Below are 144,179 nucleotides of genomic sequence, written 5' to 3' on the forward strand. Positions count from 1 at the left end.
TCTGGGCACTACCTCCACCTGTCAAATTCACAGTATATGGGCTCCAAGCCAGGCATCTACAATGTGGGAATATGGGCTCTGACCTGGGTCCTGACTTCCAGCCATCTACCGCGAGGGTATATGGGCTCCAAGCTAGGCCACACGCCTCCACTTGTCTACACTACAGTTATTTGGGCTCTGAGCCAGGCTCCAGTCATGCCCTGTCTATACCACAGGTACATAGACTTGGAGCAGGGGCCCAGCCTCCACCTGTCTACACCACAGGTATATGGGCAATGAGCCAGGCCCTATACCTCCAACCGTATACACTGTGGGATATGGGCTACAAGCTGGACCCCAGCCTCCTGTCTACACCACAGTTATTTGGGCTCCAACCTTGACTCTAGCCTATACCCATCTACATTTTTGTTGAACTGGATCCAGATACCACTTGTATACCCCACAGATATGTGGACTCCAAGCTGGGCCCCAGCCTCCACTTTCTACACTAGAGGCATGTGGGCTCCAAGTTGTGCCCCAGCCTACACTTGTCTACACTTTTGGGATATACTCTCTGAGACAGGCCCCAGCCTCCACCCATCTACCCCACAGGTATATCGGCTCCAACCTGGGCCCCCGCCTCCACCTGTCTATCCCACAGGTATGAGGGCTCCGAACTGGGCCCTACCCTCTATCTGCCTACACCACATATACATGGGCTCTGAACCAGGCCCCAGCCTACACTATCTACCTCACAGGTATATGGCTTCCAATTGGACCCCAGTCTCTACCTGTCCGCCCCACAGGTACATGGGCTCCAAGCTGGGCAGCACACTTCCACCCATCTACACTGTGGGGATACAGGCTCTGAGCTGAGCCCCAGCCTCTACCCAAATACACAATTTGGATTAGGGACCCAAGGCAGGCTTGTGGCTCTACCTTTCTACCCCACAAGAATATGCTTTCCATACTGGACCCCAAGTACCCACCTGCCTACAATGTGGGGATATGTGCTCTGAGCTGGGCCCCAGCCTCCACCCATCTACACTGTTGGTATATGGGCTTCAAGGTGGTCCACACTCCCTACCTGTCTACCAACAGGTACATGGGTTCTGATCCGGGCCTAAGCCACCACGCGTCTACATTGTGGGAATATGTTCTCCAAGTTGGTCCTTGCCTCTGCCTGTCTACACAACAGGTATATGGGTCCAAGCTGGGCCCCAGACTACACCCATCTACACCACAGGTATATGGGTTCTAAGCCGGGCCCATCTTCTCCACCCATCTACACTATGTGGATATGGGACCCTAACTCCACCTGTCTACCCCACTGGTATATGGGCTCCATGCTGGGACCCATGCCTACATCTCTCAAAACCATGGTTGTCTGGACTCTGATCCAAGCCCCAGGCTCCACCTGTCAAAACCACAATTATACAGGCTCCAAGCTGGACCCTAGCTTCCACTTGTTTATACCTCAGTTATATGGTCTCCAAGCTGGGCCCAAAGCCTTCACCCGTCTGCACTCTAGTCATATGGGCTCTGAGCTAGGACCCAGCTTCTGCCCATTTACTCCGCAAGTATCTGGGCTCAATGCTGTGCCCCAGGCTCCACCTCTCTACCCCGCAGATAGATAGGCTCTGATCCAGGCCACAGCTTCCCCCCATCTACATTGTGGGAATATGACATCCTAGCCGGTCCCCACTCTCCACCCATCAACACAGTGGTTGATAGACCCTAAACTCCACCTGTCTACCCCACAGTTATATGGGCTCCAAGCTAGACACCATCCTTCACCTATCTAGCCCACAGGTATATGGCCTTCTTGCTTTGCCCCATGCCTCAACCTGTCTACACTGTTGGGATATAGGCTCAGAGCTGGACTCTAGCCTCTACCTGTGTGCCCCACAGGTATGTGGGCTAGAAGTTTGGCACCACATCTCTACCTGTCTATACTGTGGGCTTATGGGCTCTGAACTAGGATCTAGCTTCCACCTATCTACCCCACTGTTTTATGGGCACCAAGCTTGGCCCCAGTCTCCACCCATTTCCCCACAGGTATATGAGCTCCACATTCTCCCCATGTCTCCTCCTGTCTACACCACAGTTATATCCACTCTAAGCTGTGCCCCAGCTTCCACCCTTCAATCCTGTAGGTGTATGAGCTCCAAGCCGGGCCGCAGCCACCACCTGTCTACATCACAGGTATTTGGTATTCAAGCTGGGTCCCATGCCTCCATTCTTCTACCTGTCTACCCCAAAGGTATATGGGTTCCAGGCTTGCCATAGCCTCTACGTGTCTACACCACAGGTATATGTGCTCAAAGCTGGGCCACAGCCTACACCTGTCTAAGCCGTGGGGATACGGGCTCCAAGCTGTTCCACCTGTTAAATCAAAGGTGTATGGACTTCAAGGTGAGACGCAGGCCTCTAACTTTCCACACTGTGGGCATATGGGCTCAAAGCTGGGCACGAGCATCCACCTGTCTACACTGTGGGGATATGAGTTCTGAGCTCGGACCCAGCTTTCACCTGTCTGCCTCACACATATATGGGCTACAAGCTGTACCCCATGCCTCCACCTGTCTATACTGTGGGTATATGGGCTCAAAGCCAGACACCAGCATCCATCCATCAATACTGTGGTCTTATGGGCTCTGAGCTGGGCCCCAGCTTCTACCCATTTTCCCCACAGATATATGGCTTCCAAGCTGGGCCCCAGCTTCCAGCAGTCTACACCATAGATATATGGGCTCTAATCTGGGCCACAGCCTCTACCCATCTACGCGGTGGGGATATGGGCTCTGAGCCAGACCCCATCCTCTACCTATCTACCCCACAGGCATATGGGGTCATGCTAGGTCCAAGGCCTCTATCTGCCTACACTGTGGGGATATGGGCTCCAAGCCATGCCCCAGCCTCCACCCATTTACACTGTGGGGATATGGGCTCCAAGTTGGGTCCCAGCCTCCATCCATCTACATTGAGGGAATATGGGCTCCAAACTGGGCCCCAGCATCCACCTGTCTACTCCACAGGTATATGGGTGCCAAGCTGGGCCTTTCTGCAGTGTGGGAATATGGGCTCTGCACTTGTCCCCAAACTCCAACCATCTACCACGAAAGTGTATGGTCTCCAAGCCTGGCCACATGCCTCCACCTGTCTACACCACAGTTATTTGGATTCTGAGCCAGGCTCCAGCCTCGACCTGTCTACCCCACAAGTATATGGGCCATGAGCTGGGCCCTATGCCTCAATCTGTCTACACAGCGTGGATATTGGCTCTGTTCTGGTTTGCTAATTCTGCTGATTTGCCAAACACCAGAAATACATTGGCTTATAAAAGGGGGTTTATTTGGTTACAAAGTTATAGTTTTAAGGCCATGAAAATGTTCAAATTAAGGAATCAACACAAGTGTACCTTCAATGAAGGAAGGCCAATGACATCCGGAAAACCTCTGTTAGCTGGGAAGGCACGTGGCTGGCATCTGCTAATCCTCGGTTGTGTCCCAGCTCCTCTCTCTGCTCCTGTGCTTCCTTCAAAATGTTGCTCTTGGAGCATTTTGTACTCTCTTAGCTTCTCTGGAACAAACACTGGTCTAGCATCTGCAAGGTGACAGCAAAAGTCTGCTTTCAGCAGCCATCTCCAAAATGTCCCTCTCAGCTGCTCTGAGGTCCTTCTGTTTGTGAGCTGTTTTATAGGACTCCAGTGATTAAATCAAGACCCACACTGAATGGGTCGGCCCACACCTCCATGGAAATAATCTAATCAAAGTTATTACCCACAGTTCTGTGGGTTGCATCTCCATGGAAACAACCTAATCCAAAGATTCTAACCTAATCAACACTAGTATGTCTGGTCTCACAAGACTGCATTAAGGAAAATTGCGTTTGGGGGACATAATACATCCAAACCAGCACAGTCTCTGAGCTGGGCGCTGACTTCCTCCCATCTACACTGTGGGTATTTGGGCTCTGAGTCAGGCCCCAGTCTCTACCTGTCTACACCACAGTTCTATGGGTTCAAAGCTGGACCATAGCATCCACCTGTCTTTACCACAGGTATATGGGAAGGTGAGCCCCAGCCTGCACCCATTTACAGTGTGGGGATATGGGCTCCAAGCCTGGGCCCATCCTCCAACAATTTCCCCCACAGTTATATGGGCTTTGGCCTGAGCCCCATGCCTCCACATATCTAGAGATAAGTTATTTGGGCTCTGAGCTAGTCCACAGCCTCCAGCTGTCTACACCACAGTTACATGGGCAACAAGCCAGGCCCCGCACCCAAAGCCATCTATATTGTGGGAATATGGGCTACAAGCCTGGGCCCAGCCTCCCCCCATCTATAGTGTGGGGATATTGGCTCTGAGAGAGGACCTAGCCCCCACCCATCTACACTGTGGGGATATGTGCTCCAAGTTGGGCCCCACTTTCCACCTGTCTACCCCTCAGATATATGGGCTCCAAGCTGAGCCCCAGCCTCTACTCGTCTACACTGTGGGGATATGTGTTCTGAGCTGGGCCCCAACATCCATCCACTTACCCCACAGGTAATGGGCTCTGAGCCAGGCCCAACCTCCACCTTTCTACACCACAGTTATATGGGATCAAAGCTGGGCCACAGCATCCCCTGTCTAGACCATGGGTATATGGGCTCAATGATTGGCCCCATCCTACACAGGTCTATATCGTGGTGATATGGGCTCCAAGCCAGGCCCTAGCCTCCAACAATCTATCACACAGTTATGTGGGCAATAAGCCAGGCCCCATGCCCAAAGCCATCCATATTGTGGGAATATGGGCTCCAAGCCTGGGCCCAGCTTCCACCCATCTATAGTGTGGGGATATTGGCTCTGAGATTGGACCCAGCCTCCACCTGTCTACACTGTGGGGATATGGGCTCCAAGTAGGGCCCCACTCTCCACCTGTCTACCCCATAGTTATATGGGGTCTACCTGGGCCCCAGCCTCCACCTGTCTGCCCTTCATGTATATGGGTCCAAAAGTGAGCCACACATCTCCACCTGTCTACAATGTGTGGATGTGGGATCAGACCTGGGCCCAGCCTGTACTCATCTACACTGGGAATATGGGCTATGAGCTGGGTCCCAGCCTCCAGCCATTTACCACACAGATATCTGGGCTCCAATCTGGGCCACACATATCCACCTGTCTACACCAGAGTTATTTGTGCTCTGAGTCAGGCTCCAGGCTTTACCTGTCTAGACCACAGGTATACGGGCTCCTAGCTGGGCCCCAGCCTCCACTGTCAACCCTATAGCTATATGGGTTCCAAGGTCAGTCCCAGCCCCCAGCATCTACATTGGTGGGATATGGGCTTCCAGCCATGCCCCAGCCTCCACCTGTCTTCATTGCAGGAATATGGGCTTTGAGATGGGTCCCAGCATCCAGCTGTCTACACCAAAGTTCTATGGGTTCCATGCTGAGTCCCAACCTTCACCTCTCTTCACTGTGGGTATAGGGGTTCTGAGCTGGACCGCAGCCTCCACCTGTCTACCCCACAGTTATATGGGCTCCAAGCTTGACAGATCCCTCCACCTGTCTACCCAACAGGTTTATGGGCTCATAGCCAGCCCCAGAGTCCACTGTCTACATTGCGGGAATATGGGTTCCTTGCCGGGCCCAGCCTCCATCCGTCTTCCCCACAGGTATATGGGCTCCAAGCTTGGCCCCAGCATCCACCTGTGTACACCACAGGTATGTTGGATCCAAGTTGGACCCAACACCTCCACACATCTACACATAGGGATATGGGCTCTGAGCCGGGCCCCAGCTGCCACCTGCCTATATCATGGGGATAAGGGCTCCATGCTGGGCCCCAGTTGTCACCTGTCTACCCCACAAGTATATGGGTTCCAAACAGGGACCCAGACTCCACACATCTATCCCAAGATACATCAGCTCCATGCAGGTTCCTAGCATCCTCCTGTCTACACCACATGTATATGGGCACCAAGTCAGGCCCCAGCCTCCACCTGTCTACACCACAGTTATACGGGCTCCAAGATTGGTGCCACGACACCACCCGTCTACACTGTGTGATATGTGCTCTGAACTGGGAGCCAGCATCTCCCAGTCTGAACTGTGAGGATAGGGGCTCTGAACTGGGCCAGAGTGTCCACTATCTACACGACAAGTACATGACCTCCAAGCTAGGCTCCAGCATCCACCCATCTACACTGTGGAATATGGGCTCCGAACCTGGCCCCAGGCTATATATCTACTTCACAGATATATGGATTCCAAACTGGGCCCCAGACTCCACCCATCTACACTGTGGGTATATGGGTTCCCAGCCATACCCCAGACTCCTCCCAACTACACTGTGAGTATATGGGTTTGAGCCAGGACCCAGACTCCACCTGTCTACCCCTCATGAATATGGGCTCCAAGCTCTGCCCCACACCTCCAACTGTTTACACCACAGATATTTGGACTCCAAGCCAGGCTCTAGCCTGGATCTATCTACATCACAGGTATATGGACTCTGAGCCTTGCCCGAATCTCTACCTGACAATCTTACTTATATCTGAGTTCCAAGCTGGGCCCCAGCCTCACACATCTGCATTGCAGGAATATTGTCCCCAGGCCAGGCCCCAAAATCCACATGTCTACCCCACAGGTATATGGGTTCCAAGCTGGGTCTGCACCCATCTATACTGTAGGAATATGGGTTCTGAGATGCACACCGGCTTCCTGCCAATTATGCCACAGATATATGGGTTCCAAGAGGGAACCCCCTGCCTCCACCTGTCTACACCACATTTATTTGGGCTCAGAGCCATGCTCTAGCCTCAATCTGTCTACACCACAGGTATATAGGCCCCGAGCCAGGTCCCAGCCTCCACCTGACAATCCTACTGGTATCTGGGTTCCAAGCTGGGCCCAAGCCTCCACAATTCTGCATGTGGGAATATTGTCTCCAAGCTGGGCCCCAAGGTATATGGGCACTAAGCGAAAACCCATGTTCCTCCTGTCTACAACAGAGGTATATGGGCTCCAAGCTGGGCCCCATGCCTCTACCCATCTACACTGTGGGGATATGGGCTCAGAGCTGGGCCCCAGCCTCCATCTGTCAACCCTAAAGGTATATGGGTTCCAAGCTGGGCCCCAGCCTCCACCCATCTACATTGTGGGAATATGGGTTCCGAGATGGGTCCCAGTCTACCCACAGTTATATTGGCTCCATGCTGGGCCTCAGCCTCCACCTCTCCACACTACAGGTATATGGGCTCCAAGCTCTCCCTGGACTACACTTGTCAACACTGTGGGGATATGGGTTCTGAGCTGGGCCCTAGCCTCCTCCTGTCCACACCACAGGTATATGAGCTCCAAGCTGGGCCCCAGCCTCCACCTGTCTAAATTCTAGGGATATGGCTTCAAGCTGGGCCACATTCTCCAACTGTCTACACTGTGGGGGATTTGGGCTCTGAGCCAGACCCCATGCCTCCACCTGTCTCATTGTTGGGATATGAGCTCCAAGCCAGGCCCAGCCTCCACATCTCTCTACCAGTTATCTGGGCTCTGACCCAGGCCCCATGCCCCAACCCATCTACATCATGGGGATTTGGGCTCCAAGCCAAGTCCCAACTTCCATCCATCTACACTGTGGGGATATGGGGTTTGAGTAGCACCCAGCCACCTCTTCTCTACCCCACAGGTATATGGGCTACAAGATGGACCTCAGCCTCCATTTATCTAACCCCAAATATGGGCTTCGAGCTTTGCCCCACCATCCACCTGTCTGTGCTACAGGTATATGGGCTACAAGCTAGGCCCCAGCTTCCACACATCTACATTGTTGGGATATAAACTTCAAGCCTGGCCCCATGCACTCACCTGTCTACACTGTGGGGATATGGGCTCTAGCTGGGCCCCAGCTGCCACCTGTGTGCCCCTCATGTATATGGGTTACAAGCTGGGCCCCAGCCTCTACCTGTCTACACTGAGGGGATATCAGCTCTGACCCAGACCCCAGCCTCAAACCTTCTACCCTACAGTTATATGGGCTTGAATTTGGCCCAAGCTCCACCCATCTGCATTGTGGGAATATTGGCTCTGAACCAGGCCCCAGCTTCCACCTGTCTATACTGTGGGGTTATGGTAGACGCAAGCCTCTACCTTACACCACAGGTATATGGGCTCCAAGCTGTGCCCCAGCCTACACCCATCTACACTGTGGGTATATGGGTTCCTTGCTGAGCCCCAGGCCTCCCTGCATCCACCCAACATGTTTATTGGCTCCAAGCTGGGCCCCAGGCACACACCTGTCAATACTACAGTTATATAGGCTCCAAGCTAAGCCCCAAGCCTTCACCTGTCTACACTGTGGGGATATGTTCCCTGAGCTGGGCCCCACTCTCCACCTCTCTACCCCAGATGCATAAGGACTCCAAGCTGGGACCCAGCCACGAACAATCAACACTACAGGTATATGGGCTCGGAGCCATGCCCCAGCCTGCACCCATCTATGCTGTAGGAATATGGGTTTTGAGATGTGCCTCAGCCTCCTGCCAACTATGCTACAGATAAATGGGTTCCAGGAGGGGTCCCCCACCTCCACCTGTCTACACCACATCTATTTGGGCTCAGAGCCATGGTCTAGCCTCAATCTGTCTACACCACAGGTATATGGGCCCCAAGCCAGTTCCCAGCCTCCACCTGACAAGCCTACTGGTATCTGAGTTCCAAGCTGGGCCCAAGCCTCCATAATGCTGCATCCACACGTCTACCCACATATATATGGGCTCCAAGTTGGACCATGCTTTCCTCCCATCTATATAGTGGGAATATGGGGTCCAAGCTGGGTCACAGTCTCCACCTGTCTATACTGGAAATGTGGGGTCCGAGCCTTGCCCCAGGCTCTTCTTGTCTACACTGTGGGGATATTGGCTCAAGCAAGGACCTAGCCTCCACTTGTCTACCCTGCATGTATATGGGTTCCAAGCTGGATCCCTCCTGTCCCACCTGTCTACACTGTATGAATATGGGTTCCAAACCCAGCCTAGCCTATACCTGTCTACACTGTGGGAATATGGGTTCTGAACTGGGCCCCAGGTTCCAGCTATTTACCACACAGATATATGGGCTCCATGCTAGGCTGCATGCATCCACCTGTCTACACCTCAGTTATTTGGGCTCCGAGCCAGGCTCCAGACTCAACCTGTCTATATCACAGTTGTATGGGTTCCAAGGTGGGCCCCAGCTCCCAGTGTCTATATTGTTGGGATATGGGCTAAGAACTGGACCCCAGCCTCCATCCATATGCCCCATAGGTATATTGGCCCTGAGCTGGGCCCCAGCCTCCACCCGTCTACATTCTGGGAATATGGGATCTGATCCAGGCACAGCATCCCCCTGTCTACACCACAGGTATACAGGCTCCAAGCCAGACCCCAGCATCCAAGTATCTTCATTGCTGGAATATTGGTTCTGAGCCAAAACCATGCCTCCACCTGTCCACACCACGGGTATATAGGCTCCAAGCTGGGCCCCATGCCTTGATCCATGTACACTGTTGGGATATTGGCTCCAATCAGACCCCAGCCTCCAGCCATCTACACTGTGTGGATATTGGCTTTGAGCCATGCCCCAGCCTCTACCAGTCTACCCTGCATGTATATGGTTTCCAAGATGTGCCCCAGCCTCTATCTGTCTACACTACAGGTATATGGGATCCAAGCTGGACACCAGCCCCCACCAGTCTACACCACTAGTATATTGGCTCCAAGCTTGTCCCATGCCTCTACCTATCTAAACCAGCTGTTTGGGCTCTAAGCCAGGCCCAAGGCTCCACCTTTGTACACTGCAGGTATATGGACAACAAGCTGGGCCCCAGCCTCCACCCTTCTATTTTGCAGGAATACGGGCACGAGCTGGACCCTAGCCTCCACCTATCTACCCACAGGTATATGGGCTCTTAGCCTGACCCCAGCTTCCACCCATTTAACCAATGGTTATATGGGCTCCAAATTTGTCCCCAGCCTTCCATCTGTCTACAGTATAGATTTGGGGGCTCTGAGCCAGGCCACACACTCCACCTGTCTCCACTACAATTATATGGGCTACGAGCCATGCCCCATGCCTCCACTCACCTACATGGTGGGGATATAGGCTCCGAGTCAGGCCCCAGCCTCTACCTGTCTATAATGCTCAGATGTGGTCTCCAAGCTGGGCAGTCTCTCCCAACCATCTATAAAGTTGGGATATGGACACAGAGCCTGGCCCCAGCTCACACCTATCTACCCCACAGGTATATGGGGTTTACACTGGGCCCCATGCCTCCACCCATCTACACTATGGGGTAGGGGATCCGAGCCAGGCCCCAGCTTCCACCTGTTTGCCCTGTGGGTATAAGGGCTCCTTGCTTTGCCCCAGCCTCCACCTGTCTATACCACAGTTATATGGGCTACAAGCTGGGACCCAGCCTCCACCTGTCTACACCACGTGTATATGGACACCAAGATGGGCCCCAGCCTCCACCTGTCTATACCACAGGTATGTGGACTCTAAGCTGGGCCCCAGGCTCCACCTATCTACACCACAGGTATATTGGCTTCAAGAATGGCTCTTGCCTTCACCTGTGTACACTGTGGTAATATGGGCTCCTATTTGGGCCCCAGCTACCACCTGTCTACCCCACAGTTATATGGGCTCCATGCAGGGCCCCAGGACTCTACCCATGCACACTGTGGGGATATGGTACCAAGATGGATCCCAGCATCCACATGTCTACACTTTGGGTGTATGGGCACCAAGATCGGACCAGCCTCCACACATCTATACCACAGGTTTATGGGCTCCATGCTGGGCTGCAGCTTCTACCTGTCTATACCACAGGTGTATGGGCTCTGAAGAAGGCCCCAGCCTCCACATGTCTACCTAACAGGCATATGGGCTCTAAGCTGGGCCCTATGCCTCCACCTGTCTACACTGTGGGCATATGGACTTGGAGCTGAGCATCAGCCTCCACCCATCTATATGGTCATCGTATGGGCTCTGAGTCAGGCCCCAGCCTCTCCCTGCCTATACTGTTCAGATATGGGCTCCAGGTTGGGCCCCCCCTTCCAACTGTCTATACTGTCAGAATATGGACACTGCCACACCCAGCCTCCACCTGTCTACCCCACAGGTATATGTGCTTCAAGCTGGCCCCACACCTCCATCCGTCTACACTGTGGGTATACGGTATCCAAACTGGACCCCAACATCACCTGTCTACCCTCTGAGTATATGGGCTCCAATCCAGGCCACGGCCTTCACCCATCTGCATTGTGGAATACGGGCTGTGATCCAGGCCATGGCCTCCACCCATCTATACTGTGGGGATATGAGCTCTGATCTGGGCCCCAGCCTCCACTTGTCTATAACACATTTATATGGGTTCCAAGGTGGGCCTCATGCCACAACCAGGCTACAAGGTGAGGATATGGGCTCCAAGCAGGGCCCCAGACTCTACCTATCTACACCAAATATATATGGGTTCTGAGGTGGTCCCCAGCATCCACACGTCTACACCACAGTCGTTTCGGCTTTGAACCAGGCCCTAGCTTCCTCCTGTTTACACCACAGGTATATAGGCTCCAAATAGGCCCCACATCACCACCCATCTACCTTGTGGGGATATGGGCTAAAGCTTGGCCCCACACATCCACCTGTCTACACAATGGGGATATGGGCTCCAAGCTGGGCCCAATGCCTCCACGCATCTACACTGTGTGGATATGGAATCTGACCCATGCCCAGCCTATACCCATCTGCACTGTGGAAATATGGGCTCTGAGCTGGACCCCAGCCTCCAGCCATCTACCACACAGATATATGGGCTCCATGCTGGGCTATACACATCCACCTGTCTATACCACAGTTATTTGAGCTCCAAACCAGGCTCCAGGCTCAAGCTGTCCACACCAAAGCTATATGGGCTCCAAGCCAGTCCCCAGCCTCTGCTGGTCAACCCTACAGGTATATGGGTTCCAAGGTAGACCCCAGCCCCCAATGTCTATATTGATGGGATATAGGCTCCAAGCCAGGCCAGAGCATCCACCTGTTTTGATTGCAGGAAAATGGGCCCCAAGCTGGGTTCCAGCATCCATCTGTCTACACCACACTTATGTGCGCACCAAGCTGGGCACTAACTTCGTCCTGTCTTCATTGGGGAAATATGGGCTCCAAGAGAGGCCACAGCATCCACCCTCTACCCCACGGGTATATGGGCTCCAAGCTGTGCCCAAGCCTCCTCCTTTCTACCCCACAGGTATATGGCATTCAAGCTGGACCCTTGCTTCCACCTGTCTACACCAAAGGTATATGGGCTCTGAGCTGGGCCTCTGGCTCCACCTGTCTGCCCCAGAGGGATACAGGCTCCAAGCTGAGCCATAGGCTACAACTGTCTATACCACAGGCATATGGGCTCAGAGCTAAGCCTAGTTTCCACACATCTAAACTGTGGGATAATAGCTCAAAGCTAGGCCCAAGTTTCCACATATCTACACTGTGGGTATATGGGCTCTGAGCCAGGATATAACCTCCACCTGACTTCACCCCAGTTATATGAGCATCAAGTGGTGCTCCATTACCGTATATGTGTACATTGTGGGAATATGAGCTCTAGGCTGGGTCCCAGCCTCCACCTGTCTACCCCAGTGGTATATGGGCTCCAATCTGGGCCCCATGCTTCCACCTGACTACTCTTTGGGAATATTGGTTCTGATCTGGACTGTGGGTATATGGGCTTGAGCCTGGCCCAGCCTCCACCTGTATATTCCACATGTATATGGGTTCCAAGCTGAGCCCCATGCCTCCACTTGTCTACACTGTGAGGATATGGGCTTTGAGCTGGGCTGCAGCCTGCACCTGTCTACAGTGTGGGGATATGGGTTCCAAGCAGAGCCCCATGCTCCACCCATAAAGACTGTGGGGGTATGGGATGCAAGCTGGGCCCCAGCCTCCACCTGTCTACCCCACAGGTATATGGGCTCCAAGCTGGATCCCAGCATCCAACTGTCTACATCACTAGTATATGGGCTCTGAGCTGGGCCCCTGCCTCCACCTGTCTACATTGCTGTAATATGGGCACTCTGCCAGGCCCCAGCCTCCACCAGTTTATATTGAAGAGATATGGGCTTTAAGCTGGGCCCCACACATCCACCTGTCTACACTGTGGGGATTTGGGCTCCGTGCTGGACCCCAACATCCAGCCATTATATGGGCTCCAAGCACTGCCCCATGCTCCCCTTGTCTACATTGTGTGGATATGGGCACCAAGCCAGGCCCAAGCCTTCACCACTCTAGCCCAGAGGTACATGGGTTCAAAGCTGAGCCACAGTGTCCACCTACATACACTGCAGGTATATGGGCTCCAAAATGGGCCCAAGCCTACATCCATCTACACTGTATGGATATGGGCTTTAAGTCAGCCCCTAGCCTCCACCAATCTACTGCACAGGTTTATGGGATTCGGGCTGGGCCCCATGCATCCACATGTCTACAGCAGAATTATTTGGTGCCTCAACCAGTCCGCAGCCTCCACCTGTCTACACCATAGTTAAATGGGCAAAAAGCCAGGCCCCATGTCCCCAGCCAAGTATAGTTTTGGGATATGGGCTCTGAGCCGGGCCTTAGCCTCCACCTTCTACCCCACAGGTATATGGGCTCTAAGCCAGGCCCCAACCTCTACCTATCAACACCACAGTTATATGTGTCTAAGGCTGGCCCTAGACTGGGTCTGATGACTTTGCAGGAATGTGGGCTCCAAGATGGATCCCAGCCTCTACCTGTGTACTCAACAGGTATATTGGAAGCAAGCGCTGCCCAACCGCTACCTCTCTACCCCACAGGTATATGGGCTCTGAACAGGGCCTTAGCATCCACCTGTCTACCACACAGGTATATGGACTCCAAGCCAGGCCCAAGCCTCTACCTTTCTATACCACAGGTATATTGAATCCAAGTGTGACCCCACACCTCTACCCATCTACAATTTAGGGATGTGGGCTCTGAGCCGGTTCCCAGCATCCCTTTGTCTACAGTGTGGGGATGTGGGCTCCAAGCTGGGCCCTAGCCTCTATCTATCTTCATTACAGGAATATGGGCTCTGAGCCAGGCCCTGGCCTCCACCTGTCTACACTGTGGGGATATGGTGTCAAGCCAGGCCCCAGTCTCAAACTGTCATCCCCACATGTATATGAGGTCCAAGCTGGGCCCCACATCTTCACCTGTCTACACTGTGTAGATATGGGCTCTGAACTGAGCCCCAGACTCCACTCATTTCCCCACAGTTATATAGGCTGCAAGAGTGGCCCTAGACTCCAGGGGTCTACACTGTGTATATGGGCACCGAGCTGGGTCCTGGCCTCCAGCCGTCTATGCCACAGCTATATGGGCTCCAAGCTGGGCCCCACATGTCCACCCTTCTACACCACAGTTATTTGTGCTCCAAGCCAGGCTCTAGCCTTTACCTCTCTACACCACAGATATATGGACTCCTAGCTGGGACACAGACTACAACCATCTACACTGTGGTGATATGGGCTCCCAGTAAGGTCCCAGCCTCCACACACCTAACCCCACAGGTGTATGTGCTCCAAGCTGGGCCCCAGGCCTCCACCAGTCCACACCACAGGAACATGGGCTGCAAGCTGGACTCCAGGCTACACCTGTTGGCCCTGTGGGGATATTGGCTCCAAGTTGGGCCCCAGCCTCAGCCTGTCTTTCCCACAGTTGTATGGGTTCTGAGCGGGGCCGCAGCTTCCACCTGTTTACCCACAGGTATTGGGGCTTCTCACTTTGGCCCACACCTCCAGCCATCTAAACTGTGGGGTATGGGCTCAGAGCCAGACCCTTAGCCTCCACCTGTCTATCCCATAGTAATATGGGCTCCAAGCTGGGATCCACACCTCCACTCATCTACATTGGGGAGATGTGGGCTCTGGGCTGATCCCCAGGCTCTGCCCATGTACCCCACAGGTATATGGGCTCCTAGCTGGGTCTCATTCTAGACCCTCACCCACCCTGTCATCCTGAAGCCCCTGCCCTCCTGTCCACTGTGGTCTGTGCAGCCTCACCTGCCTGAGAGTGCAGAGGGTGCACCCTCCTCAGCCGCCCAGGTAGCCATGGTCCCCTTGGACTCACCTGCCATCCTGGTGTGCTCCACCATCATCACCTTGTGGGGAAGGCCAGGCCTGGGGGCCACATTCCCACTTGCTGTTCATGGGAGAATCACTGAGGACTGTTGATGGGATGACAGATGCCAGGTCCTCTTCTGTGTGTTCCTCATCCCCCTGCTTCCAGCCAAATCCACCTGTGTGGAGGGAAACCAAAGTCACACCTTCCCCCCCTTTATGGATTGGTACATTCCAACACTTGGGATTTGGCAGGAACTGGCCTGGAAGCTGGTGCACAGGTGCAGAAGAGAGTGAGTGGCTGTGTGTGCAGGTGAGGGAGGGTGGTGGTCCTCCCTGATACCATGTGCCCATGTGGGGTCCTTCTCCACACAGACCCCTGTGCACAGGTGCAAGGTGGCCTGCTCTCTGCACCTCTGCAATGCCAAGTCCCCACCTATTTTCAGCCTTGGGACCTGGGCTCCCGGGAAGGCAGCTGGGAACCCTGGGCTGGCCCCTGGTCTGTGTCTCCTCCCTGAATCCCACAGGCTGGGCCACTCAGAATCCCTCCTTCCACCCCTCAGGCATCTCTGTCCCCCCAGAGCTCTGCACCCTCCCCCTCATCACCCCACACAGTAGGGTCTGCTCCCCATCCAGTTCAGCCCCATAGCAGCTCTAGCCTGGCTTTTCTCCAAGACAGGAGGGGTGTCTCCGGCCAGCAGACAGGATGGCTGCACTGTCCCTGTGCATCTCCTGGAGCCCTGCTCTGGAATGGACAGGCTGGAGGACTGACTGCCACCCCCTCTGTCAGATGCCTCCAAGATTGGGCAGCACATGAAGGTCCTCAAGCTACCAAGCACCTGGCAGAGGACTTGGGGGAGCTTTATGCATTTACTGTGAGATTGGGATCGGTGAGCAGTGGCTGTGCCAGCCCCGAGTCCAGGGCCTTGCATGCACACCCCACAGCTTGTGTCCACAGCATGGGCTGTTTCCCATCCTCAACACATGCACAGTTGAAAGTAGAGGGCTGTGGAAGTCACCTGCTTGAAGGTGGACAGTGAGAACATGGATGGGGAGAAATGTCCTGAGTGGTCTGACCCCAGGCTTTATCAGGGCTGCATCTGCTGACTTGGGACATCTTGACCCCACAGGAGCAGAGTCATATAAGGTGGGGGGGGGGCACAGACATGTTTGAGCACTCCCTGTGCTGGTGCTGTGCCCAGGAGTGGGGCACAGAGGCACCAGATAAAGCCAGGGTGACCCTGTGCCCCCTCCTGGGGAAGGGCAGGCAGGAATCTGATGAGCACACACAGGCATCACCCCGGGTGGGATGAGGACACAGAGGAGGAAGCTGTGGGAGGTGGGGGTGTGTGTCCTAGTGCTGGGGCCAGGGAGGAAATGACAGAGACACGAATGACAGCAGGACTGGCCAGGGGGTGTGAACACCCAGCTCTCACAACTGGAAAAATGTCACAGTGGCTGAAAGGGAGGGACCTTGGCAGGTGTGAGGGGGTGAGGATCCCCTTCCCGGGAGCCCAGTGGCTCATCAGGAGGCAGAGCCCAGCAGAGATTTCCCTGGAATGGCAGTGATGGGGCCGCTGCTCCCTGTCAGATCTTCTGCGGAAACCCTGCAGAGACCCTCTGCTAAAAGTTCATCACATGATCACCCCAGGGGGTCAGGGAGCCAGGGAGACACTGTCCCATTAGACTGGGCCTGCGGACCCCAGTGAACTCCTGCTGTTAGGGGGAAGGCATTGAGGCAGGAGCTGCTTTCACACCCCCAGAGTGCTCCCAGCCCAGCCCAGGAGGCACGAGTGTGACTGGCCCAGACATGCATTTCCTGAGTGCAAGGCCCCTCCTGGTGTGGGAGCCTCCCCAGCACCCACCTCTGCACTGGGATATCCCCTCCCTGCACTGGGGTCTCCCCTCCCCTGAAGTTCTCAGTCCACAGACCCAGTGTCAGAGCCTGAAGCTCCACCAGCAAAGGGAGTGGGGGCAGCACTGGCAGGTGAGGGGTGAGCATGTTCCCCATGGAGACCCCAGACCCACCTGCAGTGATTTGATCACGGCTTTGGGCAGGGGCAGGACTCTGGGCTAAACCGCACCATGGTACTGGGAGTCCCCCTCCCTGCCCCATCCCAGAGCCCTCCGGGCCCCTGAGGAAACGTGGTGGTGGCAGCTCCCCAGGCTGCCCACAGTCACCTCAGGTGAGGCCCGAGTGCTGGTCACCACCCCGAGCCCAGTGGCCACATCCAGGACAGACTGAGGGAGGCGGGGGCTGCACGGAGGGAGGATGGTGCTGGGGAAGGTCCCCTGGGCAGGGGATCAGCAGGGCACAAGCGGGGGCTGGGGGATGGAGGGCGCTGACGTCAGGGGGGGAGGGGAAGGTGACCTCACAGGGAGGGAAGGCGGTGATGTCACAAGAAGCAAGCTGAGTTCTGCCAGCTGATTGGTGGGTGGGTTTGGGGGCGGGGCCTGGATCCAAGGCAGTTGCCAGGGCCTGAGGCTGAGCAGAAAGGCTGAGTGAGCCGAGATGGCGCCGCTGCTGCTGCTCCTGCTCCTTCTGGCCGACCTGCTCAGGTCAGTGGAGGGGTCCTCCCTCACACACACACCCCATACCAGGAACCCCACCCAAACAATGGGGTCCCCCTGGATGGCATCCTGCTTCACTTCCTTTTGTGGTCCAGGGAGTATGTGGACCCACACTCAACACCCGATGTGCCCCCTCCTGCCTGGGGAAACCCAGTTCCAACCATCCAGCTTTGAGTCCTCACTGATCCACTGACAGCCGTGGACCCACATTCGATGCCCCTGGGTAGAACAACCACCTGCACAACCCCTGTCCCAACCATCCAGCTTCCAGCTCATAATGATCTACCAGTGGAAATGGACATGCACTCAGCCATCCTTGGACCACCACCTGCCTGCAGGACCCCTGCCCCAACCACACAACTTCAAGCCCCCATTGATCAACCAGAAGTCATGGACCCTCACTCAATGCCCCTTGGATGACTTCTGGTGTGCACAAGTCCTGTCAGAACTGTCCACCTTTGAGCCCCTGCCAAACAACAAGCATCCATGGACCTGCACTTGGCAACCCTTGGATCACCTCCCTTCTGCAGAACAATGTCCCATCCTTCCAACTTCAAGCCCCCACTGATCCACTAGAAGTCACGGAACAAAGCACACTGCCACTTGTATGACCTCCAGTGTGCACAACTTCGGTTAGAACTGTTCACTTTCAAAGTCCCACAGATCCACTGGCAGCTGTGAACCCACAATCAGCAACCATTAGATCACTTCCTGCCTACAGAACCCATGTCCCAACCACACAACTTCAAGCCCCTACTCATCAACCAGAAGTCACGGAGCCACACTCAATGCCCCATGGATGACTTCTGGTCTGCACAAGTTCTGTCAGAACTGTTAACCTTCCAGCCCCTGCTGATCCACTGGCAGCTGGGGACCTGCCCATGGTGATGCTTGGCCTGCTTCCTGTCTGCAGAATCCCTGTCACAACCATCCAACACCAAGCCCCCAGTGATAAACCAGAAGTCATGGACCAATATTCAATGCCCCTTGGATGACTCCTGGTGTGTATGAGTCCTGTCAGGACTGTCCAACTTTGAGCCACCAACAAGCCACCAGCAGTTGTGGACCTTCATTTGATGCCCCTTGGATGACCTCTTTCCAGCCCAACTCCTGTCAAAACTGTCCACCTTTGAGCCTAACCTGATCCACTGACAGCCACAGACTTGCACTTGGCATCTCTCAGTCCCCATTATGACTGAGGATCCCATGTACAAACTGTCCATCTCCAAGCCCCCACTGATCAACTGGCAGCTGCCAACCTGCATTTCACACCCAATGGACCATCTACTGCCTCTAGACCCCTTCACCAAGATTTCTGTCTTCCAGCCCCTGCTAATCCACCATAAGGCATGGACCTGCTCTCCATGCCCCATGTATCCCTTCCTGTGGACACAACCCCTGTCCCAAACCTCCAGTACTGAGCCCCCAAAAGATCCACCAGCAGCCATGGATCCACACTCAATGCCCCTTGGACCCCTCCTGCCTGCAGAACCCCTGTCCCAAGAGTCTATCTTTGAGCCCTCAGAGACCCACTGGCAGCCACAGACATGTGATTAATGCCCCATGGAGCTCCACCCACCTGCAGAAACCTCATCATAGTCCTCCAACTTCCTGCCACTGCTGATCCATTGGGAAATTGATACCCAGAGTGCTGGTGACAGCTGCCTGCCAAGGAACCCAGGACAAGGTGGACTAGGAAATATTGATGATTTAGGGCCCAGATTTGAGGTCCAGCAGTACCCAGAACTGCTCAGAGCACAGTTCTCCCTCTGACTCACTGTACCCAGGGGATGGCATTCCCATGGCCAGATGACCTTGGTCTGGAGACTGACTTCAACCTATTATCCTTGCATGGTATCTTCTGGGAGTCCTTTTCTTCATTGGAGTTCTCTTGTTTAAAGAGTGTAAAGGATGGTGAGGTTGTGAAAAACAATGGACCTGGAGTTGCATGAGCTCGGCAACACCAGAAAGCTTATAGGTAAGTCATTTTTAGTCTGTGAGGAAGCACTTGAACACACAAAGATGAATTCTTAAGCAACCATGAGTGTTACTGACAATCTGTTGCAGGAAGTCTCTGTGTTAACAGAGTGCATGAGCAGGAAGACTTAAGGTTGCTGCAGATTTGACTTCTCAGCTTGGTGACCCAGGAAGGACAGGATTTAAAGGTCATGCTGGAGAGCCAGTTCTCCCTGTGAACATTATAACAAAGGGAGTTATGAACAAGTTCCTGAGGAAACCCAGGCCCTTGGGATGATCATGCTGGACCAGCTGAAGCTCACCCAAGGAATCCCTTACTCAGCATGATCATCCTCAGGGCCTGGGATTCCTCAGGAACTTGTTCCCAACTCCCCGTGTCATCTGCTAATGTGCTCAGGGAGAGCTGGATCTCTGGGATGTTCTTTAAATCCTGTCCTTCCTGTGTCACCAAGCTGAGAAGAAAATATGCAGCAACCATTACTTTTCTTGCTCATGCACTCTGAGTGCATCTTTTAGCTCAGAGACTTCCTTCAACAGATTGTCAGTGACACTCATGATAGCTTTAGAATTCATCTTTTTGTGTTCAAGTGCTTCCTCACAGTCCAAAAATGACTTAGCTATAAGCTTGCTTGTTTTGGAGAACTCCAGGTATATCTGCTTTTCATGACCTCACCATCCTTTACACTCTCTAAAGGAGAGAGCTGTAATGAAGAAAAAGGATCCCTAGAGAATACAGTGCAGCAACAGTAGGTGGAAGTCAGTCCCCAGACCAAGGTCTTCTGGCCATGGGAATACCATCCCCTGAGCAGAGTGAGTCAGAGGGTGGACTGTGCTCTGAAGAGCTCTGGGTACTGATGTGGGACACTCACAGTTGCTTTAGAATTCATCTTTTTGTGTTCAAGTGCTTCCTCACAGTCTAAAAATGACTTAGCTACAAGCTTGCTTGTTTTGGAGAACTCCAGGTCCATCTGCTTTTCATGACCTCACCATCCTTTACACCCTCTAAAGGAGAGAACTCTAATGAAGAAAAGGGATCCCTAGAGAATACAGTGCAGCGACAGTAGGTTGAAGTCAGTGCCCAGACCAAGAACTTCTGGCCATGGGAATGCCATCCCCTGAGCAGAGTGAGTCAGAGGGTGGACTGTGCTCTGAAGAGTTCTCAGTACTGCTGTGGTGTGCCAATTTGTATTTATTATGTCCCCCAGAAAAAGCCATATAATTTGAGGCAATCTTGTGGGGGCAGACCTATTAGTGAAAGTTGGAGTTTTTCGATTAGATTATTTCCATGGATATGTGACCCACCCAACTGTAGGTGATAACTATGATTAGATAATGTCCATGGAATTGAAGCTCTGCCCATTCAGCATGGGCCTTGATTAGTTTACTAGAGCCCCATGTAAGTGCTCAGAGAGAAGAAGTTCAGAGCTTCAGCCAAGAGAGTGCAACTGAGGGTGACATTTTGAAGAGGAGCTGCAGCAAAGAGAGGACAAAATGCCCAAGAGCAACATTTTGAACAATGCACAGGAGCTGACAGAAGAGCTGGAACACAACCCAGGATCAGCAAATGCCAGCCACGTGCCGTCAGAGCTAACAGATATTTTCCACATGCCAATGGCCTTTCTCCAGTGAAGGTACAGTTACTGTTTGAAAACACGGTTCTAAATAGTGAGGCCCACCTGATCCCCCATCAAACAGAGAAACAGGTCTCTTTGTTTGGTGAGAAGGTGAGTTTATTGAAGATGCATCAACCAGGAACTGGAGTAAATAAAAAGCTTTTCAGCACCAGTTCAGAGTGAGAAGAATTATTTGGGCTTTTATAAACCCCAAACAGACAAAGAAATGGCCAGAAGCCAGAAGAAAGTGGAAAGGAAAAAAAAAAATAGAAGAGAGAAAGCTGTTTGGTCAGCATCTCCTTGTTATCTTCAGGTCCTCCCCTCATCCAGCCTTGTTTTTCAAGGTCCTGATTATGAGACCACGTGGTTACATCCCTCATATCTTACTGCAAGCAATGCTGGGAAAGTTCCTGGGAGCAGAGAATATGTTTTTCTTGTTGAGATTAGAGCAATAGCAAGTTATTTAAACAAGGGCTTTTCATGGTCAGAATAACTTAAAGCTGCTTGAGTGAAGTGATCTTAATAAACAGTTTTCTTTTTCTTTTTCCTTTATTGGCTATTGAAGACTATACTAACCATTTTCCAGCTAAAGAATTATATTGAATATTTTATACTTATCCAGCTATCAGTACCCTATTTTTGTGGCCTTACCTTGGACACCTTATGGCCTTAAGACTATAACTGCATAACCAGATAAATCCCCTTTATAAAAGCCAATCCATTGCTGGTATTTTGTATAATGGCAGCATTAGCAAACCGGAACACAGGGCAATATTAATTCCATGATATTCTTTCAAGCATCGGGGACTACCAGTTTGGTAGGCTGAGCCCTTGATTTTTGGGCTTTTAATTATGAAGCTTGTTCCTGCAAAGGAGATGCTAAGACTCCTTATAACTATGCCTAAGAGTACCTCTTTTGTTGCTCAGATCTGGCCTCTCTCTAATCCAACTCTGCAGGGTGTCCTCATATCCCCACCCCCACAGATGGGACATGACTCCCAGGTGTCCAAAGCTCCCTGGTATCATGGGGCATGACTCCTGGGGATGAGCCTGGCCCTGGCATCATGGGATTGAGAAAGCCTTATGAACCAAAAAGGGAGAGAAATGAAACAAAATTTCAGTGGCTGAGAGATGTCAAATGGAGTTGAGAGGTCATTCTGGAGGTTATTCTTATGCATTATATAGATATCCCTTTTTAGTTTTTGGTTTAATAAAATAGGTATAAGGAAATACCTAAAACTGTTGAACAGCAACCCAGTATCCTTGATTCTTGATCATGATTGTATAACTATATAGCTTACATGATGTGACCATGTGATTGTGAAAACCTTGTGGCTCACACTCCCTTTACTCAGTTTATGGACAGATGAGTAGAAGAATGGGGACAAAAAGTAAATGACCAATAGTGGGGAGGAGGGGTATGAAATGTTTGGGTGTCCTTTTTTACTTTTAATTTTATTCTCATTTTTATTTTTTGTAGTGATTAAAATGTTCAAAAATGGATTGTGGTGATGAACGCATAAGTATATGATGATACTGTGAACAGCTGATTGTACATTTCAGATGATCATATGGTATTTAAATATATCTCAATAAAACTGCATTAAAAAAAGAAAAAAAAGAAGTAGCCCAACGTTTTCCTCATATTCCCTTCCAATCACCTTCCCCCTAGGTAACACCTATTCTAATCTCTATTCTCATGGGTTAGTTTTGTCTGTTTTTTAACTTGAAATAAATGAAATCACTCAGCATCTTTTTGTCTTTGTCTTCTTTTAAATAATGTCTGTAGATGCATCCTGGATGTGTGTCCCAGTAATGCATTCCTTTTCATGGTCTGGTGGATGTCTAGTAAATGAATATGGCACAGTTTTATGTATCCATTTTACTGTTGATGGACTTTTAGGCTGACTCTTTGGCTGTTTCTAATGAAGCTGCTATGAACAGTCTTGTGCATCTCTCAGTGGGCACAAGGACTCACTTTTTCTTGGGTATATACAGCTATGAGAAGTGATGGAACTACAGATAAAATGTAGATAATATCAAATATTTTTTTCAAAAGTAATAGAAACAATGTATATTCCCACCAGATATACTGAGAGTTCTCTTGATACAAATCCTTTCCAAAACTTGGTACTGACATCCAGTTGAGGTTGTAGTGGTATCTCATTTAGTGCCTGTTTAAATCGTGACTTTTTTTAAATTCAGTTGTCAGTTGGGAGGGGGCTGAGGGCAATGCTGGGGCACTGAAGTGTCCTGTGTCTTGATCTGGTGGTGGTTTAATGCATACATTTATGGACATTATGGGTGATGCTTTGTGTATCTTTTTAAGCAATTTAAGATATTCCAGCTATGTTTTCTTCTATAAGTTTTACTATCTAACTTTTTACATTTAGATTTGTGATCTATCTCAAATTGATTTTTGCTTAAGGTGTGAGAAATTAAGACATCAAGGTTAATAAACTCCCATATGCATATCCAAATTCGCCAGCAGCATTTGCTGAAAAGACCACTGTTTCTCCCACTGTATTGCAGAAAACCTTTGTGTGAACCAGGTAAGTGACTATATATGTATTTCTGGATTTTATTCCATTCTGTTTGGCCAGTTCTCTCTCATTGTGCCTAATTCTACCTTAATTATTGCAGCTTTATGTAAGTCTGTGTATCTGGGATCTTAAGTGCTGCAGCTTTGGTCTTAAATTTTCTTGGCTATTGCAGATGCTCTGTTGACTTGAAGTGGTTATAGCAGGCATTTGCATCATGTTCTTAAAATTAAGTTTGATAGTTCACCACTAATTATGATACTAGCTGTAGGGCTTTTTGCAGGTACCCATGACAGTAGTGGAATTGAACTAGAAATCAATAAATTTAATTTTTAAAAAGCAAACAATAGTTTTGAAATATTTAGCAATGTATTTTTAAACAGAGCTGGGCATAGGGTGAGGCAAGCAAGGGGCCTAAGGTGCAAAGTGCCATTTGTCCCTGCACTTTCACAGACCTGAGAAGCAGCGGCTCCTTCATTTTGTGCTTGAGGCTCCTTGTTTTCCCCATTCTAGTCCTGCACCTGGTGCTAAAGAATCCATAGATCCAAATTATGGAAATAAAAATATTTATGGGAATGAGTGAAAGCATTTTTTGGAAATTTATATCTTTAAATGCATATGTTTGGAAAGAAGAAAGGTCAAAAAATCAAATCACTGCTCTCCAGAAGTTTCTGAGATGATGGAAATGTTCTGTATCTGCACTATCCAATATAATAGCCACTAAACACATGTGACTTGCTCTCTTGTTCTGTGGCTAGTGTGATTGATGTATTGAATTTGGAATTTCACTTTGATCTTCCTTACCAAAGAATCCCAAATAACTTATGTAGATACACTTCCCCAATGTGGTGGAATTTTACTCCCTTCCTCCCCATTTCCAAACCCCTCCATTACCTGAGTGCAGTTTGGACTTAGTAACTTGCTTTCATGAACAGTGTGTGAAAAGGGGAAAATACCTTTACAGTGGAGAAACTTGTCACATAATCCTCGGCCAGTTGTTCAAGGCTAACTCCCCAGTGAGAAGTCAGGTTGAGAGCAGGTATCCCTGCTGTGAAGTGATGAGAAGGGCTCATTACTTTTGTAGTATTCCTAAAAACCCATAACCCATGTGTGATAAGAAAAACAGCAGACAAACCCAAATTGAGGGACAGTCTACAAAACACTTGACCAGTAGTTACTCTTTAAAATTGCCAAGGTTGTGAAAAACAAGGAGAGTCTGAGAAACTGTCACAGACTAGAGTATGCTAAGGGATGTGATGACTAAATGTGTTGTGGTATCCTGGATGGAATTCCAGAACAGACAAAGGACAATAATGGAAAATCCAGTGAAATCCAAATAAAGACTAGAGTTTATTTAATAGTAAAATACAAAAACTGCAGTTATGGTTAGGCCTAAGGATGTCAGTTCACATATATAAATTTTACACATTGCACATATCTTTAAATCTATGATGTCTTAATTTTAACTATGAACAGAAATCTTTAAGTGCAAAGTATTGGTCATAGTTAGATTGTGTGATCTTGATACTGTTAGAAAACCTGGTTCTAAATAGTCAGGTCTGCCTGATCCCATATCAAATAGAGAAACAAGTCTCTTTCTTTGCTGAGAAAGTAGTTTATTGAAGATGCATCAACACAGAACTGGAGGAAAAATAAATCTTTCCAAGACCACTTCAGAGTGAGAAGAGTTGTTTGGGCTTTTATAACCCAAAACAGACAAAGAAATGGTCAGAATCCAGAAGAGAACAGAAGGAGCATGTCCATGTGATGGGGTTGACACCGTCATAGTTCTAGGGACCACAGAAACGGGTCTCACCAGTATCTCCGATGGGGAGAGAGCATGCAGGCGCAGTACCAGAAGTCTGGTTTAAATATGCAAGCACTTCAATTAAAACAGGGGTCTACCTCTCTCTCTCTAACTGAGCCATCTCGACAGGTGAACTCGCTGCCCTCCCCCCTACGTGGGACCTGACTCCCAGGGGTGTAAATCTCCCTGGCAACGCAGAGTATGACTCCCGGGGATGAATGTGGACCCGGCATCGTGGGACTGAGAGTATCTTCTTGACCAAAAGGGGGATGCAAAATGAGACGAAATAGTTTCAGTGGCTGAGAGATTCCAAATGGAGTCGAGAGGTCACTCTGGTGGACATTCTTATGCACTATATATATAACACCTCTTAGGCTTTAATGTATTGGAATAGCTAGAAGTAAATACCTGAAACTACGAAACTCCAACCCAGCAGTCTGGACTCCTGAAGACAATTATATAATAATGTAGATTACAAGGGGTGACAGTGTGATTGTGAAGACCTTGTGGATCACACCCCCTTTATCTAGTGTATGGATGAGTGGAGGAATGGGGATAAAAACTAAAGGACAAATGGAGTGGGATGGGGGGATGATTTGGGTGTTCTTTTTTCACTTCTATTTTTTATTCTTGTTCTGGTTCTTTCTGATGTAAGGAAAATGTTCAGAGATAGATTGTGGTGATGAACGCATAATTATGTTATCATACTGTGGACAGTGGATTGTATATCATGGATGATTGTATGGTGTGTGAATGTATTTCAATAAAACTGAATTTAATAAAAAAAAATGTACAAGCTAAAAAAAAAACAGAGGTCTAATTTATTTTTCTTTATATTTTTACTAGGGCTATATTAAATAATGGATAGAACATAATTTATATGCTTGCCTTGTCTCTTTTTAAAAGTCTTTCTTTGTTGTTATTGAAGATGAAGCCCTGACTTGTAGCTAACTGCAAGCACTTTCAGAGAAGCATCAGAGTAAAACAATGTAACCGACAAGGAAATTTGGCTGTATCTGTGACATGTAACATTTCATAAAATAACTTGTTTCCACACTGTTGTGTAATATTATGCAGATTAGTAACCAAAAGGTTAGAAAAATATTAATTTTTATAATATTGTCTAAACATTTCTTATGCAATTTAAAACATATTAACCATTTTTAGCACTTCATTTTTTTTTTTTCAAGGTGAAAGAACAAATTCTTTGCAACTGTTGGGAATAAAAAGATATTTTTTAGGGCTTGACTTTGAGAAAGCAAAATGTTAAAAGTTGTTAGGATTGAATCTGACTATAACACCACAAATTTAGAAATTGATAAAGGAATAGCTTTTTAAAAAAATCCCACATTTTTGGAAAACAATAAAATATTTCCACATAACCCTTGCAATAAAAGAGAATCACTAGGCAAATTAGGGAATACATGAAATTGAGTGATAATGAACATATTACAGTCAAAAGTTGTGAGACAAAGCTAAATGAGTAGTTAAAGCAAAATTTGTAGCATTAAACATATGGGAGAAGGTTGTAAACAATGAGCTAGACTTGTTTCTAAAAAGTTGCGAAGAGTAGCAACAGAGCAAACCCACAGGGTCAAGAATGAAGAAATTATAAAGAATGGGGAAAATATAAATGAAATAAAGGAGAGAATAGCTTTACAGAAGATTACCAAAATAAAAAGCTGGTTCTTCAAAAGATTATTAATTTAAACAAACTTCTGGCTGAACTGGTCAATAAATCAAAGAAGAAAAAGTACAAGTAAACAAATGACCTGCAAACTTTTTCTTTAAATAGCCAGGTAGTAAGTATTTTAGGCTTTGCAAGCAGTAAGCCCAGTTTCTGTTGCAATTAATCCACTCTGGTGATGCAGCAGGAAAGCAGCCAGAGACAATACAGCAGGGAACGGACAGGTCTGTGTTCCAACAAAAAAGTTACTTATGGTTACAAATGTGAATTTCATGTAAACTTCACATCACCAAAATAACGTTGTCCATTTAACCTCCTCAGTCCAGGCTGCTCAGACAGGGGTGCAGACCTTAGGGAGACAGTGGGGGCAGTGGATTTCACTCAACTAGTGAGTCCCAGCCCAGCTGGTGACTTTCCCAGGTGATAAGCATCATCCGCTGGCCTAGGGTTGGTCAGTTGAAGGTGAAGCTAATTCTTTGTGGAGCTGTTACATGGCAGTTGGTCTGGAATGTTCTGGGTTCTGAGCCAGCATGGGAGCCAAGCAGACCACTGGTCACTTTGTGTGTCACCTGATGCCCCAGGAAGGCTCACATGAGGCAACTGACAGTGTGAAGATGCCTGAGGAGGATGGCCACAAATTTGGACATTCCCTGATCCTTCAGAGGCACTTCATTAGGGGGAAATTGCTTTGTATCTCAGGTCAGGGATTGAAATGGAGAGTCATGAGGTTGGGTTAGGATTAGGGTCCTTCACTTGGTTCAGGCAAGGAAAGAGATTTTGCCAGGGCTGCTTATTTTACCAGGGTTGCTTTGATAAACACCATGTGCTGGCTGACATAGCACAGTAATTTTTTAAATGGATCTGGAAGCTAGTAGTCCAAAATCAAGGTGTCAGCAGAGCCATGCTTTCTCCAAAGACTTTAGAAATCCTCCATCACATGGTAATCTTGCTCTCTCACTCTCTGTGGCTTCTCCTACTTCTCTCTTCTACTTCCACATCCAAAGTCCTTTGTTCATAAGGACTTCAGACATATTGCTTTAAAGCCCACTCATTCAGTTGGGCCACACTTTTACTAATAATAGCATCTGCAAAGATCCTATTTCCAAGTGGATTTACACCCAGGGGACTGGGAATTAGGACTTGGATGTATCTTTTGTGGGGGAGGTGATTCAATCCCCAAAGGAGTGAAGGGAACTCTTGGTCCAGGGCTCCTGGGCAATAATTTTTATTGTTATTGAGGATCTGTATCTCCAGGGCTCCAGCCACATTCCCTTCCCCAGATCCAGCAAACATCAACATTATGATTTCCAACTTCTCAAAAACATCAGTGTCCTTAACTATTTTGATAACACTTATTCTCAATGAGCTGTAATGCATAACACCCATGGAAAGGCTGAAAGTCAGTTTCCATCCTCTCCTGTCCGGAAGCCACCCAAGTACCCTCTCTGCAAGCAACCATTGCCATGTTTTCTGCTTATTCTTCCAGGCATTTGATAATTGAACCTGCAGAGCTTTATGAAGTGCCAGTTTTCTTAAAGGTTTACCTGTATTTACTCATTTTAGCCTCGACATAATACTAGTAAGTAGGCTCTGTTAACATTTCCACACCACAGAACAGGGAACTGAGGCCCAGAGGGGCTAAGCTACCTTCCCAGGTACATGTGGCTTCTGAGTGGGATGCTCTCAGTCACTGCGCTGTGCAGCCTTCCTGTGTTGTCTCATCTATTTCATCTATTGTCCATGCAATTAATCTGTTGAGTGTTTTAACTGTACACCAAAGTACAGGATCCACCTTCTTAATACAAATTTTGATTCAGGCACTTTCTGAATAATGAGTTCACAATTTTGACATTTGCATATATTATTATTTTCCCCCTGGTCTTCTCCTAGCAAGATGTCAGTAGTTCTCCATATTGTGAATGCAGTTTCCAGGACTTTGCCTCAAGGATACAAGAAGAAAAGAAACAGATATTAATGGATTCAAACATAGGATACACATAGGGATTGACTGACCATATTGAAAATGGATGGCTCATCCCCAGCAGTGGTTCAACAGCATCAAAATGGGCATCTGCCCAAAGCCAGAGACAGACCATCAAGTATCACAACCTACAACCTGCCACGTGCAAGGCACTGCGGAGACTTAATCATTCAGTTGATTCAACAGTAATGGTTTAGGGAAAAACTGGAAAAATGTTAAGGCATATTCTTTTATTATTGATCTATAATACACATCCCATAACATTCACCCTGTTAAAAGTGGGCAATTCATGGGCTTTTAGTATATTCACAAGGTTGTACAACCATAACCAGTATGTAATTCCAGAATATTTTCATCACTCCAAAAGGAAACCCTCTAGTGATTTGTAGTCAATCCCAGTTATACCCACCCCAGCCAAGGTAACTATGTTCTGTTCCTGTGATTTGTCTATAATGGTCATTTCATAAAAATAGAATAATATAATACATTGCCTTCTTCTGTGTCTTGATTTCTTTCACTTAGTATAATGTTTTCAGGTTGATTCATGTTGTAGGATGTACAAATACTTCACTCCTTTTTATGACTGATTAATATTTCTTATATGGATATTTTGTTTATCCATTCATTAGTTGGTGATATTTTGGTTGTTTCCCCTCTTTGGCTATCATGAATAATGTTGCTATGAACATTTATGTATACATTTTGGTTCAATTAAATTTTGATGTCATCTACAAATTGAGATTTTTTTACTTCTTCCCTTCCAATGTGGACACCACATTGCCTATTATTTTTCCTGCCTATTAGCTGTGGCTAGAATCCCCAGTACAACATTGCACACAAGTGGTGACAGCACATATCCCTGTATTTCTTCTGTTCTTTGGTTAAATCTTTCATTTTTTCACCATTAACTCTGATGTTAGCTCCTGGATTTTGATTGATTCCTTTTATCAGGTTGAGGAAGTTCCATTCTGTGCCTACTCTTTTTTAGTGTTTTATCAATTAGGGGTGTTTAATTTTGGTACCTGATTTTTCAGAAGACCATATTTTTTAATTTTTTTTCTTTTTTAAATATGAATTTATTGAAATATATTCACATATCATACAATCATCCAAAGTGTACAACAGTTGTTTACAGTTGTATCATATACTTGTGCATTTGACACAATTTTTTGAACATTTTCATCACTCCAAAAAATAAAAATGAAAATGAGAATGAAAATAAAAGTAAAAGAGAACCCTCAAAACATCCCATACCCCACCTCCCCCCTTTACTTTTTTAATTGAAATGTATTCACATATCATGCATTCATCCAAAGTGTAAAACAATTCCTCACAGTCTCATCATATAGTTGTGCATTCATCACCACAGTCAATTTGTGAACATATTCATTACTCCAAATAAATAAATAAATAAGAATAAAAATAAAAGAACTCTCAAAATGCCCCATATCCCCGTCCTTCATATTCATTTACTTTTTGTCCCCATTTTGTCTACCCATTTGTCCATACAAAAATGAGTAAAGAGGGTTTGAACCATACTGTTCTCACAATCACATGGTCATACCATATAAGCTTCAAGAATCAAGGATACTGGATTGCAATTCAACAATTTCAGATATTTCCTTCTAACTCTTCTAACAAAACTAAAAACTGAGAGGGAATATCTACATAGTGCATCAGAGTTACCTCCAGAATGCCTCTCAACTCCATTTGAAATCTCTCAGCCATTGAAATTTTGAATTCTCTTCCCCCTTTTGGTCCAGAAGGCTTTCTCAATCACAGGATGCAGGGTCTCATACCTGGAAGTCACATTCCACATTGCCAGGGAGATTTATACCCCTGGGAGAGGGTGGTGAGTTTACCTGGTGAGTTGGCTTAGAGAGAGAGGCCATATCTGGGCAACAGAAGAGAGCCTCTGGGGGTGAATCTTAGGCACAATTATGAGTAGGATTAGCCTCTCCTTTGCAGTATCAAGCTTTGTAAGGGAAAGCCCCAAGGTCGAGGGCTCGGCCTACTAAGCTGGTGGTCCCCAATATAATACTTGAGAGAATATCAGGAATTCCCCAGCTGGGGAAGTTCAATATTTCCACATTTTTCCACAGTCTCTCAAGGAGGCTTTGGAAATACACTTTATTCTCTGCCCAAATTACTCTGGGTTGTATCAGGGCTTCCTGCTAACCTACCTGTACAACAAGGTCTCACTCCCTAGTCAAGTTTCCATGTAATTATGGCATTTGAGTAAACAGACCATACAAGTTAAATTATATAGTGTGCTAGAGAAAATATAGATTTTGCACCAAATAAATGTCTCATCCTTTGCTCCCACACAGAAGTCAGCATTTCATGGTTAGTATCACCCTCTACCCTTTAGTCAGATCTACCCCAATCTCAACCAAGTCCATTTTGTTTATATCTCCAAACGAAATCTGATGATCTTTTCAGCCTCTTTAGCAGCTGTTTCATGGGGCAATGCTGACACTTACAGCTGCTGAACTCTGGCTCCGACTTCCAGGTGCCACACAGACACCTGAAGCTCCAGGGACTGACCATGTCACCCACAAACGTCAGAATCTCAAAATTTAGAAATAACTGTTACAAGTCATGAATAAAAATGATGGCTGTAAGAGCTTACAATCTAGGAACCTTTACATAAACCTTCCTTCTAGCCCATGCTCCCAGATTCAATTCTCAGAGTTTACACACTGTTCTTAGTCCATTTTAGTGAGGCTTTATAATGTCTGTCTTTTCATTTCTGGTTTATTTCACTCAACCTGCTGTCCTCATGGTCCATTCACTTTGTTGCATACCTCATAACTTTATTCCTTCTTGCTGCTCCCTCACGCAAAAGCATTCTTATTTTTGTACATTTAATCACATTCATTGACCACTCGAGGGTTCCCTAAGTTACGCATTCCCAACCTTTATCTTCTGGCTTTCCTTCTGGTGTTACACAGACCCCTAACCTTCCTCTTTCAACCATATTCACAGCCATGTTTGTCAGTGCACTTACAATATTGTGCTACTATCACCTAGTATTGTGCTATGCATTTCTAGATCTACACAATCAACCTTCTAGAACATTCTATACTCCGTCAACATCAAAAGTCTGATCTCTACCCTCTATTTCCTGATACCTTCATTTCTACACTCTTCTCCAAACCTCTCTCCCCTCCTCCCATCTGTCTGTAGCACTCCCTTTAGTATTTCCTGTACAGGAGGTCTCCTGTTCACAAACTCTCTCAGTGTCTGTTTATCTGTAAATATTTTAAACTCTCCCTCATATGTGAAGGACAGTTTTGCTGGATATAGGATTCCTGGTTGGCAGTTTTTCTCTTTCAGTATCTTGAATATGTCATGCCACTGCTTTCTCACCTGTATGTTTTTGGCTGAGAGATCCACACTTAGTCTCATAGAGCTTCCCTTGTATGTGATGGATTGCCTTTCTCTTGCTACTTTCAGAATCTTCTATCTTTGATGTTTGAAAATCTGTTTAGTATCTTGGAGTAGGTCTATTTGGATCAATTCTCTTTAGGGTGCCCTGTGCTTCACCCAGCATTCTTATCTCAAAGGCATATTCTGGGGTCAGGGGCTGCCAGCAGCAGGCACAGATCTGCCACCCTCTGTAGTGGGGCTCAGCAGAGCCAGGCAGGGGCCCTGAGCTTGCCTGCCTGGTGGCCAGGCCTGGCTCTGCCCTCAGGGGGTTACCTGACTTGGTAGCCATCATCTTGGTTCTCTGGATCTCTGTTTCCCCAGATGTACTTTATGTAGCTGAGCCAGAGAGCCCTTGTGGTTCTGGCTCCCTCCCCTTCCTGGCTCACAGTAGGTGCTCAGGAAGCATCTGTGAGTGAAGAAAGCAACCTTGGGGCAAATCACAGGGGCTGCCCTCCAGGCCAGCTCCAGCACCCTCTCAGCCATCCCACCCCAACCAGCCAAGGACACAACTGCAGTCCCTGGCTTGCCTCCTGACACCCATTCCACACAATTTGCTGGGCATTTGGGAGCCACGTTTGAACTTGAATTTGAAGTTCAACCCGTGCAGTAATGTCTTGAGGCTCCCACCAGGGTCTCCTGTGCTGGGATCTAGGGTGACCCTCTAAGTGGCACACCAATGCCCCCTGCCCTGAGCCCAGCCTGGGAGGAAACTGGGTTGGAGACAAAAAGCTGCCCTTCCCAGTGGCAGGAGGGAGCCAGCCGCAGGAAGGTGCCTGCTTGTGGCACTTGGGGATGGAGAGGGGAATGTGCCCAGGGAGCCACGCGCTGGGGAGCCAGGCAGCTGGCCTGAGGGATGTGGCACTTTGGGGCCAGGAGGTGGGCATGTGCGGGCTCCTGCCTGAGTGTGTTTCCAGGCCCATGTGCCTGTTTCAGAACCCTGGGCTCTCCCTCCCAAGTGCCGCCGGCCCTGAGCCCTCCATGCAGCAGCCAGCTCCTGGGCCCCGGTGCTCCAGCTTCTATCGAACCCTGGGGCGAGGCAGGGGAAAGGGGCGCCCCGACCACGCAGGGGGCCCGAGGCACACGCGCCCAGCTCGGTGCAGGCTCTGCAGGGAAGCCCCCGCGCGACTAGGTGGAGACGGACCCGCAGGCTTCAGCTGGACCCGCCGGCGCACCAGGCGGGAACGCTGCAGGGCTCCGGTTCCCCCGGGTCCCCTCCGAAGCTCGGACGAGGCGCAGATGCCACGGGTCCAGGGCCGGGTCCGGATCCGAGCCTTTCCCGTCGGCCCTGGCAGCCCGGAGTGGCCGCGACTGCATCGCGCTCTCGGCCCGCCTCTTTCCCAGATGTCCGGGCCACCCGAGCGCGCGGGCGTCTGCCAGGCCGGGGCAACGGGTCCCGCGGGCGGCCGGCGCCGCGTTGCCGCCCTACCGGTAGGCGCCACCGCCGCCACCGCCGCCGCCATCACCCGGCGGCCCCGGGAAGCTCGTGCAGGGCCTTGTCCTGGCCTCTTCGCTGCCGCTGCGGCGCGGGCTCCGGCGCCCACGGCGAAGCGGGCCTGGGGACGGCCACCTAGGGAGGCGGTCCGCCGCCCCCGGGAGCGCCAATTCGCGCGGCCCGGGGCGGCACTGGCTGGCGGCGATGGTGCGGCGCCCGGTGCCCCACGCGTAGCCGTGAGCCTGGTCCTTGGAGGCGGCGCGGCGGCCCCTGATTCCCAGGCCGGAGCGAGCGCGGGAGGCGGCGGCAGAGCCAGGGCGATCGACGGGACCCCGGGCGGCCGAGGGGCTGTGCAGTCCGGCCGGGGCTTCCACGGCCCGGCATGCGTGCTGCTCCGGGGGCGGCGGTCCAATTCATGGGGCCGCCGGGTCGCCCCTCCACGCCCGACGCCCGCCCCTCCCCAGCGCCGCCCACATCTCTCCCGGTGCCCTAAAAGACACCGATTGTCTCCCGGAGTGGCGCCTCCAGTCGCCGTGGCGGTGGCGACCGCTTCCCTTGGCCAGCCCCAGCCGGTGGTCCCTGCTCCCTTGTGGGACTCGGTCGGCCCCTCCCGCGTCGAGCCGCGAGCCCCGTCCCAAGCCGAAGCCGCCGTCCCCAAGCCCGTCCCCTGCACCAGAGCTCCACGCCGGCCAGGCCGGGATTCGCGCTTCCCCAGGAGCAGGGCTCGGCCGCCGGGCCTGCGCGACGTTGGTCCCCTCCCTTCTCTGGGCCGTCCAAGCGCGGGGCTCCCAGGTCCCCGTGCTTGGGACTCCGGCTGCGGGCACGTAGGGTGTCGGCAAGACCCTTACGGCTAGAGGGACTCTTCGGCCTAGAGACCCCCGCACTGAGCTCGGGGCACAGGGCGCTCTCGCAAGGGGCTGCAGGGACCCCGGGCACCCCGAGCGCACTCTCGGGAACTTCCCAGCCCGGGCTCCCCTCTCCGCATCCCCAGCGCACCGCTCCTTAGCCTGAAGGGCCGGCGCTGGAAGGCTGAGATAGGAAGCGCCCGCCGCCTGTGTTCGGCGAGTGCTCCCTGCTTGTAGCCAAATGTCGGCCGGGTGCCCCGTGCGCGCCAGCCACACCAACGCTGGCAGGTTGGCAGTGAGAGCCCAGCACAGAGAGGGCTGGTGCAGCGGGTGCCTAGCACCTGATCTCATTAGCTCTGGTTCCTACAAAGGGCTTTGCCAACTTGCAGCTTCTGTGCCTGATTGAGGAGCGCTGGCTCCTGGGGAAGCAGATGGGGTGGGAAGGGGGCGCCAGGCCTGTCCCATCATTGGTGCAGGTGCAGCCACAGGCAGAGGAGGAGCAGGCTGGGGAGGGAGAGGGGGCCATGGGAGGGTTCCTGGCCTGCCCAGCCAGGGTGGAGGAGTCCTGCCTAAAATTGTCTGCTTCCCCACCCCCAGCTTACTGACCCACTTCAGCAGTGGGCCCCCCAGGGCTGGCTCTTTGGCCTTTCTGTTCCCTAGCCACTTGCCCCAGGTCCCCTGAGGGCTGTCCTTAGCTGTCCTTAGCTGGCAGCCAGTGCCCATGCCCAGTGGATGGTTCTCTGTCTAAATTGCAGGAATATGGGCTCTAAATGGGACCCAGCTTCCACCTGTTTACCCCACAGGTATATGGGTCTGAGCCAGTCCCCAGCCTCCACCCTTTACACTTTCTGGATATGGGCTCTGAATTGGGCCCAAGCCTTCACCCATCAACACCACAGGTATATAGGCTCCAAGCTATGCCCCAACCCCCACCCACCTATACTGTGGGAATCTGGGCTCCAAAACTTGCCCCAGCCTCTTCCCATCTACACTATGGGAATATGGGCTCTAGCCAGGCCCCAGCCTCCACCTGACTACACGTTTATATGGGCTCCAAGTGAGCCCCCATGCCCTCCCCTGTCTACATTGTTGGGATTTGGTCTGTGAGATGGGCCTGAGCCTCCACCTGTCTTCCCCAATGTATATGGGATCTAAGTGGAACCCCAAGCTCCTCCTGTCTACACCACAGGTTTATGGGCTCCAAGCTGGGTTCTACGCCTCCACCTGTCTACACTGAGGAAATATGGGCTCCAAGCCCAAATCCAGCCTCTCCCCATTTAAACTGTGGTGATATGGGCTCTGAGCCAGGCTCGAGCCTCAACCCGTCTACACTGTGGGGATATGGGCTAAAGCCATGCCCCAGCCTCCACCTGTCTACTCCACATGTGTATGGGTTCTAAGCTGGGCCCCATGCCTCAACCCATCTACACTGTGTGGATTTTGGCTTTGTTCTGGTTTGCTAATGCTGCCGTTTTGCCAAACACCAGAAATAGATTGGCTCATATAAAGGGTGTCTATTTGGTTACAAATTTCCAGTCTTAAGGCCAGGAAAATGTCCAGATTAGGGCATCAACATGAGTATACCTTCACCAAATGCGGGTTGTGTCCGGAAAACCTCTGTTAGCTGGGAAGGCACGTGGCTGGCACCTGCTAATCCTCGGTTGTGTTTCAGCTCCTCTCTCAGCTCCTGTGCTTTCTTCAAAATGTTGCTCTTGGGGCATTTTGTCCTCTCTTGGCTTCTCCAGAACAAACACTGGGCTGGCACCTGCAAGGTGACAGCAAAAATCTGCTTTCAACAGCCGTCTCCAAAATGTCCCTCTCAGCTGCTCTGAGGTACTTCTGTTTCTGAGCTGTTTTATAGGACTCCAGTGATTAAATCGAGACCCACACTGAATGGGTGGGCCCACACCTCCATGGGTTACATCTCCATGGAAACAACCTAATCCAAAGATTCTAACCTCATCAACACTAGTATGTCTGTCCTTACAAGACTGGGCTAAAGAACATGGTGTTCTGGGGGACATAATATATCCAAACTGGCACAGGCTCTGAGCCATGCCCTACCAAGCTGGGCTTGCCTTCACCTGTCTACACTCTGGGGATATGGTCTGTGAGCTGGGCACTATCTTCACCTGTCTACACCAAAGGTGTATTGGATCCAAGTTGGGCCCTAGCCTTCACCCAGATACAGTGCGGGAATTTGGCTATGAGCTGGGCCCAATCCTCCATCTGTCTACACTGTGCAGATATGGGCCCCAAGCCAGACCCTAGCCTCCACCTGTCAACCCGTGGCATATGGGCTCCAAGCTGAGCTCCATGCCTCCACATGTCTACACTGTGGGGATACAGGCTCCTAGCCAGGTCCCAGCCTCCAACCGTCTACCCCACAGCTCTATGGGCTGAAGCTGGGCCCCAAGCATCCAGCTGTCTATACTGTGGGGATATGGCTTCAAGCTGGGCCACAGTCTACACCTGTCTATACTGTTGGGATATGGGTTCCTTACTGGGCCCTAGGCTATACGCATCTGCACTGTGGGTATATGGACTCTGAGCTGGGCCCCAGCCTCCACCTCTATACACCAAACTTATATGGGATCAAAGCTGGACCCCATACCTCTACATTTTGGGAATATATGGTCCAATCTGGGCTCATGCCTCCACCAGTATGCCCCACAGGTATATGGAATCCAAGCTGGTTCCAGCCTCCTCCTGTCTACAACACAGGTATATGGGCTCCAAGCCGGGCCCCACATCTCCACCTCTCTACACCACAGTTATTTGAGCTCTAAGCCAGTCTCTAGCCTATATACACTGTAGATACATGGGCTCCTAGCTGGGCCATAGACTACAACTGTCTACACTGTGGGGATATGGGCTCTGAGCCAGAACCCAACTTCCATCAATCTACACTGAGGGGATATGGGCTCCATGCTGGGCTAGAGCCTCCATTTCTCTAGGTCACTGGCATATGGGCTCTGAGCTGGGCTTCAGACTACACCCACCTATATTTTGGGAACATGGGATCTGAAAGGACTCCAGCCTCCATGTGTCTACACCTCCGGTACCTGGGCTCCAAGCTGGGCCCCAGGATCCATCCATCTAAATTACAGAATATGTGCTCTGAGCCAGGCCTCAGCCTCCCTCTGTCTATACCACAGGAATATGGGCTCCAAACTGGGCCCCAGACTCTACCTGTCTACCCTGTGGGGATAAGGGCACTGAGCCCATCCCTAGACTCCACCAGTGTACATTGCAGGAATATGGGTTCTGAGCTGGGCCCAAGCCTACACCTCCCTATCCCACAGGTATATGGGCTCCAATCTGGGCCCTACACCTCTATCTGTCTACACTGTGTGGATATGGGCTGTGAGCCAGGTCCTTGCTTGTACTTGTCTACCCCACAGGTATATGGGCTTCGAGCTGAGACCCAGCCTTCACCTGTCTATACTGCAGATATATTGGCACCAAGCTGGTCCCAGACCTCTACCTGTCTACCCCATGGGTATATGGGCTCCTCACTTTGGCCCATGACTCCACTCATATGCACTGTGGGGATATAGGCTAAGAGCTGGACCCCAACCTCCATTCATCTACACTGCGGGTATATGGGCTCTGAGCTGAGCCCCAGCTTCCACCTGTCTACACCACAGGTATATGGGCTCCAAGTTGGCCCCCAGCATCCAACTGTCTAAATTACAGGAATATGGCCCCCAAGCCTGACCCCTGATTCCAACCATCTACATTGTGGGAATTTAGGCTCCGAGCCATGCGGCAGCCTACTCCTGTCTACCCCAAGGTATAGGGGCTCTAAGTGGAACCCCAGGCTCTACCCCACAGTTATATGGTCTCTGAGATGGGACCCAGCCTCCAGCTGTCTATACCATAGTTATATGGGCTACAAGCTGGACCCCAGCCTCCATCTGTTTACCCCACAGCTGTATGTACTGCAAGCTGTTCCCCAGCCTTATACTGTAAATAATGTGGGGATACGGGCTCCGAACCAGGCACAGCCTCCACCAATCTGCTCACGGTTATTGGATCTCCAAGCCGGAACCCCTGCCTCCAAATGTCTACCCCACGGGCACATGGGCTCCAAGCTGGGCCCCAGGGTACACTAGTCTACATCGCAGGAATATAGACTCCAGCCGGGACCCAGCATCCCATGTCTAACTCACAGCTATATGGGCTCCAAGCCAGACCCCACGCCTCCACCCGTCTACACTGCGGGAATATGGGCTCCAAGCTGGGCCCAGCCTCGACATGTCTACACCACAGCTATATGGGCTTCAAGTTGGACCCCAGCGTATACCCATCTATACTGTGGGGTATGAGCTCTCAGCCAGGCCACAGCCTCCACCCAGCTACCACACAGGAACATGGGCTCCAAGCTTGACCCCAGGCCTGCACCTGTCTACATCACAGGTATAAGGACTCCTAGCCAGGCCCCAGCCTCCACCTGTCTACATTGTGGGGATTTAGGCACCATGCAGAGTGCAAGCCTCTGAGCTATGAGCCGGGCCCCAAATTCCAGTTGTCTACACTTGAGTTATAGGGGCTCCAATCTGGGCCCCAGCTTCCACCTGTCAACACCACAGGTATATGCACCCTAAGTGGAACACAAGGCTCCTCCTGTCTACTCCACAGGTATATGGGCTCTGAGCCAGGCCCCAGCCTCCACCTATCTGCAATGTGGGGATATGGACTCCAAGCTGGGCCAAAGCCTACATCTGTCAATCCTACAGCTATGTGGGTTCCAAGATGGGCTCCAGCCTCTACCCGTCTACAAGAGGGGATAGAGGCTCTTAGCCAGGCCCACCTCTAAGACAGCCTCCACCTGTCTACCCCACAGTTATATTGCCACCAAGCAAGCTCCAGTCTCTACCTGTCTACACCACAGGTATATCAGCTTTGTGCTGGGCCCCAGGCTCCATCTGTCTGCCCCAAAGTTATATGGGCTCCAAGCTGGACTACCAGCTCCAACTGTCTACAGCACAGGTACATGGGCTCTGAGCCAGGCCCCAGCCTTCACACATTTACATTACAGGAATATGGGCTCCAAGCCAGGCCCCAGTCTCCACCTTTCTATGGCACAGCTATATGGGTTCTTAGCCAGGCCCCATGCCTCCACCTGTGTGCACTATGGGGATATAGTCTGTGAGCTGGGCCCAAGCCTCCACCTGTCTACACTATGGGGATATGGGCTCTGAGCTGGGCCCAAGCCTCCCCAAATCTACCCTATAGTTATACGGGCACCAAGCTGGGACACAAGCTCCACCTCTCTACCCCACATGTATATAGGCTCGGAGCCAGGCCCCAGTCTTCACCCATCTACACTGTGGGGCTATGTGCCCTGATCTGGGCACTAGCCTCCACCTGTCAAATTCACAGGTATATGGCTTCCAAGCCAGGCATCTACAATGTGGGAAAATGGGCTCTGATCTGGGTCCCAACCTCCAACCATCTACCATGAAGTTATATGGGCTCCAAGCTAGACCACATGCCTCCATCTGTCTATACCACAGTTATTTGGGCTCTGAGCCAGGCTCCAGCCATGCCCTGTCTATACCACAGGTATATGGACAATGAGCTAGGCCCTACACCTCCAACAATATACATTGCGGGATATGGGCTATAAGCTGGACCCCAGCCTCCTCCTGTCTACACCACAGCTATATGGGCTCCAAGCTGGGCTCAAAGCCTCCACCCATCTACACTCTAGTCATATGGGCTTTGAGCTAGAACCCAGCTTCTGCCCATTTACTCACAAGTATCTGGGCTCCATTCTGGGCCCCAGGCTCCACCTCTACCCCACAGATATATGGACTCTGATCCAGGCCAGAGCTTCCCCCATCTACACCGTGAGATTATGTCAAACCAGCCGGTTCCCACTCTCCACCCATCAACACTGTGGAGATACGGGCTCAGAGCCAGACCCTAAACTCCACCTGTCTACACCACAGTTATATGGGCTCCAAGCTAGACACCATCCTCCACCTGTCTAGCCCACAGGTATACAGGCCTCTTGCTTTGCCCCATGCCTCAACCAGTCTAGACTGTTGGGGTATAGGCTCAGAGCCAGACTCTAGCCTATACCTGTGTGTCCCACAGGTATATGAGCTCCAGGCTGGACCCTTTCCTCCACCTGTCTACAATGTGGGCATATGGGCTCTGAGCTGGGCCCTAGCCTCCACTTGTCTACACCACAGCTATATGGGCTCCCAGCTGTTACAAAGCCTTTGCCCATCTACATTGTGGGAATATGGTCTTGGATCCACTCACCAGCCTGTACTTGTCCACACCACAGGTATATGGGCTAGAAGCTTGGCATCACACCTCTACCTGTCTATACTGTGGGCATGTGGGCTCTGAACCGGGATCTAGCTTCCATCTGTCTACCCCACAGTTTTATGGGCACCAGGCTGAGCCCCTATCTCCACCTGTCTACAAAATAGGTATATGGACACCAAGCCAGGCCCCAGCATCCACCCATTTCCCCACAGGTATATGAGCTCCAAATTTTCCCCATGTCTCCCCATCTACACCACAGTTATATCAGCTCTAAGCCAGGCCTCAGCCTTCACCCTTCAACACTGTAGGTGTATGAGCTCTGAGCCAGGCCCCAGCCACCACCTGTCTACATCACAGGTATTTGGTATTCAAGCTGGGTCCCACACCTCCACTTGTCTACACTGTGGGAATTTGAGGTACGAGCTGGAACTTAGCCTCTACCTGTCTACCCCAAAAGTATATGGGTTCCAGGCTTGCCGCAGCCTCCACCTGTCTACATCACAGGTGTATGTGCTCAGAGCTGGGCCACAGCCCACACCTGTCTAAACAGTGGGGTCATGGTCTCCAAGCTGTTCCCTGCCTCCACCTGTCAAATCACAGGTATATGGACTCAAAGCTGGGCCCCAGGCCTCCAACCTTCTACACTGTGGGCATATGGGCTCAAAGCCGGGCACCAGCATCCACCTGTCTATGCTGTGGGGATATGAATTCCAAGCCAGGACCCAGCTTTCACCTGTCTACCCCACACATATATGGGCTACAAACTGCATCTCCATGCCTCTACCTATCTATACTGTGGGCATATGGGCTCAAAGCCAGACACTAGCATCCATCCATCTACACTGTGGTCTTACGGGCTCTGAACTGGGACCCAGCTTCTACCCATTTACCCCACAGGTATATGGCTTCCAAGCTGGGCCCCAGCTTCTAGCAGTCTACACCATAGACATATGGGCTCTAATCCGGGCTACAGCCTCTACCCATCTACACTGTGGGGATATGGGCTCTGAACCAGGCCCCTGCTTCTACCCATGTACATTGCGGAATATGGGCTCTTAGCCTGGCCACAGCCTATGCCCGCCTATACTGTGGGGATATGGGCTCCAAGCCAGACCCCAGCCTCTAACTATCTACCACACAGGCATATGGGATCATGCTGGGCCCAAGGCCTCCACCTGTCTACACTGTGGGGATATGGGCTCAGAGCTGGGCCTCAGCATCCACCTGTCTACTCCACAGGTATATGGGTGCCAAGCTGGGCCTGTCTACAGTGTGGGAATATGGGCTCTGCACTGGGCCCCAAACTCCAACCATCTACCACGAAAGTGTATGGTCTCCAAGCCTGGCCACATGCCTCCACCTGTCTACACCACAGTTATTTGGATTGTGAGCCAGGCTCCAGCCTTGACCTGTCTACCCTACAAGTACATGGGCCATGAGCTGGGCCCTATGCCTCAATCCGTCTACGCAGTGTGGATATGGGCTCTGTTCTGGTTTGCTAATTCTGCCCTTTTGCCAAACACCAGAAATAGATTGGCTTATATAAAGAGGGTTTATTTGGTTACAAAGTTATAGTTTTAAGGTTATGAAAATGTTCAAATTAAGGAATCAGCACAAGCGTATCTTCAATTAAGGAAGGCCAGTGACATCCGGAAAACCTGTTAGCTGGGAAGGCACGTGGCTGCCGTCTGCTGATCCTGGGTTGTGTCCCAGCTCCTCTCTCAGCTTCTGTGCTTTCTTCAAAATGTTCTCAGGGCATTTTGTCCTCTCTTGGCTTCTCTGGAGCAAACACTGGACTAGCATCTGCAAGGTGACAGCAAAAGTCTGCTTTCAGCAGCCATCTCCAAAATGTCCCTCTCAGCTGCTCTGAGGTCCTTCTGTTTGTGAGCTGTTTTATAGGACTCCAGTGATTAATCAAGACCACACTGAATGGGTGGGCCCACACCTCCATGGGTTACATCTCCATGGAAACAACCTAATCCAAAGATTCTAACCTAATCAACACTAGTACGTCTGCCCTCACAAGACTGCATCAAGGAACATGGCGTTTGGGGGGACATAGTACATCCAAACTGGCACAGGCTCCGAGCTGGGCCCCAGCCTCCACCTGTCTATGCTGTGGGGATATGGGTTCCAAGCCACACCCAGCCTCCACCTGTCTACCCCACAGGTATATGAGCTCCAATCTGGGCACAGCCAATACTTGTCAACACTGTGGGTATTTGGGCTCTGAGTCAGACCCCAGCCTCCACCTGTCTACACCACAGTTATATAGGTTCAAAGCTGGGCCATAGCATTCACTTGTTTTTACCACAGGTATGTGGGAAGGTAAGCCCCAGCCTGCACCCATTTACAGTGTGGGGATATGGACTCTGAGCCTGTCCCCAGCCTCCAACTGTATACACTGTGGGGATACGGGCTCCAAGCCTGACCCCAGCCTGAACCCATCTACATTGTCAAAATATGGATGCTGAACTGGGCCCCAGCCTCCACCTGTCTACACCACAGTTATATGGGATCCAAGTTGGGTGTCACGCCACCACCTGTCTACACCATGTGATATGTGCTCCAAGCTGGGCACCAGCATCTCCCAGTCTGAACTGTGGGGATAGGGGCTCTGAATTGGGCTGAAGTGTCCACTATCTACCTGACATGTACATGGCCTCCAAGCTAGGCTCCAGCCTCCACCCATCTACACTGTGGGATATGGGATCAGAACCTGGCCACAGCCTATATCTGTCTACCTCACATGTATATGGGTTCCAAACTGGGCCCCAGACACCACCCATCTACACTGTTGGGATATGGGTTCCCAGCCATACCCCAGACTCCTCCCAACTACACTGTGAATATATGGGTTCAGCCAGGACCCAGACTCCACCTGTTTACCCCTCATGTATATGGGCTCCAAGCTCTGCCCCACACCTCCAACTGTTTACACCACAGATATTTGGACTCTGAGCCAGGCTGTAGCCTGGACCTGTCTACACCATGGGTATATGGGCTGTGAGCCATGCCCGAGCTTCTACCTGACAATGCTACTGGTATCTGGGTTCTGAGCTGGGCCCCAGCCCCACACATCTGCATTGCAGGAATATTGTCTCCAGGCTGTGCCCCAAAATCTACATGTGTACTCCACAGGATAATGGCTCAGAGCCATGCCCCAGCCTGTACCCATCTATACTGTAGGAATGTGGGTTCTCAGATGCCCTCTGGCCTCCTGCCAACTATGCCACAGATATAAGTGTTCCAAGCAGGACACCCCACCTCCACCTATCTACACCACATTTATTTGGGCTCAGAGCCCTGCTCCAGCCTCAGTCTGTCTACACCACAGGTATATGGGCCCTGAGCCAGGTCCCACCCTCCACCTGACACTCCTACTGGTATCTGGGTTCCAAGCTGGGCCCCAGCCTCCACCTATCTACATTGCAGGAATATGGGTTGCAAGATGGGTCCCAGCCTCCACCAGTCTAAATTCTAGGGATATGGCTTCAGGCTGCACTCCATTCTCCAACTGTCTACACTGTGGGGATTTGCCTCCACAGCTCTACACCAGCATTATCTGGGCTTCGGCCCAGGCCCCATGCCCCCATCCATCAACATTAGGAGATTTGGGCTCCAAACTGAGTCCCAACTTCCACATGTCTACACTGTGGTGATATGGTGTTTGAGTAGTGCCCAGCCTCCTCCTCTCTACCCCACAGGTATTGGGCTACAAGATGGACCTCAGCCTCCATCTATCTAACTACAAATATGGGCTTCGAGCTTTGCCCCAACATCCACCTGTCTCTACTACAGGTATCTGGGCTACAAGCTAGGCCCCAGCTTCCACATGTCTACAATGTTGGGATATCAGCTTTGAGCCTGGCCCCACGCACTCACCTGTCTACACTGTGGGGATATGGGCTCTAGCTGGACCCTGCTGCAACCTGTGTGCCCCTCATGTATATGGGTTCCAAGCTGGGCCCCAACCTCCACCTGTCTATACTGTGGGGATATGTTTCCTGAGCCAGGCCCCTCTCTCCACTTGCTACCCCAGATGTATATGGACCCCAAGCTGGGCCCCAGCCTCCACCTATCTACATTGCGGGAATATGCGTTCTGAGATGGGTCCCAGCAGCCATCTGTCTACCCACAGTTATTTCAGCTCCATGCTGGGCCTCAGCCTCCACCTGTCTATACCATAGGTATATGGGCTCCAAATCAGCTCCAGCCTCCACCCATCTGCACTGTGGTGTTATGGTTCTGAGCCATCACCCATCTACCTCACAGGTATATGGGATCCAAGCTCTCCAAAGTCTACACCTGTCAGCACTGTAAGGGTATGGGTTCTGATCCGGGCCCTGGCCTCCTCCTGTCTACACCACAGGTACATAGTCTCCAAACTGGGCCCCAGACTCCACCTGTCTATACCACATGTGTATGAGTTCCAAGCTTGGCACCAGCACACCCCCTGTCTACACTTTCATGATTTGGGCTCCAAGCTGGGCCCCAGGCTCCAACTGTCTGTACTTTGGGGATATGGGCTTCGAGCCAGGCCCCAGCATCCACCTGTCTCCCACAGAGTTATTTGGGCTCTAAGTTGAGTCCCAGCCTCCACCTGTCTACACTGTAATTATTTGGGCTTGGCCTGAGGTCAAACCCATCTGCACTCTGGGGATATGGGCTCCGAGCCAGACCCCAGCCTCCGTCTGTCTACACCACAGCTGTATTGCTCCAAGCTGGGCTGCATGCCTACAACCAACTACACTGTGGGTTATAGGACTGGAGCCGGTCCCCAGGATCCACCTGTCTACACCACAGGTATATGGTATCTGAGCCAGGCCCTAGCCTCCACCCATCTACATTGCTGAAATGGGCTGCAAGCAAGGTTGCAGCCTCTACCAGTGTTGATTGTGGTAATAATGGCTCTTAGTTAGGCCCCAGGCTCCACCTCTCTTGCCCACAGATGTATGGGCTCCAAGCTGGGCCCCAGCCTTGATCCATGTACACTGTGGGGATAGTGGCTCCAATCTAGACCCCAGCCTCCAGCTGTCTACACTGTGGGGATTTGGGCTCTGAGCCATGCCCCAGGCTCCACCTATCTACATCACATGTATATGAGCTCCAAGCTGTTCCCCAGGCTCCTCCTGTCTATACCATATGTATATGGGCTCCAATCTGGGTCCAGCCTACACCCATCTACACTGCGGGTATATGGCTCTGATCCGGGCCCTAGCCACCACCCACTTACCCCACAGGTATGTGTGTTCCAAGCTGGGAACCAGCCTCCTCCTGTCTACAACACATGTATATTGGCTCCAATCTGGGCCAAGCCTATACCTGTCTATACTGTGGGTATATGAGCTCTGAGCCAAGCCCGAGCCTCCACCCATAAACACTGTTGGGGTATGGGACCCAAGCCGGGTCCCAGCCTCTGCCTATCTACCCCACAGTACATGGGCTCCAAGCTGGATCCAGGCCTCCAGCTGTCTACATCACATGTATATGGGCACCGAGCCAGGCCCCAGCTTCCACCCATCTATATTGTAGGGATATGGGTTTCAAGCTTGGCCCCATCCTCAACATGTCTATTCTACATTATGTGGTCTCTGAGCCATGCTCCAGCTTCCACCTGTCTACCCTGCAGGTATATGGGCACCTAGCTGGGCCCCAGCATCCACCTGTCTACCCCACAGATACATGGGGTTCAAAGGTGGGCCACAGCATCCACCTGTTTATACAACACGTGCATGGGCTCCAAGATTGGCCCCAGCCTCAACTGGTCTACACTGTGGTGATATGAGCTCTAAACTGAGCCAAAGCCTCCACCCATCTACCCCACATGTCTATGGTTCCAAGCCAGGCCCCACACGTCCACCTGTCTAAAACACATTTGTTTCTCTGAGCTAGGCTCCAGCCTCGACTTGCCTACACCATGTGTATATGGGCTCAGCTATCAGCCCCACCTCCACCTGTCTATACCACAGGTATATTGGCTCTGAGCCAGCCCACAGGTTTCTACCATCTACATTGTGGGCATATAGGCCATGAGCTGTGCCACAGTCTCCACCTGTCTACATTGTGGGGTTGTGTGGATCAAGCCAGACCCTAGCTGCCACTTGTCTACCCCACAAATCTATGGCTCCATGCTGGGTCCCAGCATCTACCCTTCTACATTGCAGGAATATGGGCATGAGCCCGGCCCCAGCCTCTGCCTGTCTACAGCACAGGTATATGGGCTCCAAGCTGGGCACCATGCCTCCACCCATCTACTATGGGATATGTGGTCAGAGTGGGCCCCAGACTCCAGCAGTCTGAACTGTGTAGATAGGGGTTCTAAACTGGGTTGAAGCCTCCACCATCTGCCCCACAGGCATATGGGCGCCAAGCTCAGCTGTAGCATCTACCTGTCTACACTGTGGCATATGGGCACCATGCTGAGCCCCAGCCTCTACCCATAAATACTGTGGGAATAACAGTCCTGAGCCAGGCCCCAGGCTACACCTGTCTACCCTACAGAGATATGGGCTCCAAGCTGGGTGCCAGCCTCTACCTGTCTTTCCCACAGGTATGTGGGTTCCAAACTGGGCCCCAGCATCCACTCCTCTACTCCACAGGTATAGGAGTTCCTCGCATTGGCTCATGCCCTCCAGCCATCTATAACTGTAGGAATATGGGCTCTGAGCCTGGCCCCATCCTCCACCAACCTACCCCACAGGTATATGGGCTTTTGGCTGGGCCTTACACATCCACGTATCTATAGCAGACTTATTTGGCCTCTGAGACAGGCTGCAGCCACTCCAGTCTACAACACAGTTGTATGGGCAATGAGCCAGGCCACATGCCCACACCCACTGACTCTGTGGGGATATGGGCTCCAAGGGGGCCCCTGCACCCATCTGTCTACACCACAGGTATATGGGATCTGAGTCAGGCCCAAGCCTCCACCTGTCTATACTCTTTGGATATGGGCTCCAGACTGGGCCCCCTCTTCCAACCATCTATACTGTCTGGATATGGGCTCCCAGCTCAGCCCCAGCCTACCCCCAAATACACCTTTGGAATATGGGTTCCAAGCCAGACCCCAGTCTCCACATGTCTACACTGTGGGGATACAGGCTCCGAGCCACACCCTAGTCTCCACATCTCTACCCCATACATATATGGGCTCCAAGTTGGGCACAAGTTTACACCTGCCTAGATTGCAGGAATTTGGGCTCCAAGCTGGGCCCTAATCTCCACACTTCTTTCCCACAGGTATATGGGCTCCAGCTGGGCCCCTGCCTATACTTGTCTACACTGTGGGTATATGGGCTGCTAGTTGTGCCCAGACTCCACTTGTCAGCACCAAAGGTATATGGGCTCCAAGCCAGGCTCCACACCTCCACCCATCTGCACTGTGGGAACATGGGCTCAGAGCCAGGCCCCAGCCTCCATCCATCTACCCCACAGGTATATGGGCTCCAAGCTGTGCCCCATGCATCCACCTGTCTACACCACCATTATTTGGCCTCCAAGCCAGGCTCTAGCCATGAACTGTCTGCACAACAGATATATGGGGATCAAATCTGGACTCCTGCCTCCACCTGTCTACACTGAGGGGATATGGGCTCTGAACCAGGTCCTAGCCTCCACCTGTCTACCCAAGTTGTATCTGGGCTCCAAGCTAGGACTCAGCCAACACCTATCTACATTGTGGAAATACGATATCCAAGCTTGGCATCAGCCTACACCTGACTACACTGCATATATATGGGCTCCAAGCTGGGTCCCAGCCTACACCTGTCTACATTTTTGATATATGGGTGGTGAACCAGGACCCAGCCTCCTCTTGTATACCCAAAAGCTATAGGGTTCCTAGCTGGGCTCCAGCCTCCACCTGTCCAAACCACAGATAAATGGGCTCCAAGCAGGGCCTCATGCCTCCTCCCATCTACACTGTGGGGATATGGGCTCTGAGCCTGTCCCCAGCCTCCAACTGTATACACTGTGGGGATACGGGCTCCAAGCCTGACCCCAGCCTGAACCCATCTACATTGTCAAAATATGGATGCTGAACTGGGCCCCAGCCTCCACCTGTCTACACCACAGTTATATGGGATCCAAGTTGGGTGTCACGCCACCACCTATCTACACTGTGTGATATGTGCTCCAAGCTGGGCACCAGCATCTCCCAGTCTGAACTGTGGGGATAGGGGCTCTGAATTGGGCTGAAGTGTCTACTATCTACCTGACATGTACATGCCTTCCAAGCTAGGCTCCAGCCTCCACCCATCTACACTGTGGGATATGGGATCAGAACCTGGCCACAGCCTATATCTGTTTACCTCACATGTATATGGGTTCCAAACTGGGCCCCAGACACCACCCATCTACACTGTTGGGATATGGGTTCCCAGCCATACCCCAGACTCCTCCCAACTACACTGTGAATATATGGGTTCAGCCAGGACCCAGACTCCACCTGTTTACCCCTCATGTATATGGGCTCCAAGCTCTGCCCCACACCTCCAACTGTTTACACCACAGATATTTGGACTCTGAGCCAGGCTGTAGCCTGGACCTGTCTACACCATGGGTATATGGGCTGTGAGCCATGCCCGACCTTCTACCTGTCAATGCTACTGGTATCTGGGTTCTGAGCTGGGCCCCAGCCCCACACATCTGCATTGCAGGAATATTGTCTCCAGGCTGTGCCCCAAAATCTACATGTGTACTCCACAGGATAATGGCTCAGAGCCATGCCCCAGCCTGTACCCATCTATACTGTAAGAATGTGGGTTCTCAGATGCCCTCTGGCCTCCTGCCAACTATGCCACAGATATAAGTGTTCCAAGCAGGACACCCCACCTCCACCTATCTACACCACATTTATTTGGGCTCAGAGCCCTGCTCCAGCCTCAGTCTGTCTACACCACAGGTATATGGGCCCTGAGCCAGGTCCCACCCTCCACCTGACACTCCTACTGGTATCTGGGTTCCAAGCTGGGCCCCAGCCTCCACCTATCTACATTGCAGGAATATGGGTTGCAAGATGGGTCCCAGCCTCCACCAGTCTAAATTCTAGGGATATGGCTTCAGGCTGCACTCCATTCTCCAACTGTCTACACTGTGGGGATTTGCCTCCACAGCTCTACACCAGCATTATCTGGGCTTCGGCCCAGGCCCCATGCCCCCATCCATCAACATTAGGAGATTTGGGCTCCAAACTGAGTCCCAACTTCCACATGTCTACACTGTGGTGATATGGTGTTTGAGTAGTGCCCAGCCTCCTCCTCTCTACCCCACAGGTATTGGGCTACAAGATGGACCTCAGCCTCTATCTATCTAACTACAAATATGGGCTTCGAGCTTTGCCCCAACATCCACCTGTCTCTACTACAGGTATCTGGGCTACAAGCTAGGCCCCAGCTTCCACATGTCTACAATGTTGGGATATCAGCTTTGAGCCTGGCCCCACGCACTCACCTGTCTACACTGTGGGGATATGGGCTCTAGCTGGACCCTGCTGCAACCTGTGTGCCCCTCATGTATATGGGTTCCAAGCTGGGCCCCAACCTCCACCTGTCTATACTGTGGGGATATGTTTCCTGAGCCAGGCCCCTCTCTCCGCTTGCTACCCCAGATGTATATGGACCCCAAGCTGGGATCCAGCCTCAAATTATCAACACTACAGTTATATGGGTTCCAAGCTGGGCCCCAGCCTCCACCTGTCTACATTGCGGGAATATGCGTTCTGAGATGGGTCCCAGCAGCCATCTGTCTACCCACAGTTATTTCAGCTCCATGCTGGGCCTCAGCCTCCACCTGTCTATACCATAGGTATATGGGCTCCAAATCAGCTCCAGCCTCCACCCATCTGTACTGTGGTGTTATGGTTCTGAGCCATCACCCATCTACCTCACAGGTATATGGGATCCAAGCTCTCCAAAGTCTACACCTGTCAACACTGTAAGGGTATGGGTTCTGATCCGGGCCCTGGCCTCCTCCTGTCTACACCACAGGTACATAGTCTCCAAACTGGGCCCCAGACTCCACCTGTCTATACCACATGTGTATGAGTTCCAAGCTTGGCACCAGCACACCCCCTGTCTACACTTTCATGATTTGGGCTCCAAGCTGGGCCCCAGGCTCCAACTGTCTGTACTTTGGGGATATGGGCTTCGAGCCAGGCCCCAGCATCCACCTGTCTCCCACAGAGTTATTTGGGCTCTAAGTTGAGTCCCAGCCTCCACCTGTCTACACTGTAATTATTTGGGCTTGGCCTGAGGTCAAACCCATCTGCACTCTGGGGATATGGGCTCCGAGCCAGACCCCAGCCTCCGTCTGTCTACACCACAGCTGTATTGCTCCAAGCTGGGCTGCATGCCTACAACCAACTACACTGTGGGTTATAGGACTGGAGCCGGTCCCCAGGATCCACCTGTCTACACCACAGGTATATGGTATCTGAGCCAGGCCCTAGCCTCCACCCATCTACATTGCTGAAATGGGCTGTGAGCAAGGTTGCAGCCTCTACCAGTGTTGATTGTGGTAATAATGGCTCTTAGTTAGGCCCCAGGCTCCACCTCTCTTGCCCACAGATGTATGGGCTCCAAGCTGGGCCCCAGCCTCGATCCATGTACACTGTGGGGATAGTGGCTCCAATCTAGACCCTAGCCTCCAGCTGTCTACACTGTGGGGATTTGGGCTCTGAGCCATGCCCCAGGCTCCACCTATCTACATCACATGTATATGAGCTCCAAGCTGTTCCCCAGGCTCCTCCTGTCTATACCATATGTATATGGGCTCCAATCTGGGTCCAGCCTACACCCATCTACACTGCGGGTATATGGCTCTGATCCGGGCCCTAGCCACCACCCACTTACCCCACAGGTATGTGTGTTCCAAGCTGGGAACCAGCCTCCTCCTGTCTACAACACATGTATATTGGCTCCAATCTGGGCCAAGCCTATACCTGTCTATACTGTGGGTATATGAGCTCTGAGCCAAGCCCGAGCCTCCACCCATAAACACTGTTGGGGTATGGGACCCAAGCCGGGTCCCAGCCTCTGCCTATCTACCCCACAGTACATGGGCTCCAAGCTGGATCCAGGCCTCCAGCTGTCTACATCACATGTATATGGGCACCGAGCCAGGCCCCAGCTTCCACCCATCTATATTGTAGGGATATGGGTTTCAAGCTTGGCCCCATCCTCAACATGTCTATTCTACATTATGTGGTCTCTGAGCCATGCTCCAGCTTCCACCTGTCTACCCTGCAGGTATATGGGCACCTAGCTGGGCCCCAGCATCCACCTGTCTACCCCACAGATACATGGGGTTCAAAGGTGGGCCACAGCATCCACCTGTTTATACAACACGTGCATGGGCTTCAAGATTGGCCCCAGCCTCAACTGGTCTACACTGTGGTGATATGAGCTCTAAACTGAGCCAAAGCCTCCACCCATCTACCCCACATGTCTATGGTTCCAAGCCAGGCCCCACACGTCCACCTGTCTAAAACACATTTGTTTCTCTGAGCTAGGCTCCAGCCTCGACTTGCCTACACCATGTGTATATGGGCTCAGCTATCAGCCCCACCTCCACCTGTCTATACCACAGGTATATTGGCTCTGAGCCAGCCCACAGGTTTCTACCATCTACATTGTGGGCATATAGGCCATGAGCTGTGCCACAGTCTCCACCTGTCTACATTGTGGGGTTGTGTGGATCAAGCCAGACCCTAGCTGCCACTTGTCTACCCCACAAATCTATGGCTCCACTCATCTATATTGTAGGGATATGGGTTTCAAGCTTGGCCCCATCCTCAACATGTCTATTCTACATTATGTGGTCTCTGAGCCATGCTTCAGCTTCCACCTGTCTACCCTGCAGGTATATGGGCACCTAGCTGGGCCCCAGCATCCACCTGTCTACAGTTGGGGATACGAGCTCCAAGTCATTCCCTGGCTTCCACTCATCTACACTGCATGGATATGGGCTAGAGCCAGGCCCCAGCATCCACCTGTCTACCCCACAGGTATATGGGGTTCAAAGATGGGCCACAGCATCCACCTTTTTATACAACACATGCATGGGCTCCAAGATTGGACCCAGCCTCCACTGGTCTACACTGTGGTGATATAAGCTCTAAACTGGGCCAAAGCCTCCACCCATCTACCCCACATGTATATGGTTCTAAGCCAGGCCCCACACTTCCACCTGTCTAAAACACATTTATTTGTTTCTCTATGCTAGGCTCCAGCCTCGACTTGCCTACACCATGTGTGTATGGGCTCAGCTATCAGCCCCAACCTCCACCTATCTGTGCCACAGGTATATTGGCTCTGAGCCAGGCCACAGGTTTCTACCATCTACATTGTGGGCATATAGGCCATGAGCTGCGCCACAGTCTCCACCTGTCTACATTGTGGGGTTATGTGGATCAAGCCGGACCCTAGCTGCCACTTGTCTACCCCACAAATCTATGGCTCCATGCTGGGCCCCAGCATCTATCCTTCTACATTGCAGGAATATGGGCAAGAGCCCGGCCCCAGCCTCCGCCTGTCTACAGCACAGGTATATGGGCTCCAAGCTGGGCACCATGCCTCCACCCATCTACTATGGGATATGTGGTCAGAGTGGGCCCCAGACTCCAGCAGTCTGAACTGTGTAGATAGGGGTTCTAAACTGGGTTGAAGCCTCCACCATCTGCCCCACAGGCATATGGGCGCCAAGCTCAGCTGTAGCATCCGCCTGTCTACACGGTGGCATATGGGCACCATGCTGAGCCCCAGCCTCTACCCATAAATACTGTGGGAATAACAGTCCTGAGCCAGGCCCCAGGCTACACCTGTCTACCCTACAGCGATATGGGCTCCAAGCTGGGTGCCAGCCTCCACCTGTCTTTCCCACAGGTATGTGGGTTCCAAACTGGGCCCCAGCATCCACTCCTCTACTCCACAGGTATAGGAGTTCCTCGCATTGGCTCATGCCCTCCAGCCATCTATAACTGTAGGAATATGGGCTCTGAGCCTGGCCCCATCCTCCACCAACCTACCCCACAGGTATACGGGCTTTTGGCTGGGCCTTACACATCCACGTATCTATAGCAGACTTATTTGGCCTCTGAGACAGGCTGCAGGCACTCCAGTCTACAACACAGTTGTATGGGCAATGAGCCAGGCCACATGCCCACACCCACTGACTCTGTGGGGATATGGGCTCCAAGGGGGCCCCTGCACCCATCTGTCTACACCACAGGTATATGGGATCTGAGTCAGGCCCAAGCCTCCACCTGTCTATACTCGTTGGATATGGGCTCCAGACTGGGCCCCCTCTTCCAACCATCTATACTGTCTGGATATGGGCTCCCAGCTCAGCCCCAGCCTACCCCCAAATACACCTTTGGAATATGGGTTCCAAGCCAGACCCCAGTCTCCACATGTCTACACTGTGGGGATACAGGCTCCGAGCCACACCCTAGTCTCCACATCTCTACCCCATACATATATGGGCTCCAAGTTGGGCACAAGTTACACCTGCCTAGATTGCAGGAATTTGGGCTCCAAGCTGGGCCCTAATCTCCACACTTCTTTCCCACAGGTATATGGGCTCCAGCTGGGCCCCTGCCTATACTTGTCTACACTGTGGGTATATGGGCTGCTAGTTGTGCCCAGACTCCACTTGTCAGCACCAAAGGTATGTGGGCTCCAAGCCAGGCTCCACACCTCCACCCATCTACACCATGGGGATATGGGCTCCATCCTGGTCCTTAGTCTCTACCTGCCTACATTGTGGAGATATGGGCTCACAGCCAGCCCCACCCTCCACCCATCTAGCCCACAAGTAAATGGGCTCCAATCTGGGCCCCAGACTCTACTGTCTCTGTCACACACCCATATGGGCTTTGAGCCAGAACCAAGCTGGACCCCACACCTTAATCAGTCTTCTCTATGGGGTTATGGGCCCTGAGCCAGACCCTAGCCTCCACCCATTTACACTGTGGGGATATATGCTTCCAATCTCTACCTGTCTACACCACAGGTATATAGGTTCCAAGCAGGACCCTAAGCCTCCATCCATCTACACTGTAGGGATATGGGCTCTGAACCGGGCCCCAGCCTCCACTTGTCTACACCACATTTATATGAGCTCCAAGGTAAGCCTCACGCCTCCAACCAACTACACTGTGGTGATATGAGCTCTGAGTCAGATCCCAGCATCCAACTGTCTACACTGTGGGTACATCATCTCTGAGCCGAGTGCTACCCTCCACACATCAATCCCACAGGTATATGAGCTCTGAGCCAGGCCGCAGTCCCCATCTGTCTACCCTATAGGTTTATGGGCTCCTCGCTGGGCCCAGAATCCATACATGGACACCATGGTGTTATGGGCTCTGAGCTTGGCCCCAAGCCTCCACCCACCTACCCCAGAGTTATATGTGCCCAAAGCTGAGCCCCACGCCTCCACCTGTCCACACCATAGTTATATGCACACCAAGCCAGGCCCCAACCTCCACCTCTTTACATGACAGGTATATGGGCTCCAAGCTGGGCCCTAGCCACCAACCATCTACATTGCGGTAAGAAGGGCTTGGAGTGAGGCCCCAGCATTCACCTGTCTACTCCACAGGTATGTGGCCTCCAAGCTGGGCCCCAAGCCTCCACCCATCTACACTGTGGGGATATGGGCTGAGTGCTGGGCCCAGCCTCTGCCTTTCTACCCCACAGTTACATGGGCTCCAATATGGCCAAATACTTCCACCTGTCTACCCAACAGATATATGGGATGATAGCCTTGTCCCAGCCTCCACTGTACATTGTGGGAACATTGGCTTCTTGATGGACCCAGATTTCATCCATCTTCCCCACAGATATATGAGCTCCAGGCGGGGCCCCAGCCTCCACCTGTCTATATTATAGTTATATGGGCTCCAAACTGGGCCCCAGACTCCAACTCTCTACACCACAGGTCTATGGGCTCTGAGCTGGGCCCTAGTTTTTGAACATCTATATTTTAAGAATATGGACTCTGAGCTAGGACAAGCCTCCATACATCTACACTGTGGGGTTATGGCATCAAGCTAGGCCCCAGCCTCCAGCTGTGTACCCCACATGTATATGGGTTCTAAGTTGGACCCCATATTCCACCTGTCTACACTGTGGGGATTTGGGCTCTGTGTCGGGCCCCAGCCTCCATCTGTCTATACCCCAGTGGTGAGGCACCACACTTCCACGTATCTACATTGGGTGGATATGGGCACTGAGCTAGGGCCCAGGCTCCACCTGTCTAGCCCACAGTTATATGGGTTCAAAGCTGAGTCACTATGTCCACCTGTCTGCCCCACAGGTATATGGGCTCCAAAATTGGCCCAATCCTATGCCTGTCTACACTGTGAAGATATGGGCTCTGGGCTGGACCCCAGCCTTCACCAACTACTGCACAGATATATGGGATTTGGGCTCGGCCCATGCATTCACATATGTATAGCAGAGTTATTTGGGGTCTGAGCCAGGCCACAGCCTTCACCTGTCTACACCACTTATGTATGGCCAAAAAGCAAGGCCCCATGCCCCTACCCATCTACATTGTGGGGATATGGGCTCCAAGTCAGCATCTAGCCTCGAGCTGTCTGCAACACAATTAATGGGCTCCAAGCTGGGCCCAGCCTCCACCAGTCTACATTTTGGGCCCCAGGCTCCACCTGTCTTTCCCACATGTATATGGGTTGCAAGCTAGGTCCCAAGCCTACACCTGTCTACACTGTTTGGATATGGGCTCAAAATCAGGACCCAGCCTATAGCTGTCTACATTGTGGGAATATGGGCAATGAACTGTGCCCTGGCCTCCAGCCATCTTCCCCACAGGTATACAGGCTCCAATCTCAGCCCCAGCCTCCACAAATATACACTGTGTGGGTATCGGTTCTGAGCCAGGCCCTAGCCTCCACTTATCTCCCGCAAAGACATATGGGATTAAAGCTGGGCCCCAGCCTCCATGTGTCTACTCTGTGTGGTTATGTGCTCCAAGCTGGGCCTCAGCTACCATCTGTCTATGCTACAGGTATATGGGCTCCAAGCTGGGCCCCAGTCTCCAGCTGTCTATACCACAGGTATGTGGGCTCCAAGCTGGGTCCCAACCTACCCCCAACTGCATTGGGGAATATTGGCTTTGAGCCGGGCCCCAGCTTCCACCCACCTACCCAACAGGTTTTTGTGTCAAAGCTGGGCCCATGCCTCCACCTGTCTACACCACAATTATTTGGGCTTCTAGCCAGTTCTACCCTCCGACTGTCTACACAACAGGTATATGGTTTCTGAGCCAAACCACAGGCTTTCACCAATCTACACTGTGGTGATATGGGCTCTGAGACAGCACCCAGCCTCCACCAGTCTACACTGTGTGGATATGGGCTCTAGCCAGACCCCAGCCTGCACCCTTCTGTGCTGTGGGAATATGGGCTCTGAATTGGGCCCTAGTCTCTAGCCATATACCCCATAGTTATATGGGCTCCAAGCTGGCTCCAGCCTCCTCATGTCTACACCACAGGTATACGGGGTCCAAGCTTGGCCACAGTCTCTACCTGTCTACCCACAGTTATTTGGGCTCCAAGCTGGGTCCAATCTCCTCCTCTATATACTGTAAGGATATGGGCTCTGAACCAGGCCCCAGCTTCCAACTGTTTACCCCACAGGTACATGGGTTCAAAGCTGGGCCACAGCATCCACCTGTCTACCCCAGTTCACTAATGCTGATGATTTGAAAAACACCAGAAATGGATTGGCTTTTATAAAGGAGGTTTATTTGGTTGCAAAGTTACAGTTTGAAGGCCATTAAGTGTCCAAGGTAAGGCATCAACAATAGGGAACCTTTGCTGAAAGATGGCCAATGGCCTCTGAAAACCTCTGTTAGCTGGGAAGGCATGTAGCCGGCATCTGCTTGCTCCCAGGTTGCATTTCAAAATGTGAGCTTTCAATGGTCATCTTCAAAATATCTCTCTATACTGCAGCAAGAATCTGGGTCTGTTTGACTCCTCTTAAAGTACTCCAGTGATCCAATTAAGACCCACCCTGAATGGGCAGGGTAACACCTCCATGGAAATAACCCAATGAAAGGTCTCACCCACAGGTGATTGAGTCACATCTCCATGGAAACACTGAACCCAGAGGTTCCAACCTAATCAACGTTAATACCTCTGCCCCCACAAGACTGCATTAAAGAACATGGCATTTTGGGGGACATAATACATCCAAACTGGCACAGGGTCCCACCGAGCAGATTGGATGGGGGGAGCTGGGATGAGTTCTGGGGCATGCACAGGAACCACATAGGCTGCTCCCAGAACTGCACATGCCCACACATGAGCACATGTGCAGGGACTTGCACATGTGTATGCACACAGCCTCTGGTCACCATGCTTCCTGGTGGGAAACAGCTGCTGTGTGCTGGGGTGTGGCAGCTCTGATGTGCAGGGCTGGCTGAGGGCAGCCTCCACAGTCTGCACAAAATGCTGGCATCTGGTGGCCTTAGGCTCCTGGGGGTCCATCTGTTCCTGTGTGCTAATGCTGACATTTGTAAAATACCAGAAAATGGATTGGCTTTTATAAAGGGGGTTTATTTAGTTACAAAGTTACAGTCTTAAGGCCATGAAGTGTCCAAGGTAAGGCATCAACAACAGGATACCAGCTCCCTCCATCCCATCTGCTCAGTGGGACCCTGTGCCTGTTTGGATGTATTATGTCCCCCAAAATGCCATGTTCTTTAATGCAATCTTGTGGGGGCAGAGGTATTAATGTTGATTCGGTTGGAACCTCTGGGTTCAGTGTTTCCTTGGAGATGTGACTCAATCACCTGTGGGTGAGAGCTTTCATTGGATTATTTCCATGGAGGTGTTACCCCACCCATTCAGGATGGATCTTAATTGGATCACTGGAGTACTTTAAGAAGAGCCAAACATCCGGAAAACCTCTGTTAGCTTGGAAGGCATGTGGTTGGTGTCTGCTTGCTCCCATGTTGTGTTTCAGAATGGTGTTCTACAAACTGTCAGTGTCAGTTTCAACAGCCATGTTCAAAATATCTGTCTCAGTTGCAGCTCTCTCCAAAATGTCACTCTCAGTTGCTCTGAGGTCTTTCTGTCTGTGAACTCCTTTATAGGACTCCAGTGATCCAAGTAACACCCACCTGAATGGACAGAGTAACACATCCATGGAAATTATCCAACCAAACATTTCACTCACAGTTGATTCAGTTACATCTCCATGAAAACACTCAATCAAACAATTCCAGTCTAATCAACACTAATACGAATGGCCCCACAAGATTGCATCAAAGAACATGGTATTTTGTGGGACATAATACATTCAAACCAGTGCACCATCCTCTCAGCAGCCCCGGCGTGGCCCTGGGTGGGCTCCTGGACCTCTGGCTGCTCACTTCCCTGGCCATGCAGCCTGCTGTTGGGTGTCCAGCCCACTTTCTGCAAAGCCCCAGGCTATGGCTGGGTGGTCTCAGGGTTCCCCATGTCCTCACAGACCGAGCACACCTTCAGTATTCTGGAGTGGTGGACAGATGGTAATTTGGATAGATGGAAGGATGGACAGGTGGGCGAATGGACCTCCAGGTGTGTCACCATGGCAGTCTTGGCTGGGAGTTGCTTCAGCTTGTCATAGACTGGGGGTGAGTTTGCAGGTGGGCCAGGCTCACTCATGGGTGTGTGGCTGTTCTGCCCAGAGGACCTTTGGCCCCCCAGCCCATGATAAGTATATAACCAATAGAGGTAATTAATGAAGAGCTGACTACCAACACCAGCAATGGAAGACAGAAACCAATGGCATGAGGTCTTTACATTACTATTATAAAGTAACTGTCAAAATAGAATTCTATAATGAAAAAGAAGTCCTTCAAGAAGAGGAGAAATAAACAGATTTCTGGACAAGTTTGCTAGTAGCAACTAATTTTAAAAGAAATGTGAAAAGATATTCTTCAGGTAGGAAGAAAATGATCCCATATAGGAGGTTTAAGATTCAGGATTGATTAAAGAACTAAATTGTTAAACTCGTGTATTCTAATGAATACTGAATAAAGTAATGGAAAGATGTCTGTGGGCTACAACATCAATAAAGTATTAAATACTCAATAAAATAATATATATCATAAGATGGGTAAATGAATCTCAAGTATTTTAAAATACATTATTTGTGAAGTCAATAAAGTATAATTTCAGATTTGGTAAGGGAAGCAAAAATGTTGTAATTTCTCAGGTAAATTCTACAAATGCATTAAAATAATGCATCTTATCTAAATATATAGAATAGAAAACTTAAACATATATAATGTTTAAAAAAAGGCATTCAGAGAAAAAGAACATATAACAGAGAGCACAAACAGTATATGAAAAGGATGCATATTTAAATACAGTAATTATATTGAATTATATGAATTATAGTTTAATTATATTTAATGGTAGTTATATGAATTGTATTTAATTATATTTAACAGTAATTATACTGAATATAAATGTTCTTAATCAAAATTGTCAAGTGAATTTAGAAAGAAATATATCTATATCTATATATAGACCTAAGAAAGTCATCTATGACATAAAGCAAAGTTGACAGTAAAGGTGGAAAACAATATTCCCTGTAAACACTTTTGAAATAGTAAACCTTATTTAAGTTTATCAATATTAAATAAAGATATCAAATAAGGAAAAGCATGGCTTTTGAAAAGTGACAGAAGTACAATATGACAAAGAATAGGGCATTTTTTACAACTATCTCAGCAATTGATCGAATAGCAGAGATTAAGGGAAGATTTGAATATTTGATCACCATGAATGATAAATTTTATTTAATGCACAAAATATAGAGCAGTAAGGACAATGACAAACTCCACCATTTTCCATGCACAAAAGCAAATGTAGGGGCAGGGGGAGAAGGGGGAAACCACAGTCATCCTGTCACAGGTGGTGCTGACCGGGGAAGAAAGGGGGAGGCAAAGAGAAGGGGACAGCTGTGGTCTTGTTCTGATGAAGGGGCACAGGACATGCAGATGGGATGGGTGTGGGGTGGAGGGAGAGTGAGAAGTCAAGAAAGGTAGCAAAGATGTCACCAGAACCCCTGTCAAGTGGACCCTGTACATGGAAAGTGGGAGCCAGAGGAGGAGCAGGTTCCAGGGAGGAGCCGAGAGGTCCTGTATTGCCATGTTACCCATCCACACGGGGCATCATGAAGCAGCAGTGTGTTTATTAGGACTGTGTGGAAAGGGTTGGGGTGGATGAAAAAAATGGAGACCATGCCAGTATAAATGGTGTTCAAAGCCAAGTTGGTCCAGCGAGGGAACATGGTGCTGAAGAAGGAAAGTTCTCTGAGGACAGAGCCCTGAGGACACACTTACGCTGAGAGGCTTTGGAGGAAAAGAGAACCCAGCAAAGAGGTAGAGGGGAAAGGGCAGTGAAGTCAGTTAAATAACAAAGAGGAGAGTGTAGTGAACCAGACACTGACTGATGGAAACATTTCTGGGAGATGAGACTGTGTCAAATGCAGCTGATGGAGTAAATTAGAGGAAAATTTGGGGGTAATGGAAATGTAAAATTGGATTGTGATGAGGGTTGCATAACTACATTTACAAAAAATGTATACTTAATTTTATGAATTTTATGTCATGTAAACAACTTCAGCTGTTGTTTAAAAAAATAGAATGAAACATATACCTGCCATGTGATTAAGCTTTTCTACTCCCATGTATTCACCGGGGTAATGAAAACAAGTGCTTATAGAAAGGACTTGTGGCCAATCTGCCCACTGGCCTGTCTACCACCCACCTGCCACTGGCTTGGTGCATCAGTCTGCAAGAGTGCAAGGGTGGGTGTGGAGCATGCAGCCATCACTGTGGCCTCCTCCTCCTGCCCTTTCCCTCACTCCCATCCTGCTCCCCCTTCCCCACATTGGCTTCTTCACTCTCTGCCACCCACATTCAGGGTAACAATGAACTGTCTAGACCAGCCCAGCAGCAGCTAGATTGCTTTGGTCACAGTCCAGCAGTCATGTACACCCAGAACTACCTGTGGCCCCTGTTCCTTGGAGTGGAGACTAGCAAGGATGAAATCTACCTCTTGGTATTCAAGGAAATTGTGGTCATAACATTAGCTGGATACAAGCTTAAGGAGGAGACAACACACACCTAAATTTCAGCTGTAATATATTAAAATATCAAAATGTCTAGGTTTCAACCAAAGATTACAAAACCTATGAAGAATAAAGAAGTGGTGACCTAGGCAAAAGAGAAGATTAAAGCATTAGAAACCGTAAACAAGGAGGACCAGACCCGGGATATACTAGGCAAATATATATATTTTTTAATTGTATTAAATATGCTCAAAGAGCTAAAGGAAAACCTGGACAAAGAAAACAAAGGAAATCAGGAAAATGGTAGATGGACTCAAAGAGAATATGAATAGAGAGATATGGAAATTATAAAAAGGAACAAAACAGCTGAAGACCACAGTAGCAGACATTAACAATTCTCTAGAGGGCTTCAACAGCAGATTGAAGCTGTTTCTTAAGAAGAAAGAATCAGTGAACTTAAAGATAAGGCAATTGAAATCAAGCAGTGTGTGGAGCAAAAAGAAGAAGGAAGAAACATGAACGGTGTTTGAGAAGCACATGGGGCACCATCAAATGTACCAATATATGCACTGAGGGAGCCTAAGAAGGTGAAAGGAAGGAAAAATGAAGACTGGAAGGTAGGAAGGAAGATGGGAGGGAAGGAAGAAAGGAAAGGAGAGAGGGATAGAAGGAGAAAGGAAGGGAGAGAGGGAGGGGTAGAGTTAATATTCAAGGAAATAATGGCTGAAAACTTCCAAAATTTAATGAAAGGCATAAATATACACTTCCAAGACACTCAACAAACTCCAAATAGGATAAACCCAAATAGACACAAGTTTGGGCATATTATAATCAGACTATTGAATTCCAAAGATACAATTCTGCAAACCCCAATAGAGAAACAATATGTCACCTAGAAGAGAGGCTCAATAAAGTCAATTGTGCTGATTTCTCTTTGGGAACCATGGAGGCAGAAAGGCAGTGGAATGACACAGTTAAAGTGCTGATAGCAAAAACTTGCCAACCAAAAATACTATATAAGGCAAAACTGTCTTTTAAAAATAAGGATGAGGAGGCAGGGGAAGATGGTGGCATAGAGAGGAGTGGAAGCTAAGTAGTCCCCCTGGAACAACTACAAAAAACCAGAAACAACTAGTAAATAATCTAGAATAACTGCGGGGGGACAAACAAGACCATCCACTCATCATACACCAACCTGAATTGGGAGGAATGCCCGAGAACACAGCATAAAATCTGTAGGTAAAACCTGCAGAACCAAGTCGTGAGACCCCCTCCCCCATAGCCCGAGCTGCAAAGCCTCGTGGTGCCAGAGAGAAGCTCTCTCCCAGCAAGCAAATATAGCTCAGCTGAGCTCCAACTGGGGTTTTAAGTAGCGAGTGTGAACTGCTCACTACAGGTATGCATCCCCAAAAAACAGACAGAGGCTTAGGGTGACGACTGACCTTGGAGAGCCAGAGGGTCACCTTGGACTGGGTCTGAAGGGGACTATCTGTTTCTTTTTCGGCTCAGTGGAGAAAGCCCCGTCATTTTCAGTTTCCAGGGTTGTGACTCGGGGAACCGTGGAGACAGCACAAGCAGAGAGAGAGACCATTGGAATGCTAATGACCTCCACCTGGGGGGGTCTGTCTTCTCTAGGAGGAAAGGGGTGGGGCCCTTTCCATTCAGAACCAGACCCCAGAGCCTGGGGGAACACGGCCATACCTCCTCACACCAGTCAAGAATTATAGGCTAACGGGCATCACCTGCTGGGCAGAAAAGCACAGCGACCTGAGGCATCAAAGGGTGGAGCAATTTTTTAAGACACACCCACAGGGAAACCAGATACTGAATATTTCTTCCCTCTGGGACCTGAGCCTGTTCTGGTCTGGGAAAATCTGATTTGGATAACCAAGGAAACCATGCCTAGACAACAGAAAATTACAACCTACACTAAGAAAAACAGTTATGGCCCAGTCAAAGGAACAAACGTACACTTCAACTGAGATACAGGAATTTAAACAACTAATGCTAAATCAATTCAAAAAGTTTAGAGAAGATATTGCAAAAGAGATAGAGGCTGTAAAGGAAACACTGGGCATATGTATGGCAGAAATCAAAAGTTCAATAAAACAACTGGCATAATCTATGGAAATGAAAGGCACAACACAAGAGATGAAAGACACAATGGAAACATACAACAGCAGATCTCAAGAGGCAGAAGGAAACACTCAGGAACCGGAGAACAAAACACCTGAAAGCCTACTTGCAAAGGAGCAGATGGAGAAAAGAATGAAAAAATATGAGCAACATTTCCGGGAACTGAAGGATGAAACAAAGTACAATAATGTACGTATCATTGGTGCCCCAGAAGGAGAAGAGAAAGAAAAGGGGGCAGAAGCAATAATAGAGGAAATAATTAATGAAAATTTCCCATCTCTTATGAAAGACATAAAATTACAGATCCAAGAAGTGCAGCATACTCCAAACAGAAGAGATATGAATAGGCCTCCGCCAAGACACTTAATAATCAGATTAGCAAATGTCAAAGACAAAGAGAGAATCCTGAAAGCAGCAAGAAAAAAGTGATCCATTACATACAAAGGAAGCTTAATAAGACTATGTGTGGATCTCTCAGCAGAAACCATGGAGGCAAGAAGGAAGTGGTGTGATATATTTAAGATACTGAAAGAGAAAAACCGCCAACCAAGAATCCTATATCCAGCAACGCTGTCCTTCAAATATGAGGGAGAGCTCAAAATATTTTCTGACAAACAGACAATGAGAGGCTTTGTGAACAAGACACCTGCCCTACAGGAAATACTAAAGGGAGCACTACAGGGTGATAGAAGACAGGAGTGTGTGGTTTGGAACACAATTTTGGGAGATGGTAGCACAACAATGTAAGTACACTGAACAAAGGTAACTATGAATACGGTTGAGAGAGGAAGGTGGGGAGCATGTGAGACACCACAAGAAAGGAGGAAAGATAACGACTGGGACTGTGTAACTTGGTGAAATCTAGAGTATTCAACAATTGTGATAAAATGTACAAATATGTTCTTTTACGAGGGAGAACAAGCAAATGTCAACTTTGCAAGGTGTTAAAAATGGGGAGGCATTGGGGGAGGGATGCAATCAGCGTAAACTAGAGACTGTAACTAATAGAATCATTGTATTATGTTTCCTTTAACGTAACAAAGCTGATATACCAAGGTAAATGCAGATAAGAGGGGGTGATAGGGGAGGCATGTTAGACACTTGACATTGGTGGTATTGTCTGATTCTGTATTCTATTTTGATTTAAGGTTATTTTTCCTTTTGCTGCTTGCTAGCTGTCATTTTTTTTTTCCTCTTTCTTTTGCCTCTCTACCTTCTTTGACTCTCCCTCCTGCCTTGTGGAAGAAATGTAGATGCCCTTATATAGATAGTGGTGAAGGTGGTGAACACATAAATGTATGACCATGTAGAGAACCATTGATTATTTACTTGGGATGGAATGTATGGTGAGTGAACAAAACCATATTAAAAAAAAAAATGGGTTGATGACAAAACCTCGAGGGCAAAATACTGAGTGAAATAAGCCAGACACATAAGGACAATTATTGCAGGGTCTCACTGATAGGAATTAATTATGATATGTAAACTCATAGACATGAAATATAAGGTACCAAGATATAGGATGAGGCTTAAGAATGGGGAGTGGTTGCTTAGTATGAGCAGAATGTTCAATTAAGATGAACTTAAATGTTTGGAAATGAACAGAGGTGTCGGTAGCAAGATGTGAGAATAACAGTGCCGAATGGTGTGTAAATGAGGTGGAAAGGGGAAGCTCAGAGTCATATATGTCATCAGAAGGAAAGTTGGAGGTCAAAAGATGGGAATGTATAAAACTGAATCCTATGGTGGGCAATGTCCATGATCAACTGTACAAATACTAGAAATCGCTTCCATGAGCCAGAACAAATGTATGACAATACAATTAGAAGTTAATAATAGAGGGGCATATAGGGAAGAAATATATACCTATTGCAAACTATATACTACAGTTAGTAGTATTTCAACATTTTTTCATAAACAGTAACAAATGTACTATATCAATACTACCAGTCAACAATTGAGGGGGGTTGGTTAGGGATAGGGGAGGATTAGAGTTCCCTTTTCTTTTTTTCTTTTTTCATCTTTCACTTTATTTCTTGTCTGGAGTAATGAAAAGTTTCTAAAAATGGAACAAAAATTAAGTGTGATGGATGCACAGCTGTATGAGGGTACCCAGGGGCAAGTGATTGTACACTTTGGATCTTTGGATAACTGTATGTTATCTGAACAATCTGAATAAAAATGAAAAAAAAAAATAAGGATGAGATTAAAGAATTCTCAGAGAAACAACAGAAGAGGGAGCTCTTCTCCACTCAGCTGGTCCTATAAGACATGCCAAAGAGAGTTTTTCAGGATGAAAGGGAAGGACAATAGACAATAGATTGAGTCATATGAGAAATAAAGATCTCCAGTGACAGCAATGACATGGGTAAATATAAATGTCAGCACTATTGTAATTTTGGTTTGTAACCCCACTTTTTACTTCCTATAGGATCCAAAAGACAAATGCATAAAATGTTGTGATAAATTAGTGATTTCTCTTCATAATGTATTAAATGTGCAATTTGTTAATAAAAAGTACATAAAGGTGGGGGGTGGAGAGGGATAGGAACATAGTTTCATATACTATTAAATTTGAGGTGAGTATCAAAGCAAATGAGATTATTATAGATTTAGGATATTAAATTGAAGCCTCTTGGTAACTACAAAGAAAGTATCAGATAATATGCAAGATCATTGAGACAGAAATTAGAGTACAAGTTACCAGAGTCAGGGGCAGGGTGAGAGGGGAATAATGCATAAAGGGCACAAGGTTTCTGTTGGGGAGATGGAGAAAAGTATCAGTAATGGAAGGTGATGAGGGCACCACAACACTGTGGATGCAATGACTCACAGTGAGTGATATGCTTGGGATTGGCTGAGACAGGAACATTTATATTGCATACAAAGAATATGTTCCCACAATTAAAAAAGAAAGAGCAAGTGAAGAGATAATGGCAATTAAGTGCAGCTCATGACACTGGATGGGATCTGTTTTGGGTTGCTAAAGCTATCAGAATGCAATATACTAAAAAAATGGGTTGGCTTTTACAACAGGGTTTTGTTAGTTTGCAAATTTACAGTTCTAATGCCATGAAAATATCCAAATTAGGGCATCAATAGGATGATACCTTCTCTGAAGAAAGGCTGCTGGCATCTGTGACACCTCTGTCATATGGGAAAGCACATGGCCTGTGTCTGATGTTCCTTCTCCCTGGGTTCTGTTATTCTCATCTTCTCACTTCAGTGGCTCTCTTGGAAATGAATGGTTCATATCTTGATAGGGTTGTTGGACACTGTGGGGTAGGGAGGAGTGGAACTTTTAAAAATTTGACAGTAATTCAGTTAAGATTGGTACATTTCACTGTATTTCAATTTTACATCACTTTAAGAAAAATAATTAGAAAGAGTTATGATCATCAGAATATAATGGACACAAGGTCATTTTATTTTCCAAGTCTCCCCTCCTCCCCAGACCCTCCCACTGATGATCTGTCCAAGCTACCAGTTGCTGGTGTGTTCCAGGTGGAATTCTGGGATATTCTCTATTGTTTGTTGTGGCTGATGCATCCGTGGTTACTGGGCAAAGCCTTGTGGGTGGCTACAGTGCCACAAAAAGGCTGCAAACCTCCCTGGAGCCTGACTTTGGGCTGATCTCTGAGATGCTGCAGGAGGTGGTGATGGAGCTGCTGCCAAATGGCATGAGTCCAGATGTCACATGCCACAGCCTCTGCCTTTCATCAGTTTACAGGGGTTCCCTTATTGTTATTCAGCTATTGCCCAGTCTGTTAGAAGCCAGGTTTACATAAGATGAGAAAAGCAAATTGCCGAAACACTGGCTGCACAGAACAAAGAGAAATCAGTTGACAAAATAAGTTTGCTCATAGGGGTTTGCAGAGACTGTACCATCTTTAGATGTTTGGTTAGAGAAAGAGACTTTACAAATACTCAGTCTTATAGACACCTACAGAAAGGCAAAGAGAAGGAAAGCAATGCTAATGAAATTAACTTCACTGGCCCCCAAACTAAAGGAAGCAAGTATCTAAATCTTTCAAACTGGAAGTGACAATAGAGATGCTAAATACACTGAAGTCTCTGGAATGGCTTCTGAGAATGACCCCATGGGACTGGGTGTGGGAATTAAAGCAGCTCTGCTCCCTCCCCTCTGCTCAGGCCCCCAGAGCCTCCAGGCTGCATCACCCAGCCGGCCTCCCTCTGAAGGTCACGGTGGCCCTGGATCCAACAGGACCCCTCCACTGGCTGCAGATCCTCCAACCTGTCTTCGTGGTCATGGAAATGGGCTCCTTCATGGCCACTTCCTCCTTTGAGATTGAAAGACTATCAACTTCCAGAAAAACACCAGGAAGTGTGGGACTTTCTTTTCAAAAAAATTAAACTTTCTTCCAATAGTGGAAGAAACTGCAACTACTTAAGTATTTGCTCAAATTGAAACTAGATCAAACTACATTTCCCTAGACCATATTTTCTAATCATTGTTTATATATTAATCTAAGTTAACTATTTATATTTTGTTATTATATCTGTATATTACAAATATTGCAGTTTTAAAATATAGATACTGATTAGAGACATTTATACATCAGAAAGAGTATTTTTGGGGAAAGGGTTGAATTCCTGTTGGTCACAAATCCTCAGTAAAGGCAACTTTTTTTTTAAATGGAGTATGTATTAGTTAAACCATTGAAAAATGAATATATACTTTGGGGTGTAGTTAACTGTGTTCTTAGAGAGAAATTAATATAATTTAATATTATTTTTTAAAATAAGGAAGATGAAAAAATAAAATTGGCAAGTTCAGCTGTAGATGATTTTCTTTCTCTGCCATATGCTGCACTGAGAGTTTTCTGACCATGAAGAAATACCTGGGACAATTTGGGGAAGCCCCCACATCCCACCCCTTGTGCCTCTCCCTCACCATCTGACACAACTCACAGGAAAGCTGAAGGAGCAGCCTGGGTTTCTCCCCCACAGAAATATCTGGTATCCCCCAAATTAGTAGTTCTAGTCACAAATGACCCTCCCTATATAGGCAGTGAGCACTAACTGGGGAGTATTAGAGATGGTGGAAGAAAGCAAGTCATGACACTTCTAGCAGATGTGTTGGGAGATAAATCAAAGGACAGAAAAATTGTTATAAGAAGGTAAAGGATGACTTCTCAAAATAGAGCTTGGGTCAGGTCATAGAACAGTGAAGGTGAGAAAGAATGTCCCTGTCCTTATGGAGCAGATACTTAAGTGGTGGGGGTAGTCTGCTGGTTTGAATCTATTATGTACCCAGAAAAGCCTATGTTCTTTTAGTTGAATCTTGTGGGGGCAGACATATTGTGGGTGGGACCTCTTGATTCTGTTGTTTCCATGGAGACATGACCCTGCCCATTCAATTTGGATCTTAATCCCCTTGCTGGAACCCTCTATGAGAGGATAAAAGGCAGACATTTTGGAGACAGCTCAGAAATGCTTAAAAAGAAAACACCCAGGAGAAACAAAACTACCCACAGAGAAGCTGAGACAGAAGCCCAGAGACATTTTGAGAAATCCACTGAAACCAGAATCTAAGCCCAGGAGAGAAGGATCAGCAGAGCCAGCCATGTGCCTTCCCATTTGACAGAGGAACCCTGGATGCCATCAGCCTTTCCTCAGAGAAGGGATCTACCTCTTGAGGCCTTAATTTGGACATTTTCATGGCCTTATAACTGTAAATTTACAACCAAATAAATTTCCATCATAAAAGCAAAACTGTTTCTGGTATATTATATTCTGGCAGCTTTGGCAAACCAAAACAGGGAGATAGTGGACAGAGAGATTGAACAGTGCACAGAGGATGTCATGCAATGGTAACATAACAGAGGGGAATGTCCAGGGAAGGTCAGGAGTGATGGGTGTGGGAAATGGGGGCTCTGAGGAGAGGTTAGGGATCCCCCTGAAGAGAGGACATCTGAGCAGTGAAGCAACCTGGCAACAAGCACTGCAGGATGAAGGGAAACAACAGGTGATGGTGATACAGTGGGTGTGAGAGTGGTGTGTTTGGGGATCACCCAGAGGCCAGGGAAGCCAAAATGCAGTGAGTGAATGGTGGCTGGAAGGGTGGGGTTAAATGCCATCAACAGGGTAAAGCGTTTAATTTTAATTTAGGAAGACAGTGGCAGTGATATGGGGAAAAGGGACTAGCAGGAAGAACAGGGACTCTTTAAGATGAGGATGTTGATTGCTGCACTGGGGGGAGAGTGGAGACAGAAGGATCAGCTCCAGGTCCTGTTCTGCAGAGACTGAGAGACCCCTGATGCTATGTGTTTCTTTCCTTCCATCTCTTTAGTGAGAGTTTTGTTCACCACCTTTCTGTCCTCAAGTAACTGGGGTCCTGGCCACACTTTCACATCCCCATGCAGGGGGGGAAGCAGCTGAGTGGGGCTCTGTGTGCCTGGGTGGGCCTGTGCCTCTCAGTGCTCCTCTGGGGTTCACTGGGTGAGGATGCACATAGATCTGAAGCCTTTGCCTTGGGTGGCTTCAGATCTCCAAGAAAGCCTCCTCCAGCCCCCTAGCTGGGTGTGGTGAGCCTGGCCACCAGCATTCTGGGAGCTGAGGAGGGGCAGAGTGAGGGGGATCAGTCTACAGGCTTTCACTGGGGCTCCTGCTTCTTTCAATGGGGTTCTCACCCCCACCTCACCTATTCCCACATCTACAAGTTCATAGCCTCTTTTTCTTTTATTAATTCAATTTTTTAGAGATATATTCACATACCATGCGTACATTCAATTGTTTAGACTACCATTATATAGTTGTACATTCATCACAAAAATTAATTTTTAACATTTTCATTACCACACACACAAAAATAATAAGAATAAAAATTAAAGTGAAAAAGAACAATTAATTAAAGTAAAAAAGAACATTGGTTCCCCCCCCCCCATTTTTCTACTCATCCATCGATAAACTGAACAAAGGGAAGTGTGGTCCACATGGCTTTCCCAATCACATTGTCACCCCTCATAAGCTACATTTTTATACAACTGTCTTCGAGATTCATGGGTTCTGGGTTGTAGTTTGATAGTTTCAGGTATCCACCACCAGCTACCCCAATTCTTTAGAACGTAAAAAGGGTTGTCTAAATTATGCATAAAAGTGCCCACCAGAGTGACCTCTCAGCTCCTTTTGGAATCTCTCTGCCACTGAAGCTTATTTCATTTCCTTTCACATCCCCCTTTTGGTCAAGAAGCTGTTCTCTATCCCATGATGCCAGGTCTATATTCCTCACCAGGAGTCATATTCTACATTGCCAGGGAGATTTACTCCCCTCAGTGTCAGATCCCATATAAAGGGGAGGGCAGTGATTTCAACTGCCAAGTTGGCTTATCTAGAGAGAGAGGGCCACTCTGAGCAAGACATAGCCTCTTTCTTGTCTTTCCTTGTCTCATGCAAAGCTGGGGTGGAGAAGGGGGCAGACACTCACCTACCTGTGCAGATCCATATGTCTAACTCTTCCTTTGGGAAATTTTTCAGACATTCTATTTTCATCCTCACTTTTCAACTCAATCTTTGTGGGTGTCTGTGAATCCAATGCCTCCTTCTAAACACAAATCCTTTTTTTTTTTTTGGTGGAACTTAGGTTTAATTAGTCTCTAATGTTAAGTTTTAATTTTCTGTATGTCTGCTTCCTATTTGTAATAGCAAAATGCAAGCTCTGTCAACAGCAGAATGAATAAATAAGGGCATATACATGCAGAAGAATACTATCGAGAAATAGGAACAACCAACTGAAATATTATTGATAAATTTCAAATTACAATTTTTAGTTTAAAAAGCCTATTACAAAGAGTGTTATATTTTACACTTCCATTTAAATAAAGCACAAGTACCAGCATAACTAATTTACAATGTGAGAAATCAGGACAGTGATTACTTTTGGGAGGAATGAAGACTGGAAGGGGGCAGGAGATACTCTGGTAATATTTGATTTCTTTATCTGGGTGTTGATAAAATAGGATTAAATGGGGTGGTTCAATGATTTTTCATCTTGTGAAAAATCAACTGCACATAAATGTGTACTTTTTGCATGTATATTTCAATGAAAAGTAAAATTTAGTGTGTCTGTAGTATTTATATTAGAAAAACTCTGCCCAGATGGTAAATCACTTTGGATTTCTTTCATCAACTAATCTTCACATCACAGATAGCTTTTTTGACCCTTGAATTTTGCCAAAAAGTCACCAAAGAGAATGTCTTTTGTTGCTCAGATGTGACCTTTATCCCTAAGCCCACTCAGCAGGTAAACTCACTGCCCTCCCCCATACATGGGACATGACTACCAGGGTTGAGCCTGGACCAGCATTGTGTGATTGAGAGTTTTCTTGACCAAAGGGAGGAAGAGAAATTAAGCAAAATAAAGTTTCAGTGGCTGAGAAATTTCAAATGGCTCCAAAGGTCATTTTCAATGTTATTTTTAGGCATTACGTAGACATCCCTTTTTAATTTTTAGTTTATTGGAAGAGCTAGAAGGAAATACTTGAAACTGTTGAACTAGAATCCAGTAGCGTTGATTCCTGATGACAACTGTATAACTGTATAGCTTATAAGGTGTGACCGACTGTGTGATTGGGAAAAAATTGTGGCACATACTCCCTTTATCCAGTGTATGGACATATGAGTAGAAAAATGGGAAGAAAAAGTAAATGAATAATAGGAGAGGATGAGGCTATGGGATGTTTTTGCTGTTCCTTTATACTTTTACTTTTACTCTTATTTTTGTATCCTTTGGTGTTCTAGTTTGCTAATGCTGCAGAATGCAAAACACCAGAGATGGACTGGCTCTTATAAAAAGGGGGTTTATTTGGCTACACAGTTACAGTCTTAAGGCCATAAAGTATCCAAGGTAACACATCAGTAATTGGGTACCTTCACTGGAGGATGGCCAATGATGTCCGGAAAACCTCTGTTTGCTGGGAAGGCACGTGGCTGGCATCTGCTCCAAAGTTCTAGTTTCAAAATGGCTTTCTCCCAGGACGTTCCTCTCTAGCAAGCTTGCTTCTCTTCAAAACATCACTCACAGCTGCACTGAGTTCCTTCTCTTTGAGTCAGCTCATTTATATGGCTCCACTGATCAAGGCCCATCCTGAATGAGTGGGACCACGCCTCTATGGGAATATCTCATCAGAGTCATCACCCACAGCTGGGTGGGGCACATTCCAAGCAAATCTAATCATCACCAAAATGTCTGCCCCACAAGACTACATCAAAGATAATGGTATTTGGAGGACACAATACATTCAAACTGGCACATTTGGCTTTTTTTTTCATAACTTGTCTCTTTTTTTACCATTTTAGTGACCCTTACTGATATTCTTCATTTCTACACTCTTCTATGTTATGGAAAAGCAGGCATGTCCTTCCCTAACCCTTCCTGGTCTGTGTGGACAGATCTGCTTAGTGCTGTGGTTCAGTGTTAGACACCTCTATTTTTCACACACCAAATTCCTGTCATTCAACAACTTTTGTGAATAAAAATCTGATATCTGATTCCATTCACCTGTCATTTGTCTGTCATTTATGTGAATAATGTGATGAGTTAAAGAGATATTGAGTGAGTCCTCTTCAGTCTGTCAGCAATAATGGGCTGCACAGAAGTACAGGTGCTAATGCCACAAATGGACAGTTATCCAAAAAGTAGAGTTCTTGCTTTTTTTCTCTTTTGTTCTGGCAACACACAGACAGAAAAGCAAAGACCAACCGTGGTGTAAAACAAAATGGCTCCAATATGGAGAAAGTATTAAGTGCAATCAAATATATTTACAATTAATATTATAAATCATAAGCCTATCCTCTTAGATTGCATCACATATCAAAGTCCAACCTTAGAGGGAATGTGGGAAGATGTCAAAGTAGGAGTCTCCAGAAAATTAATTTTACTCTTAAACAATGTATGAATCCAAGAAGAAATCACAAGGGAAATTATTTCTTGTCTTCAGACAAATGAAAATGTAAGCAGAAAATACTAAAATTCATGTGATGCATCCAAGGACAAGTTATGAGGGAAATTTATAGCTCTAACGGTTTACATTAAAAAAGAAGAAATATTTCAAATCTGTTGTTTTAGTTTGTCCTTTTCTAGTACTCAAAATTAGAGTCCTAGAAAAGGACAAATGAAACCCACAGTGAGCAGAAGAAAGGTAAAAACAAGTATTATATTGGAATTACATGAAATAGAGAATAAAAATACAATAGAGGCAATCAACAAAAACAAAAATTAGTTCTTTGAAATGATTAATTAAACTTTTAGCTAGACTGAAAAAGAATAAAAGAGAGAGGATACAAATAAGAAACATCAGAAATACAAAGGAGGGCATTACTACTGACCCCAATCACAGAAATAAAAAGGACTATAAGAGGATACTATGGATAACTGTATGGCAAGAAATTGGGTAAACTAGAGGAAATGGACAACTTCCTGGAAACACAAACTGCCTACATTGACTCTAGAAGAATAAAAGGTTCTCAACAAACCAGTGACTAGTAAAGACATTGAATCAGTCATCAAATCCTCCCAAAAAAGAAAAGCCCCGCACCAGATGGCTTCACAGAATTCTATCAAGCATTCCAAGAAGACCTAACTCCAATTCTGTGCAAAGTGTTCCAAAAATTGAAGAGGTGGGAACACTCCCTAACTCATTCTCTAAGGCCAAGATCACCCTGATACCAAAGCCTTTTAAAGACACCACAAGAAGAAACTTCAAACCAATATCTCTTATGAATATAGATGCAAAAATCCTCAACAAAAATACTAGCAAACCAGATACAATAGCATATTAAAAGAATTATTCACCATGATCAAGTAGGATTTATCCCTGGTATGCAAGGTTGGTTCAACATGCAAGGTTGGTTCCATTTAGAAATGAGCAAAATATTTGAACAGACATCTCCACAAAGCAGACAGAAAGCACAGGAACAGATCCTCAACATCATTAGACATCAGGGAAATGAAAATCAAAATCACAATGAGATACCATTTCACACCCATCAGAATGGCTGCTATTTTTTTAAAAGAGAAAATAGCAAGTGTTGGAGAGGATGCAGAGAAATAGGAACACTCATTCACTGCTGGTGGCAATGTGAAATGGTGTAGCCACTGTGGAAGACAGTTTGAAGGTTCCTCAGAAAGCTAAGTATAGAACTGCCATTTGACCTGACAATCCCAGTACTACATATATGCTGAAAAGAATGGAAAACAGGGACTTGAACACATATTTTCACACCAATGTCCATAGCAGCATTATTTACAATTGCTAAAAGGTGGAAACAACCCAACTGTCCATCAACTGATGCATGAATAAATAAAATGTGATATATACCTACAATGGAATTTTATTCTTCTCTAAGAATTAATAAGTCCTGATATCTGTGACAACATGGTTTGACTCTGGAAGACATCATGTTGTGTGAAGTAAGCCATAATCAAGAGGAGGAATATTGTATGAGCTCACTGATTTGAAACAACGAGAATAAGCAAACTCATAGAGTCAGATCTTAGAATATAGGTTACCAAGGTAGAGGGTTGTGATACAGAATGGGAAGTTAAGGCTTAAAATGTACAGGGTTCCTATTTGGAATGATGGAAATTTTTTGTCAGTGGATGACATAGATGACATAGAACATTGTGAATGCAATTAATTAACAGCACTGAAATAATCATATATCTGAATATGAGTAAAAAAGGAAATGCTAGATGACATACACGGATAAAGAATAAATTTTAAAATTCATGGAACTACACTACATACACAGCGAACCCCAAGTTAATCCATGGACTTTAGTTGCTAGCATAATTACAAAAATGTGCTGTCATCTGTTGTACCAAATATTCCACAACAAAGTGAGGTGTTGGTGTTGGGGTGGCATACAGGAATTTTGTATTTTCTTGGATGATTGTTTTGTAATCTCACAACTTCTCTAATAAAGACAAAAATAAAAAAAAAAAAACCTTTGTTACATCTCCTTAAGGTGACTCTGTAATTATGTTCCTGGCAATACATGTAATCTCCATTTCATAACAAAATTTCTGTGAACTCCATTATGAAATCAGTTTTCATTGACTTCCTGCACTTAATAATGAATGTCCTTGCCAAAGTCTGTATTTAATCCTATAAATTATTTTTAGTTTATCTATGGGTAGCATTTACTAAAGTATAAGAATTCTGTGAATCCATCTCTGGTGATATTTGAGAAGAATTTGTATGTTTATAATATTATAAGAAGTATGGTTGATTTTCCTGAAGTTTTTTTTCCAGTTAGATTTTTATTATGAACAAAACTTGATTAAAAGTTGAATAAACTGCCTCAGACCTCACAGAGTGTCAGGATGGCCAACAGTTAGAAAAATGGTCATCTATCTCCCATGCCTTCACCAGAGTCCTCAAGTTGCAAGGGTTGGTGTTGGAATCTGAATCGGTTTTGTGATTTTTATTAGGGTATTGATGACTACCCCTGTATAAACCCTTCCAGAATTGCTGGCAGAAACAAGTCGCCACCAGAGAGGGGGCAGACGGGCCCACATCTCCACTTTACTGATTTGCTCCCACGGAGGTCTGGGAGTTGGGTTGTTTCAGTCATTATTGTGCTACTTGTGAAAAAATGCTTGAGCAGGGAGCCCCGGACACCTGAAGAGTGGAGAGAGGCCGGGGAAGGCCCCATCAGACCCCTGCAAACCGGCCTCTGCTGGCCGCCTGGAGACTGCAGCTGGCCGTGGGCAGCACGCCCCTCCCCAGGAGGCTGCAGGCAAACCAAAGAAGAAGAAAGAGAAGGAGAAAAAGAAGAAAGACAAGAAGCACAAAGCAAAGGCCGAGGAAGAGATGAAGGCTGTGGTGGACCCGCCAGCCAAGCAGGCCCAGCAAAAGACCCCTGCCAAGAAGGCCAACTGCAGGGACCAGGGCCAGCAGGCAGCAGAGGAAAGGCAGCAAGCAGGCGTCGGCCTCCTGCTGAGAGGGGGAGGAGGAGGGGGAGGAGGGAGAGGAGGAGGGAAGGGAAGGGGGAGGAGGAGTAAGGGGGGGCTGCCATGAGCTACAATGAGAAGCGTCAGCTTAGCCTGGACATGAACTGGCTGCCCGGGAGAACTGTGCTGGGTGGTGCACATCATCCAGTCTCAGGAGGGCTGGTTCCAGCACTCCAACACCGAGGACACCGAGATTGACTTTGAGACCCTGAAACCCACCACGTTAGGAGAGCTGGAGAGATATGTCAAGTATTGCTTACAGAAAAAACAGAGAAAACCATTCTCCACAAAAGGGAGAAAGCAGGCAGCCAAGTCAAAAGAGGAGCTAGCTCGGGAAGAAAGAAAGTTAGAGAAGCGGCTGCAGGATGCCAATGGACAGCTGATCAATGACAAACTACCAAGAAAGAGAAATCCGGCCCCACGCCCTCTGGAGGGCCGTCCCGGCTCCGCAGCAGCAGCGCCTCCGAGTCTGGAAGCAGCAGTTCCAGTGGGTCCAGTTCGGATAGCAGCGACTCGGAGTAAACTCTGGGCTTGGACAGAACAGAAGAGACAAATGTTACACACGCCGGGGCGCTGCAGTTTCCCTTCTATGGTTAATATATGACTTTCGTCCCTGAAGGTTCTGTAGTCATTCTCCTGCATCTCATCACTTGAATAAACTTGACCCCCATATCTGGCTTCTAATTCTTTTTTTGTGTGTTCTAATGTTAAATGTTTATCCCTGAATTATACACAGTGTGAGGGAAATTTGTTTATTTTTTACTGTTTCATGTTTCTCTATCTACCCACAGAATAAGCATTCCAAAACTCTAAGATTACATTTCTTTTATTTTAAATTTTATTGAGCTAAATCATCAACTTGTCATTTCATTCACTTTGTATCTTTACTAGTAATATTGATTTTATCAGTTTGGGGTCTATCTTCCACTAGCTTTCAGTTACATTCTACACATTTTCTAAGGTTTTCACTTATTTCTTTTTCCTTTTACTCCTTTTCAATCATGTCCTGTAGGATTTATGTGTGAATTGTTTAGAAAATGCTTGTTTTACTTTTCTTTTATATCCAGTGTGTTCCTTATCTGAAATGCTTCTCTTTTGATTTTTTTAATTGTTTCAGAGCCCTGCCAATTTTCCCTTCTCTTACCTTAAAAATCTCTTAACTGTATTTTGAGGTCTGATTTGGTAACATATTTATGATTTTTCATCACTTATGCTTATTATTACATGAATGGGTGCAGGGATCAGTGTCATCTCATGATAATGAATAATTGGCAAGAAAACCCATTCTGTGATCTTTTTGGAGAGGAGGATCACTGAGGTCAAGGGCTCCCTTGGACAACAAAAACGTCCCAGCATTTAAAGCATTTGCCAATTTCCATAGTGCATATACCTATCCCATGACCAATTTCAAGTTACTAATGTTTAACAAGTGTTTCACAAATCTCCTGAACATTTAGTAACCAGCTCTTAAAAGCCAGTACATGACAGCCCAAGCTTATCTCCAGGTGAGGAGTGGAAGGACAGTGTTGAAGGAAACCAGTGGCTCTCCTGGGAGCCCCAGGGTGGGAATGTACTGGCAGACAGTGTTACCAAGCAAGGACTCATGCCTGGTGTGCACAGAAGCCAATACTATCACATTGGGATTTTGTGGAAAGAAAAGTCTTTCATTGTGAGTTCAACAATCAAGAAGATGGATGCAAAGCTCAAATCTGTCTTCTTGATCTAAGAGCTAAGGGAGATTTATAGATTGGAAACAAAGGGAAATGGGTATAGTGATGGGATTTAGGTTGGCATATTCTGATTGGGTGTTGGTAGATAAATGCTAGGAGGAGTTAGGGAGTTTAAAAATGCAAGTGCCAAGCCTAAGCCTATGGGGCATGAACAGAAGCTCTACATAGGAAGTCATACATCCCATGACCAGAAAATGATGTCTTTAGTATGATGAGTGGGTGGAAGTTTAACAGGACAGATGTTACTATGTTACTTTCAGTTACAGTTAGTAGGGAGTGTGCAAGTGTGGTCACAGGGAATCCTCAAGAAACTACTAGAGCTAGTTGGGGCTGGCATAAACTCACCATAAAAGGCTCAGGTTGCAGGGAACCCAGAGGGTCACAGAAGTATCCATTTACAGCAATTTGTACCAGTTTTGCTTGCAGATGAAGGTATTCAATGCTCCCATGAATTGGTTGAGTCATCATCATATATCATTGGTCATTTGTTCTGTCAGAGTTGGGAGAAGTCATTAAAGCATAGCTTAAATAGGAGAACACCAGTAATAATTACAATAGGATGAATAGTCCTGTCTGTAATATGTTTCTGAACCAAGACCAGATTCCTGGGGGGAGCCAACTAAACAAATCAAATGAGAGAAAACTTGCTTCCATGGCATTAATCTGATTTTTCATGTGAAATAATATTTTCATAACATTAGCAGATTCATCAGGCATAAAAGTGCAGCATTCAGTTTTGATTATAGCACATGTGCCTCTCTGGGAGGCAGATATGATTTCTAGGGCTATTTGGTTTTGGAGGACAGCTTTACTCATGAGGGTGACTTCTGTATATAGCAGGGAAACACTGTAGGGACTACTGTTTAGGGCTTGTTGAGTAAATCTATGAAGGGTTTCAACATGAATGAGGACATCTTCAAAGTCTATTGATGGAACAAATATGGATGCAAGATGGTCATGTGAGTGGAACACTGATGGTGCCCATTTATCTTTTAATAAGAGTAAATTAGCAGAAGGAGGCAGAATGCTATGAATAGTCCCTTGGGTCCATGGCAGGCCTGATGTACATTGTCCTAGCTAGCATGGGGCAACCAAAGCCATACACTGGTGCTCCATGTCCTTTGGGTTCTGTTTGGAGCTTTCCAATAAATACTAGGATGTCTTGACCAATCAGTCCCAAAATCAGTCACTTTCTTGTAATGTAATAGTTTGATGGCATTGTTTAGGGATCAGCCAGACCTTTTTTCTGGTAATATAAAGAACCTGCTGCTTGGAATGTTTTCATTGATCCCAACAAAGGGGTTTTGACCCACGTGGCCATACCCAGGGGTCAATCATATTATGCCATCCCAGAGTTGTATGTGTCCTTCCTTTTCCCTAATAGTTAAGTTTTTATCCCTGGGTGATTGTTTTGCCCATTGTATGACCATATTGATAGTTATGTTATAGGAAAAACTGACCATATACCCAGACACATTGATATCAGTGGACCAATCATTTAGGTCAGCATTAGTTATGTCTATAGAGTTAATGGTCATTGATTGTTTTTGTTCCTCTTTAAGTATCTTAGTGCTATCCAGTCTTTTCCCTGGAGAGCTGAGATGCACCAGGATAGGCCAGAAGCACTGGAAATTGGGAGCTGACCACATATTCAGCAATTAGATTGATTCATAAAGATGGCATAGGAGGGTGCCCACTGAAGGAAAACATCACCATCAGGGGCCCATTGATTATGGTGGGGCCAATATAATTATATATGAGGACAATGAAGAACAAAAGGAGAGGGAACAAGGTGACAGTAATTTATGACTTAGCTTTTAGGCCTATGTTTCTCTTAAAAAGAACTTTGAGATTGGACATGTATTTGCAGGAGTACTGTAGGGTAGAAAATCATTACTTGTGGAGTTTGTCCATCCACTGTGAGGCTGTTGCTGAAGACAGGAGATCTGCTGTCTGTGAAGTCTATTACCCATTTGGTCCCAGTGGATGGGCCTAGGGAGATCTTGATCCTGGGAAATTAATTTAACTCAAGAGTGAAGGCCCCATGTCTTCATTTCCTGCAGCTCACCAGAAGAATTGGTGTTTAGTACAACACCATACGGCCCATTCCAGTGCTGACATTGTTGGTCTTTTGGAGATTTATTTTTTTAGACATTGGTTTGTTTGTTGTGTTTTCTTTTTGTTTTTTTGTTTCTTGCAATTTCATTCAAGTTTTAAGAAGTTCCCAGTCCTCTGGATTCATGCAGTGAAGAAGTACATCTGTGGGAAAAATAAGGTGGCCCCAAGCGTATTGATTAATAGCAGATAAATTAGCACCTAAGGATTACATACATTTCCTAGTATCTAATTCCTTAACAACATGAGTGTTTTGCTAAATCACAGTGAATTCTAGTCTTAAGGTGTCCCATATAACATTTCATATGAGCTCAATTGGAGCCTGCTTCTGGGAACCACTCTTACCACAAGCAGTGCAATTGGTTAGTTTCTTGGCAAAAGTAGGTTAGTTTCTTGGCAAATCTTTGCCAAGGTCCTCTCTGAGGTGTGGTTCATCTTTTTGATCTTTCTAGTAGATTGTTGCCCCCAAGAGGCATGATACTACCAATGTAATCCTAGGGCTCTGGTAACTTCTTGGGTTACTCTAGCTATGAAAGCACCCACATTATCACTCTGCAGAGAATAAGGTAGTCCACACTGGGGAAAAATTTCTTTCTGTAAAGTTTTTGTCACTTTGGAGGCTTTCTTGGTCCTTCTTGGAAAGGCTTCTTCCCATTCTGAGACAGTGTCCAAAAACACTAACAGGTATTTATAATTTCCCTGGACTTTGGGCAAATATCAAGCTATATTATTAATAATCCAAATGTAAAATTAAGAGTAGTCTCTTCCTTGAACTCTGCCATCCTATAACCCAATTTGCAGGAGGAACCCCTTCATGACTGTATACAGATGATTGAAGAAACTATTCCAGCCAACTGAACCTCACAGACCAACCCCTACAGGAAGCCAATCACAAATAGACTTGAGAGGTCAATTGGAGGTTATTCCTATGAATTTTATAAATATTATTTTTTAATTTCTAGTGTCTTAGAATAGGTAGAAAGAAATGACTGAATCCCTTGAATAATTCAGTAGATTTGATTCTTGATGATAATCTTATAACTATATGGCTTTTATTATGTGACCATGTGATAGTGAAAACCTGGTGACTGACACTACCTTTTACCAGTTTGTGGGCAGATGAGAGACAAAATGATGGCAAAAATATATAAATAAAAGTGGTATAAAAGGAATGTGTGGCTTGAGTTTTCTTTTTCTTTATTTTTTATTTTTTATATTTTTTCTTTATTTTAGAGTAATGATAATGCTCAAAAATTTATTGTGCTGGTAAAAGCACAACTATATGATGATACTGTATGCCATTGATTGTATGCTTTCAGTGGATTATATGGTGTGTGAGTATATCTCAATAAAATTGCATTAAAAAAGCAGACTCTAGCTTGAACCCTGCTGCCCTATGCGTCAATGCACAGGAGAAATTCATTCATAACTGTACACAGATAATTGAAGAAATTCATTCCAGCTGACCAGACTTCAAAGTCTAACCCCAGAAGGAAGTCAGTCTCAAGATGTGCACAGAGAGAAGTAGCTTCGTGGACCAGGGATTCTGAAGTGTTGGGAATGCTACGGTAATCCTCCATGAAGCTCTAGAGGCAAACACACTTCCTCCAGTAATGTCCACCCAAGAGCAGAAAGTATAGCCTTTACTAGAGCCTTGTATCTACGAGCTGGAAACAGGAGTATCATCTACACTGCTTCTAAGTATGTTTTTCTCCATAATCCATGCACATTGAGTCATCTGGAAAGTTATGGGACTATAAACCTCAGTTAAACAAGAAGAAATTAAACACCCAGAAGTTATACAAACAGTGGTAGAGGCCATTATGTTTCCATTGGAAATAGCTATTGTCCATTGTCTTGGGCATCAGATATTGATAACTTAGTATCAAAAGGAGATAATTTCCCTGGACAGAATGCTAAACAGGTGGCTGAGACACAAGAGACAAAAAACATTTTAGCCATCTTAATACCTAACATAGGTCTGGATTCATTATGTCCCAATATTCAGCAGTAGATCTAAAGAGAGCTAATGAATGGGGTTTCAATGTTGACTCCAGAGACCCAGAAGAACCCTACAAAGCTATGAAGGATGGGTGGATTTATAATGAACAAGGGATTATTTTAATACCTGAATATTTTATAGAAAAAATCATCACATACAAACACCAAGAAAGTCCGTATGGTTGAGATGCCATGTATCAATGGCTTTGAAAATTCATAGTTGGACAAATATGTAGAGAATAATTCAAAATGTGGTTAACAATTGCTTGATTTGTGCCAAAAATAATCCACAAATGGAATATCCTGCTCCCATTAAAGGAACTCAAATGAGGGGTACAGAACCAGAGGACGATTGGCAATTACAGGGAAGGCAACATCCCCCTTTTTGTTCAAGGTGGCATGTCACACAGTGGGGAATATTCACCACTGTTAGTTGTCCCAAAGTAAATGTTTCAGCTTCCTGTAGAGGTCACTGGTGGCTGCCATGACATGGAGAATACTAGCCAAACCTGGGAAACTATATCCAATCATTTGGAAAAGTAGGCAAAAGGGCTTGAAGTGCTACCCAAGTTTTGTATTAGTACCCCAAGGCCCATGCCTTCTCTGTCATGTACAAACAAATTGAAAGGTTTCCTGAGATCTTGGAGGCCAAGGACTGGGGCTGTTAAGAGAGCTTCTTTAATAGCATGGAACACCATTTGACCTTTAGCAGTCCAGTCTAGTGCCTCAATGTTCTTTATTTAATGGCACCATAAGAGATCTGGCTATAAGTCCAAAATTTGGAATCCAGATTCGATACAATCCAGCCATTCCTAGAAATTCTCAGAGTTGCCTCTTAGTGATTGGTTCTGCCACTCTGGCTATTGCTTCTCTTCTCTCTGGCAGTAAATTTCTTTGACCCTTTGAAAGTTCAAATCCTAAGTATTTCATGGTGGTCATGAAATTTGGGCCTTTTTCTTGGAAACTTTATAGCTTCAATTTGCCAGGAAGTTCAGAGTTAAGATAGCATTTTGATCTGAAACTTCCTTGGTGTTACCGGCAGTCAGGATATCATTCATCTATGTAGTAGGATTCCCTCCTGAAGGTAGAGTTCCCTCAAATCTTTAGCTAGTACTTCTACAAATATAGTGGGGACATTTTTAAATCCTTGGGGAAGCACAGTCCAACAATACTGACACTTTTGACTCATTTTGAGGTTTTTCCATTTGAAAACAAATGGTTGTTGAGAATCTGGACTCATAGTTACAGAGAAGAAGGCATCTTTTAAATCTAGTACTGTAAACCAGCAGAAATTAGAAAATGTTAGAAAAGATGCTCTGGATAAAAGGAGACATTAAGGGGAGAATAAGGAGAAGTGAAAGTTCCATTCCAAATGGAAATTTGAAAACACTTCCAGGCATGGTGTCAGAAAAATCCACCCTAGTGGAAAATGTTCATATCCTTAAAAGTAGAACAAAAAGAAGTAGGATGAAAGCCAGAGAGAGGTTTGTCTAAAACTTTCCAGATACTGAACCTCAGAAAGTATTCCCAGCACAAAAGGATCAACCCCAGTATAAAATTGCAAATTTTAAGTTTGATTTCTTTGGTTTTATTGCACAAGTATTTTCTTTCTATCATACTAAGTTGCAAAGGAGAACTCATTTCTATTTACGCATGTCAGTATCCCAAAACATGTCATAAATTTTGGTGAGTAGAGTATAAGTAATAAAGTCTGTACTGCTTCCTTCAATGGGAAATGAGAGTCAAGGTCACATCATGCTCCCCTGGGTGCTTTCACCTTTTTCCTAGTTGTCACCCTGGTAACCAAGTCAACTTTGAAGTTGATGGGTCCAGAGCAGGTATATTGGATAAAGACAAAATGGGAGTAAAAATTGCAGCAGCATTTTGAAAGCAGGTGGACATAATGGAAGAGTCCCTCAGTTGGCAATTGTTGAAGACAAATATTATCAACATTGTATTTCCAGTAAGGACTGTCCTTTCATGAGACAGGCACTGCTGCTGAATAACAGAGTGCAAAGCTGGTCGAATATTCTGGGTCCACATGTTAGCTTTGTCACCATGATGCCAAATGGGTCTCTGAATGCCAGCAGACCTCAGTTTCCTTATATGCAAAATAAGGGAACTGGATTCAATAAGTGATTCAATGCAACATTGATTGAGGGCCTTCTATGTTCTAGGATTTCCACTGGCATAAAAAAGTATAGGGTTCCTATGATTGAAAGTTTCCTCTTCTACATCTATGATTCTATGACAAGCAGATGTACTTGATTTACTGCAATTTCTTGTCCAGGGTACATTCATTAGTTTCCCTATGGATGGATAATAACTGAAGAGGAGGTGGTCTCAGATGGGAGGAAAGATATCCTGATCACTGCCAGTCATGCAAAACAACAGGATGAAACCACAGGAAACAAACATCCACCATTTATGGTGAAGGATTTGTGCCCTCCACCTAATCCCCAGTGAAGTCTGGGCAGATAGGAATTAGACAAGAAGGGTCAAAAAACACAAATTCCATAAGATTTTCCTGAACTTCCAACATGTGCACTTTCTAATGTTTCCTTAGCTTTAAATATGCTTCTATAATAGCCAAACCATTTTCTTTCACTGTGCATTATCAAAGCTTTCAAATTTCATGGTATTCTAATACACCAGTGTAACTAATTTACCTGTAGAATGCTCAGACTCTGAGAAGAAGTACATTATTCCAGATGAGGAGGCACGTGGAGGGACCGTAAAAGATGGTGAGAGATTACAAGCAAGGATCACAAACACTGTTCTTCCAACAGATACTTATTGGTGATTATCAATTGTCCCCAGGAACCAGGAACCAGGTTTTATGCATTCCCAGAAATTTCTTTTGGTTTTTATAAGTGCACATGTAGAGGCTGCAGGACCACACAGGCCTGAATGTTGGAGTCTCATTCCTTCTCTACAAATATTTGCATGGAAACACTTAACTGATGACACTCAGGTCATCCAACATCACCAGATTTATCTAGAAATCTTGATCACTTCCCAAATAATATACAAGAACCTAATACTCTATAGGTTACCCTGGAGCCTTCCTACAGCCAGCTCCAGAACTTCAAGGTCCATGTGTGGCCAAATTTGTCTTTTCATTTCTGGCTTATTTCACTCAAAATGTTCCTCAAGTTGCATTCACATAGTTGCCTGCCTCACGACTTCACTCCTTCTTGCAGTTGCTTGATATTCTATGGTATGCATACATCATATCTCACCATTCTGTTCATCAGTCAGTGTACCCTTAGGCCACCACCATCCATTGCAAATCATGAATACTGCTGCATAAATAGCAGTATGAAAATGCCCATTCATTTCCATCCTTTTAGTTCTTACAAGTATTTACCCATTAATGAGGTTGCAGGACCTTATAGCAATCCCATACTTGGCTTCTTGTGGAACCCCTCACTGTCCTCCAGATGGGCTGCATCATACTACTACCCCACCAAAAGTGAATAGGTAGATCCCTCTCTCCATGTTTTCTCTAGCACTTTTACCCCTCTGTTCATTTCTCCCCTGCAATTTTATAGATACATTCACATATCATACCATCATCCGTGTACAAGCAATTGTTCACAGTATCAGCATATAGTTGTGTTTTCATCACCACAGTCAGCACTTGAACATATTCATTACTCCAAAAAAGTTAAAATAAGAATAATAAAAAGGATAAAAGAAAAACTAAAAATACAATAAAATACAATTAAAAGTCAGACAACACCACCACCAAGAATCCCATACCTCTCCCTTATATCCCCCTCTGATAGACATATAGCTTTAGTATATTGCCTTTGTTACAATTAATGGCAGCATATTACAATACTACTCTTAACTGTAGACTCTACTTTTCCTTGATTGTCTTTTTTGCCAACACCATCCCATTCTCAACACCCTGCAAAGTTTACATTCATCTGTTCTCCCACATGTAAAAGCATTTTTATATTTGTACATTTAATAACTATCATTGACCACTCTATATTTCGCTCAGTTATACAGTCCCAGTCTTTATCTTCTATCTTTTCTTCTGGTGTAATCAATGCCCAAACCTTCCTCTTTCAACTCTTCTCACAGTCATCTTTGTTCAGTGTACTTACAATTGTCTGCTACCATTTCTGGATCTATACACTCAGTCCTGTTGAAGATTCTATACTCTTTCAGCATCAAATGACTGACTCTTTCCTCTTTCTATATCCTGATAACCTGTGTTCTCAGCTTTAACTCTCAATGTTTGCTCATTAATATTACTTCATATTAGTGAGACTAGACAGTATTTGTCCTTTTGTTTCTGGCTAATTTTACTTAACATAACGTTATTCTTTTAAATTGAGGTTTAATTTGCATACAAACTCACTAAAATCACCCTTTTTAGTGTATGTTCTGAGATTTGACAAATGCATACAGTCATGAAACCATCCCTACAACTGAGATATGGAAAGTTTCATCAACTCCAAAATTTCCCTTATTCCTCAATGTCCTTGCCTGGATTTGGTATTAGAGTTATGCTGCCTCATAAAATGAGATGGGAATATTCCCTCCTCCTATATTTTCTGAAAGTGTGTGTATAATAGTAGTATCATTTCTCATTTAAGTATTTTATATATTTAACCTGAGAAATCATTTTGCTCTTGAATTTACCAATGAGAAGATTATTTACTAAAAATTTCATTTCCTTTAGGGCAATTTAGATGATCTGGATCCTTTTTGTGCCTGTTTTTAAAAATTTCTGTCCTTTAGGAAATTGCTCATTTTGTCCAAGTAGTTCCATTTATTGACATACGTTTGTTCATAATATTCCTTTCATTTTCTTTTAGCACCCATAGGTCTCTAGTGATGTTCCCTTCTTTTATTCATGATAATGGTTATCTTGTTTTCTTTCTTTTTTTCTTAATCAGTTTAGTTAGTGATTTATCAATTTTACTGATTTTTCAAAAGGGCCAGATTTTTGTTTTGACAATTTCTTTGTCTCGTTTCTATTTCAATGATGTCCACTCATATTTATTATTTCCCTTCTTTTATTGATTTGGGTTTAAATTACTCTTCTTTTTCTACTTTCTCAGGGTTGAGATTATACTCTGATATCAACTTTACTTCTTTCCTATAATTAAACACTAAAAGCCATCCATTTTCTGCAAATCAAAGCTCTAAGTACATACACCCTACAGATTTGGATATGTTGGTTTTTATTTTCAATCATTTCCCTAGTGAGGAAGTCTAGAATAGCGAACCTTGTATTGGCAGAAAAAGAGCCAGGGGACTAGCATTGTAAATCAGCCAATCCTGAACCACCCTTGATGGACCAATCAAGATAGCCCAGAATGCAAGCCCTAATTTACATAGCTGGGCACCAATCAAAATGGCCTTCATTTGAACCAATCAGAAGTCACTCTTAGCTGGTCCCCCATTGGACCAGAGCGCAGCACCTTATTTGCATGAAATTCAGCCAATCCTAAAACACCAATTGTCTAAGCCCACCCCCTCTAACCTATAAAAGGGCAAGCGCCAGCTCACTCTTTCTAGTTCTTTGCCCGTAATGTCTGTGCGAGCTACTCAGCGCGGCGGCCCCTGGCGGAGCGGCGGCCCCTGGCGGAGCGGCGGCCCCTGGCGGAGCGGCGGCCCCTGGCGGAGCGGCGGCCCCTGGCGGAGCGGCGCTTGTTCCAGCTTTTGAGTTCCTTCTCGTTGGGGTCCAGAAACTGGAAAATCCGTTTAAGTAAGAGCTTCGGTTTTTTTCAGTGAGTTGGTAATGCTAGTGGATAGTTTAGCTTCTAAATAAGCATTTTTCAGGTTATACAGCCATTGATTTCTAGTTTAATTGTGTCATGTTCAGAGAATGTGCTCTATGATTTCAAACTTATTATTGGGTGCATAACATGTAGAAATAATATGTATGTCAATAATACAAACTGAAAGAGGGAAACAAGTGTATTATTTCAGTTTCTTCTGAAAGTGTTTGTACAATGTTAGTATTATTTCTCATTTAAATCATTTATAGATTTAACCGGAGAAATCATTTTGCTCTTGAATTTGCCAGTGAGATTTACCAGAAATAAGACTTTTAATGGCCTAGTATATAATCTACTTTAGTGAATTTCCTGTACATGCTGCTAAAGAATGTATTTAGCAGCTATTTAATGTCCTATAAATATCAACAAGAACAGTTGACAAGGTTGTTGAAATCTTCCTAATATTTCCTGATTTTATTTTTTTCAACTGTTGATAGCACAGTGTTACGTTCTCAAAGTATATGCTGTGCATTTGTCTATTTTCCCTTTAGTTATGTCATTTTGTTTCCATATTCTGGAGCTCTATATGTTCCATATTGCAGTAGCTGCCCAATGAACTGCCTTAGAGTTATGAAGTGTCCCCTGTTCTCTCTAGTCACACCCTTTGTGAAGTCGGCTTGGTCCGTTAGCATAGACGTGCCTGTTTTCATACTTCCTCTTTCTGGAGGGTATCTTGCACAGGCTTTTATTTTTTACTCTATTTGTGCCTTCATATTTAAAGTTTATCTGTTTTAATTATCATACAGTTGGGTCTTTTCTGCAAAATGCTTTTTTAATCCAATCTGGAAATTTCTGCTTTAAAGGATGGAACTTCAGTTTATTTACATAAAAGTAATTATTCATACAACTACTAGTTAAATCTACTATCTAGCATTTTGTTTTGTTTGTCTCAACTAGTTTTTCCTGTTTTTTTAATTTTACAATAACTTAATGCTTTAGTATTCCATTTTAATTTTGCTATTGGAGGCATATTTATAATTTCTAGTACCTTTGTCTTGTATTTTGTTTTCATTGTTACTCTGAGTAGAACCTTGAAATACTTTTGTTTTAATGCAAATAAATTGGAATGATATACATTTCTCTTTTTCAGTTTATTATTGACATACGTATTGTTTCTACATTTGTTAGCACCCAATGATAATATATTTGCTGTAATCAGCCAAATAGAGGAAAAGGAGTATTAGTCAAGCTTTGTGTTTCTTTGGGATAATTCATATTTCCATCTAATATTTTTCTATTTAAAGAACTTAATGTGAATTTCTTTTAGTAAACATTTGTCAGCTTGTGTATATATGAAAATCTTCATTTCACTTGCATTTGTGAAAGAGGTTTCACTTAACATACAATGTAGGTTTCATAATATTCTGTTCATTTATTTTTTGCTGCTTTATGGGTTGGTTTGAATTGAGTTTTGTGGTGGTTTTCTCTTTGCACTTTCAAGATGCTTTTCCATTGTCAATGGCTTACGTTATTTTTGAAGAGACGCTAGTGTGATTTCTAGCGTTATTCTCCTGTAACAAATGTGTCTTTGCTTTTAAGACTTTATCATCATTTTTAAGCAGTGAGACAGTTATGTTTACGTTTCCATGTGTCAAGTTGGCTCTGGTTATAGCGTCCAGTTTGGTTAAGTAGAAACTGGCTTCATTGTTGCTGTAAGAGGGTCTCATGGATGTGGCGCCCCTGGCAGAAGGCAGTGTGGGGTTGGGGCGGCCGCGCCTCTGGGGGTCGTCGGGGGTCGGCGGGGAGTTGGAACTTCCGAGGCGGGTGGCAGGGGAGCCCCGCGCCGGTGAGCGCCCGCCCGCCCCGGGACCGCGGGTTCTGGGTCTCTGGCCCGCGCCGCCCGCGCCTCCCTCCCCCTGGGCCCTGCTGGGGCGGGCGGAGGCCGGGGAAGGGCGCTCGGGGCGACGGGGCGGTCGGTGGGGCTGGAGGAGCCGGGCCTGGCTACCGGGGCGACTGGCGGAGGCTGCGGGGTGTGGGGGTGCTGGGGCGACAGGCCGGGGACCAGGGGACATGGGGTAACAGGGCCCCCAGGGGCGGCCTGGGGAGCGGGCAGCCGAGGGCACCGCGGCAACAGGGGGAGGCTGGGGCTGCGGGGAGGCCGAGAGAGCTGGGGATCTGGCGTGAGCCTCCAGGGCCCCGGGGTGGGGGTCGTGTCACTAGAGGGCCTCGGGGTGGGGGTCTTGACACTGGCTAGTACTAAGCCAGGCTAGGGTTCTTCCACTGCGCCTCCATCTGCTCCACTGGCCCTGGCCCTTTGGGGCCCTCCCGCTGCAGACCCAGGCGCTGGTGGGGGAGCTGCGGGGCTGGGGTGAGGGGCTGCGGGGCCGGCTGGCGACCACCGGTTCCCTTTGGGCTTCTGCTGATCAGGCCCATCCCCTGAGCTTGGCCTTCTGCAAGCAGCCAGTTTTGTTTCTATATTGTCAGTTATCTTAAGTTTAAGAGTATTTTTCACTTTAATTGAGTATTTTTGTTGTTTATATAGAACTCGAAAACTTCCTATTTAACCACCTGAAATAAAAATTTCATGGTGTTGATTACATTCACAATGTTAATATCATTACTAATCATTAGCAAAGTTATTTTATCTGAAACAGAAAATCTGTACTCATTAGCAATTAGCCCCCATTCTCCCTGAGTTCTGCCCCTTGTAATGTGTAATCTATTTTCTGCTTCTATGAATTTGAGTAAGTGAAATAAAATAATCACCCTTTTGTGTGTGGTTTTTCAGTCAGCAGGATGTATTTGAGGCTCATCCATGTTGTAGCATGCATTAGAACTTCATTCTTTTCCAGGTTTTATAACGTGCATGTACAAAGCTTAGTTTATCCATTCCTCTGTTGACGGATACTTGAGTTCTTACCGCTTTTGGCATTGTGAATAATGCAGCTGTGAACATTTTACAGTTGTGTTTGAGTCTCTGACTTCAAATCCTTAGGACATATTCCTAGAAGTGGAAATTCTGGTCATATATTAATTCTATATTAACTTCCTGTGGAAACACTAAGCGTTTTTCTACAGAAATTGCACTGTTTTACAGCCCCATCAACAATATACAACGATTCTTACTTCCACATCCTTGCCATTGACTTATTTTCCAACATTTAAAGTAATAGTCCCTCAACTCGCTGAAGTTGTATCTGATTTGGTTTTGATTTGCATTTCCCTGATTACTAATGATGTTGACCATCTTTTAATATGCTTATTGGTCATCTGTGTATCCTCTCCAAAGAAATGTTGTCTCCACCGCTTTTACCATTTCTAATTGGACTGTTTTTGCTGCTTGTTTTTAAGTGTTCTTTATATAAACTGAATATTAAGCCCTCAACAGATATATGGTTTGCAAATAATTTCTTCTGTGTGCTTTTTCCACTTTCTTGAAAATGTTATTTAATGCTGGAAAGGTTTTAATTTGAAGTCCAATTTATTTTTCTTTTGTTGCTTGCTCTTTTGATGTAAAATTTAAAAATTCTAGGCTAATACAGGGTCTTAAAGATATTCCCTTAGATTTTCTTCTAGGAGTTTTATAATTTTAGCTCCTATTTTGGTCATTGATCTATTTTGACATGTTTTACATAGAGAGTTAGGGTGACTTTTTTGCGTATCAATATCCAGTTTTCCTAGCACCATTTGTTGAAGTTAATTGATTGTACTTGATGCCTAATCAAAAATCTATTTGGTATAAATCTTTTTTTTTAAATTGAATTTTAAAATCTATTCTCTTGGTCTACATGCCTGTCCTTATGCTAGTACCCAACTTTTAAAATTACTGTAGCTTTGTAATGAGTTTAAACTAGAGAATGTGAGTTCTCCAACTTTGTGCCTCAAGATGGTTGTGGCTCTTCAGGGTCCCTTGCCCCTTCCATTGACTGTGATGATTGGCTTATCCCATTTTGTGAAGAAGGCTGCTGGAATTTCACTGGGATTGTATTGAATGTTATCAATCACTTTGAGAACTATTGATACCTTTACAATGTTTAGTCTTGAAATCTATGGACCTGTGTATGTCTCTCCATTTATTGCGGTGTCATTAAGTATCTCTCAGCAATATTTTGAGGTTTACTGTGTATAAATCGAATATACTTGGTTAAGTTTATTTTTGGGTATTTTATTTTTGGAAGAATTTTAAATGGAATTGTTTTATTTCCTAGTTGGATTGTTCATTGGTCGTGTACAGAAACACAACTGAATTTGGAGTGTTGATCTTGAATTCCTGCCAGTGTACTGAATTCATTTTTCAGCTCTAGTAGAGATTGTTGGGGATTTTCTAATTATAAGAATGTTATCTACAAATAGGGAAGGTTTTACAACTTTCCTGACTCAGATGGTTTTAATTTCTTTTTCTTGTCTGATGCCTTGATTTAACTTTCAGCGCAATGTTGAAAAGAGGCATCAGCATCCTTTTTGTGTTTTTAGTCTTTGGGGGTAAAGCATTCAGTCTTTCACAATTGAGGATGGTGTTATTTGTGGGGTTTTCTTACATGCTGTTTTATCATGTTAAGGTTACTTTCTATGTCCAGTTCTAAGTTTTCATCAAGAAAGGGTGCCATCTTTGTCTAATGATGTTCCATGTCAATTGAGATGATTGTATTAGAAACACCATCATCCATGTGGTGTATTGCATTGATTTTCCTGTGTTCTTTGGATGATAAATCCCACTTGGTCACGGTATAGAATCTTTTCATATTATTGGATGCAGTTGGCTAGTGTTTTGTCAATTTTTGCATCTATTTTCATGAGGGGCATTGGTGTTGAGTATTCTTTTAACATCATATCATTATCTTGCTTTCGTATTATTAGGGTGATGCTGGCTTCTTGGAATTGGTTGAGAAATGTTTGACCCACCTCAAATTTTTGGTACATTTGAGAAGGATTGGTCTTACTTCTAATTTAAATGTTTGGTAAAATTTCTCTGTTCTTGGGCTTTTAGTGAGGTTTTCTATTCTTGATTTACTTTAGGTATTTTGTAAGTGTAAGAATTTGTCCATTTATTTTGGTTATTAATATCACTGTGGAACTGTTCATAGTATCCTCTCATAATGCTTTTTATTACTGGAAGTAATGTCTCCCTTCCTTTGTGACTTCAATGAAGTGCATTGTTTTCTTTACCAGTCTTTTCAAAGAACTTACATTGGTTTCATTGATACTCGATTGTTTCATTCCCTACTTAATTTGTCTTTGCTTCAACTTTTATTTCCTTCCTCCTCCTGATTTTGTTTGGTTTATTTTCTAATTCCTGTAGGTGTGAGGTTAAGTTAAGTTGTCGATTTGAGTTTTTTCTCTTTTAATGTGATCATTACTAGCCTAAATGTCCTTCCCTGTAAAGCTATTTCTGCAACCCCTAAGTTTTGGTAATGTATTTGTTTTCATTCACAAGATAGGTCCTAATTTTTCCCTTGTGATGTCTTCTTTGACCATTGATTGTAAGATTCTTGTTTCCAGGTACTTATTTCCTGGTTTTCCTGTGTAGTCATTTCTAGCTTCAGTCCATTGTGGTTAGAAGATAACTTCATATGATTTCAACATTTCAAAGTTTAGGCTTGTTTTATAATCTGTTGTATATTAAAATATGACCCCACAAAGAAAAATGTCATAACACTGTCCTTTGGGTGTGGACTCAGTTTTGAAGAGGTTCTATAAAGGCCCTACACCTCACTTTAACCTATATGACAGAAGTCTAGATTGAGACAAGGATGGCTGAGCAGAAGTAGAAGCCAGAAGGAAGAAGCAGCTTGCCCTGTGACAGTGCAGAGATAGAGGCCATGGAACACCAAACATGACCACCAGAGTGCTACAGACTCGGAGAAAGCATACCCTGCTCATACCTTGGTATTGGCCTTCTCTAGTCTCCAAAACTGTGAGATTGTTAATTCCTGTCTTTGAAGTTAACCAGTGTGTGTTATCTGTCATAGCTGTGGCAAACTGTTTTTTGTACTGGGAATTTGGGTGTTAGCTATTACAGATACCTAAAAATATGTAAGTGGCTTTGGAAGTAGGGAAATATGTGGATACTGAAGGAATTTTAAGGTGTTTCTTATGAGATTTAGAAAGAATTTCTATCATCTTAGAGAATATTCATATTGTCCCAGACAAAAAGTTGGTACAAATGTGGACACCAAAGGTGCTTCCAGTGGGGCCTTAGAATGAAATGAATGGGTTATTGGAAAGTAAGGAAAGGCAATTCTAGTTATAAAGTAGAGAGCTTGGTTGAATTATCTTAGTGTTGGCATGAAATTCAAACTTGTAAATTTCTGTTTGTCATAAAATCTGAGAGGAAAGATAAAAATTAAGGACTGAACTGTTAATCCACAGGAATCAGCTAGTGATGATTTGGAAAATTTTTTGCCTATCCAAATGTGTTTTGAGGTCCTCTCTAAAGTTCTGAGAGCAGAGCATCCATAGAAAAAGGCCCTATAGAAGGGCTTAGGTGAACATCCCTTTAATAGAATGTGACTGAACATATGTGCCTGCTAAGGAAATAAGGCATAGTTCATGGATCCAATCATCTATTGCAGATGAAGTGATAGAGATACAAGTACCCAGAAAAGATCTGTGGAATATCCTTTTTTCTGAAGACTTGGACTCCTGTGAATTGCATGGAGAGCTGACAAGGTTTTTGAGAATATTGTATAAGCAGGAACACTGGAAGCTTCCATTGAAAAATAAAGACATGGGATGAAACAAGGGATAAAAACCTTCAAGGGAAGAATCATTGAAATGGATGTATGTGAAGTAGAGATTTCCTGATGCCTAGAGGTAGTGTTTTCTACCCCAGCCTTTGGGTAGGGTGGAGTTTCTTCCCCAGCCATTTCAAGGGGCAGGATTTCCCCCTGGCATTTGGAGGTGTGAACCTTATGCCCAGGGTGAAGTGTGATATATTTAGGAGTATATATCCTCCATTTTCTTATTGACCTGTTGCTGTTCTATCCATTATTAAAAGAACTGGTGAAGTCTCCTACTATTAATGTAAAACTATTTCTTACTTGTTACCTGAAAATGTTTGAGTCACATATTTAAGGGCCCTGCTGTTTGGTGCATAAATACATTTAGTATATCTTCTTGCTGAATTGACCCTGTTAATATGTAGTGCCCATTATCCCTTGAAATGTTTCTTACTTAAAAGTCTGCTTTGTGAGACATTAGTATAGCCAGCCCAGATCCCTTTGGTTACATTTGCATGGAATATTTTTTCCATCCTTTCATTTTCATCCTTATATCCTTCAATTTAAAGTGAGTCTCTTTAAACAGCATGTAGTTGGGTTATACTTTCTAAATCCATTCTGCCAAACTCAGCCTTTTGACTGGAGAGTTTAATTCATTTACTTTTGAAGTAATAGTGTAGGACTTCCACCGTTCTATTTTTCCCATCTTATGCTTGTTTTACACATTTTTATGTATCTATTTTTGTACTTCATTGATGTTTTGTACTGAATCACAAGAATTTCTCATTTTCTTCAGTGTGTATGTATTTTGTATAATATCCTAAAGATATGACAAACTAGTTAGGAATGATAACCATCTAAATGTCAATAACATGCCCAGTCTATTCCTAAACCCTCCTTCCTCCCACCTTTATCTTGTCACAAATTCCATCTTTGTACATTCTATTCCTAAAACAATAGATTTATTTGTATGTATTTTCATTTTCCATCCAGTGAGAAGTAGAAAATGGAATTACAAACCAATCCTGTAAGAAGTAGAAAATGGAGTTGTAAAGCAGAAGGAAAATAGTGTGAGCATGTTTATTTTTATTCATGTACTTGTCTTTATTGGAAGTCTTTATTCCTTCATACGTTTGATCTACTTTATTGGGGGCAAGGTCTAATGGTGAAGAGCCCCCTCAATCTCTTCCACATTTTTGAAGGAGAATTTTGACAGATACTGATTTCTTCATTGGCAATATTCTTTTCAGCAATATGAATTTGACTACTATTTTTGCGTCCATGGTTTCTGATGAGAAAATAGCAGTTAATCTGCCAAGACTGCCTGGTTTGTGTGTGATGCATTGCCATTCCCTTGGTGGTCTCAGCATTCTCTTTGTCTTTAGTATTTAGTGTTTAGTTAATAATGTATCTGTGTGGATTTCTTTCAGTTTATCTTGTTCAGAGTTTGAGCTTTTTAGACAGGTATATGCATGTCTTTCTTTAAATTTGGGATGTTTTTGTAATACTGTCTTCAAATATGCTTTCTTCCCATTTCTTGTCCTTTTGGGTCTCCCCTAATGCATACATTGATACACTTGATGGTGTCCCACAAATCTTTTAGGCTCAGTTCAATTTTCTTAATCCTTTTTTTCTTTGTGTTCCTGAAATTTGATCAGTTCAATTATCCTAACTTCTAGCAATTTCATTATTTCTTTTGTCAGTTCCAATCTTCTGCTGAATTTTTCTTTGGGATTTTTTTTCATTAGTTTTTCATTTATTCAATTAATTTTTAACACAGTTTTGTTTCCAGTTTCTTTGTATGACTCCTAGTTTTTTGCTGGAAACTGGACATTTTAATACTTTATGAACTCTGGAATTTACTGTATTGTTACTTGAGTGCCAGTAGATGACAAAAAAGATAGAAAAGAAAAATATAAGACCTTTTTCATTCTTTAGTGGTTGGCTCTTTGCAAGTTCTGTCTTCCAGAGGTTAGCCAACCTAAGAATGAGCTTATAGAACAGCCTGAGGTAAATGAAGGTTTTCCGTGGTCTTTTGAGAACGTGTGTATTCCTGGGCATATACACATGGCCTTGTGAACTTCCTTATTTACAGACAAACTTCAAATGCCCCATCTTAGTTTCCAAGTTGCTTTGACAAATGCACACTGTGAATTTGCTTAACAGAAATTTGTTGGCTCACACTTTCGAGGCCAGTAGAAGTCCTTTATTAAGGCATCAGCAAGGCAGTGCTTCCTCCCCAAAACCTGGAATTTTGGGGCCGGCTGCCAAGAATCCTTGGATTTCCTATCACATGATCAGGAACATGGCAGTGTCCTCTCTTTTGGCAATATTCTCTCCTTTCTCTTCTGTGTACCAGTGACTTTGGCCTTCTGATACTCTGTGGATTTGTCTTATGGAAGCTCTGGTAATAAGATGTATTCCAGACTCATTCAGTTGGGCCACATCTTAACTAAAAATGACATCTTCAAAGGTCCTAATGACCTTTTTATGCTCTCAGGAATGGATTAACACAGCCCTGTTTTCCCATAGAATTCTCACTCTTTTCTCCTTGTCCTGTGTACTACTTTATATGTCTCGTAGCCTGTAACTTTATCTCAGCAGTTGATTGTGATTATTTTCTGTGTTTTAGTTGCCCTGAATGCCACTTGTACTTCTTCAAGTTCTGAGACCCACCAGACAGACAAGCATCCTGTCCTGGTCCCTTAGGTTCCCAGCAGGCCTGTTGCAGATATACCTGCACCCCAGTAACCACATAATGGAGTCACAAGGCTTTTCTATAGTTTCAAAGGTTAATTTTTCTTGAGTCAGTCCTCATCCAGTTATTGAAATCCTTTTGCCACTTTCAGAGCTCTGAAAAAGTTGGTTTTGCCAGTTTGGATATATTGTGTCCCCCAAAAGCCATATTCTTTAATTCAGCTTGGTGAGGGCACACATGAATCTTTTGATTGAGTCACATTTCCATGGAAACAATCAAGTATGAGCAAGACCTTTGATTAAAAAATGTTCCATGGAGATATGGACTCGGCCCATTTAGGGTGGTTGTTAATTAAATCCATGGAGACCTATCTGAGGGAGACTTTTGGATGGATGCTTGCCAACACACTGAGATTTGAGCCCAGAGTTTGCTCTGGAAAAGCCAAGAGAGGACAAAGCACCCGAAGAGCATGTGAGAGAGACTTTTGGAGAGATGCTTGGAGTTGCGGACAGAAGGACATTTGGAGACGGCAAGTGAAGGATGCGTGGGAGCTGAGAGAGGAGCTGAAACACAGCCCAAGAATAGCAGACACATGCCTTCCCAGCTGACTGAGGTGTTCCAGATGCCATCAACCTTTCTTTAGTGATGGTATCCCCTTGTTGATGCATTAGTTTGGACACTTTTATGGCCATAGAAATACAAATTTGTAGCCAGATAAACCCCCTTTTTAAAGGCAATCCGTTTCTGGTATTTTTACATAATTAGCAAACAGGAACAGTGATTCTACCAGTTCTTGTTTACTGTATAAAAATTATCTGGGGAGACTGAACCCTCTATTGTCTCCAAAATCTTGGTGACTTCTCTCTGGGCTCATGGATTTGTGACAGTAAGTAGAAGATAAAAGAGATAGAAAATAATATGGAAAAGGCGAATTTGAGTTGAATGAGCTCTCTGAAAAATATCTGCACTTTTTTTTCTTCTGAGCTTAGAATACGTATTACATTTTGTTCAGAAATGGAATTATATTGCCAAGTGTGGACATTCCATTTTTCTATAATTTGTTGAGAGACCTGCTCTGAAACATGGTCAAGATGAGTTTTTCTGTTAAATGAATCTAGTGGAAAAACAAGGTGTGAATATGGGTATTATTTAAACCATTTAACTTTTTGCTCTTGCTATTGTCCTCTATGGGTATTAAGTTCTTTTATAAAACTAAACTGTGGTTTTTAAAATGTCTCCATACCTAAAAGTCCAAAGAATTATCAAGCACATCACTGGAAACCTTCAGGTTGCCCCACTCTTCCCAGTTTCTTCCATGGCTCCACAAACTTCACTTCGAGCTTCAGAAAACAAAAGGAATATTAAAAAAAAAAAAAAAAAAAAACTCTGAAAAAGCTTTCAGGTCTGCCAGAAGTTTTAAGAGTATACAGATCTGGTTAGCTGGATGCAGGGATCACGAACTTCACTTCCCTCAGGGTTCACTGAAGCAATTTTCTGTGCAGATGCAACTATTGTTTTAGAATACTGCTTCACCAGGGCAGGTGAAGCTTGATATGGAAAGGGTGGAAGATTGTGATCCTTACTTCGTGTGTGCCCGTTGACTCATTTAGCACATTCTTCAGCAATGTACTGGACCCACACAGTGTGCTTGAGAGTGTGCTGAGAAGATGCATCAAAGCTGGCCTGATTTCATGGAGATCCCAATGTAATGCAGGAGCCATGTAGCAAGATCCGTCCTGAGGCCATATATAATATTTTTTGGAGACAAGTTGCCAGCACACTCTGCCCAAGTTAGAACCACATGGGTCAGAGAACAGTTGAAACACAGACATGGATGGGCCTGGAGACCCCTCACACTCTACAATGAACAGTTTTTCCAATTTGGAAAACAAAAAGGATAGGCTTTCTGAGCTGCACTTAAGTCACTCAAATATCCATCATCTCTTCTCCCAGAAATGTGGCAAACAGAACACGCAGTGCAATATAAGTCCTGGTGAGAAATGTTTCGTCAAGAAATGGTGTGAGTTGCCACAGGGAATAGAGCTCTGCCTTGGACCTGCAGTGAGCAGAGGGCTGTGGCTGGCTCCTCTCACCAGTGGTCACACTGCCCAGCACCTCCCTGCAGGGGCCAGATCATTCACCCTGCTTTGGGGCCTGCATCTTGTGCTACACCCTCGACCCACAAAAAGCAGGGGATCCAGAACTGTTCAGACAACTAGAAGAGAAAAACGAGAAGGAGCAAAAAGAAAAGTTCCCAACAGCAGAGGGTTGCAACCACGTGTCCTGTTTAAATCCAATCATTCTGAATGTTGCTTAAAATTGTTTTGTTTTCTAGAAAATCCCTTGGATGTGTCTTTGAAATTTCTGCTTTATTTTATTTTTTATTAAAGAAGTTGCGAGTTTACAGAACAATCATGCACAAAACACAGTATTCCCATACATCACCCCACCAACACTTTCATTGGTGTGAAACATTTGTTACAATTGATGATAGCACTTTTTTGTGGTTCTACAGTTTTTTTCAAATGAAATAAAATTTTTAATAATCCTCTTTTACTCAAATCAGTTTCTTCTAGTTCACTAATGCTGCTGGAATGCAAAACACCAGAAATGGATTGGCTTATATGAAAGGGGGTTTATTTGGTTACACAGTTACAGTCTTAAGGCCATAAAGTGTCCAGGGTAACACATCAGCAATCGGGTACCTTCACTGGAGGATGGCCAGTGTTGTCTTGAAAATCTCTGTTAGCTGGGAAGGCAGGTGGCTGGCATCTGCTCCAAAGTTCTGGTTTCAAAATGGCTTTCTCCCAGGAGGTTCTTCTCTAGGCTGTAGTTCCCCAAAAATGTCACTCTTAGTTGCACTTGGGATATTTGTCCTCTCTCAGCTTCTCCGGAGCAAGAGTCTGCTTTCAATGGCCATCTTCAAACTGTCTCTCATTTGCAGCTCCTGTGCTTGTGTCCCTCTTGGATGCAGCAGCTTGCTCCTTCTGGCTGATTTTCTACAGTTCTCCAGTAATTTAATTCAGACCCACCCAATAAGTGGGCCAACACCTCCATGGAAATTATCCGGTCAGAGTCATCACCCACAGTTTGGTGGGGTGCATCTCCATGGAAACACTCAGAGTTACAGTCTAACAGTGATAGGTTCACCCGCACAAGATTACATCAAGATAATAGCATTTGGGGGGACATAATACATTCAAACTGGCACACAGTTTCTTCAGGTTTTATCACTTTTGGTCCATATTTGTGGATACAGAGAATGACCATCTTTTAGAAGTTGAATTGAAACTGACAACTGTGGATTGTCACAGAAGGATGTTACTAAAGATTCTCAATTATCACTCCAGCAGTGGAAACAACTGACAGCTTTTCTACTATTAATAGTTACATTCGATACAATTGATGAAAGATTATTAGAGTGATATTAACTATGTCTAGTTAATCTAGGGCTATTTTCCTCTGATATTCCCAACCTATTGCTTAATTTTTAAACAACCCGAAATAGTTTGGCTTACAGAATGGTTTTGGCAAAGCCTGAAAGCACGTCCCTTGCAGGATGCAGTGTGAGGCGGGTGAGTGGGAGGGCACTGCTGTCCTGGTTGATGTGTCCCATGGCTGTGGGTGACTGGGGTTGGGGAGCTGGCAGGAGATGGGACAATTCTCAGTGGTCTCAGGGCTTAGGGTTGGGAAGCCTTGGGGACCCTGCCCCCTTATTGGCAGGAAAGGATACACAAAGATTCCAAGGGGACCCCACCATGAGGGAAGGGGGGTTTTACTTGGGGACCCGGGAATGGCTGAGGATGGCCTTTACCCCAGCCTGGTCCCGAGCTGTGGAATGGCTGCTTTCTCGGGTTACTTGGGGCTGGGCCAGGCAGTCCAGGCTGGGGTGCCATGAGGTCTGGCGGAGTGTGGGCAGCAAGGTCTCACCGCTGTGGCCACCCAAAAAGCAGCTGCTGGGCTGACAGGGCCAAAACTATGGCCTCAGCAGCCTGGTGATACTGTAGGGGCTTCAGAAACCTTCCATGGGGAAGCCACAAGAGGACATGAGATTTCCTGCCTCCACTTTGATGACTCATTGGAGAAATACAAGGAAGGGGGGCTGACTTAAACTGGTCACACTGCTGTCATCTCTGGCCCAGGAATCTCCATAAGCCTCCAGAAGTGAAAAATGGATAGTCATTTTGCTTGCTCAGTGCTGACTTACAAACTTGCATGGAGAAGACCTTGCTCCTTTGCTTGCACTGAGTCTGAGACAGCCCTCCTCCCTCAATTTGCTCCCCATCTTCCCAGACCCAGCCAGTTGGCTGCTATCTCGTGGGACCTTGGTGATTCATCAGTAACTTGGAGGGCAGAGGACTGGGACAGCAGAGATTTGGGCTCCCTGGCCCTGGAACCTGTGGTGGCACATGTCCCAGAGGGTCCTGGGGTTTAGGCAGGACAAGGCACATGGGGCAGCCGAATCTCTGGTCTGGGGCACCCAGATCAGCTGACAATCTTGGGGCTGGTGGCAAATTGGTCTCCCTGTCTATGCTTGAACAACACACAGTTTCCTGGGTGTGTGAGCCCAGGGAAAGGAAACCCCAAGCAAACATATAGGACACCCTACCCTTACCCACCCCACTCTCATATACATAACAACAACCCGGAGAGCTTGATTTAGCATCAGCCCCATTCATCTGCCTTTGCATGGGTGTAGGGGTGTGAGTGTGTGAAAGTGTGGGTGTCATGTATATGTGTGAAGGTACATGAGTGTTGTGGAATGTGAATGGGGGTATAAGCATGTGAGCAAGTGTCTGTGATGGTGAATGTGCATGTGTTTGTGAAAGACTAAGAATGTGTAAGCATGAGTAGCAGGTGTGTCTGAGTATGGGTGTGTGCATGTGTCCATGAGAAAGTGTGAGTGGGTGACTGGTAGACTGCATGTGAGTGTGAGTACACGTGAGTGGTGTGACCGTGAGTGGACATCTGTGACAGTGCCTCTGAGTGTGAGTGCAGGTGAGTGTCAGACTGGGCATCTAAGAATGTTTGTGACAGTGTCCAAAAGTGTGTGCCTGTGAGTGTCCATGACTGTGTAGACACATGTCTGTCTGTGAGCCTATGAGTGTCTGAATGTGTCCCTGAGAGCATGTCTGTAAGTATGTCTGAGTCTAGAAGTCTCTCTGTGAGCCTGTCTAGAAGTGTCTGTGTATCTGATACTGTCTTAGTGCATCCGTGTCTAGATGTCTGTCATGGGTCTTGAGTGTGTGCAACAGAGTGTGTATTCTTCAGTGTGCATGACTTTAGTGTGTGTGAGAGCGTGTCTATAAATGCGTGTCTATGACAGGAACGCTGGTAGTGGCCCAGGCAAACCTGCTGACCCCGTGGCTCCCGCTGGCTACTGCGAGGTTCGGCCCTCAGGTGGCCCGTAAGGCTTCTTGGCCCGGATTGCACGGGGAGGCCGGGGCCGTGCAGTTGCTGAGACCCGGCGCACGCGGCAGCGGGCGGGGATTTCCAGTGCGCGGGACGGCGCGGGAGCGCGTTGTGGCGCGGCCTCCGCGGGCGCGAGCTGGGGTTGCGGCCCAGGAGGGACTTCGCAGCCGGCGGCGGCGGTCACCGGCCCTTCCCTGGCTCCGGATGTGGGACTGACGCAGGAGCTGGACGCTGCGGACTGAAGAGGAGGAAGTGAGGACTGCGGCGGTCCGGGCGCTCGGCCCGCGTCTCCATCCCGCCGGCCCAGGCGTGTGCGCCCGCGGTGCCCGGGGCTGCCTTGCACGGAGCCCGGGAGCGGCGCCGGCGTCGTCCCCGGACATCGGCCGGAGCCCTGATGCCGCCCTGGACACCAGCGCTTTGGAAAACTTCATGGCCAAGGCCGGGCTCCGGGCCTTGAGTTTGAGGAAACGGGGCGCCGAGGCCTATTAAGAAAATGCAACCCCCGCTCCCGTCCCCCGGTGGGGAAAGCAGCATCTCCTGCTGCGAGGGTGTGTTTTTATGGTGTAAGAGAGATTCTGATTCAGGGTGTCTGCGTAGACAAACGTGCTTCTTCTGGTTTGGAGGCTGATTTTTTTTAGCCATTATTTAAAAGTTTATACTGGGTCATTGCTCTGCAGCTGAAGCTCTGATTCATCATCGCAGAGCGGCAGCGGCAGGCGGCTCCTGGCTTCCAGCTTCAGACACAAATGCTTACATTCCACCTTCGATTAATATTGGGAGCTCTGTGGTGCAAATAAGACCAACCATGTGGATGCATTTAAAATTTTGTCTCAAGTGGCCAGGCTCTGGCTCCAGGATGTGTGGCCACATTTTCACATGGAGACCCCATTGAGGGACACGTATTCACGTTCAGACCTTTAGAGAGAATCCTGGGAGGAAAATTTTTTATCTCTAATTTGAAAATGTAGCAACAAAAACCGGTGAAGTGCTGGACCTGCTTTGAAATTTAAGGAGCCTTCAGATCATGGTTACAGAAAAAGAATTTTCAATTTTTGGTGTCAAGCCCAGAATTAAGTTTCAGCATGGAATAGGTGTGTTTGTGTGTTATTTATTATGGAGTCATAAAGGCCATTGTAGCTGCTACTTAATTCACATGCATGGCATAGAACTGGAGCCATAATTTTTTTCCCACAGCATTTGCTGTAAACACATACTAGTAAAGCCTTTTGAAATGGTTTTTGTCATCTTGTATGCATCTATAAAATCCAACGTGAAGAAATGACCAGATCGCTTGTCAGTTGCTCTTAACATCTTCTCATGTCTTCCACATCTGTGAAAATCATGTGTTAAAAAGACTGCGTCGTGTGTAGGATGTCTGGCAAAATTGTGGATGGCCATTCTTTTATCATTAGAGGAAATATTTGCCTTTTCATTATGTGGTGATAATATAAATATGTAAGAAAGATTTTAAATATGAAAAGTTCTCTGGTCAAGAGAAAATAAGTGTTACTGGTGTGAAAACTGGAAAATATCCTGTGAGATTGGAAATCCCAAGAGGAGGTGGTCACAGATCCTTGAACACCTCCGGTTAAAATCAGACCCTATCACACATAAGGTTTCAGGTGTAAGTTGTCTCCCCAAGGCGCCAGCTGTTCCAGCTGTCACAATGCAGAGAGCGCTGGCAGGGAGAATTCCAGCATTTTTTTGAAGACGTTCATGTGAATTTTTCTGTGATAAAAAAGGACACCAGTTATTTTATTTGGATGCTTTCCATTCTTTTTGGAATTAGTAAGGTGTTCTCACTCACTGAGAAGGTTGTGAAGACATTCCACTGGAAACAGGCAATAGCAGCGGTGAGTTCAATTAACACTATCAAAATATTCCAACTCTCAAATTCCTGCTCTGAAGAAAAGTCCTTAATTTAAGTGAAGTATCTGAGCTGCTTCCTACTATTCTTCTCTATGTGATTTTGGATTCTGTAAACAACCATGCTACAATCCCTTTGATTTTTCACTGTGCAGAGTAAAAAGGACCTGTCTGGGATGTTTTCAGGATAGAAATGCTAAAGTGCTGAAAGAAGAGAAATGATTTAATGCTCCCTTAAAATCCTTTTATTCCGATGGTAAAGCTATACTTGAGGAAAGATATAACTAACACTGTGGTGGTGCAAGTCTGAGCTAGCTAAAGCAAAAGAAATTGCATTAAATTTGTCCTTTTCTTCTTTCTTATTTTTGTGTAATGAGAGTCTCCAAGCAGCAAGTGATTTAACCTATCAAATATTAAGCAATAGTTGAATTTTTTTGCAATGGTCAATACAACTCTTAAATCAGCAGAGGAGATATCTTGTGGGCAAGGACTTCAGTGTTGGTTCTGTGGAATCAGGTCCCCTTGTGTGCTTCTTCATAAGTCTTCACAGAGGAAAAAAAAGTGAGTGTGTTGGGCCTGGGGGGTGCAGTGTATTCACATTAGATAGAGAAACTGGGAAGCGAATGCAGAGAGAGGATCAAGATGGTGAGGCCGGAGGATTGGGGAGGCCTGCCTGTGGAGGTGATGCTGAGCCCAGCAGTGATCAGGAGTAACAGAGCCAGAGGGAGGGAGGCCCGGATGCCAGAGGGCAGAACGGAGGGAGCTGAGGCCAGCTGAGGTCAGAGGTAGGACCTTCAGCAGCAAGACTGTGGGTCACAAAGGAGCTAATGGAAACAGAAGGAAATGCATTTTTTAAACAAAAAAAAAATGTAGGAAAATGTGATGTGTGCTTGTGTGGTATTTGTTACTCATAATTAACCAAATGTACAAAATGGCATTTATTGTAAAAGGCCTTTACTGACTGTCTAGAAAGAGAAAGGTAGACACAGACCTAGGAGAGGGTGTGGTTTTTATCATTAAGCATAAAACCTTACTTGATGGAAACTTTCCGTGGCCCTGAACAAATGACATGGGGAGTAACTGGCAGGTGGTAGGAGGGCATAAATGCAGATAACTATTTGCGTCTGTCCACCGCAGGATCAGGTTGGAGTCTCTCTGTAGTCTGTATTCCTTGAGATAAGTGGATCGATAACTGGGACTTGGGAGTCTTTTTATTTAATGAACATCCAGTTTACATGTCCTGGGTTCCCAAGATGCTCACGTCAGCCTTGGTACCTGCCTTGAATGAAGGACACAGTCTGCAGAAATCTAGGGTGCGGTCGCAGTTGACTCGTCTGGGGGGGGGTGGGGGCCGGTTGCTAAATCCTAGGCTCTCGGGATTGCTCGGAGGGTACCGGCGGCGGGAGCTCTTTCCCGGAGGCGAGGGCGAGGCGGGGGACTGGGCCCGGTCCCCGGCGGAGGCGTGCAAGGTGTGGAGGGCAGCGAGAAGGAACAGGCGGGACACGTTTCTTTTAGGGTGAAGAAGCCAAGAGAGTTTATTAGGGGAGAGTACAAGCTTATATCGGGCGGTATAGAGGGCGGGGTAGAGGTTAAAGGCTTGGATTGGTTCTGAGAGGGCGCGGAGGTTGTTTGAAAAGGGGCGGGAGTTGCTCCGGTAACGAAGAGGGTGGAGGGTGAGGGTAAGGCACGGGGGGGGGGGTTTCTCCGGCAAGCCCTCCCCAACGGTTGTACTTTGGGGTGAGGAAATGGGGCCTGCATTCGGCTCCACTTTCTCAGGCCCGGGGGGCCGTGGAGGGCGCTACCACCCGTGCCCCACTACCTTTCCTAGGGGCTGATCAGTTCCCCTGGCCCAGGCCCGCCAAGTCAGAACTCGATAACAGTGTCCTGCACTAGGGCATCTAGGCCCCAGTCCACAGTGATGGGGGATGCCAGGAACCATCAGGTATTTGACCAGGATGGCACCAGGACAGAAGCTTGTGGCAGGAAGGGTGAAGAAAAATGAAAGTTCACAATCCTGCTTTCAGGGAGCTGGCTGCTTAGCTGGAGAGAGAAGAAAGACCCATTAGAAAAGAATAGAAAGTAACAAAATATGAGAACAAGTAAATTGGAGATTGTGTGGAAGAATGGACTTATGGAAATTCAGAAAAGGGAAAGCACGTGGCTGATTGGGATAGGCAGGGAGGCTCCCAGGAATTGGGCCTCAGCCTGGCATCAGAAAGGCTCTCGTGTGGCAGGGTGGCCCGGCTCCCTGCCCAGACCTGAGGAACCACTGCCCTTTTTGCGGTCGCGGTTACTACTTCTAGGGGGAGGGGCGGCCGGTAGCCGAGCCCTCAGCTCTCGGGGCTGCTCAAGGGGTACCGGCGGCGGGGGCTCTTTCCCGGAGGCGAGGGCGAGGCGGAGGACGTGGCCGGGGTCCTCGGCGGGAGGCGTGCAAGGTATGGAGGGCGGCGATAGGGACAAGACACTCTTCATCCAGTAGGAGCATGCGCCAAAGAGATTTATTCAGGGGTGATTACAGGTTATATAGGCTGGTAAGAAGGGCAGGGCTGGAAAGGAGGTGAAGCAGCCTTAAATGGCAATACTGAAGGGATAGGGGCTAGGATTGGTTCTGAGAGAACGCCGGAACCGTTGCAGCGGGGCGGGGGTTGTTCTGGCCACGGGCATGCGCGCTGGCGGTGGCAGGAGTGGCCTTGGCACAAGGGAGTGAGTGGGTAAGATAAGGAAGTGGGGAAAGGGCAGTTGGGAGAAAGGCGGTTTCCTCCGGCAAGCCTCCCCTGCCAGTGGCAATTTGGGTGAGGAAAAGGGAGCTGCCTTGACCTCGCTCCCCAGGCTCGGGGGGGCTGCAGAGGGCACTCACGCCCGTACCTACTACCCTCCCCAGGGGGTGATATCAGGTCCCCTGGCCCAGGCCTGGTAAGTTGAGGTACAAGCTCAGACACCCGCACCTTTTGATTTCTTACAGCAGGATCTGACAACTTATTGTCTGACTGCTTCTCACCTGTAGATTCCATGCTGGGAGTGCTACTGGCAGGGGGCATCCAGTGGTGAGGTTTTGTGTGATGTCCTGGATCTTACCAGGCAGGTCCCTTTGGGGCCAGGAGCTCCAGTAAGTTGGGGGGCTGCTGTTGTGAAGGGCCTGGGCTGTGGTGGGGGCAGGCAGTGGCCAGACCTTGGGTGCAGCACAAGCGTTGTTAGGTCATAGGGAAAGCATGGGTAGAAAGGCTTAAAGAGTGCTGAGGGGAAAATACTGTGGGGAGGCTGGGGATAGAAAAAGCCCCTCCCCAAGGACTCCTCCATACTGAAATGATCTAAACCTCTTTAATACTTAAGAAGTAAAAACTGGGGCCCTATATTTCATATCATGGTTTACTCATTTCTAGATATGCTGCATGTTGATTTTGTCTCATTTTTTTGATGTTTTTTCTTTTAAAACAGAGGTGGTTTGGTAACCTTTCATTAGGTCGTGCTACCAAGTAAGATACAAGAGCTGCTATTCTGCTATTCAGTTTCCTTTCCAATTTAAACACTGATTCTATGGCAAAACCCCAAAGCACATTTATTAGACACTTGATACCTTTTCTGGAGAGAGAAAAGCCACATTGATGAGCACAGTGGGTTGCTAGACTTCAGGACAGCCGTGGATCAGAGCGGTGAGGCCTGCATCTCCAGGAGTCAGGGTTCATTGTGGGGAAGGGTTTTGGAGATGAACTTTGGACTCAGGAAGGTCACCGCCCACACCTGAGGAACCTGTGAGGCCCCACATCCCACCAGAGCACGTGTGGGCCTCAGTGTTTGTGCCCAGGCTCTGCAAGACCAGGAGCGAGGAGGGACACGCAGGACCACCCCACATGGTTTCTCCAGGGACTGCAATGTATGTCCCTGAGGGGCAGCTTTGGAGCTGCCTCCCTGACCACTTTTGGGCTCTTGGAGGTTGGGGGCTCCTGCCTTCCTGCTGTGCTGATATTTGTTGAGCTGTGGGGGTATATGATGGGAGACTTCCTTTGCCAATGCAACTTTCTGTGTGTTTTTGATGACTTAAGGAAAGATTAGGGGAGCTTTTCATCTTGAACCTTGCTGAATAATTTCCAGAAGTCACAACTTTGTGCTGGAAATTTCTGTCTCCTTTTTGGATTAATATGACTGGCTGTTGGAAACCTTACTATAAGGTAAATTGGGTGTCGAGGTTTCAGACATCTGTTCTGTGTGAGAGAGGACGTGGCATGCCTTCCCTGCAGGTTAGCTTAAATTGTGCTCCTTAATGGGAGTCTGGGGGCAAGCCCAGCAAGTTTTATATTAAAATTTAATAGGAATCTTACATTCTACTCAGTAATACGTCTGGTTTTCACATAAGCACACTTTGTGTTCCAGTTTGCTAATGCTGCCTTTTTGCAAAATACCAGAAATGGGTTGGCTTTCATAAAGGGGGTTTATTTGGTTACACAGTTACAGTCTTAAGGCCATAAAGTGTCCAGGGTAAGGGGGGGTACCTTCACTGAAGGATGGCCAATGGTGTCTGGAAAACCTCTGTTAACTATGAAGGCACTTGGCTAGCATTCACTCCAGAGTTCTGGTTTCAAAATGGCTTCTTCCCAGGGCATTCCTCTCTAGACTGCAGCTCCTCAAAAATGTCACTCTTGCTTGCTCTTGGGGCATTTGTCCTCTCATCTTTTTCAGACCAGAAGTCTCCTTTCAGAGGCCATCTTCAACATGTCTCTGTAAGCTGCAGCTACTCTCTCAGCTCCTGTGTGTTCTTCAAATTGTCCCTCTTGGGTGTAGCAAACTCACTTGTTCTGTCTGAGTTTATATAGTGCTCTAGTAAACTAATCAAGGCCCACACTGAATGGGCAGGGCCGCACCTCCATGGAAATTAATCAGAGTTGTCACCTACAGTTGGGTGGGTTGCATCTCCAAGGAAGCACTCAAAGACTTACAGTCTAACCGTTAGTAATGTCTGCCCCCTCAAGATTACATCAAAGAAAATGGCATTTTGGTGGAAATAATACATCCAAACTGGCACACTTTATTTCCCCTGATTTTTGCATTAAGTTGATTCTCCAAAAGATGTGTTTATTTTGGCTCCACTAGGATACCCATGGGGTACCTGGATCCCACCATAACCCTGAGGGTCCCCATATGTCAGCTTGAGAAGTGTGGACAATGTGGAGAGCAGCACCTCTGAAGATCTGGGTTCCGGTCCTTCCAGTCCTGCCTTCTACTTACCAGCTGAGTAGCCTTGTGCAGGCTGCTTGGCCTCTCTGAGTTTGTTTTCCCATCTTTAAAATGACACTATTGGCACCACTCACATCCCCTGCTTGGTATAAGGGAAACAGACTGTAGAGCATTCTACAGATGTCAGTTTTAATAGGAATAGAGAATTTGACATACAATAGAGTAAGAGTGTTAAGGTCTGTCACATTTCATTGTTATGGACCTTAGAGAACCCTGGCTGAGTTCCAGTATTTTAAACAGGAGGCAGCTGAGGCCCAGAAGTTTTGGATAGCTCACTCTTTCAAGTCAAGTCATGGTAAAGCAAGGACTTTTTCCAAGAGTGGATTTTTTTTTTCCTATGCACTTCATGTTGCTAGGATTTGCCTCAGAGAAGCTGCTTGATTTCTCATTCCAACTAGGGATAATTAAGAATCTATTCAATCAACACTTTTTGAGAACTTACTATGTGTCAGGAGCTATGCTGGTTTCTAAAGCTATCATGTTGAACAAGACTCGATATGGTCACTGTCCCTAAGGAGTATCTGAATGACAGGTTAACCAGGAGAATGGTTAGATTACAGCACAATGTAGTAGGTGCCCGGATGATAGAACACGTTGCTTAGGGAGTGTGGGGGGAGCATATAGAATCGGGAGGTTCCCTGAAGGTGACTTTTTTTTAATTCAACATTATTGGGATAGTCACATACCATACAATCATCGAAAGTGCACAATCAGTTGTCTAAAAAGAATGTCAAAAGACTTCCGGGAAGATGGTGGAGTGGGTAAGGTGGTGTAGGTTTTTCCTCCATGAAAGAAATTACAGAGGGTACCGAGGATGCTAGGGACTGCAGTTTCAGGGTGTGATTGACTACAAAGGGACCCCTACAGTACGTGATGGGGACATGAACAAAAACATGGAGAGATGGCACCTTGAGGGACAGGGTGCATTTGTTTGCCTAGGACCACCTCCTGGGGCTGGCAGCATCAAGAGAGCCACTGGGCAAGGGAGTGAGCAGCGGCTCTCCACTCCCCTGTACCCATCTTGGTAGTTGGCTGTGGAGGGGATTCTCAATAGCTATATGGCCGGGAGCTTCCATGAGGCATCCTGAGAGGCAGCATTTACTCTCCCCCCACAGAATGCCAGGGTATGCAGAGCCAAGAATCAGGGATAAGTAAGGGCACCACATGGAAGCATCAGGAACCCCTAACACACACCACAGGCTCACAGGTGCATGGCAGGAAGGGAGCAGGGCACGTTTGAGCTGGAGGGTGCCCAAGAGTGGACACCCTGTCAAACTGCACAGGGGACACATCATGGTACAAGGGTAGGCAGTTCCCAGTGCACCCAGAGAACTGGGGCATTGATTGGATCCCCACCCAGCCCAGTACAAAGGAGAAATTCTGGGATGGCTGGCTTGAAAGTAAAAGGCAGCTCAAGAGTGCAAAGTTCTAGTAGGCTAGGGAAACTGCAGTGCAGCAAGCTGTAGCCATGCCAAATTATATATAAATGGTCAAATAATACTGCATTTCCCAAAATAACCTTATCAAGATGAGCAAATGGCCCAAAGCCAACAAAATCATAAAGCACTTGAAGAATCTAGAACATATGGACAAGTGAAGTGAACAAATTAAAAAGCCAGAAGAGACACAAAATTTAGAGCAATTAATCAAAGAAATACATACAAATCGCCAAACAACTTCAATGAGATGGCTAAAGACATAAAGGACACCAAAAACAATCCAGAAGAGCATGACAAAAAACCCAAAAGAGTAAATAAAATTAGCACATCTTATGGAATTAAAAGAAAATGTGCATCCAATTAAAAATATACTAGAGAAGAAGATGGCAGCATACAGAGGATGGAAGCTATTCAGTCTCCCTGGAATAACTAATAAACAAACAGGAACAACTAGTAAATAATCTAGAATAACTGCAGGGGGACAAATGTGACCATGTACTCACCAAACACCAACAGGAATTGGGAGGAATGCCTGCAATATATGCAAGTAAAAACTGTGGATCCAAGCTGGGAGCCCCCTCCCTCCACCGCTAACTGCAAAGCCTGCAAGTCCCCTCCCAGACAGCAAACTGCAAAGCCTTGCTGTGCCAGAGAACAGCACTCTCTAAGCAAATGAATATAGCTCAGCTGAGCTCCAACTGGGGTTTTAATTAACAAGCAGATAGAGGCTTTTGGGATGACTGACCTTGGAGAGCTGGAGGACCTCTCTGGGAGGGAGGGGAAGCCCAGGGGACTGGGTGCTGTCTCTGGCCAATGGGTGAAAGTGATGGGGTCCACAGACTAACCCTGCAGGGGGCCTTCTGCCCCTTTTTCAGCTCAGTGGAGAAAGTCTCAGCCATTTTTCAATTCCCAGTGCTCAGACCCAGATAAGGGTGGAGACAGCAGAGTCAGAGATCATTCAAATGCTAATGACCTCTCCCTAGGGGGTGTATCTTCTCTAAGAGGAAAGAGGCAGTGTCAAGCTCTACTACCAACCTTCCATTCAGAACAAGACCCCAGAGCCTGGGGGAAAACAGCCACCCACCATACCTCCTTAAACCAGTCAGGAGTGACAGGCTAACAGGCACCACATGTTGGGAAGAAAAGCACAGTGATTTGAGGCCTTGCAGGATGTATCAATCTAAGACACACTCAGGGAGATGTGATACTATTGCCTCCTATTACACCTGAGTCTTTTCTGGTCTGGGAAAACCTGACTGGGTAACCAAGGAAACCACATTCCTAGACAACAGAAAACTACAACCTACACTAAGAAAAATGATGTTATGGCCCAGTGAAAGGAACAAACTTACACTTCAACTGAGATACAGGATATAGAATGAAACCAAAGAATGAGGAGTGGTTGCTTATTATGAGCAGAATGTTCAACTAGGGTGAACTTAAACATTTGGAAATGGGCAGAGATGATGGTAGCACATTGTGAGAATAACTAATCATGTTGAGTCTCACTGCTATTACTCAACATTGTGCTAGAAGTTCCATTCAGAACAATTCACCAAGACAAAGAAATAAAATGTATCCAAACTGGAAACAGAAATAAAACTGTCATTATTTGCAGATTAGAGGATCTTATATTAGGAAAATCCTGAGAAATCGATGACAAAGCTATTTGAGCTAATAAACAAATACAGCAGAGTGGTGGGATATAAGATTAATGCACATAAATCAGTTATGTTCCTATACATTAGTAATAACCTAACTGAAGAGGTAAAAAAAAAAAAATTATTTTCACAATAGCAACTAAAAAAAATCAAGTACCTAGGATTAAACTTATCCAAGGATATAAAGGACATCTACACAGAAAATTAGAAAACTTCAGTAAAGGCAAAAAACAGGACCTAAATAAGTAGAAAGATATTTCATGATCATAGATAGGAAGGCTAAATGTCAGTAAAGTCATCAATTCTATCCAAATTAATCTACAGATTCAATGCAAATCCAATCAAAATTCTAACAACCTACTTTGCAGACATGGAAAAGCTAGTCATCAAACTTATTTGCAAGGGAAAGGGGCTTGAATTGCCCAAAAAATCCTACAAATAGAAAAACAAATTGGGAGAACTTACACTTCCAGACTATCAAGACTACTATAAAGCCATAGTGGACAAAACAGCATGGTATTGGCACAAAGATAGAGACATTGACCAATGGAATCGAATTGAGAGATCTATAGTTGGCTGATTTTTGATAAGCCCCCAAATCCACTAACCTTGGAAAGAACAGTTATTTTCCACAAATGGGCCTGGGAGAACTGGACACCCATTTCAAAATGAATAAGAGGACCCCTACCTCACACCCTATACAAAAATCAACTCAAAGTGGATCAAAGACCTCAGTATAAGAGACAGCACAATAAAACTCTTAGAATATACAGAAACATCCTAGAGACCTAGTAATAGGAGGTAGCTTCTTTGACTTTACACCCAAAGCACAAGCCAGAAAAGAAAAAAAAAAGATGGGAACTCTTCAAAATCAAAAGCATCTGAGCCTCAAAAAAGTGAAAGAGCAGCCAATTCAATCAAAGAAAATATTTGGAAACCATATAACTGATAAGACACTGATATCCTGCATATATAAAGAAATCCTACAACTCAACAACAATAGTACAAAGAGCATCATTATAAAATGGGCACAAGGTAGGAAAAGGCATTTTCCCAAAGAATTGCTAAAAAATACATGAAAAAAAGTTCATCTTCTCTAGCTATTAGGAAATGCAAATCAAAACCACAATGAGGAACCATCTCACACCAGTAAGGATGGCTGCCATTTAAACAAACAGGAAACAATAAATGCAGGACAGGATGTGGAGAAATTGGAATGCTTATACATTGGTGATGGGAATGTATAATGGGGCAGCCTCTGTGGAACATATTTTGGCAGTTTCTCAGAAACCTGGATATTAAATTACCCTACAATCCAGCAATTCCAATTCTTGGTATATGCCCAGAGTTTATAAAAGCTGTGACACAAACAGAAATTTGTACACCAACATTAACAGTGGCACTGTTCACAAGTGCCAGAAGATGGAAACAATCCAAGTGTCCTTCAAGAAATGAGTAGATAAATAAAATGCAGTGTGTGTGTGTGTATATATATAAACATATATATACACACACACACACAAACACAACACACACAATGGAACACTATACAGCAGTAAGAATGAACAAAGTCCTGAAACTTATGGCAAAATGGACGAACACTGAAGCTATGATGCTGAGAGAAATAAATCAGACATAAAGGGAGATATATTATATGTTACCACTACTATGAACTCCCTGAACAATGTAAAATCAATGTCTTATAATGTAGAACATTGGGGACTTAGAAATAGAAGCTTGTGGAGGGAAATGATAATCTAACATGTTCAGCTATGTTAATCAGAGTGAATTCAAAGGTATGGGAATGGAGAGGGGTGATGACGGTTTGCTAATGGGATTACAAGTATCAGAGCTTTCTTGAAAGTGAATAGGATTGAAACAGGTTGTTTAAAGGCATATATCCCACAGATAAGCACTACAAATATAGATAGGAGCTCACATGATATATTTCTAATGTATGACACTAGTACAGAGAGTTCAAAACAGAATGGTATATGGGAAAAATCTACCTAACACATACTAGGGACTATAATTAATAGGAATACCTTACTAGTACCACACAAATACTAGGGACAAAAAATTAAGGGCTGAAATGAGTTATGGGGTGTTATGGGTCATGAGAATTGTTTAAAATGGAGAGTGATTAGAATTATACAACTCAGATGATAATGTGAGCTATGGATGGATTATTGTAGACATACACATACTATGTAAACTTAGGAACCCCCTACTTTATAAGTCAAACCCTTGATCTTGAGGCTTGTTCTTGGGAAATTTATGGTGGTAAAGGGGAGGATAAGACCACCTATAATTATGCTTAGGTGTCACCTCCAGAGATCTCTTTTGTTGCTCAAATGTGAACTTTCTCTCACTAAGCCCAACTCTGCAAATAAATTCATCACCCTCCACTTGATGTGGAACATGGCCCCCCCAGGTGAATGAGTCTTCCTAGCAATGTTGGACATGGATTCCAGGAATGAGCCTGACACTGACCATCGGGGAGTTGAGAATGCCTTTTTTACCAAAAGCATAAAAGAAAGGCAAAAAACTAAGATTTCTGTGGCTAAGAGATTCCAAATAGAGTCAAGAGGCTGTCATGGAGGTTACTCCTATGCAAGCTGCAGCCAGATATTCCAAATGGCCATAGAAACGTAAGCCCAAGTCAACATTATTTCCAAGAACCCGAAAGAATACCTGGATCCCTATCTGAGACTCTATAAAAGATTCACTCACTAAGGTTATTCTTCAGAAATAAATCCTCCAGAGAATTCCTATGCCAGCTAAGTCCCAAAACCCAGAGCCAATACTCTCTTCAAGAATATCAATCATGTGTCCCCTTTTCCCATAATGTCAACACTTTTCTTTTCTTTTCTTTTTTTGATTTCTTTATAAGAAAACACAGAATTTCTTTATTCATAAAATGGCTATGTACAAATCAGTTTCCCAAGATTACAACATGGTAGATTTTCTTTTTAAGCAGGACTCAAGAAATTCTCTCACCTCCATCATATACACTTAGGCTGCCAGGCTTAAAATAAACACAGCTCCCAAGAGCAGGTAGTAGATACTATAGAACTTATTTTTAAAAAAACTGCAGATTCTCCCAACCAATCTAAACAGAAAGGTGTCTCATAATACCCAACCCATCAACAAAGCTTAGCATGGATGGAGTTCAACCTAACTCCTTTGCTATTCTTTTTTTTTTTTATCATTTTATTGAGATATATTCACATACCACACAGTCATACAAAACAAATCGTACATTCGATTGTTCACAGTACCATTACATAGTTGTACATTCATCACCTAAATCAATCCCTGACACCTTCATTAGCACACACACAAAAATAACAATAATAATAATTAAAGTGAAAAAGAGCAATTGAAGTAAAAAAGAACACTGGGTAACTTTGTCTGTTTGTTTGTTTGTTTCCTTCCACTATTTTTCTACTCATCCATCCATAAACTAGACAAAGGGGAGTGTGGTCCTTATGGCTTTCCCAATCCCATTGTCACCCCTCATAAGCTACATTTTTATACAACTGTCTTCAAGATTCATGGGTTCTGGGTTGCAGTTTGATAGTTTCAGGTATCCACCACCAGCTACCCCAATTCTTTAGAACCTAAAGAGTTGTCTAAATTGTGCGTAAGAGTGCCCACCAGAGTGACCTCTTGGCTCCTCTTGGAATCTCTCTCAACACCACTTTTCAACATGAAAATGTTATGGTGGCCATTGCCTAGACATCCCTGAAGATCAGGAAAGTACCAGAGGAAGGGGTAGAAACAGACAAGATGGAATTTAACACAGGATTATGAATACTGAATCTCTATATAATTTTCTTTTTCCTAGTAGCTAGGGTTTTAGAATAGCTAGAAGGAAAGAACTGAAATGGTAGAAATGTAACCCACAGCATTCTTTGAAATGTGCTCTATAGCTACTTGTTAAATTCTAATTTGTATGTTATCACTTCTCTCTCTCTCTCTCTCTATGTATATATATATGTGTATATGGTAGTGTAACTCAAAACATTTTTGGAAATTTCCTATATATCTACTTGTTAAATCATACTCTTAAAGTTACTACATTTTACATATGTTATATTTCACAATAAGGAAATATCTGAAACAATGGAACTATAACACATAAGATTCTTTTGAAATTTACTAACTACTTGATAAATTGCATTTGGAAAGTTATCACTTCGAAGTATATATGTTATATTCCACAATAAAAAATATGGTTTAAAAAAGTATGCAAAAAACTCAACTACTGTTACTGGGATTTTTATACATTATTACAACATTATATGGTAATAGACTTGAACCCCCAATGGCATCTGGATGTCCCTGAAAAGGTCTGAGCTTGGGGATAATTTCTTCAAGCAGATGCATATCTTTGAAAACCTCAAGCTTCAGTTTATTCCATTTTCCTTGGACATCATCACATTTTTGCTTGTATTTCTTTTCTATGTGAGGAGGGGCATTTTTCTACAAAGCCTCTTATTTTCTGCAAGTTTATCTATTGTAGGTTTTTCACACTCTAGGTAATGTCATCAACAACTTGGAAAAAGTATTAAAAGGTTTAAAATATGAACAATTCATCTGTATAGATGTAACAATATGGACAATAAAGCAGGAAAAAGTCACTTTTTCAAAACACTTTTACTAAAAAAAGAAATGTGAAGAAATCATGAAAAAATAAGCATAATTAAAGTCAAAACACTCCCTTCATGATTTAAGTGTGGGCCATACATAATACACTCTGTGCCCTAAAAGTCAGAGTAAAAAGCATGGTGATCCATGTTGATTTGTTTTCTCCAATCAAACAGCGAGAAGCCACAAAACACTAATCTAAATGACCAGAGAAACAGATGATATTCCTCATTGTATTAAAGATTTTTTAACAACTTGAGAATTTGGGCTAATTGTAATAGAAGATTCTTCTTGCATTAAAAAGGTATTCATGGAGAAACCAAGATGGAGTCTAGGAACTCCTCCATGGAAAACACTAGATAAGGACCAGAGAGTGACCCAGAATACCGGTGACAGCAATGAGCCAGCTGGACGAGATCTGCTAGTTCCCACGGACTGTATACTTGGTGAAACTGGGAGTCTGCATTCTGAAATGAGTGCGTAAGCTGGCTGGAAGTCCCACAGCCATGTGGCAATCTGGGGAAGCCAGGGTTTGCCATCTGGAGACCGACGGGCTCTTTTAATAAAAAGATAAATAAATAAAAGGGAAAAACCCAGGAGCGGCTGCAGGTGCAATCGTGGGAACCACGCAGTAAAACACAGCAAGAGGGGGCTGGGCCAGCCTCTCGGTGTCTGGCCTGGAAGATAGCCCGCTGCAGACATCCCTGGGGCAGGGGGAACAGAGGGAAGTGCCAGAAGCCGAATGAAACCCCGCGGCTAGCAGCTCGCTCCTGGGAGGGCTGGATAAACTCCTGCCTGGGGCTGTGCCCACAGCCCAGAGCCCCGCCAGTTGTCCCAGAGCTGGGAAGGAGGAACTGTGTGAGGAGCGGGGTGTGGAGACGCCCCATTCGGCCATTTTTGCATCAGGCTGAAAGCAAACCGGCTAGGCCCGGCGGCCCGGGGCTTCCCTTGAGGGACGGCGTGCACTGATGACGTAGCATGGCATTCCCTCCGGAGGTCCTGGAGAATCGCGTCTGGGCAAGGCGACCCGCTCGGAGATCCCAGGGACACTACGCCAAGTCCGGTGGTTTGTGGGACAGTGAGAGAGAGGGGCTGGGGTTGAAATGAAACAAAGGCTTGGACTCCTGCAGCGGCCTTGAATCTCTGGGAACCGGGGGGATTTGAATATTGAGGCTGTCCTTCCTCCCTGGCCACCTGTACAAGCGCCCCGCATTCAGGGAAGACGGCTCCAGCAACACACCCAGGCTGAGTTCTCCGGCTGGACCCCACAAGAATCATTTTCCCACATACTGCAGGGACAAGGTGAAGAACTGACTTGAGAGGTATAGGTGACTCACAGATGCCATCTGCTGGTTAGTCAGCGAAAGTGTACGTCACCAGTGTTCCTGAAAACTTAGATAGCGTTTTTCTTTTTTTTTTACAAATTGAAAGAACCCTGTCGAGCAAAGCAAATGCCAAGAGGCCAAATACAACAGAAAATCTCAATGCATATGAGAAAACCAGACAATATGGAGAATTCAACTCCAAACATACAAATCAAGTTGTCAGAAGAAACAAAGTTCCTCACAGAATTAATCAAAGAAATGCAATCGAGGAACAAAAATATGGCAAAGGATTTAAAGGACATCAAGAAGACCATGTCCCAGGATATAAGCTACATAAAGAAGACCCTAGAAGAGCATAAAGAAGACATTGCAAGAGTAAATTAAAAAAACAGAAGATTTTATGGAAATAAAAGAAACTGTTGGCCAAATTAAAAAGACTCTGGGAGGGAGGAACCTAAGATGGCGACTAGGTGAGACAGAGAAAAAAACACCTCCACGGAAAACACTAGATAAAAAACCAGAAAGGACCCAAAACACCACTTCCAGAGTAGCAACAGCCGGACAGGTTCTGCTAAAGCCACAGGGAATGTGCATTTGGTGAAACCAGGAGTCTGCATTCTGAAATGAGTGAGTGTGTCGGCTAAGTCCCTCAGCCACGCTGTGGTGAGGGGAAACAGTGGGTTGGCGTTTTCTAAAAAAAAAAAAAAAAAAAAGAAGCCTGGGAACAGCTACAGATAAGATGGGAGGTCTGGACTAACGCCTCGGTGTCTGGGGTGGAGGATAACCCCTCCCACACCCACTGCTGATTGTCTCAGGTCCAGGGGAGCAAACGGGAGACGCACAACTTGCAGCCGTCTCCCCAGCGGGCGGGGCTACTCCTGCCCGGGGCTGAACACACAGCACAGAGCCGAGCCAAGAAACCCAGCCTGACAGGGAGTCTTTCCCGCAGCACCGCTCACACAACACAGTATCGGCCATGGACAGTGGCCTTGAATACACCCACAGCTGATTGTCTGGGAGCTGGGAGAGTGGAGCTGTGCAGAAAGGGGGGAGTTAATGCGTCCCATTCAACCATCTTTGAAGCCAGCTAGGAATGCCCCTACACAGCCTGGCAGTCCAGGGCTTCCCTGGAGGCTGGCGCTCACTTGTGACGTGGCACAGCCCTCCCCCCCTCAGCAGAGGTCCTGGAAGAGCACAGCAGGGAGGGGGGAACCGCTCAGAAATCCCAGGGAACCTACGCCAATACCAAGGAATTTTGTGTCAGTGGCAGAGAACAGCCTTAAATCTCCGGGAACACCTGGGGGGGGTTGATTAACCTGTTCTTCCTCCCTAACCACTCAGGCACACGCCCCTCATTGAGGGTAGACAGCACTGACAACACACCCAAATTAAGTGCACCAATCAGACCCCAAAAGAATCAGAACCCCCACACCACAAAGTTGGGAAGAACTGACTTGAGGGGAGTAAGTGACTCACGGACGCCATCTGCTGGTTAGTTAGAGAAAGTGTATGTCACCAAGCTGCAATTCTAACAAATTAAAGATCAAGTAAAGCAAATGCCAAGAGGCCAAAAACAACAGAAAATCTTAAAACATATGATAAAACCAGATGACATGGAGAACCTGAACCCAAACACTCAAATCAAAAGATCCGAAGACACACAGTTCCTGGCAGAATTAATCAAAGAACTACAGACAGGCAATGAGAACATGGCACGGGATGTAAAAGACTTGAAGAAGAGCATGGCATAGAAAATAAAAGACATAAAGAAGACCCTAGAAGAGCATAAAGAAGATATTTCAAGAGTAAATAAAAAAATAGAAGATCTTATGGAAATTAAAGAAACTGTAGGCCAAATTAAAAAGAATCTGGATACTCATAATACAAGATTAGAGGAAGTTGAACAACAACTCAGCCACTTGAGGAGCACAGAACAGAAAATGAAAGAACAAAACAAAGAATGGGGAAAAAATTGAAATGGATCTCAGGGATATGATAGATAAAATGAAAGATCCAAATTTAAGACTCATTGGTGTCCCAGAAGGGGAAGAGAAGGGTAAAGGTCTAGAAAGAGTATTCAAAGAAATTGCTGGGGAAAACTTCCCAAACCTTCTACACAATATAAATACACAAAGCATAAATGCCCAGCGAACTCCAAATAGAATAAATTAAACAAACCCAGTCCAAGACATATTCTGATCAGACTCTCAAATACTGAAGAGAAGGAGCAAGTTCTGAAAGCAGCAACAGAAAAGCGATTCACCACATTCAAAGGAAAGAACATAAGACTAGGTAATGATTACACAGCAGCCACCATGGAGGTAAGAAGACAGTGGCATGACATATTTAAAATTCTGAGAGAGAAAAATTTCCAACCAAGAATACTTTATCCAGCAAAACTCTCCTTCAGATTTGAGGGAGAGCTTAAATTTTTCAGACAAACAAATGCTGAGAGAGTTTGCTAATAAAAGACCTGCCCTACTTCAGATACTAAAGCAAGCCCAACTGACAGAGAAACAAAGAAATGAGAGAGAGATATAGAGACTTTTAACAGACATATATAGAATATTACATCCCAGGTCACTGGGATACATGTTCTTCACTAGTGATCACAGATCTTTCTCCAGAATGGATTGTATGCAGGGACATAAAAACAAGCCTCAATAAAATAAAAAAATAAAAAAATGAATTTGTTCATAGCACATTCTCTGACCACAATGGAATACAAATAGATGCCAATAACTATCAGAGACTTGGAGAATTCACAAACACCTGGAGGATAAAAATGAGGGGGAGATGAAACCATTCCCAGATAATCAAAAGCTGAGGGACTTCATCACCACTAGATCAGTTCTAAGCAGGCTAAAAGGAAGGGACACTAAACAATTGACTGAAACCACATGAAAAAATAAAGACTTCCAGTAAAGATCACATGGTAAATAAAAAGACCAATATTACTGTATTGTTGATTTATAACTCCACTATTTACTTCCTACAGGATCTATAACATAAACTATAATGATAAATTGATGGTTTTGGACTCAATGTAAAATATGTAATTCTTGACAAGAACTACATAAAGGTGGGGGAATGGAGGAGTATAGGAACACAGCTTACATGTCCTATTCAAGTTAAGTTGGTTTCAAAGAAAAATAAGATTGTTATAGATTTAAGATGTTAAATTTAAGCCCCATGGTAAACCCAAAGAAAGTATCAGATAATATGACCAAAGAGATGAAAAGTAGAGTAGGGGTTCCAAGAAGTGGGGGAAGGGGCAATGGGGAGTTAAGAAATGAGAGTAGGGTTTTTGTTTGGGGTGAAGGGAAATTTCTAGAAATGGATGGTCAGAAAGTGATAGCATTGCAACATTCTAAATGTGATTAATCCCACTAATGGAATGCCAGGGAGGGGTGGAATAGGAAGATTTAGGCTATATATATATCTTTCCACAATGGAAAAAAAAATAAGACAGTCTAAATAGATGACAATTAAATGCCAAGGATGATCCTGGATGGGATCTGAGGTCGGAGATGAGGAGGCTCAAAGGGACACAGATGGGACACAAGAAAAAAAAAAAGGAAATATAGAATATAAGCTTTATATCAATGTTGAATTTCTTGAACTTCTTAGCTGCATTTAATGAGATTGCATAAAATAATGTTCTTGTCCATGGGAAAGGTATATGTGAATTATATTGTTTGTTCAAAGATATGTGCAGGTTGCTCTCATATGTTCAGAGGACAGAGCAGTAGATGATGGGTGTTAGGGAGAGAGGGAGGAAGGGAGAGAGGGAGGGAAAGAAAGAGTGCTGTGACAGGATCTTAAAGGTGATGAATCGGGGTGTCGGGGGAGCAGGGTCGGGGTATGATGGAGTTCTATGTATGGGGTTTGTACTATTTTTACAACTGTTCCTGTAAGATTGAACTTACTTCAAAATAAAATTTATTATTTGAAAAAAGACTCTGGATATTCACAATACAAGACTAGAGGAAGCTGAACAACATCTCAGTGTCCTAGAAGTCCACAGAACAGAAAATGAAAGAACAAACGAAAGAATGGAGAAAAAATTTAAAAAATCAAAATGGATCTCAGGGAAATGATAGATAAAATAAAACATCCAAACCTAAGACTCATTGGTGTCCCAGAAGGGGAAGAGAAGGGTAAAGGTCTAGAAAGAGTATTCAAAGAAATTGTTGGGGAAAACTTCCCCAACCTTCTACACAATATAAATACAAAAAGCATAAATGCTCAGCGAACTCCAAATAGAATAAATCCAAATAAACCCACTCTGAGACATATTCTGATCAGATTCTCAAATACTGAAGAGAAGGAGCAAGCTCTGAAAGCAGCAAAAGAAAAGCAATTCACTACATACAAAGGAAACAACATAAGACTAAGTTGTGACTACTCAGCAGCCATCATGGAGGCAAGAAGGCAGTGGCATGACATATTTAAAATTCTGAGAGAAAAATTTCCAGCCAAGAATACTTTATCCAGCAAAACTCTCCTTCAAATTCGAGGGACAGCTTAACTTTTTCACAGACAAACAAATCCTGAGAGACTTTGCCAATAAAAGACCTGCCCTACTTCAGATTCTAAAGAAAGCCCTACCAACAGAGAAACAACAGAAAGGAGAAAGAGATAAAGAGAATTTTAACAGAAATATATAGCACCTTACATACCAAAGCACCAGGACACTCATTTTCCTCTAGTGATCATGAATCTTTCTCCAGAAGGGACCATAAGCTGGGACATAAAACAAGCCTCAAGATATCAAAAAAAAATTTTTTTGAACATACTCAAAGCATATTCTCCAACCACAATGGAAATACAAATAGAAGTCAATAATTTTTGAACTGTAACTCCACTATTTACTTCCTACATGATATAAATTACACAAACTCTAATGACAAATCAATGGTTTTGAACTCAATGTAAAATATGTAATTTTAAACAACTATATAAAGGTAGGGGAATGGAGGAGTATAGGATCATAGTTTATGTGTCCTATTGAAGTGAAGGTGGTATCAAAGAAAAACAAGATTGATATGGATTTAAGAGGTGAATTTTAACCTCCACAGCAAACACAAAGAAATTATCAGAGAATATAACCATAGAGATGAAAGGTAGAGTTTGGGTTAAGAGAAATGGGGGAAGGGGAAATGGGGAGTTACGAAATGAGGGTGGAGTTGCTGTTTGAGGTGAAGGGAAATTTCTAGTAATGGATGGTGGGAAAGAGCATTACAACATTCTAAAGGTGATTAATCCCACTAATGGAAGGCTAGGGAGTGGGTGGAATGGGAAGATTTAGGCTGTATATATGTTTCCACAACTGGAAAAAAAAAAAAAAAAGACAGTCTAAATAGAAGATGATTGAATGCCAAAGATGAACTTGGATGGAATTGGAGGATAGAGGACAGGTGGCACAAAGGGACACAGTTGAGACATAGGTAAAGGAAATATAGAATGTAAGCTTTGCATCATTGTTGAATCTTTTGTACTTCTTAGCTGCACTTAATGGGATTGCATAAAAGAATATTCTTGTTCATGGGAAGTGTACATGTGAATTACAGTGTATGTTCAAGGATGTGTGCAGCTAGCTCTCATATGTTCAGAAGACAGAGAAATAGATGATGGATGATAGGGAGGGAGGGAGGGAGGGAAAGAAACAGCGATGTGACAGCATGTTAAGGTTGGTGGATTGAGCTATCGGGGGAGGGGGGTCGGGGTATGATGGAATTCTTTGTATGGGGCTAGTATTGTTTTTGCAACTGTTCCTATAACTGTGAATTTATTTCAAAATAAAATAAAATCAAATAAAATAAAATAAAAATAAAAAGGTATTTATTAATAGCAATGAAAAGAGTTAAATATCTAGGAAAAAATTTAGACAAGGATGTAAAGGACTTGTACATGGAAAATTACAAAACACTGCTGAAAGAAATCAAAGAAGACCTAAATAAGTGGAATGACATTCCATGTTCCAGAATTTGAAAATTAAATATTGTTACAATGTCAATTCCACCCAAAGCAATTTACACATTCAATATAATACCAATTTCTAAGTCTTCTTTCAAGAAATAAAAAAGCTACTTGTCAAATTTATATGGAAGGGAAAGAGGATCCAAACAGCCAAAATTGTCTTGAAAAAGTAAAAGAAAGTAGGAAGACCCACACTTCCTAATTTTAAAACTTACTGCAAAACCACAGTAGTTAAAACAGTGTGGTCTTGGCACAAGGAAAGACATATAGGCCAATAGAATCAAATTGAAATTTCAGAAACAGGCCCTCTCATCTATGGCACCCCTTTTCAAAATGGTGCCAAGTCTACTTGACAGGGAAAGATCAGTCTTCAACAGATGGTGCTGGGAAACTAGATATCCAAATGCAAAAGTATGAAGGTGACTCTAACCTCACACCATATACAAAAACCAACTAAGAAACAGATCACAAGAGAGGGCAAGGTGGTGGCATAGAAAGGTGTGGAATTTAGTTAGTCCTCTAGAGCCACTAATAAATAGCCAGGAACAACTAGTAAATAGTCTGCAACAAGTGGGGACATCCCTGACTGGACACTGTCGTACACCTGCCTGGAATGGGTGGAACGGCTGAGATCACAGCATAGAACTGTAAGTAAAACTCCCCAAACTGCAGAGCTGGCACCTCTCCCCAACCAGCATGGCAGACTGAGTGGAAACTTCACTGTGGGAGAAAGAAGCAGGCTACCTGGAGTGAGAAAAAGGAACTCAACCAAGCTCCAATCATGGTTTTTGTTAACAAATCTGGACTACTGAATACAAGCCACAAGCACACATAAACCCTGAGCAAGCAGGAAAGTACCCTGAAGTTGTTCACAGTAGAGACGGTGGGGCTGACAGAAAAATAAATAAAAACAGAGGCTTTCAGAGTTGGCTGAACTCAGAATACTGGAAAATGGACATATCCCAAGAAAAGAGGCACAGAGAACCAGGTGCCAACACCAGTCGACCAGTGCAAGTGGGGGGCTGGTGACAGGCTCTGTAAAGGGACTTTCTTTTCCATTTTTTTCTCTCACCCCATTCTGGAGTTTATTCTTATACATTATATAGCTATCCCTTTTTTAGTTTCTAGTTTACTAGAATAGCTAGAAGGAAATACCTGAAACTGTTGAACTGCGTTCCAGTATCCTTGATTTCTAAAGACAATCACGTAACTATACAGGTATATATATTTATAGTGACTGTGTGATTGTGAAAAACTGTGGCTCACACTCCCTTTATCCAGTGTATGCATAAATGAGCAGAATAAAGGGGGACAAAAAGTAAATGAATAATTGGGGGGGAGTATGAAATGTTTTGAGTATTCTTGTTTACTTTTATTTTTATTCTTATTTTTGGAGTTCTGAAATGTTCAAAAATTGTGATGAATGCACAACTATGTGATGATACTGTGAACAATTGATTGTAAACTTTGGGTCATTCTATGGTATGTGAATAGACCTCAATAAAACTACATTAAACAACAAGAAACAGTGGTCTGGCTAAATAAGGCACAACTCCAGAAGTCATCCCCCAGCCACTCTTTCTGCAAATATTTGCAGAAGTATGCTTCATAATAGCCAAAAAGTAGAAACAACCAAAATGTCCACTGATTGGTGAATGGAGAAAAAAATGAAATATTATCCATACAATGGAATATTATCCAGCCATAGTAAGGAATGAGATGTGTGCTAGTACATGGATGAACCTTAAAAATGTTATGCTAAGTGAAAGAAGCTAGTCATAAAACACTATGTATCATGTGATTCCATTTATATGAAATGTCCAGAATAGGCATATGTACAGCACAGAGATTGAAAGTGAACTAGTGGTTGTCATGGGCTGGGGAAAAGAAGGAATGGGGAATATAGTAGGATGAATAATGGCCCCCCAAGTTCCTTAAAACTGTAAACTTTACCTATTTGGAAAAATGGTCTTGGTGAGTGTGATTAAGTAAAGGATCTTGAGATGGGGTACTATCCTGGATTTTACAGGTGGGCCCCAAATGTACTTATAAAAGAGAGGAAGATTTCCAGAGGCTGGAAGAGGTAAGGAACAAATTCTTCTCTAGAGCCTAGTGGGAGGATGACTCTGATGGAGGATATGATCTGACTTTCATGTGAAAAGCTTTACACTGGCTGCTGTGTGAAGAACATAATGTAGAGAGTAATGGTGAAAGCAGGAAGACAAGTAATAAAGATACTAGAATAATACAAAAATAGATATTGGAGCTATGAAACAGTGTAAAGAAATGGTTGTACTAAGAAGAAGTAAGATTCTGAGTCAAAATCTTATAGCTATATCCCACAAAATTTATTGATGGATTGGACTTTAGGTGTGAAAGAAAGGATGACACACAAAAGATGATGCTTAGCAGGTACATCTATGAGAACAGAGACTAGACAGAGGTCTTGGCTAGGTACATATATTTGGGAGTCTTATATAAATAATATATATTTATATTATTTGAAATACATTACTTTAAATAAATATAGCATTATTTAGAACACAAAACTGAATGACATCACCTAGGGAAAGAGTTAGATTGAGAAAAAAGAGCCCTGGACATGCCAGCCATTAAATGTCAGGGAGATGAGAAGGAAACAGGAGTATCAAGAAGGAACTCAGAGCTGCTGAGATAGGAAGCATCCTGGAATCCAAATGAAAAATTATCTAGAAGTAGGGAGAACTGAACACTGGCAAATGCTGCTAATAGATGAAATACTCTGAAAATTAAAAATGGACCATGAAATAAACCAATAGGGAATTTGTTGTTGACCTTGACAAGAGTGATTTTCAAGGAGAATGAGAAAAGAATTGGAGACCACAAACACAGACAACTGAGAAATTTTTCTATAAGAACCAGAAAAAATAAAATGAAATATGCAGGACAGGGATGTGCCATGCAAAGAGGGACATTTATTGAGAGACGATATGAGAATTAATATGTTTGCTCATGAGAGGATCCAGAGAGACAGAACACTTAATAATCCAGGACCAAGAGGAGACTTCCTAGAATGATATCCTTGAATGAACAAGAGTACTTGGATTTGGTGTGGAGGCAGAGGGTTTCACCTTAGCTGGAAACCAAATAATTCACCAAAAGTAATGGGACAATGCCTGAGATTTTATGGAAAAAGTTTAGAATGGTGAATAAATGGCTGTGGTAGCCAGTCCCCAATATGCTCCCCACCAGCAATGAATCCCGTTTCCTGGTGTTCATACCATGTGTAGTCCTCTCCCCCACTGTATCAGGGTTGGGCTGTGGGACCAATCACATATAGCAGAAATGATGTTATGTCAACTCAAAAATTAGCTTATGAAAAGACTCTCTGGTTTTGGTCATCTTGGTTGCAAGATTGCTCTCTTGGAACACATTCTCTTGGGGGGAACATGACAGGAACTGCTCCAGGGAGAGGTTCTAAGGGTAAGGAAATGAGGCCTCTGGCCAAAAGCCAAGTCATCCAACCTAGGCAAGTCTCAGAGAGTACAGACCCAGCCAAATTCTTGTCCATAGTCTCAAGAGAGACCCTGAGCCAGAACTGCCCAAGCTAAGCCAGTCCAGATTCCTGACCTTCAAAACTGCATGAGATAATAAATATTATTTCATGCTTCCCAATTTTAGGATAATTTGTTACATGGTGATAGATAACTGATAGAATGGGATCTCACTGAGCTGTATCCTTAAATGTGCTGGGCAAAATTCACCTATAATCTCACCTACTGGAATGTAATGAATTCAGATACCACCCCCCAACCAGTTGCATGCAATTACTTCACAAAATAAAGCCCTAAATGAAAGGGCAGAGAAGGAAACAAACTAACCCCATGTAAGTTTTTTTGTTGTTGTTGTTTTGTTTTGTTTTGTTTTGTTTTTTTGGCTTAACAACAGCAATTTATTGGCTCACGGTTTCAGAGGCTTGATGTCTTGCTTCCTCTCAGGGTTGGTATGTTCTGCCTGGTCAGCAATCCTTGGGGCTCCTTGGCACCTCCATCACAACCCCATGTAAACTCCTAAAAAAATACACATTTCCATTGAATGAACTACTTTAATTCATTAATGGAAATCTTAGGGTAAAAACTATGTATCAGCCCATTTTTGCCCCAGAGCATGGTAAAAAAAGAAAAAAAAAAAATCACAGCTTTACTTCGCTTTCATCTCTCTGGTACTCTTACTTACTCAATTTTACCTTTCAAAAGACTGGCTGATAGAATGCCATCCTCCTTTTTTTTTAATTAATAAATTTCATTTTGAAATAAATTCAATCTTACAGGAATAGTTGCAAAAACAGGACAAACCCCATACATAGAACTCCATGATACCCTGACCCCCCTCCCCTGATAACCCGATCCATCACCTTTAAGATCCTGTCACACCACCATCTCTTTCTTTCCCTCCCTATCTATCATTAATCATCTATTGCTCTGTCCTCTGAACATGTGAGAGCAAGCTGCACATATCTCTGAACAAACAATATAATTCACATATACCTTTTCTGTGGACAAGAACATTCTTTTATGCAATCTCATTAAATGCAGCTAAGAAGTTCAAGAAATTCAACATTGATATAAAGCTTACATTTTATATTTCATTTTTTATTCTCTTGTGTCCCATCTGTATCCCTTTGAGCCTCTTCTCCTCCATCCTCAGATCCCATCCAGGATCATCCTTGGCATTTAATTGTCATCTGTTTAGACTTTTTTTTTCTATTGTGGAAACATATATATAGCCTAAATCTTCCCATTCCACCCCCTCCCTAGCATTCCATTAGTGGGATTAATCACATTTAGAATGTTGCAATGCTATCACTTTCCCACCATCCATTTCTAGAAGTTTCCCTTCACCCCAAGCACAAACCCTCTCTCATTTCTTAACTCCCCATTGCCCCTTCCCCCATTCTCGGAACCCCTACTCTACTTTTCATCTCTATGTTCATATTCTCTGATACTTTCTTTGGGTTTACCATGGGGCTTAAATTTAACATCTTAAATCTATAACAATCTTGTTTTTCTTTGATACCAACTTAACTTTCATATGACACATAAACTATGTTCCTATACTCCATCATTCCCCCACCTTTATGTAGTTCTTGTCAAAAATTGCATATTTTACATTGAGTCCAAAACCACTGATTTATCATTACAGTTCATGTATTTTAGATCCTGTAGGAAGTAAATAGTGGAGTTATAAATCAACAATACAGTAATATTGGTATTTATATTTACCATGTGATCTTTACTGGAAATCCTTATTTCTTCATGTAGTTTCAGTCAGTTGTTTAGTGTCCCTTCCTTTCAGCCTGCTCAACTCCCTTTAGCATTTCTTATAGGCCAGATTACTGATGATGAAGTCCCTCAACTTTGATTATCTGGGAATGTTTTCGCTCCCCCTCAATTTTATCCTCCAGATGTTTGTGAATTCTCCAAGTCTCTGATGGTTATTGACTTCTATTTCTATTCCATTGTGGTCAGAGAATGTGCTTTGAACAAATTCATTCATTTTTTAAAAATTTTATTGAGGCTTCTTTTTTTTGTACCAGTATACGGGTCATTCTGGAGAAAGACCCATGATCACTAGAGAATGTGTGTTCCGGTGACCTGGGATGTAATATTCTATATATGTCTGTTAAAATTCTCTCTATCTCTCTCTCCTTTCTTTGTTTCTTTGTCAGTAGAGCTCCCTTTAGTATCTGAAGTAGGGCAGGACTTTTATTAGCAAAATCTCTCAGCATTTGTTTGTGAAAAATTTAAGCTCTCCCTCAAATCTGAATGAGAGTTTTGCTGGATAAAGTATTCTTGGTTGGAAATTTTTCTCTCTCAGAATTTTAAATATGTCATGCCACTGCCTTCTCACCTCCATGGTGGCCGCTGAGTAGTCACTACTTAGTCTTGTTTCCTTTGTATGTGAATTGCTTTTCTCTTGCTGCTTTCAGAACTTGCTCCATCTCTTCAGTACTTGACAGTCTGATCAGAATATGTCTTGGAGTGGGTTTATTTGGATTTATTCTATTTGGAGTTCACTGGGCATTTATGCTTTGTGTATATATATTGTGTAGAAGGTTTGGGAAGTTTTCCCCAACAATTTCTTTGAATACTCTTTCTAGACCTTTACCCTTCTCTTCCCCTTCTGCGATACCAGAGTCTCAAATTTGGATGTTTTATTTTATCTATCATATCCCTGAGATCCATTTCTATTTTTTTTATTTTTTCCCCATTCTTTCTTTTGTTCTTTCATTTTCCATTCTGTGGTCCTCAAGGAGGCTGAGTTGTTGTTCAGCTTCCTCTAGTCTTGTATTATGAGTATCCAGAGTCTTTTTAATTTGGCCTACAGTTTCTTTAATTTCCATAAGATCTTCTATTTTTTTATTTACTCTAGCAGTATCTTCTTTATGCTCTTCTTGGGTCTTCTTTATGTCTTTTATATCCTGTGCCATTTTCTTCTTCATGCCCTTTATATCCCATGCCATGCTCTCATTGCCTATCTGAAGTTCTTTGATTAATTGTGCCAAGTACTATGTGCGTTCTGATCTTTTGATTTCGGTGTTTGGGTTCGGGTTCTCCATATCGTCTGGTTTTATCATATGCTTTAAGATTTTCTGTTTTTGGCCTCTTGGCATTTGCTTTACTTGATTTTTAATTTGTCAGAACTGCAGCTTCATGGTGTACACTTTCTCTAACTAACCAGCAGAAGGAATCCATGACTCACCTATTCCCTTAAAGTCAGTTATCCTCAACTTTGTGGTGTGTGGGGATCTGATTCTTGTGGTGTCCAACTGGTGCACTTACTTTGGGTGTGATGTTGGTGCTGTCCGCCCTTAATGAGGGGTGTGTGTCTGAGCAGGTAGGGAGGAAGGGCAGCTTTAATAATCAAACCTCCAGGTGTTCCCGGAGATTTAAGGCTGTCCTCTGCTGCTGACCCAAAAGTCCTTGGTATTGGTGTAAGTTCCCTGGGATTTCTGAGTGGTTCCCTCTTTTCTGCTGTGTACTTCCAGGACCTCTGCTGACGGAGGGTGGGCCATGCCATATCACAAGTGCACATTGGCCTCCACAGAAGCCCTGGGATGCCGGGCTGTGCCGGAGCATTCCCAGCCCACTTCAAAGATGGTTGAATGGGATGCATTAACTTCCCCCTTTCCACACAGCTCCGCCCTCCCAGCTATGGGACAATCAGCCCTGGTTGTATTAAAGGCCACCATCCATGACCGATATTGTGGCATGTGAGCGGTGCTACGTGAAAGACTCCCTGTCATTCTGGGTTTCTCAGTGCGCCTCTGTGCTGTGGGTTCGGTCCCGGGCAGGAGTGCCCCCACCTACCAGGGAGATGTCTGCAAGTCGTGGTTTTTCTTTTTCTCCTTTGGCTTCCGTTTGCTCCCCTGGGCCCGAGACAATCAGCAGTGGGTGTAGGAAGGGGTATCCTCCATGCCAGACACCGAGGCGTTAGCCCAGCCCACTCCTGTCATATCTGTAGCTGCTCCCAGGCTTATTTTTCTTTTAAAGTACTAGTCCATCTCCAAACACCAACCCACAATTTCCCCACACTGCAGCATGGCTGAGGGACTCTCAGCTGACTCACTCATTTGTTTCAGAATGCAGATTCCTGTTTCACCCAATGCACGTTCCCTGTGGATTTAGCAGACCTTGTCTGGATGGTGCTACTCTGGAAGTGGTGTTCTGGGTCAGTTTCTGGTTTTTATTTAGCATTTTTCACAGAGGTGTTTTTTTGCCCTGTCTCCCTAGCCGCCATCTTAGGTTCTCCCCTCCTCTTTTTTAAGGCAGCAATTTAGAGGGCTCTTGAAATATCTGGATTAATGAGTGGCCTGAATTTATCACGTACATTCAGTTTCCCACAGGAAACATTGCATAGATAGTAATATTCTAGCACAGAGGTATTAGGAAAAAACGGAAGAATACAAGATATAACCTTATTATAAAAACCTCTTTCACCTTACCTCAGGTGTGCACTCATATTTCTAAAGCTCTTGAGATAATTCAAGCAGAAGGTCACATCCTAGAGCCAATCAGAGAGAAGGTATAGTAATACATAACATTATCTAGGGATATTTTACAACACACTACCATTTGGTTGTTGTAGCAAGCATCTCACACTTAGCTGAGAAAAGAATTGATCTCAGTTTCCCAAAAACCTGTTTCTCCAATCTACTCTAAGTCAGTAAATAAAACACTCCACCTTTGAACTGCCCACATCAAAACCCTGGTCCCAGGTCTCAGGGGTTTCACGAGAGTCAAGGGGGGCTGCACTACAGTTGGGGCCAACACGCAAAGAAAACAAACAAGAAAATAAAGAGAAATAGGCAATTGGGAAAAGAAATCAAGAAACGAATTTTTAAATGTTTTAAAAAGCATTAAACTGGGCCGGAAGTGTGCCGAGTGGACATCATTATGCACTATGCTCTGGTGGACATTGTTACTCTGGTAGACATCATTACACACTATATAGATAACCCTTTTTAGGATTTAATGTATTGGAATAGCTAGAAGTAAATACCTGAAACTATCAAACTCTAACCCAATAGTCTGGACTCCTGTAGACAACTGTATAACAATGTAGATCACAAGGAGTGACAGTGTGATTGTGAAAACTTGTGGATCACACTCCCTTTATCTAGTGTTTGGATGGATGAGTAGAAAAATGGGGACAAAACCTAAATGAAAAACAGGGTGGGATGAGGGGAATGATTTGGGTGTCCTTTTTTATTTTTATTTTTTATTCTTATCCTGATTCTTTCTGATGTAAGGAAAATGTTCAGAAATAGATTGTGGTGATGAATGCATAACTATAGGGTGGTACTCTGAACAGCTGACTGCACACCATGGATGACTATATGGTATGTGAATATATTTCAATAAAACTGAAGTTAAGAATGAGATATCATTTCAGACCTAGTAAAATGGCCACAATTAAACAAACAGGAAACTACAAATGTTGGAGAGGATATGGAGAAGTACGAACACTTAATCCACTGTTGGTGGGAACGTACAATGGTACAGCTGCTGTGGAAGATGGTTGGTGGGTCTTCAGAAAGCTAAGTATAGAGTTGCCCTATGATCTGGCAATCTCGCTACTCAGTATACACCCAGAAGAACTGAAAGCCGGAACGTGAACGGACATCTGCACACTGATGATGACAGCAGCACTATTTCCAATTCCCAAAGATGGAAACAATTCAAGTGTCCATCAGCTGATGGATAAACAAAATGTGATATATTCATACGGTGGAATATTATTCAGCACTGAGAAGGAATGAAATCCTGAAGCCTGTGACAACATGGATTAAGCTTGAAGGCATTATTTTAAGTGAAATAAGTCAGACACGAAAGGACAAATGTTGTACGATCTCACTAATATGAACTAATTATACTATGCAAACTCATGGACACAGAATCTAGAATATACATTGGCAAGAGATAGAATAAGGCTAGAAAATGAAGAGCAGTTGCTAAAATGTATAGTTTTTAACTAGGTTAAATTTAATTGTTTGGAAATGCATAGAGGCGATGTGAACACATTATTTTGAGTATATTCAGGAGTGCTGAATTGGGTATGAATGTGGTTGACACAGGAAGTTTAGAGTCATTTATATCAACAGAAGGAAATTCAGAGGTTAAAACATGACTGCATAACTCAGTAAATCTTAAGTTTTTGGACAATGTGAACAATGACTGCAATTAACAGTACAAATATTAAAAATTTTCCTCCATGAAGTAGACAAAATGTACAGAACTATTACAAGGAGTTAGTAAGAGTGGTATATGGGGGAAAATGCACCTATTGCAAACTATGGACTACAGTTAACAGTAATATTGTAATAGAATTTCCTCAACACTAACAAATCTACCACCTTAATGCTAGGGATCAACAATGGGGGGGACAGGGGTAGGGGATGTTCTGGATTTCCTATTTTTTCTTTTTTCTTTTTTTCCTGGAGTAGTGAAAATTTCCAAATTTTGATTGTGGTGATGAATGCACAACTATGTGATTGATAACACTGTGAGCCATTGGTTGTATTTGGATTGTATGGTGTGTGGCTATATCTCAATAAAATTGAATTAAAAAGAGAAAAAAAAGGTAGGAAAAGGTAGGAGCAATCTGTGTGTTGATCAACTGATGAGTAAACTAAATGTGGTATATACATACAATAGAATATTATTCAGCCATAAAAAGGAAGGAAGTATTGATACCTACTACAACATGGATTAACCATCAAGACAGCATGTTGAGTGAAATAAGTCAGACACAAAAGGACCAATATTGTATTATTTCACTTACTTGAAATACCTAGAATAAGCAAATACACAGAAACAGAGACTGGATTATAGGTTATCAGCGACTGTGGGCTGGGTTCGGAATTGGGACTTAATGCTTGATGGTCATGGAGGTTCTGTTTGGGGTGATGAAAAAGTTTGGTAATGGATAGTGGTAATGGATAGTGGTGTTGGTAGCCCAATACTGTGAATGTAATTAATATCACTGAATTTTATACATGATAGTGGTTAAGATGGGAAATGCTACATTGTATATATGTTACCACAATGTTACCCACAATAAAAACAAAGATAAAATAAATGGTAAAAAACAAAAAAAAAAACAAAAAAAAAAACATTAAACAGTCTGGGCCGGAAGGCTGTGCGGAATGGAGACCGGGGCGGTGTTATAAAAGCTATTTAGGATTTTTAAATGCATTAAGCCCCTCAAGAGACAACGAAGGGCCCACGGGCTGCTCAGAAAAGCCATCTCTGCATTGTTCCCCAGGCGGCTCCCCGATCCCGCAGCCACCTCCACCGTGCGCTGCCACCACCGCGGACCCAGCCGTTTCATCGCTAGAGCCCCCAACTCTCGCTTTCTTTCTAATCCGTTAAATCAGATCACCAGGGTGCCCCAGCATGTCAGACGCAGCCGTGGATACCAGCTCCCATATCACCACCAAGGACTTAAAGGAGAAGAAGGAAGTTGTGGAGGAGGCGGAGAACGGAAGAGATGCACCTGCTAATGAGAACACTAACAAAGAAAATGGGGAACAGGAGGCTGACAATGAGGTGGATGAAGAAGAGGAAGAAGGTGGAGAGGAAGAGGAAGATGAGGTAGAAAGAGATGGGGAGGAAGAGGGTGGAGATGAAGATGAGGAGGCTGAGGCCGCTACGGGCAAGTGGGCAGCTGAAGATGAGGAGGAGGAGGATGTGGACACCGAGAAGCAATAGACCGATGAGGTTGACTAGACAGCAAACAAGGAAACATTAAACTTAAAAAATATAAGAAGTCCGCCGTGACCTATTCCCCCCCCACTTCCGGTCTCGGGACCTACACGTGCTCCCCTCCGAGGGGAGAGGCCGCTCCCACCCCCCGCGGGCAGCGCCCCCCACAGGTGACACGCGCTCTCCACCCCCCAGCCAGGACCACAGCGCGGATTTGCAACAGGGGAGGGAAAAATAACCGAAACTTCCAAGGCCCAGCTTTTTTTCTTTAAAGTACTTTAAAAAGGAAAATGTGTTTGTATTTTTTATTTCCATTTTATATTTCTGTACATATTGTTAGGGGTCAGCCATTTTTAATGATCTCTGATGAGCCTTCTGTTCTGCTTCTGAGCTTATTCATAGTTTGACCATGTCTACTATCCTCTAAAAGGAAAAACAAAATCTTGTAAAAACAAGCAAAAACAACAAAAAGTCTTATTCTGAGTATTCCAGTAACATTTTTGTGTATGTATAAGCAGTTGGTTTGTATGAGATGGTTAAAAAGACCAAAGATAAAGATTTCTTTTTTTTCCTTTAAAATTTTTATCTGTAAAGTTGCTGTTTATTTATTTATTTGTGGCCTGTCTGATGTATGAATCAATGTTGTCCAACAATAAACCCAAATTTTATTTTGCTGAGTTGTTCTAGCAGAGAGAGAGAGAGAGGAGAGAGGAGAGAGAGAGAGAGAGAGAGAGAGAGAGAGAGAGAGAGAGAGAGAGAGACCACAAGGGGGTCCGACGGGGAGGAGGGCGCTGAGGGCCTGGTGGGGCCCCTTCCCCAGGAGCGCAGGTGGGGACCGCGGGGGGAGGGGAAGCCGCGGGAGGGGGAGGGGAGGGGCGGGAGGCCAGGCCCTCAGGGCAGCAGAGGGAGGGGAATGAGGGGGGCAGGAGGAAAGGCGAAAGGGACCAACAGGGGATCACCAGACAGTCCCTTCGGAGAGCCATGGCGGGGACAGACCCCTCAGGCCCCGAAGGACCGGGAGCGCCATCAGGACCCACGGGGCTTCGGTCGCGGAATCTCTCCTGTCTCCCCTAAGAGAACGCTTGGGTCGATTCTAGGTGTCGCACACCCCAGGCCGGAGTCCTTACCGGTCCCTGTCCATGTGGGTCCTATAGCTGCGGGAAACGCACCAGGCCCAAGGCGCGCCCCAGGCGAAGCCCGCGATAAGGAAGCCGCCTCAGGCTTCGGGCACGGCAGTCGCCTCAGCACGAGTGCCCGCTGCGACCTCTGATTGGCTGCCTGGTGATGGCGCGAAGCCAGGTGAGGCTCAGGCGCATGTGCGCACTCTGGCGCCCCTAGAGGTGACCTGGTGCTACTGCAGTCTGGCTGCAGGGAGCCGAGGTAGCAGCAAAGACCCGTGTCCCTGGAAGGGCCTGGGTTGCCAAAGTTCAGTCCCTCAGGGACTACATTTCCCCTCCTAGAAGCCAGCTCTCATAACCTCAGGTGTGTCACCTTCTCCATAAAAGCAGTAGTGCATGCTCTATAGTTACGGACCTCGAAAATGCAACTGAGCCTTGATGCCCCTTTCCTTGAGGTTGCAACTAGGGGCGATCCAATCCAGCTCCCTGCCTGGTATTGCACAACTTGCAACTATTTAAGAATGCTGCATACAATTTTAAGCGGTTGGGGGAATTAAAAGGAGAATGTTATTTTGCCGATGTGAAATTTACGTGAAACACACATTTGTGTCCATAAATAACGATTTTACTGGAACACAGACAAGTCCGTTCCCTTCCATATTGTCTCTCACTGCTTTCCTGTTACATCAGAGTTGATTGATTGCAACAGAGACTGCCCTTTACTGCCCTCAAAGCCTAAAATATTTACTACTTGTCTCTTCATAGGAAAAGATTGCAGGTCATTTGTTTAGTTGTACTTTTTCTTCTTTAAATTATTGACCAATTCTGCCAAAAGTTTTTAATAATCTTGTGAAAGAACCTGCTTTTTATTTTGTTAATCTTCTGTAAAGCTATTTTCTTCTCTATTCCATTTATATTTTCCCCATTTTTTGGTAATTTCTTCCTTCTTGACCCCTGCAGGCTTGCTTTGTTGCTACTCTTCGCACTTTTAAGCAAGAAGCCTAGATCATTGTTTATAATCTCCCCCCATGTGTTTAATGCTATAGAGTTCCTTTTAAGTACTAATAAAGCTTTGACTCACAATTTTGAGTGTAATATGTAATCTGTCCATTATCATTCAATTCCATGTATTCCCTAATTTCCCTAGTGCTTCTCTTTTCTTGCAAGGGTTATGTGTTAATATTTTATTTATTTTCCAAAATACATGGGATTTTTTTTAAATGATTGATTCCTGTTCATAGCCAAAATTGAGATCATAGATTTAAAGGTATTTGTGATGTCTAAAATGTATGTATGTGAAATGACATTCTTAGGCCTAACAATAACTGCAGTGTTGGTATATTACTATTAACTAAACTCTAGACTTTATATGGATTTCCATAGCTTTTCCATTAATGTTCTTTGTTCCAGAATTCCATCCAGGATACCACAATATACTTAAGTCATCACATCCCTTAGTTTACTCTGGTCTGTGACAGTTTCTCAGACTCTCCTTGTTTTTCAGGGCCTTGGCAATTTTAAGGATGAACTAATGGGGTACTTTGTAGACTGTCCCTCAAGTTGGGTTTGTCTGCTGCTTTTCTCACTGTTACACTGGGTTTATGGGTTTTTAGGAATACCACACAAGTGATGAGCCCTTCTCATCACTTCACAGAAGGGATACCTGCTATCAACCTGACTTATCACTGGGGAGTTAGCCTTGAACAACTGATAAGGATTGTTTGACAAGTTTCTCCACTGTAAATTTATTTTCCCCTTTTCCTACATGGTTCCTTGGAAGCAAGGTACTAAATCCAAACTACACTCTGGTAATGGAGTAGGGGCTGGAAGTGGGGAAAGAAGGGAGCTAAATTCCACCTCATTCCCCAATCTACACAAGCTATTTGGTATTATTTTGTAAAGATGATCAAAGGTAAATGAAATTTAAAATTCAGTACAGCAATCACACTAGCCACAGTTCAGGGGATCAAGCCAATAGCTAGTGGCTATTATATTGGAACCAATTATAAACATTTTCATCATCTCAGGAAGTTCTCTGGAGAGCACTCATTTCATTTTCTGATATTTCTTCTTTTCAAACTTATACATTTAAAGATAAATTTCCCAAAACTGTTTTCACTCATTCTCAAAAATATTTCCATTTCCAAAATATGGACCTATAAATTATTTAGAACCAGAAGGAGGACTAGAATGGGGAAAACAAGGAGACTCAAGCACAAAGGAAAGGAACCACTCTCTCAGTTCTGTGAAAATGCAAGGACAAATGGCTCTTTACACCTTAGTCCCCTTGCTTGCATCACCCTATTCCCAGTTCTGTTTAAAAAATGTATTGTTTAATTTCCAAACTACTGTTTGTTTGTTTTTTTTGGAAATTGTCTGTTGTTTAGAAAATATAGATCCCATACCAAATAAACATCTCTTCCCTTGGTCTCACATGGAAATTGAAGTTTTAACACACAGTCAGTTTCAAACTTGTATATAACCTGATTAGTCTCTGAAACATTGGGTATCTGTGTGACACCTGAAACTCAGAGCTAGAGCTCGGTACTGATGTGAATGTTAGTATTAATGCATACAGCAACTGTTAAAAAAAGCTGAAAACGAGTCCAGCCTTCAATTAGAGATATGAATGAAACAGATCTGGATAAGACTAGGGCAAATCAGGCCAAAGCGTAAAGGCTGAAAGTCACTCTGTGTTAAAACTTCAACTTCAATATGAGACCAAGGGAAGAGATGTTCATTTGGTGCAAGATCTATATTTTCTAAACAATATAACTTCTACAGTCAGTTTGATCAAACACCATAATTACATGGAACTTTGAAAAGGAAGTGAGATCTGGTAGGTTTGTATAGGTTAGAGTGAAATAAAAACACATCCCAAAGTAATTTGGGCAGAGAATAAAAGTATATATACAGGGCTGTTATGGATGTTCCCTCCTGCATCTGTGTTTCCCTGTTGTCAATGGGGCAGTCATGAAAATGAATGCCACATTTGTGAGCAGCACAGCTGTGGGCTTATTAACTGCATTTCAAACATCGTCTGCTTTATGTGTTTTGCAGCCGGGATAATTTAAGAATCCAGAATTTCATTCACAAAAATACTTGGTAAGAAAATCTCTTGCACATTATTTGGGTGACATTATATCCAAATCCTAATTTGCTGCCAAGGAAATGATTCATCTCACTCAAAAATGACAGGGACTCTTTATCATTCACCTGTATTCCAAATGCCTGTCACAAATCAGCACCCAGCTGAACTCACAAGCATTGTTTTGTTGACAGCATAGCTCTAAGACCAGACAAACCTTTTTTCAATCTAAAAGTTCTCTCCAATCAAGAGCATGGTTTTTAATTCACTTCCACATGCTGCACCTGTCCCTACCTCTGAGCAGCTTTTCTCCCTCCAGAATATGTTGGGAGATTAATGCCATGTAAACTCCTTCTGAGAACCCAGCCTTACAGGTCTGTCTGGACCTAAGACCCCCCCCCTCCCATGTGGGCCTACGAACAGAAAGAAGGGAGGTTAAAGCAAAAACAATCCACAGAAATCTAATGTGATCTTTTATGGAGGATCTGCTGTGGGCAAGGTCTCTGCTGCCACAGATACGCCTATGACCAGGCTCCTCCTGGCTGGGCCAGGCCCTGCCTCTCTGGCCTCTGGGGATTTACGGAATCACTGGTGGGGACTGGACGCCTCTCTCCCAAACTGGGAGGACATGCTACAGGGAATGCAGGGCAAGCTGGCAGTTTGGGGGGCCTGCGGGGTTCACAGGGCAGAGCAGGAGTCCAGTGTCAGCCAAGGAAGACCCTGAAGAGAGGGGGGTAACCAGGTGGCTCCAGGAGCTGGGGGCTGGCAGAGTCCAGGCCCGCCCTTTGCAGAGTAATTTCCCCTGGGGGCCCCATGCTCCGTGCTTTAGGAGAGGAGGACCAGCAGCCTCCTGAAGTCTCCTCTGGGCAGGTTCACCCCCAGAGGGAGGAGAGGGGAAAGATACCAATAAAGAGGAGTCCTGAGAATCAATTCAGAACTGAGCAAAACAACTAGCTCTGAGGGCGGCTGCAAGAAGGCCCGGGCACACCAAGGGGTTGGGGGAGGGGCCCGGCTCCCTTCCTCTCCCCTCTTCCTTTGACACTCCTTGGCCCTGGGCGCCCCCACATCCAGCACCTCCAGGAGAGAAAGGGTGGGCATCCTCCTGTCCTAGGGCAGTTGTTCAGCTTTCCTGCCCCAGGAGAACATCTAGATGGCACCTAGAGGACAGAGGAGGACGGGGATGGGCGAAAAGGCCCCTCCTTGGTTGCGGGGAACAAACTCCAAGGCAAGCTCTGGGGTGTCGAGGCTGCAGTGTAACTGGGAAGCCAGCCCACCAAGGGGGAAAGAGCGCAGGGAGCTCGGAGAGCAGCCCGCAGACTTCACCCGGCTGCCATAGCAGAACTCCCCTGCCCGCCCGCTGCCTCCTTCAACTCGGCGCGCTCAGGCTTCCAAGCCTGGAGTTCCTGGGCAGCCAGACGCTGGCCCGGGACCCATGCACACCTCCATCCAAATGCCCCAGGAGGCAGAGCGGGGCGCGGGGTCATTGCTGAAGTAAAGCTCCAAGTTGCCGCTCTGTTCCTCGGCAACGCAACTCCAAATAGCACTCAAAGCCCCAAAGGAGACTAAACTCGTCCGTGAAAGTTTCCACCCATCTCAGGTCCTGCGCTCCAGGACACGCTGGGCGCGCCCTACAGCCTCGGAGCCGGCCTTGGCCGCTCGCACTTATTTCCAAGATTAAAACAGCGCGGCCCGGAAGGAGGCAGCGAGGCCTTTGGGCCACAAGAGGGGGGCCTGCAACTCCCGCGGCCCCCCCGCCTCCACTCAGGGCTCGCCTAGACCTCCCCAACTTCCTCACCCCCTTGGCACGCCCCCCCATGCCCTGCACCCCGCGAAATGCAGAGCGCTAACTGGGGAGAGGGGCTGCGCGGCTCCCCAGGAAGAAAGCGGGCGCCCAGCTCGCGATCGACCCCAGGGCGCACATCCCGCCCTCGCTGGCCCGGAACCCGGCCACCCCAGCCCGCTCCCAGCCGTGCGGGCCCCGCCAGGACTCCTGCTGCAGACCGCGCCGCGACAAGGCTCGGCGGCACCGGTGTCCAGCGGTCCACATCCGCCACCGAGTGGCAGAGACGGTCTTGGCCGACACCCGGAAGAAGAGCGGGGCGGCGCTGGGCCGCGAATCCCCAGCCTCCGCGCAGAGACAGCCGGACTTGAGGGCCCCTGTACCCCAGCCGGCCCCCGCCAGGATGCCCTAGCCCTGAGCCCTGAGCCCGGCTGGCGGGCTAACTCCGGAAGCGCGCGACTCCCGGGAAGTAGAGGGCGCGCCGGCTCCGCCAGAGGCAGCCTGTCCCGGCGCGGGCGAGCCGAACTCCGGGTAGCGGCCGCGGGCACCAGGCGGGAGGGATGCTCAGCGGTCCCGCTGCGGGCAGGGGTCGTGACGGTACCATAGCCACACGCCCACTCTCTCGCCCGCTCTGCCGCTCCACGCCGCCCCTGTGCCTTCCCACTCCTGCTGACTGCAGGCGGCTTCCAGGAGCGCGGGTGCCGGGCTGGGTGCCACGGGGCGCGCGGCGGGGTCACTGGCACAGCCAGGAAAACTCAGAAGAGCCCCGTACGGTGTGTGCGCGCCCCGCAGACTCCGGAGCCGGCCCCTCGTTACCTCGGACTCCCAAGAGGTCGGCGCGGGGGGCGGCAACTTACCCGGAGCAAGCC

General features: G+C 45.6%; 1 protein-coding gene, 1 long non-coding RNA gene and 1 pseudogene across 2 annotated transcripts; 2 read left to right on the forward strand and 1 right to left on the reverse strand.

The window, feature by feature from the left end:
• Window positions 1–3,537: 3,537 nt before the first annotated feature.
• Window positions 3,538–67,941, reverse strand: LOC119519120. The gene is made up of 3 exons (XR_005213952.1): window positions 67,639–67,941; window positions 15,132–15,300; window positions 3,538–3,585 (listed from the first exon to the last, which is right to left on the reverse strand). It is a non-coding gene; the product is annotated as an uncharacterized LOC119519120 (long non-coding RNA).
• An 8,933-nt stretch (window positions 67,942–76,874) lies between these two features.
• On the forward strand, window positions 76,875–78,026 carry LOC119519338 (annotated as a pseudogene).
• Window positions 78,027–136,896: 58,870 nt separating this feature from the next.
• Window positions 136,897–137,330, forward strand: LOC119519117 (prothymosin alpha-like). The gene has a single exon (XM_037816549.1). It carries the CDS (start codon window positions 137,016–137,018, stop codon window positions 137,328–137,330), a length of 315 nt encoding a protein of 104 aa, XP_037672477.1. The 5' UTR covers window positions 136,897–137,015.
• The last annotated feature ends 6,849 nt before the right edge of the window (window positions 137,331–144,179 follow it).

This window comes from Choloepus didactylus, chromosome 23 (assembly GCF_015220235.1).
Source record: "Choloepus didactylus isolate mChoDid1 chromosome 23, mChoDid1.pri, whole genome shotgun sequence".
NCBI classification, from domain to species: Eukaryota; Metazoa; Chordata; class Mammalia; order Pilosa; family Megalonychidae; genus Choloepus; species Choloepus didactylus.

What these genes read in the sequence shown, in the direction of transcription:
- LOC119519117 (XM_037816549.1), top strand. Translation starts at nt 137,016, where the DNA reads ATGTCAGACGCAGCCGTGGATACCAGCTCCCATATCACCACCAAGGAC.